At 37.4% G+C, this 121,896-nt stretch overlaps 15 protein-coding genes, 3 long non-coding RNA genes and 1 other non-coding gene across 35 annotated transcripts; 13 read left to right on the forward strand and 6 right to left on the reverse strand.

Moving 5' to 3' along the window:
* The first annotated feature begins 3,427 nt into the window (after positions 1–3,427).
* Positions 3,428–4,306, forward strand: LOC133722054 (glycine-rich protein 23-like). The gene is made up of 2 exons (XM_062148862.1): positions 3,428–3,742; positions 3,893–4,306. The coding sequence occupies exons 1-2, from the start codon at positions 3,651–3,653 to the stop codon at positions 4,107–4,109; spliced, it is 309 nt and encodes a 102-aa protein (XP_062004846.1). The 5' UTR covers positions 3,428–3,650; the 3' UTR covers positions 4,110–4,306.
* Positions 4,307–5,006: 700 nt separating this feature from the next.
* Positions 5,007–5,830, forward strand: LOC133721576 (uncharacterized). The gene is made up of 2 exons (XR_009852233.1): positions 5,007–5,394; positions 5,490–5,830. It is a non-coding gene; the product is annotated as an uncharacterized LOC133721576 (long non-coding RNA).
* Positions 5,831–8,355: 2,525 nt separating this feature from the next.
* Positions 8,356–14,118, reverse strand: LOC133722361 (vesicle-associated protein 2-2-like). The gene is made up of 9 exons (XM_062149249.1): positions 13,917–14,118; positions 12,799–12,905; positions 12,243–12,313; positions 12,061–12,142; positions 11,527–11,642; positions 11,279–11,461; positions 10,649–11,077; positions 9,669–9,746; positions 8,356–8,916 (listed from the first exon to the last, which is right to left on the reverse strand). The coding sequence occupies exons 2-9, from the start codon at positions 12,845–12,847 to the stop codon at positions 8,779–8,781; spliced, it is 1,146 nt and encodes a 381-aa protein (XP_062005233.1). The 5' UTR covers positions 12,848–12,905; positions 13,917–14,118; the 3' UTR covers positions 8,356–8,778.
* Positions 14,119–19,237: 5,119 nt separating this feature from the next.
* LOC133719881 (uncharacterized) lies at positions 19,238–20,455 on the forward strand. The gene is made up of 4 exons (XR_009851518.1): positions 19,238–19,303; positions 19,410–19,479; positions 19,864–19,989; positions 20,385–20,455. It is a non-coding gene; the product is annotated as an uncharacterized LOC133719881 (long non-coding RNA).
* A 126-nt stretch (positions 20,456–20,581) lies between these two features.
* On the forward strand, positions 20,582–22,208 carry LOC133719876 (uncharacterized). The gene is made up of 3 exons (XR_009851511.1): positions 20,582–20,729; positions 21,664–21,750; positions 21,993–22,208. It is a non-coding gene; the product is annotated as an uncharacterized LOC133719876 (long non-coding RNA).
* Positions 22,209–43,891: 21,683 nt separating this feature from the next.
* LOC133719843 (uncharacterized) lies at positions 43,892–44,741 on the reverse strand. Its single transcript, XM_062146027.1, has 2 exons — positions 44,643–44,741; positions 43,892–44,402 (listed from the first exon to the last, which is right to left on the reverse strand). The coding sequence occupies exons 1-2, from the start codon at positions 44,698–44,700 to the stop codon at positions 43,981–43,983; spliced, it is 480 nt and encodes a 159-aa protein (XP_062002011.1). The 5' UTR covers positions 44,701–44,741; the 3' UTR covers positions 43,892–43,980.
* Positions 44,742–51,891: 7,150 nt separating this feature from the next.
* LOC133721581 (acyl carrier protein 1, chloroplastic-like) lies at positions 51,892–53,638 on the forward strand. The gene is made up of 4 exons (XM_062148236.1): positions 51,892–52,050; positions 52,439–52,549; positions 52,849–52,971; positions 53,288–53,638. Exons 1-4 carry the CDS (start codon positions 51,991–51,993, stop codon positions 53,414–53,416), a joined length of 423 nt encoding a protein of 140 aa, XP_062004220.1. The 5' UTR covers positions 51,892–51,990; the 3' UTR covers positions 53,417–53,638.
* Positions 53,639–54,245: 607 nt separating this feature from the next.
* Positions 54,246–55,453, reverse strand: LOC133720231 (NAC domain-containing protein 71-like). The gene has a single exon (XM_062146442.1). The coding sequence runs from the start codon at positions 55,451–55,453 to the stop codon at positions 54,473–54,475; it is 981 nt and encodes a 326-aa protein (XP_062002426.1). The 3' UTR covers positions 54,246–54,472.
* Positions 55,454–56,007: 554 nt separating this feature from the next.
* Positions 56,008–58,877, reverse strand: LOC133721249 (protein CANDIDATE G-PROTEIN COUPLED RECEPTOR 2-like). The gene is made up of 6 exons (XM_062147814.1): positions 58,322–58,877; positions 57,328–57,519; positions 56,839–57,001; positions 56,659–56,764; positions 56,484–56,565; positions 56,008–56,346 (listed from the first exon to the last, which is right to left on the reverse strand). Exons 1-6 carry the CDS (start codon positions 58,634–58,636, stop codon positions 56,269–56,271), a joined length of 936 nt encoding a protein of 311 aa, XP_062003798.1. The 5' UTR covers positions 58,637–58,877; the 3' UTR covers positions 56,008–56,268.
* Positions 58,878–59,690: 813 nt separating this feature from the next.
* LOC133721248 (coiled-coil domain-containing protein SCD2) lies at positions 59,691–66,389 on the forward strand. 3 transcript variants are annotated; one of them, XM_062147812.1, is made up of 17 exons: positions 59,699–59,954; positions 60,051–60,379; positions 60,614–61,254; positions 61,658–61,733; positions 61,935–61,976; positions 62,325–62,387; positions 62,691–62,740; positions 62,824–62,851; positions 63,140–63,253; positions 63,339–63,399; positions 63,928–64,035; positions 64,196–64,323; positions 64,657–64,720; positions 65,324–65,362; positions 65,538–65,578; positions 65,723–65,849; positions 65,958–66,389. In XM_062147812.1, the coding sequence occupies exons 2-17, from the start codon at positions 60,056–60,058 to the stop codon at positions 66,071–66,073; spliced, it is 2,022 nt and encodes a 673-aa protein (XP_062003796.1). In that variant the 5' UTR covers positions 59,699–59,954; positions 60,051–60,055; the 3' UTR covers positions 66,074–66,389. The 3 variants fall into 3 exon arrangements, 2 of the variants coding, with proteins under 2 accessions (XP_062003796.1, XP_062003797.1); XM_062147813.1 differs by having other exon boundaries at positions 59,700–59,954; positions 61,661–61,733; positions 65,958–66,388; XR_009852121.1 differs by lacking the exon at positions 65,958–66,389 and having other exon boundaries at positions 59,691–59,954; positions 64,641–64,720; positions 65,723–65,821.
* A 2,821-nt stretch (positions 66,390–69,210) lies between these two features.
* LOC133719917 (phosphoinositide phospholipase C 6-like) lies at positions 69,211–72,485 on the reverse strand. 15 transcript variants are annotated; one of them, XR_009851546.1, is made up of 9 exons: positions 72,167–72,485; positions 71,875–71,994; positions 71,681–71,725; positions 70,402–71,417; positions 70,182–70,300; positions 69,942–70,079; positions 69,769–69,863; positions 69,598–69,644; positions 69,211–69,447 (listed from the first exon to the last, which is right to left on the reverse strand). XR_009851546.1 is itself a non-coding variant. In XM_062146111.1 (8 exons), exons 4-8 carry the CDS (start codon positions 70,215–70,217, stop codon positions 69,341–69,343), a joined length of 414 nt encoding a protein of 137 aa, XP_062002095.1. In that variant the 5' UTR covers positions 70,218–70,300; positions 70,402–71,417; positions 71,681–71,725; positions 71,875–72,157; the 3' UTR covers positions 69,211–69,340. The 15 variants fall into 15 exon arrangements, 6 of the variants coding, with proteins under 6 accessions (XP_062002095.1, XP_062002093.1, XP_062002092.1 ...); XR_009851551.1 differs by lacking the exon at positions 72,167–72,485 and having other exon boundaries at positions 70,402–70,561; positions 70,687–71,417; positions 71,875–72,159; XR_009851548.1 differs by lacking the exon at positions 72,167–72,485 and having other exon boundaries at positions 70,402–70,561; positions 70,647–71,417; positions 71,875–72,159.
* A 3,544-nt stretch (positions 72,486–76,029) lies between these two features.
* On the reverse strand, positions 76,030–81,389 carry LOC133720983 (uncharacterized). The gene is made up of 11 exons (XM_062147477.1): positions 81,143–81,389; positions 80,988–81,048; positions 80,830–80,882; positions 79,966–80,033; positions 79,607–79,696; positions 79,189–79,251; positions 78,846–79,019; positions 78,643–78,732; positions 77,940–77,990; positions 77,143–77,849; positions 76,030–76,062 (listed from the first exon to the last, which is right to left on the reverse strand). The coding sequence occupies exons 5-11, from the start codon at positions 79,689–79,691 to the stop codon at positions 76,030–76,032; spliced, it is 1,203 nt and encodes a 400-aa protein (XP_062003461.1). The 5' UTR covers positions 79,692–79,696; positions 79,966–80,033; positions 80,830–80,882; positions 80,988–81,048; positions 81,143–81,389.
* Positions 81,390–81,693: 304 nt separating this feature from the next.
* Positions 81,694–84,288, forward strand: LOC133722053 (superoxide dismutase [Cu-Zn] 1). Its single transcript, XM_062148861.1, has 8 exons — positions 81,694–81,853; positions 82,530–82,618; positions 82,710–82,811; positions 82,951–83,046; positions 83,197–83,228; positions 83,346–83,421; positions 83,826–83,879; positions 84,042–84,288. Exons 2-8 carry the CDS (start codon positions 82,543–82,545, stop codon positions 84,062–84,064), a joined length of 459 nt encoding a protein of 152 aa, XP_062004845.1. The 5' UTR covers positions 81,694–81,853; positions 82,530–82,542; the 3' UTR covers positions 84,065–84,288.
* Positions 84,289–84,990: 702 nt separating this feature from the next.
* LOC133722051 (FRIGIDA-like protein 4a) lies at positions 84,991–88,484 on the forward strand. The gene is made up of 3 exons (XM_062148859.1): positions 84,991–85,997; positions 87,037–87,212; positions 87,307–88,484. Exons 1-3 carry the CDS (start codon positions 85,172–85,174, stop codon positions 88,294–88,296), a joined length of 1,992 nt encoding a protein of 663 aa, XP_062004843.1. The 5' UTR covers positions 84,991–85,171; the 3' UTR covers positions 88,297–88,484.
* A 1,742-nt stretch (positions 88,485–90,226) lies between these two features.
* Positions 90,227–96,592, forward strand: LOC133722052 (cysteine synthase-like). Its single transcript, XM_062148860.1, has 7 exons — positions 90,227–90,479; positions 90,588–90,639; positions 90,771–90,850; positions 90,983–91,042; positions 91,181–91,261; positions 91,836–91,935; positions 96,283–96,592. Exons 1-6 carry the CDS (start codon positions 90,318–90,320, stop codon positions 91,920–91,922), a joined length of 522 nt encoding a protein of 173 aa, XP_062004844.1. The 5' UTR covers positions 90,227–90,317; the 3' UTR covers positions 91,923–91,935; positions 96,283–96,592.
* On the forward strand, positions 92,480–92,640 carry LOC133724026 (U1 spliceosomal RNA). Its single transcript, XR_009853444.1, has one exon. It is a non-coding gene; the product is annotated as a U1 spliceosomal RNA (small nuclear RNA).
* A 1,834-nt stretch (positions 96,593–98,426) lies between the features above and the next one.
* Positions 98,427–101,337, forward strand: LOC133723332 (uncharacterized). Its single transcript, XM_062150142.1, has 4 exons — positions 98,427–98,642; positions 99,049–99,166; positions 99,248–99,479; positions 100,990–101,337. Exons 1-4 carry the CDS (start codon positions 98,491–98,493, stop codon positions 101,016–101,018), a joined length of 531 nt encoding a protein of 176 aa, XP_062006126.1. The 5' UTR covers positions 98,427–98,490; the 3' UTR covers positions 101,019–101,337.
* A 123-nt stretch (positions 101,338–101,460) lies between these two features.
* Positions 101,461–104,752, forward strand: LOC133720984 (uncharacterized). The gene has a single exon (XM_062147478.1). It carries the CDS (start codon positions 102,068–102,070, stop codon positions 104,750–104,752), a length of 2,685 nt encoding a protein of 894 aa, XP_062003462.1. The 5' UTR covers positions 101,461–102,067.
* A 4,373-nt stretch (positions 104,753–109,125) lies between these two features.
* Positions 109,126–113,740, forward strand: LOC133723897 (uncharacterized). The gene is made up of 3 exons (XM_062150768.1): positions 109,126–111,105; positions 112,358–112,707; positions 112,822–113,740. The coding sequence occupies exons 1-3, from the start codon at positions 109,431–109,433 to the stop codon at positions 113,446–113,448; spliced, it is 2,652 nt and encodes an 883-aa protein (XP_062006752.1). The 5' UTR covers positions 109,126–109,430; the 3' UTR covers positions 113,449–113,740.
* The last annotated feature ends 8,156 nt before the right edge of the window (positions 113,741–121,896 follow it).

A 121,896-nucleotide genomic window follows, 5' to 3' on the forward strand; every position in this document is an offset into this window, starting at 1 on the left:
TTTGTCGCGGAGATATGTTCTCTCTTGTGAGTTTCAGCTTTGGCCACGGACATTAAACTTTTTGGATAATGATAATTAGGCTGGTCCAATAAAACGGTTTCAATTTCCACATTTCAAAATGTATAATAGACCAACTTGGTTTAGACATTGATCATAATCAAAATTTCTATATACTGAAACCAAACTTGCCTGCCTATTTTAGAATATATATGATTTTTCAAAATTTTTATTAATTAAATTTATAAAACAAAGATAGGTAAATCACCAGACTCAAAGCTATTCTTTGAAAATTAAATAATAGTAATGAAATGTTTCTCAATAAACTTACACGTGTTTTTATTCATCTTAGCAAATCGTTTTCTGAAGTAATGGACAGGAAGCCAACAATCTCTGAAAAGTCTCGTGGGGGGGCATGCAAGCTTATCTTGCCCAAGAAATGATCATGATGCAACCAGAGAGGTTTAGAATACTACGATCAAAACAGATTGATTGACGGGCTGATTTGGATGGGTATCATTTAATGTCATTAATTAACAGTTAATTTCCCTAAAAGGCATTGTCTATGGGGATCGTTCAACATACATACTTGACTCGATCTCAATCAAGAGCTAGCTGCAAATTAATAATTAACACGAAACTTCACAACAAGAATCGAAGCAGTCATGTTCCTTTCTATATATACGAAGCTCCATCGAGAGCGTGTAATTAGAGAAACAAATAGCCAAGGAGTTGCACGTTTTTTGCTACCAATTAGGGCTCTCCTTTGCCACCCCCATGGGAATGACATGGTCTACAGGGTTCATAACTATGCCTGTTACTACAAGACGTACGCTTACATAGCCAATATGTAGATCTGGCGGGCTGGCGGCATAGGTATGAAACTTCACGACAAGATCGAAGCAGTCTGTGTCTAACCATGCATAGCCTGGCATATTTGGTTGTACGTACGGTGGCACTTATCAGTGTTCTTAATTATTGTTACAGCTATAGCTATTAGAAGTTTGTGCATGAAGGTAGTATCATCCCTCTAAAGTTGGATAAATAATGTATGAAAACCTCTTCCTCTTATAAATGTATAGATGAAGTATAGTGGAGACAGTCTAGCCAATATACTCACAGTTAAGTGCAGTGACCGTTCTTAGGCTCAAAGGTAAGATCTAAGAAGCCATCTTTTTGTTGACTACATTTCTTGTTCCGGGATTGTCATTTGCCGAACTGTTGCATCATGCTATTGTGATGCTAGCAGCTGGTAATTGGAACAAAATAGGATGCATGAGAGTTGAGGAAGATTGATCTGGTAGTGTTACAATGATTTGTGTGAAGACATATTTTGGGTCTGGAGTGAGGACTAGACACATATATACTTGTATCCTTTGAATGGTGACTAATCTGAACAGGGTTCTTTTGGTTCTCAATTACGAGGACGTGAGGTCATCTCCAGTAAGGGAGGGCTATATTGAGGCTAGAGCTATAATTTAGTCCCAAGAAATATTATTCTTTATTCATGAACAAGTGAACCATCTCCAGTAAGGGAGGGCTAAATTTTAGCCCTATCAAGTATTTTATGATTTTACATTATGTTTTTTAATTTTTATGATTTTATTTTATTTTAATAATATTTTAATTTAGACTAAAATTCATTTATGAGGAAAAAATTAATTTTTAAGGTGTATATTTGGATCGATGAGGTATTTATGTGGTATTGTTGATAACATTTTCTGATAAGTTTTTTAAGTGCCACGTGCAACTTCGGAAGCAAATATGTAGATTCCCGATTAGATATAGTGTCGACGTGGCGAGATTAATTATTACAGAGTCTTATCAAATTTACCAATAGGATTTTTGAATGCCACGTGTCGTGTTGTGATCAACTCTCTAGATTTCCGATTAGATTTTATGCATACGTGGCGGTTCTATCTTCAGCTTCAAACCTCAATAAAAAGAGTGGTTTCAGATGCATATCTCACTACTTCCTCTATCTCCTCTTTAATTGTTTGTTCATTTTCTAACTTTTCATAAAAAATTATGAAGCCAACGGCTAGTTGCTCATGTGTATAATTATACTCCTTAATTATGAGTCATTAGATTCAATTGTTTGCATGATTATGAACCATTGAATTAATGTATTGCATCACAAAGAGCAAGATTGGGCTGATTTGCTGTGGGTCCCACCAAGGGCTAAAGGGCTAGCCATAGAGCTAAATTTAGCTCTCTCCACCCACCTCTCCACCTCAACCCTTTGGACATTCCCTTGTTGAAGTCCATTTTTTTAGCAAAAATGGCTTAAGGTCACATGTAGCCCTCCTTATTGGAGATGGCCTAGGGTCTAATTAAGGAGCTAGCTTGTATGAGCTTATGAGTTGGTATTTTGTATTTGTGATTTTCGAGTTCAAATCTTAACTATATATTGCCTTTTATTTGCAATTGCAGTTGTCTTGATTAGCAGATTGAATTTGTACTGTTATTCTGATATCATCTCGATCTGTTCTTGATCATCATTATTATTCAGTTCAGTTCGTGCATACATGAACACGAAGGGACCGGAAAGATCCATCTTCTCTCTGATCTCTTACCAATTGGAGCGACTCGTACTGAGCGAAAGATCAGAGCAATCAGAGAGCCATGCTCACAAATTCTTAGCAAATACTGAAGCACTAGATTTAGATTATGCACGCTGTGGGAAGCCGCATTCTATTTGTTTAGTACCAGCAATTTGTTTGTGACCCAAGTTGATGTTGGTATCTTAACAATTGCCTATTATCCTCGCTATGACTACAAGTCTACCTCATGTTTGTCTTCAAATTCTGACTTGTACACACACAAAATCATACTTGATTGACTTGATTCTATATGCATCATCATCAACTACGTACTCATCTTAAGAGTTAAGTAAACCAAACCATACAAACCACATTGAAATATATATATATATATATATATATATATATATATATGATGATGATGATGATTTTCCTTTCATGATCTGTCCACTTTCACCCTCCAATTATCAACTATAACCAAATGAATTTTATAGAATTGAATGTATATATCGCCAATCTATTTTGCTTCAATTTCTCATCAAATTTCAAATTCTTAGGGAAAACATTTTTGGAAGTTTGCAACTGCACAACTGATGCACGTGGCTTCATATCTGAAAGAGTTGTATCGCCAAAAAAAATATAAAAGAGTTGTGAAATTCCGGCCGGCCAGAGTAGAAAAGACCAAAATAGTCGGCCGGAAGATTTAACCGATTTGCCACCTATATTATAATGAACTATAAGTATAACACCGGAACACTTTAAGATGCTGAGGAAACTTTTGTATATATACGTAGCTTCGTATACTAGTTCTCACCAATATAGAAGTTTGAATGTTAGGTTTAAAACCTCGGAACATTTGGTCTAAAGAAAAAAAGTAGATGAGCCGACTCGATCTGATTGAACTTACAGCGTGCTATGTCCGATACGTCGACAAGCTTCAGGAATGAATACTTAACCACTAAGCTTAGATATTCTCTCATTGTCCCTCTTATAAGTGGCCTATAAATATCCGGACTCCGGAAGATATCAATCTCAATTCCAATATTAGACACCTACATTGCATTTTCATTTCCGAGGATCAAACTCAAAAAGCTAGATAAGGTCAGAGAGATGCCTCCTCACGGTGGCGGGGGTCCAGGCGGCGGTGGCGGTGGTGGGGGTTTTGGACCTTTCGGCTGCTTAGGCGGCCTTCTACAATCTTGGTGAGTTTTCATAAAATTTTTATAAGTTTTGACAACACTGAATAACTTGTTATATGTAATGTATATCAAATATGGCTAGCTTAAATCTGCTTTTCTGAGGTGATTAAACTAATTGAGTCGATCTGCTGGTTTCGTTTGTTATGCATGCAGTGCTTATTTCCTGTGCTGCTGCTGCCTACTGGAGAACTGCTGTGGACCAATGTTTGGTGGTGGTGGTGGTGGTGGTCCTGGTGGTGGTGGTGGTGGTGGTCCTCACGGTGGTGGTGGCGGTGGTTTTGGTGGTGGAGGTGGTGGTTTTGGTGGTGGAGGTGGTGGTCGTGGTGGTGGAGGTGGTGGTCGTGGTGGTGGTGGTGGTGGGCGTTTCTGATCATCAGATCATCTGCTTTTGGATCTGCTGGTTGTGCTCAAATACATGCATGCATGATGTAATAATTAAGTTAACTAGCTAGCAAGTGAGATATTGGCATTTTGCTGCTGTTTTTAGCAAACTTGCAACTCCGACGAGTCTAGCCAAATTCATGTATTTCATTTTAATTTCCCATCTGTCTAAATTTCTTTCCTTAAGGCAGTGTTCATTTTAGGCTTTTTAGCTAATTACAACACCTACTGTGTTTACCAACAGGCAATATAGAAACTTTTGTATATCAATTTCCATATGATCACCACATTTACATTTAAATTAGTTCAAGTAGTCAATTAGATACCTACAGACAACTACGTACTATGACTAATACAAAGACAAACGTCATTATTTGACTTCTTATGTCATAAAAGAGTTATTGATTGGGATCAACGACGACAAGATCGAACAAAGAGCTAGTAGACTTTCAGTCCAAGACATAAGCTCCGACATTGAAAAAATCTCAACTTCACTTTAACTTTGTTCATTTGGGGACATTCGATAAAATAATAACGACAAACAAAAAGATTAATATGACCGTTATATAGAGATGACACATTAAGGTGTGCTTGTAACTAAATATTCCTCATTCTCCATTGCTGTTATGCTAATCTAAAAATTGCCCTGTTATCTGTTATAAATTTTTACATTTTTTTTTTATTTAACTTGTAATAAGTCAAGATCATTAGAAATGATAGACATTAAAAGTAGAGTAAATTAACATGAAGGAATAAAGACAATACTATAACGTACGCAATCAGTTGGTAAAGGAGATGGTATACAGGTGTTGGAACCATATTGAATATTAGCTCTAGATATTTAGCTAGATAGGTTGAAAGAAGAGTAGACAGGTCCCATAAGAACCCTTATCCTAAACCATGGGTGATACTATCATATGCCCTCTACTTACCAGTCCAAGAAACTCCTAACATTCCTGTAACATTTTACACTCAGCCTGTCTGCAGCCATTAAATTGCTCCCTCGATCGATCCTAAGGTTCCAAGCCCTCTTATTCTATCGGAACTCCACATCGATCATTTATATTCAGATATAAAACCATATAGTTTTTGTTCGTCATCGATTTATATAGCTCAATTGCAGTTCTAGCTACTAGCTAAAAGCAGTTCTATTTCTAGAGAGAGATCGTTATGCCGGGTTGGGGACCCCCGCCAGGAGGACCTCCGGGACCTCCAGGGCCGTGCGGTTGCTGTTGGTTTTGTTGCGATGGCATAAGCAGGCTCTTATCTTCATGGTAAGTGAACTGTTAATAATTGCAGTTTAACGGCCCTTTGTTTCAATAAGGAAGTCGTCAATTAAGTGTGAGTTTTTTTTTTTTTTATATTGCAGTTGCTATCTACTGTTTTGCTGTTGCATCTTTGAGAGCTGCTGTGGACCTGTGTTTGGAGGGCCTCCGCCAGGACCTCATGGCCACCACGGCGGGCCTCCTCCTCCCTTTTGATAAACAAATTCTCGATTATATATTGTGTGGTTTTTTTAAGCGTCTGGATCATCAGCTTGGAGATGATAGTGTGTTTTTCTTGGGTGTGTTGATGAGTCATGTATTTTTCATGGTTTATTCTTTTAAAATTTGCTCGATCAGCTTCTCTAGATCGTGCGGTGTATAAATGTTTCTCTATGACTGAAAAATAATTTCATGAATCAATAAATTTCATTACATCAAGAGTTTCGGTGCCTTAGGTGTCCAGCCAAGCAACTGGAGCTGTATCTACGGATGATGGAATTTCAGAATTTCTTATCAGATTGGCGTGTAAAGAGGGGGTCGTAGCCAAACTCGCCATTTGTCATCCAGATTACCTAATACGTGTGTTGTCTCAACCTCGGGACTCTTAAGCTCGCGATGACTAATAACATTAAAATAAGAGAATTTTAGGTAATGTCGCTGGAGACGCTCCTAGGTTGCCAGTAATATATAAGTATCTTCACTATAAATTTGTTTAACAAAAACCTTGAAGATTTCATATTATATAGTTTTATTTAAATATTAATTGATAATTGTTAAAGTATTCATAATTGTGATTTACTATTATGAAATGTTCATGTTGGACAGTTTCGGTTTGTCAATTGATTTAATCTAGTTTGGTATCTTCACGATCATCAATTTCTAAAAATTTGCATAAATATCTACTGATAGAAACATAAAAACTCAACGGTCGAAATGCTGGTATGTGATTGAAAAGTAGTGTCCACGAGTGATCCCTTAAAATGGCCGAAGAAAAGAATCTCCTACTAGAATGGCCATTTCCAACTAGTTTTTTTTTTTTTTTCCTTTGTCCTTATTTGTGCAAAAAACAAGTTTATGTATTTATTAATGTTTTAGAATGTGTTAAAGGTTTGTATGTCAAATTCTAAAGAAATATAGCTTTAGGATGACACCAATGTCTAAGATGATGTCAAGTAACATTGAGCATCAATATATCAAGTACATCGAAATTTTTTTGCTCTTTTCTATCATGTTGTTCAAATTACATGACTAGAAGCCATTACCAATCGACTTGAAAAGCCACAAAAGCAAGCATTTTAGCACAATATTTCTTATCATCAAGCTCATGTGAGATCTTCTCTTGGTTGGAAATGCTTACTTAAAGTACCTGTGATTTTACCAGATTTCACTTGTCTCTCAAGCTGAGTAATTGAATCGATGATCATGGATAAGGGTGGACGTTTTGAAACCGAAAACCGATATATCGCACCGAACATAACCGAACTGATAAAAATTAACTGACACCGAATTGAACTAATACTTGCGATGCGAGTTTTTTTTAGTGTTTATAATAAACCGGTAAAAACTTAACCGAACTTATACATTTATATTTGTATTATATGAGGTTAATTTTACTTTCTGTTGTAACCTCTCAAGCACTAAATTATTATTACTCTAACTATACCTTAATTCATATATGTGTTTAATTACCTATTACTACTTTTAATTTCTTTGAGTTTTAACATAATTTTAATTTTTTTTTGCTAGAACCAAACAAAATTTATACCACAAAATGCACTCGATGATAGTCTTGAACAAAAATAAAGTGGTTCTTCCAAAACAGTAAATTTAGATCAAACGAAAAGGTGGTCTTCTTCCTAATGACACTTAAAAGCTTTAGCATAAAACATAATTTTAATTGTAATTAATTTCATTTGCTTATTTATTTTTATATTTTTTTTATATATTTAACTTATAGAATAACCTATAATATATCAAATTCTATTGTCTTGTTGTCTTTTGGGTGTATATTATTCAGTTCACAATAAAATTGTGGATATTGACGTTGTTTGAAGAACTACTAATTATGTAAAATAAATTTTTTTATTAAAAGTATGGATCAAAACATTAAAATCAACGCGATTAAAATTAATCGAAACTAAACCGATAGGCCAATTAATTAATATAGTCGGTTAACCAAGTTCTAGTGCGGTTTCGAGTAACATCAAAAAATCAAACCGATAGAACCGAGTTCACCCCTAATCATGACATATAGGATCAACTATGTTTTCTTTAGTGTCTGAACAGTTCAGTATGTCCATGAACAGTTGTTCTGGAGTAGCTAAATAAGGCTTCGCGGATATTATTACTAAAGAGTCAAGTTGAACGACTATAGCTTGACCCGATTTTAGGGGCGATCCCTTTTTGGCTATACATAGATTTTCACAAACTGCCCGAGACTAATTATTGTGCATGTTTCCTCACGTGTAGTCATAGGCGATTATCCTTAATTGGGCATAAACTAACTCATTTCTTTCATAAACAAATTGCTGGTAACAAATGTGGAAGTTTCCGCAGCATAATCTAAACTCTATTCTTTCAGCATTTGCCGAGAGTTGTGAGCATAGCACAGTTGCTCTGATCTTTTGCCAAGTACGAGTTGCATCAATTGGTAAGAGAAGGAATGATTGTGCGGCAAGATTAAGAGGGATAACTTGCATCTTCTTCCATGTTCGTGTTGCATGAACCAAACCGAAAAATGACCAATAACAGAGACGAAAGTAGATTTAACGTTACAAATTCAATCTGCTAATCAAGACAAAACAGCCATTGCAAATAAAATTGGGAGGTGATATTCACACTCCTTTTTGTGTTGTAATTTAAACACAAATGGGAGCGTGAGTATTAATTTTAAGTACATAGGGGTGTGCGAATATCACCTCCCTTAAAATTTGGACCCAAAAAAGGCAAAAACCACAAATTCAAAATACTAGCATCTTTAGAACGTTACGTCCTTGTAATTGAGAATCAAACCTTTCAAATTAGTCAGCATACAAAGGAAACAAGTATATATGTGTGTAGTCATCACTCCAGACCCAAAACATGTCTGCATACTAATCATTGTAAAACTACCAGATCAATCCTTCTTAACTCTCGTCCTCTTTTGCTCCAACCAACATCACAATAGCATGTATGCAACATCAAGATATTGGTTCATCAGCTCACCACCCGGATCTCATCAACAAATGACAATCCCGGAACAAGAAATGTAGTCCACAAAAGATGGCTTCTTAGTTCTTACCTTTCAGCCTATGCACTTATCTGTGAGTATATTGTCTAGACTCTAGACTGTCCCTCTATACCTTGTCTATACACTTATAAGAGGAAGAGGTTTTCATACCTATTTATCCAACTTCAGAGGGATGATACTACCTTCATGCACAAACTTTTAACAGCTATAGCTGTAACAAGGAGAACACTAAAAAGTGCCACCGTGCAACCAAATAGGAGAGGGAACTCAACTCGTTGCACACCACCTTTACTCAAATGCCCCTGCAATAAAGTACAGACCAATGTCATTTATTCTTGCTTAATCAGGTTGTGTGCTGTGTGCATGTGAGATATAGAAAATGTGTCGCTATAGTGAGAAATCATAAACAAAGAGTAGACCAATCCAATTAAATGCCTCTTAAAGGAGCATATCTTAATATAAATGCAATGCGGGGTTCCAAAATATTTTAAAAGGCACATTTTGGAGATTTTGTTTTCTGGAAAAAGCAAGCCCTATGTTACAGATGAAAGATTTGCAAGTTTCTGAAAAACTGTTACTCACCTACTTTTAACTTGTAAGCATATCAGAGAGTAGGCTCATTCTGACCACAAATTCAGTGAACATATTAAGGACTTCACACATGACATAACTTTGTAGTTATTATGACTGCTGCCTATCATCTTCCACTTTCCTATGTATAGCTTACAAGTTAGGAAAGCCTTGTGATGCGACTGAGAGAACCCATGGCCATTCTCAAATTACCCCAAGTATATTTACCGTGTATGTTTCATTAAAAAAAAAAATAGAAAACTGAAAAAGACCACACTTAAGAAAACACAGTAACAATGTAGAATGAAAATTGAAAGTCAATTTAACATGCTTCTCAGATCCATAAGACACTGGATTCTCCAAGCCTTGGACAATCAATGACCGGAACAAACACAATATACAGAATTTTGCAGAAACTCATCAATGGACAAACCATAGAGTTGCAAAAAAAAAAAAAAAAAAGGTATTGGGTTTGAGAAATTACTAATTGCTTCTGCAAATCTTTTATCTCTTGGATGCTTGAACTCCTCTCCTCTGTTAGCTTTGAGATAGTAACTTCAGCCTGAAAAGAATTTAAAAAATTGAGAAAAAGAGGAACTTGGTTAATATTATATTTTGAAAAATAATCATGTTATATTTTGTAACATGTTAATATTATATTTTGGTTAAGTGAACCAAAGTTTTACTCTTTCTTTGTCCAATGAATAACTCAGAACTAAGTTACCGTCTCTTAATAATGAGGCAATTCATTCTTCAAACAGAAAGTAATTTGATGCAGCCACTTAGACCAGGAATATATCTAATATGTTAACTCTTGACTTTGATCAAAGTTAAAGACATGAACAGACTAACTTGTGTCCAAGAAGACATTACGATGCAGCAAGTTTCCCCACGAATCATTTAAATCTGCCTAGTGTTTTACCATCCCCCCTCTCCTACAGAAATATAAGTATACAACACCATGAATGTGACAGAACTTGTGAAACACTACATAGAATTTCAAAAGTCATTGAATTAATAACGTTCTATTTCTTTTTCTTGAAAAAAGAAAAGAAAGAAGGAAGATAGTTTATCAAACAACTATTAACTGGGTTTTCAAACACTGCATGAAGATAGGAGAACTACTATCTCATAACATCCAAGCATCCAAGATGAAAAGAGAATATGTCCCCTATTCTACCAAACAATTGAACCATCTTTACTTTCGCTGCTCTAAATGATTAAATGGGGGATCAAATAACTCAATCTCAATTGCCCAATCTAAAACCCAGCAGTACGATCACCTACTAGCAAGAGGTCTTGCACACAATCAATGCAAGAGGAACCATAGAAGGACAAAGTAGAAGTGTATCAAAAAAAAAATCCAGATAGTCAAACTCCTCATATAATGTAGAGAAATACTGCTAGAGTCAGTTTGTACACGCAATTGAAAATTTGGAAAAAAAAATTCAGAAAAGACCAAACCTGGCTCAGCTTTAGTTCAAGTTCAAGTAGCTTTGATTTCATCTCCTCAATATCTTTAACTAACTTCAAATTTTCCACAACCTGTGCTTTATCAGCCTCCTGCTCTTTTGCTAGTTTCAAAAGCAAATCCTCTGATGGTTTCAACTCCACATTCTTTGCAGGTTTCAACTCCATATCTTTTGCTGGTTCCAATTCCACCACATCTCTGGCTGGTTCCACGTCCGTAGCATATGTTGGCCTTGACTCCACATCCTTTATTGCTTTTACCTCCTCATATTTTGGTAATTTCAATTCCACAGCCTTTGCTGGTTTCAACTCCTCTTCTTTTCTTAGTTTCAATTCCACATGCTTGGCTGGTTTCACCTCAGTATCCTTTGATGGCTTTGACTCCTCACTATTGACAACTCTGAACTTCACATCCTTTGTAACCTGGTACATATTACCAAAACGATTCCACAAAACCAGTTAGAATACTTTGTGATGGACTTGATCAAACAACAGATATCAGAAGACAGTCACTATAAGGCTGACTGGCTGAGTGATGATACTAAATTTAGAAAGTGGGAGCAGGGGAGAGGAGGGAGGAGAGAGGGAAAGAATCCAACATTTTCAAATAAGGGTTTCTCTAACCATTTTGTGTTGAGGGAGGGTTTCTACTCCACCGAATACTTGATCATTTAGTATTGAAGCTTCATTGCCCTGCCCTTGCTTCAAGTCTACCTTGATTGGTGACAGTATTGGCGAATCAGGTGGGCTGAAAAGGATTACTCTTAGCTTTTTCTCTTCAACGTATTTGCCCTCATCTTTAGCAAACTGTGAAAATAAACAATGAGAAACCGATACAGAATCTCAAGCTACCAAAAACTACCAAGACTTACCATGCTAGCTGTAATATTTGCGTCAGTTGTCCCAGAGGAAACAATTGTGCTTTGGATTAAGAACTTATCTCTGCAATCCATGTCAGGCAGAGCTGTCTTTTGAGCTTGCATTGTAACTACATTCACAAAGGAGGTCAAATGGTTATAACAAAAGCACCTATAGGAGAAAACGATCAGAAAGTACAATGCAGAGAACAACTAAACTCATTGCATTGTGAGCCCAGGGAATGCCAAAATCTTGATCTTTCTAAAGCAGATAAAATTTTACGATGTAAAAACTGGAATACTATAAGGTCCCAACATCTTCTGTCCAATCCACCCACAGGATAGAAACATCAAACATGTAGAAATAATGTCAAACTGCAAGACCTATATGGCATACAATGATTCATTAAGTCAATTTTTTCTTCTTCTTTTAAGATTGGGGCATACGAGTCCAACCTCATGCTCCTGTAACTACTAATAAGCAATGTTTACATGCAGATTCAAACATTATCTCAGAGTGTACTCAGTGAGGTGAATGAACAGTTATACCTGAAAATTCACAAGCTGATTTTGGCAAGATAACACCTACATTTGGTCGCACACAGTATTTCTTGGGGGATGTAGTTTTAACCTGCAAATTCAATCTTTAACTTGTAATTTTGTGTAGCATTCCTTCTTATGTAATGAACTTCACTTCAATAACTTGGAAACAAACAAAATGCAATATAAACCTTAAATGCAACATGGTGGTCGGACGTGTTGGTAAGTCGAATTGAGCATGAGCTTTGCTTCTTCAACTCAACTACGAAAACAATTACACAGTCAGTTTACAAGTCACAAAGAATAGTTACTGTGTAACATAACGTTGAGTTCAATAACTTTAACCCTATTTCCTCTCAACTATTATCTTCCACCAGCTAAACGAAAGCATGTGGAACATGACCTTTAAATCTAACTACGGATGTGTAAAACATCCCACTTGCTGAATATCAAGAACATGCATTAATATGTTAAATATTGGCAGTTTCAAAATCAATGCTGCATTTCATGCAATAAACCTAGAGCAATGTACCAAAAAATAGAAGGAAAATATAATAGGTAAAATCATGTCTATTAATAAGTGAAAATCCTCTAATCCACAGAGCATGTCTTGGTTCCAACTATGTGGGTCAAGCACATGAATGAAGCAAGAATCAAACACCATAACGTTTCAATACGAAAAATGATCAGGATACTAAATCATAAAGAAAACAATTAGCATGGACCATCCTCTAATCATGAGCTTACCTACGAACTTCAATTCTTTGGGATGAATCTCCACAATTGAATTCATCATTATCAAACCTTCACAATGATCCAAACACTACACTCTGATATCCTAATATCCTTTTTCACTGCACAGCAAGCAAACAGATTAACAACAGCAACAAAAAAATCATTCATATAATATATATACAAGCCATTGATGTCTGCTGACCCACCCTTTAAAGCCTTAGAAAATCAAAATTTAAATATGATTGAAATTATTGGACTTTTGGGACCCGGTAGCATAGAAGCTAAAGAAGAATGAGGGAAAAAGAATACCAAAAGTTGCAAAAAGAAGTTTCGTGCACTAGATCCCAAAACCATAGCAATAGAATCCTACTAAAGTTGTGTCGGCTACTCAGAAATCAAAATCAAAATCAAAAGCACCGGTTCAAATAGCTTCAACTCGTTTCGACTCGGACGTCAAAAGGAGTCGGTTCGACGTCATTTCAATTCCGGTCCGGTCCCGGCGATCAAATCACAGAGCAAGTAAAAACGAAAACGAGCAACTGAGGTAAACGACGCCGTTGGAATCAGACGGAGCTTCAACTCGGACGTCAAAACGAGTCAGCTCACCGTCGTTTCAATTCCGGTCCAGTCCCGGCGATCAAATCACAGAGCAAGTAAAACAAAAACGAGCAACAACTGAGCTAACGACGCCGTTTTCAATACTCCTTTCTGATCGACGACGGAGATTGTCCACGACGTCGTTCGAATCAGACGGAGCTTCAACTCGGAAGTCAAAACAAGTCAGCTCAACGCCGTTTCAATTCCGGTCCAATACCGGCGATCAAAGCACAGAGCAAGTAAAAACGACGACAAGCAGTTCAGGCAACGAAGCCGTTTCCAATACTCCGTTCTGATCGGGAACGGAGATTGGACACGACGCCGTTCAAATCAGACGGAGCTTCAAGTCAACGAGTCAGCTCAACGTCGTTTCAGTTCCGGTCCAATACCGGCGATCAAAGCACAGAGCAAGTAAAAACGAAACCGACAAGTTCAGGCAACGACGCCGTTTCCAATACTCCGTTTTGATCGGCGCCGGAGATTGGAGACGGCGCCGTTCCGATCATAATGAAAATTGAGAAAATGAAAGTTACCTGGAGAATCTGAGAGGATTTGAGACGCGGTGGAAATGCTTGAGAAGCTTTGAAGGAATCGAAGAATTTCAAAGCCCTAGATTCTAGAGAGAGAGGAGAGGGTGGGATTTGGTGGACTGAAAACACTGCGTTGGTTGTACCGGACTCCACTTAAAAGAGTTGAGTCCTCTTTCGCTCTCAACTGTTTCCGGGTTTTACTTACTCCAGTCTTTACGCAATACGACCCCGTCTCTGATCTTCTATTTTATTTTTATATAATTCTTCTCGGGTCAACCGGGTCGGCCCGGTGAGTCTTCGGTTAGACGGTCGGACCAATATGTATGTCCGGCCGTCCAATTCTACAAAGTCGTGCGTATTCGGATAGTTTGTAGTGATATTAGAAAATTTTTTGATTTTTGATTTGGTAAAAGAAAAGTAATTTGATACTGTGTGTATGAATTTTAATTAGTGGATTACACGTACGTGTAACACTCAAAAGAACTTTCTTTATCTTTTTTATTCTTTATTGGTGAGTAAGTATGATATAGTTGAAGAGTGGAATGTATAGTTAGCAGCAAGTGATCGAGAGCTTTGACGGTTATGCTTTGATTGATTTGATTGGCCTTTTGCACACCGAAAATATGGACATTTTATCTTTCCTTACTTTTCTCTTCTTTTCTTCATTCTTTTTCGTTCCTTTGAAGCTATACTTGATGGCATCCCTAAAGTTGCTTTCGTTGATTACGCGGGAGATTTACACATAGCATTAGTAAATCGGTGCAATGGGGTTTCGGCTGGGACCAATTAATCTCAAAGATAACATCCATCTTAATTACTACATTTTGATTGCCAAAGTAATGTTGCGTGTTTTGAAGAGATCCACATTTGATAACACGATGAGTTAATTGCTAGATATCTCTCTAACTCCCCTTTTTGTTCAACTCCTATTATGAGTGTTGTTTTGCTTTTGAAGTTTTACTTTGGTTATATTCGAGATTATATCTCACCTCCGTTAACTTTTCTTAGTGGACTTGAATGGCAACAGCACCTATTCGTTTGATTCCTCTCAACGTCAACTTCTCCATTTTCATTCAAAAATAAATAAATTCTCCTCCATGATATTTTTACCTGTTGTATAATGGGAGACCAACTTTTTTTCTTTTTTTTTTTTGAATAAATGGGAGACCAGCTTTTAGTTGTGGCAAAATTTTGAAAACTATCTCAGGGCGTTATACAAATATAACAAAAAACGAGTTCTTCATAATGTTCTTACTTATGGAATCTCAAGGTATGCATGTCACTGGAGGTGCACAACTTTCAGATTAGTGTTATATTAGTATCATGTAGGTTGGCTCATCATCATGTATAACCTATCATAATCAAGGGACTTAGGTATGAAGAGTTGACAAATCTGGGTAATTGGTTTTAGATTGGTGTTTTTTTATTTGAGTTTCTTCCAATCGATTACAAGTTTACAACCTCCTAGGTTTGGTTTAATTGGTAATTTTTTTCATGTCTTCAGATATTGTAATCGATTTCCCAGGTCCGAGACTTTGTGCAGCTGTAAGGTTTTGTTGTGCTTTTTTTTTTTTTTTTTTTTTTTTGTATCTGTGTAGTTAACAATCTGGTTCGACGACTATAATTTTTTCCCCCACTTCTATTAGTTCATCATGTTAATGCTTGCTCACTCTATTGCAACATGAAGTGGATTTAAGTGGGTTCGACAATTTAGATCCGGTTACTTTGGTTCCTCCATTAAGCTTCAGCCCAGTTATACAAGCACGAGTTATAACAGCTGTCTATGTAATATCACTGAGCTTAGGTTGCTTCACATGCTTACTTTTAGCTTAAGGAAACTAAAGCTTTCATAATTTTCATCAAGCATATTGGATTTTGCTTCAATTAATTGTGTTGATCATGAACTGATCGAGTGATCGGCAGCTTTCGAACAGTGAAGCTCATCCAGGGTATCATGATGAAGTGAACATCAAGTTTTTGGGGACTACATTTGGGAAGCCCTATACTTTACAGACCAATGTTTACATCAGAGGAAGTGAAGATGGAAAAATTATTATTGTAAGAGCAGCATATTAGCATGGACTTAATTCAGGGTATTCAAGAAGTTTTGCTCTCAGAGGCCTTCCCGGGATCAGTTTCTTCTTTGCACTTTTTTGAAAAACCAGAAGAGCAACTGATCAAGCTGTCTGCAACTGGTAAATTGAAAATATAATCAAGGATATATCACGTGCTGGAATCCTTTTTCCTCCAATTCACAAATGCTTCAAGAGCACAAGGCCTGTTGGTGGATATTTTGCTGATTCAGTCACTGATCTTAGAGAATTGAAGGCCTTTGCTCGCATCTTAATTTGGTGGCTATAGAGTTGACAGACTAGCCAGAATGCTGAAAGAACACACTGCTGCAATTATCACTGAGATCGAACCGTGATGTGCTAGAGGCAGTTGCTGGTAGCCTGCATTCTGGAGACCGAATAGAAAGAGAGGCTTCTGTTAGATAACATGAATCACACAAGATCGATCACAAAATCACATAACAAGAGCACCTGCACAAGAATCAACCAAATTATGCAGCACACCAGAAACTTTCCTACTCGGTTTAGGAATAACCACCTGGATTCACACTTTCAATCCCAGCAGCCACAGCTTGTCCAAGAGCATTCATCGAGGCAGACATCTTCAAGGATCTGAAACGAGCAGCTGCACTATGGAGGGAGGTCTTCTATGCTTCAACGTACACTTTATGCTTCAGAATGGGACTGAGAATGTATGCAAAAGGCAGTGTTGAACATAGGGACTTTCTTCTTGGCGAAATCCTCATCCCGGACTCATCCCATAAGGAGTCCTAGTTTTACTTCATGTTTATCAGATAGGAGACTTAAGCTTTATCACAATTCTTTATGTTAATCAGGTTTTAACAATGAGAGTCCTACTCCCATCAAGAGATATACATCTCGATGGGTGACTGGTATTAGAATTAAAGCTACATATTTCTTGTTATTTATTTAGCTAAATCAATTGTTCCATTTACTTAATGCTTTTAGATATTGTTAAGTCCACTTTATTCCAACAGCTTCAATAGAGCAGATAGTCGATATAGACACGGTGATTGGATTTTGTGTTCAAGCTGGCTTGGCCCTGGCTTTTACAGACTTCTGGCTGAAGCTACTGGCACTACAGTACTCTTTGAAGGTGCACCCTTGACATTTCTGATACTAAATAATTAGAAATATATCTATAATTGTTGAAGCTTTTTTTGGAGATCAAAGGCATACATCTCCCAGGCTTACATATGCTGAAGAAATGGGTCAGTATGGTTTGGACAGGCCAGATATATTAGATTTGATCTTGAGTTGAAAGATGTAATAAACTTTCCCATCACTTACGTTTTAGCATTTAATGGATTTGGGGGTTATACCGATCGGTCGGCATTCGTTTTTGTTCTTTGCAAATTTGTAGATTTGTACTAACACAGCTCATAGTTGATTATTAGGTGTTTTTTTTTAACTGTGGTTCAGAGGCTTAGTAAAGTTTAGCACAAATGTACTGTTTTATGGTTTTTTTTTTGATAAAAGGATAGCTTCATTAACTAAAGGCCAGAAGGCACATACATCAGATGCTGTCTCATACCTAAAATCTAGATGGCACAAGCCGCCAAGCAAAAGACAAGTACCTTCACTGTTAACACATATGCTCACTTGTGGAGCCTAGAATACAGAAAATCAAATTCTCACTACTAACCCCCTTTGAAAAGAAAACCTAGTCGTCTAGAGACCTCAATTGGTGTACAACTAAGTAGACTGAGAAGAAAGTAATGATGAACCCAATTTCCAGTAGTAGGCAAAGGAACCAGGAAAGCCTAAAGCTTTCCTTTGCCCTTATCTCTAGGGCTAGAGCCTGAAGCACCGGCTGCAGGGTAGGTGAGTCTCAAAGGGGCTGCTCCGGCCTTCTTCCCAGAGCGTTGGCTCTTATTCCTGCTGCCCAGTGGCCTACCCATCTTCTTCTTGAGAGTGACAAGAGGAAAATCATGGTCGTCGCCAACCAGACCCAAAGCATCAGCCTGCAAAGTTGGAATTTTACCACCCATAATGGTCTTGAACTTCTTCGGAGAGGGATCACAACCTCCATTCCTATCCCTTTTCTTTGAAGCCACAACATCTTGTTGCATATCCTGCACCAAGGTTGCAGCTTCACTGGTACCAGAACTATTCGCCCCATTATGGGCCAAAAAAGAACTCAAGGGCTGCTCCAAAGCATGCTCCGTCCCCGAAGTGATATGCTCGCTATTACCATCAGCCGGATCCGAAACAGGAGATGATCCGGAAGGAGAAGTAGAGGGAGGGTTAGGGCGGTCAACACGACGAAAGGTTGGGTTCTTCTTTTTGGGGATAGATGAGGAAGCAGTGAAGAATTCACGCTTATTCTGAGCCGAAAAAGAAAAAGACCCTCCTGAGACGGACGGCCCTGGAAAGTTCAAAACCCTAGATGACGGAAGTGGAGTATGCGGCTCCTCACATGCAATCCCAGCATGCGTGACCAATCACTACAAAAAATAATTGCAATGGCCACCACAGTTAGCGTCGGCGCAAAAATGCCGTCGCCATTGGTCATAGATTTGCTACGGGAAACAAGGCGTAGCAAAAATAAAAATTAGTTTGCGACGGCAAAGGAGAGCCGTAGCATATATGCTACACATGGTTAGCGTCGGTACTCAATTGCCGTCGCCAAAGCTCCTATATTTGCTACGGCAAAGCATGTAGTCGCAAAAGTATAATAGGTTTACGTCAGCAGTATGACGCCGTCGCTAAAATCACTGGGCTTTGCTACTGCGAATGTCTTCCGTCGTATGATTCATTCCTCTCACATTTAACTCTCACTCTCTCTCGATCAGTTTCCCCATTTGTAGCGTTGCCTCTTTCTCTTTCTCTCTCTGATTCCTTCCCAACCCCAAAACACGACCCTCCCCAATCCATGAAGATCAATACCAGATCCTCCAACCCACCGCCACCTTCCTCCAACCCACCATCAAGGGATCGCCTGCTGCAAGATCTGAAATCCCAATCTCCAATGAATTTGAGCCGCGATCCGATTGGATCTAACCACAAATCCATAAACCAGAGCGAAAACGAAACCCTGTAACACAACTGGTCTCCACCACTTGCCACTAACCCAAATCCTGTGTAACCTCCATCCTCGACACCACGCGCCGTCTGGATACCCATGGTTCAGATCTCCCCCACCTTCCCTCTTCTCTGCGCCAGCCAGCTCTTCCTCCGCCTCTGCCGCCTCTGTCGAAACGCTCCTACTATATAAACCCTTAACAAATCTCCCTCTTTCATTTTCAGTTCTCAGCGCCACTCGCACTACTTCTTTTCGACCTCAAAAACTCAAATGTATCTCAGCTTTTTTTTTTCTTTGCTGATTTTGATCTTCGTTTGGTGGCTGAAAAAACGGATTTTTTTATTGATTTTTTTTGATAATTTTTTGTTGCATTTGTAGGCTTTGCCGAATCAGCAGACCGTGGAGTACCCGAGCTTCAAGCTCGTAATCGTTGGTGATGGTGGAACAGGTTCGTCTCTTTACTCTGGATTTAGTTTAGTTCGTGATCTGTTTGTTATCGGTGAAATTTTTTCATTTTGCTTTGCTTGGTAAATCGGTTGTTTTGTGAGCTGAAATGAGACAAATAGAGCTTTGTTTTTGAATATCTGCTATAGAAATGATGCGATGATGCATGAAGTTTGTGTATGATTTCCAACAGTAACTTTTCAACTGTCTAAAAATCTCATATTGGTTTTGAATTTGGGAAAACTAAAGACGTCACTGCTACCATGAAATTACAGTAGAGATTAGAAGTTATTTTGTTTACTTTGCAGCTGAAGGGATTGTTGGCATTCACTAGAACTAAACGTTTAATGTAACCTCTTCCTTAATGTATCGCGTGTCTTCATTTCAGCATAAATAGAAAGGTGTTTGTTTGGGAACTTTGGGTTGTCTTCATGATCTGTGAAGAAAGGGGCAGGCCGGTCGGATTTGTAGTTCTCTGTATTTGCCGTTGTTGCTGGTTTGATTTGTGGTTTTGGTGAGTGGTTTTTGCGATTGGTGTGTTGTTTTTCTGTTTTTGTTTTTGTTGGTGTTCGATCTATGGTTGAAATTATGGTGAGTGTTCGATCTATGGTGTTCAGTTGGTAAGTTGGATTTGGTTTGTAAGGCTGAATTATTCATAGGTTTGATAAATTAACCGTTTTGTTTGGCTGCAAATTCTCTTTGTGGGATTTTGGTTCATTCTGACTTCTTGCATTGGTTTTTGGTTCTTTCCTTGAAAATTCAGCAATTTCAAATTTAAATCCAAAGTCTTCCAATACAGAAGGAGATTGTAACCCCTGCTTTATTATGTTCAATTCATGCCAGGTCTGGGGTGTGTTTTTTCTCTATATTATGGTGTTTTGAAGTTTCTCTATTTTCCATTATTTGCAGTGTTTATAAAGGCTTAGCTACTGCAGTGAAAGAGAGAAGAGGGCAAATCAGTTTGTATTTCCTTTGTAAAGGTACATACCAAAATTAGATCAAGTTGAACATCTTTATTTTCCCTTCATTATTAGCCATTAAAGATCTGATTTTGACTCCATTATAAACTTGACATTTGCGAAATGAACGAATTTTGTATATTTTTAGGTAAATTCCAGCTGAGGAGATACCGATTCATTATGGTGGTTTCAAGAGAGAGATTGACACCAAGTTCTTCTTCGCTGAAGATGGTTATGTTTTTGAGCAACTCTCAAGGCCGTATCAAAGCAAACCATAGAAATTGATGCAGCTCAGGTACTAATAATTTTTTTATTTGTTTGGATACCATAAACTGAGGATAATAACAGAACTTTATTTGAGGCTGCTTTTTGGTTCTCTAGCGCATTTTGTAGAGAGTCTGGTATTTAGTAGCAGTTGCTGTTTTTTTTTTTTTTTTTTCTGATTAATTCTTTCAATTGTTTTATATGGAAGATTTTGTTGGGTAGATTTGCCCAACTGTTTGTCTAAGAATTTGACAGTAAAAGGAAACACAAGTTATGGATTCAAAATCATAGAATATGTATATATACCTGCCTCACTACCCTCATCTTCAACAGATAGCACACGAACCAGCAGCTTTATTCTACAAGACTTTTATCACATCAACAAAACACCAACAGGGCAAATTCACTAACTGTAACCGTGCTATGCTTATTCTGTTATGAAGACTTTGCTAACTTCTAAATGGATGGGTTCATTTGATAATGATGTTAAGGTGATAAAATTGATGGGTTTATTGAATAGCTTCCACACTGCTAAATATATATGTGTGTGTGTTATATAGATATATAGATATTTTCGAATGATGTAGTAGTAATCTGGGATCACATGGTGAGTCTTTTTTTTATAGTCTAATATATTTATATGCTCTTTTTAGTATTTGTTCATTGCCCTGTTGTTTGTCATTTTCATGTTTGGTTTTTTAGCTTTCTGTTTCTTCAATGCAGGCTGTCAAAACAATTTCGTCAAGTCCATCTATTACTTTCTATTTTGATATTCATGGAGATATGCACAAGTATAGCTTTAAATCCCTTTGTGTTATTTTGTTTACATCTGTACTTATGGATATAGTTTATGGTTCTATATCCCTTTGTGGAGCCTTGTAATTTTCTTATTGTTCAAGTGTAAGTACAGTGCATGTAACTTAGACTTATGCATATGAATTGAATAATTTTTCGTGTTCCTTCAGGAGTACTCGCAGTAGCCCCCTATTCAGGAACTAATTGGAAGGGATCTTCATGATATATAATGAATGGAAATTCAGACATATTTCGAGGTAAGTATGAAACTATGGATTTAGCATTCTTCAAATCAACTACTCTAGCTTTAATCGTAGAAAGACCTGGATTTAGCACACTTGCTGACTCAAAATGTCAAAAAGTAATTAAGAGTTCAAGTGAAATCTTAATTGTATGTACTGGTATGAACAATATTTATGTCATGTGTACATCTCCCATTACTTTTCCAGCTTTTTGTTTCTTTAATGAATGCTTGACGATTTCTGACTTTCTGTTATAGGAGGCTTGCAACAACACTAGAGTAATTGGTACATGAAGTAGATCGAGGAAGATCCCTGCAAAGTTCATCTTGAAGAAGCTAGAGGAAAATAACTAACTTGTAAAGCTTAATTATCGATCTTGTAAATTTTGGTAGAAGCTTCATTCATTTTGTAACATTTATGAGGAAATTTAAAGTGTAACATTTCCTTTTATATAAGCTTCATTCCTTTTTGTATGGTTTTCATTCATTAAAAAAAAAAATCGGCATGCATTTGCATGCTGATTTTTTTTTTATTCATAAATAATATTTTTGCGACGGCATTTTTGCCGTAGCAAATGACTTTTGGCGACGGCAAAAAACTTCAGTAGCCGTTGGTGGCGTCGCTATTGGTATTTGCGACGGCATTTTGCAGTCGCAAAATTCTTGCGACGGCAAACGTTTTGCCGTCGCTAATAGTCTTGCGACGGCAAATTGCCGTGGCAAATACCATTGGCGACGCCACCAACGGCGTCGGAAGAATTGCCGTCGCAGAGCCGTCGCCAATACTCTTTTGCGACGGCAAAATAGGTTTTTGCGACGGCATTGCGCCGTGGCCATTGCAATTTTTTTTTGTAGTGAATCCACACTGTGAACATCTCCCTTTCAGATGTTCAAATTGAAATTGAAGCACCGGTTCGACGCCGACATCCAAAAAAATCTTTCGCTCAAGCAAGAATGGTTTAGAGATATCATGGGTGAAGAAGATCCGAATCCCACCCTTCTTGAATTCCTTCTTATCATAGTCTAAGAAACCACCCAAGAGATTACCGATAAGAGTAAAATTCTCAGGTTCTTCATACAAAGGAGGAATCCCCAAAACCCTAACCCAAACACGTAGATGCTTGAATTGGGCTTCATGCAGGGGCTTCACCCCATCATAAATTTCAAAACACACAGGAGCTCTATCAAAAGACCAAACTCCTCCCCGTAGGATCTTGTTCCGATCACGAAGCGATTCAAAGGAGAACAAGAAGACATCGTCCGCCTTTTCCTGGACCCTAAAATCCTTATCCACCATCCAAGTACGGTGGAAGTGAGCCTTGAAAGCTTTGGGATCCACCGGCTTGCGGGTCAGAGGCTTGCCAAGTAGAAAAGACTGAGATGACTTGCGCACCGGACCACCACCAATCTTACCCAGATCTGGGGCGCTACCACCCGAAGCAAGAGCGAGAAAAGCAGCAAAACTTGCTGTGACAGCATCAATGGAGGCCATGAAGGGATGGAGAGGCAAGGAAGAGATAGCAAGGCTAGGGATGGAGGCTAGGGCGCCGTAGAGAGAAAAAACTAGGGTGAGAGGAAAACTCTCCTAGGGTTTCATACCTTTAAGATTGGGATCTAAAGGTGTACTGTTTTATGGTTTGATATCTGTTTGTTTGGAAAAATTGTCCTCTCATAGGTAGAGAGTTTTATAAGTATTATTTTATTGTATAAGTATTTCATCTGGTATCTTGCACATATGCTCTGTGGTGTGCATTAAGTAATTGAGGTGATGTATTTAAAATTTCTCTTTTTTTATTTTCTTTTGAAAAGAAGAAATGGCACAATGAGCACAATGGTCATTTCTCCCTATAGGCTTTCAGTGTACCTTTTTTTTATTACTTGCTTAAATTTTATAGAATATACTATCGGATGGAACGATTTGTGGACTATATACCAAACATATCAGTATGATACATTTGTTTTCTCACTTGTTGTTTAAGTGCAATTGCGTTATTAACGCACACTGGCAAACCTAGATAGTGAAATTCTTTTTTTTTTCTTTTCTTTTTCTAGTAAAAGATACTCTATAATAGTGCAAATTCTCTTTAAGATTTAATATTTTCGCCCCTACCTTTAATCTCTATTTAGTTCATATTAGCGTTCCACGGTACACCATTGTTAACACAGATAAATATCTCATGTAAACTAAGTTGCTGGTGCATTCAATTATTTTGGCAATATTTACTTTGCGTAGACAGTCGCTATTGTATATTCAGTTATTGTCTACTGTCAAGTACGTTATGGTTAAGTTATACATTTAAAGGAAATGTAAGCATAAGATCTTTTGAAGTGGCCAACTTTTGTAAGACTTAATTTGAAATGATGGAAACTGAGAGAGAATATCTTGTGTTACAAAGTTGACGGGAGTGAACGAGTTTGTATATTCGGAGGGTGAGTCTCATGTTGAATAACTCTTATGAACGAGTTTGCATTGCAAGGTTGACGAGAGTGAACAAGTTTGTATACTTTTATGTTTTGAATAATTTGGATGAATAATGTTTGGAAATCTGGATGATTATGAGGGCTGAGAGTTGTATATGTAATATTTATTTTTGTTTGACAACTCTAATTTTCTGAACGATGATGACGGGTGAATAGTTACAAGATATGTATTTTTATTTAGAAAGTCCAACATCCTGAAAATCTATGAGTATGCTGTTAGGTTTATTGAAATTTGGATACTATGAGTACTTGGAAGTTATAAGATATGTATTTTTGTTTAGAAAGTCCAACATCCTGAAAATCTACTCCCTAATAGTTTGTTACATAAGAGTTTTATTGACACTTTTTTCCTCCTCAGGTTCATATCTATGATGCTCGCAAAGATGATGATGAGCAAAGAATTTGCAAGGTATATGATATAGAGAGCATGTGCAAAAAATATTATAAATGCTATAATCTTATACAAGCTAGCTATTGCAGAAGATGAAGATGGCTATACGATTTATATAGGCAATGATTGTGGTAATCTTTCTTCATTGGATACGCGCACAATTGCGAGCTAGTTGTGTCATTTTTTGGACTATTTATGTTTTTTTTCTTATTTATGTGATACTTTCCGGGAATACATACATGTTGTATAAAATCCTTAGCTAAGCACAAGAGCTACCAGTGATTGCATCTTGTGGTCAAAATTGTATTTTACTATTTCAAACTAGTTACTTTCTCTCTTATTACATGCATCATTTCATATCGCTAAATTATTTTAAATGATGTATTCCTTTTAGGAGATGATAGTTTTCTCAACATTTGAGATGCAAAGAAGTGAAAACCATAACTTCATAATTATCTTTTTTTTCCTATGCGATTAAATTTATTGAGAAAAAGTATAATTTATTGTTATCTGATCAAATACAATATTTAAGTCTTAACATTGTTTTCTCTTGTAATAATGGAAATAAATTGTCCTGCGTGTGCGTTCATATAAGAGCTGACTATTGTTCTGAAGACTGCTTTGGCACCTTATTTATATTTTCATGTGACTCCAACTTTCATCTATTTTTTTTTGTAGGTGTGTCTGAAGATTCCTCTAACAAATGTTATTGTTGATCCTAATTTTTTTGAAAAGTTGGAGGCAAAAGGGGAAAAGTCACAAAAGGATGAAATACGTTTGTGTATGGAGTAGATGTTTGTGTATACATCCCATAAAAATATGTTTGTGAACACGTAAAATCTTGTAATGTCCAAACTTAAAATATGTTCGTGTATACATGCGTAGGAATCGATGTTTTATATGATAATGGACATCGTTCCTTCTGAATTAGTTCAAATTAAGTAACTATATTGATTCATACAATATTATGCAGACTAACTATGAAATCGCAAGATATGAGGCAAGCATGCGTTAAGCTTATGAACAACAAGCAAAAGTTCATGGAAATAAATGTATATGATCGATAGTATGAAATATCGTTTCTCAAATGAGTAACAATGTTAAGATGCATAGTTGCCCCGTTGGACCTATATTTCTTTAAGCATTATTACAAGAGAAAAAGAAGCAAGTAAATCGTCTCCCCGCTAAGACGATCACAAACCTCAACCTGTAAAACAAGCAAGTAACTAAATGAAACATACGAACACCGAAAAGTCACTAGCTAGAGGTAGAAACTACCAAGAACCTTAAATTGTTTCCAATAAAGAAAGAAACTAGTTAGTCCTGAAAATCAGTTGGAAAAATGTACTCACTGTGCCATTTCTTCTAGCCACAGCTAGTAACTGCAACATTTCAAAGAAAAACAGAGAACCAATGAGTATTGATGCATATAAATCCATTGCTTGAAACCATTCTAATTAAAGGGAGACAGACACACAAACAACACACACATACTCGGTCATTCATAGAGGCGGCAACCACACCTAGCCTTCGGGAATCCGATTCGTCCCAAGTTTGAACCACATGCTCTTCGGAGGCTCCACCAGAATGTTCCAAAACTATTACCATAGAAACAGATCGATCCTTAGATTTAAAAATAGCAGAACCAAAAAACTACTAGCTGATGACTTTTAAGAAATGCATGATCTGGGGACCTGTCTATACCTTGTATGCCACCGTTCTCATCAAATGCCAACACTCGCCATGGATAGCAGGCTCTACTCATCTCCAAGTCCTCCTGTTAAGAAATTAAGGATCATAAAACACATACACACAACACGTACATCGATTTCTAACAAAGAAACAAACACGAAATGCTTCAAGACTTTGAGAATTGCATGCTCTTATTACAGTCTCTTACCATTTTCATCTCGGCGGCGGTAATTCTCCCCGTTCTTTCAGTGCGAGTGTGTTTCACTAGTGTGTGTGTGTGTGTGATTGACTTTTTTAATAGAGACAAGTAATAGGTCAACGAAAAATAGAAATAAACAACGACGATGGGTTTGCTGGTCAACGGAAAATAGAAATAAACAACGACAATAAGTCAGCTCGAGTACCTACTTACTGGGCTTTGCTGCTAGATTTGGGCTGACCATCACTTGTTATTAACTTGCTTAATGACATACTTTTACTCGCACGTTCCTCTAAAAGGAGACATGTATTTGTTTCAACACACATGACTATGACTAAAAGTTAGTTTTTTTTTTCCTCTTCTTTTCTTTTCTTGTTAGAATACTACAAATGAGTTGAATATAGAACACAATAATACTTATAAAATAACTTTACGGTACTTAATAACATGGAAATGACAGATACATCATAGATGAAAGGGAAATAGAGTTAGTACTTTACTTCTGGATGAAAGGGAAACAGATACATCTTCGCTTTGTTTCCATCCTTGCTCTCCTTCATTCTTTCTTCATTATCGATATCCTTCACTTCTTTTCGCAATGTGCGTACAATTTTGATATTGAGACGACAAGTTCCGTCAACAATAAGGTTAGTAGGTTACTGTAAGCATTGGGTGAGACTAAGCTTTCTGCAAGGCCGACACAACCAGGATAATAATTTATAATTCATCATCAGTTGCAAAATACCTTAACTGAATTTTTGTTTGGATTGTTGGAAGCCGGTTTCCCACGTTCATTCAATAAAACCACATTTTCCACAAACCATGTCATTGGTTTTAACCTGATAATAAAAAATATACCGCCCAACATGCATGAGATTTTGACAGTTTTGGTCCAAGATTGTCACCCACTCCATATTTCATCACCACCAAATTATCATAGCTTGAATCATTTATGTCACTCGCAAGTAAGCATAAGCACACTCTTGAAGCCCTAACTTCATCAAGTGTAAAAGAAGCCTCAACATCCTGTGGTAGTGGTACTTCCATGTATGTCTCACTTGTTAAATCAAAAGAAACAATTACTGCACTGAAGCTAGTTTTTGTAGCAAAACGTGATATTTGAACAAATGCTTCATATGTAGAGCTCCACTCACAAAAGTAGATGCCATATCAACCAAGAGGGGAGTCATGAATCCTTGTCCAAGATTTCGTTTTCAGTGTGTACATTATTGACTTATAATTAAAGTCATCGCGAAGATCAAACAAAGATTGTTGGGGGACAAATGTCAGCACTTTTTAGTCATCACTATTGCAGTCATAACCAAATCTATAGCTCCATTATTGATATGTTACTGCTACATGGACCACTACTATTTCAAAAATACTTGGCAATATTTTGGAATCTCTTGTACTTGGATTCTATAGAAACATCTTACCTTCGAAATCTTCTTTTAGGCATCATCAAGTTATCATAACTATGGTCTCTCCTATTGTCAGCTAAATAGTCATCCCTAAGTATAAGCGGTACAAGTAATAGTATAGAGATTTAAGAAAGGTTGTCGAACCCACGAGGATTGGATTCATTTCATCAGCTACGGTGTGAACCTAAGGAGAGAGCTAAAATATGCAAATGTACAATCACCAACCTAAATTCACAATGAAATCTAGGCTCATAATGAGTATGTGCAATATGGAGTAGTGATTTGATTTTAGTTTTCGAAGATAGTTTTGAACCGAAAAAAACTAAATACTCAAATGTAAACTAAATTACTCTAAACTAAACTAGTGAATTAATAGATGAAAGTTAGGATTTGAATTGTCTATCACTAAGCTTCCTTGCAAGTATTGATACATTTTAATATGAATGATGCTAAATTAATTAACCAATTTCTCTCCTTGCATCCCTCTCGGGTATGACAAGGGATATGCTTATTTTGTGATATCAAGCAACTCATCGAGTACTGTAGTACTTAACTAAGTACTTAAGTCATGCATTTCAATCATTAGGTATCTAGCTAGTGCATTACCTACGGTGGTATCAAGTGCGATGTTGAGGGTGCTTTTGTTCATGCTTTCACTTCGAGGGTGAGATTCCCCAGCGCCCTTGATGCTAAGGTTATTGCTTTCTTGGAAGCAATACGGGTGGCCAGGTCGCATAATTGGAGCCATTTGTGGATTGAGACGGACTCGGTGGTAGTGGTGAGATATTTTGCGTCCTCAGCTCTTGTCCCTTGGAGGCTGCACATTGAGTGACTAAACGGTACGGTATTAGCGAGACAATTGCAGTTGCATGTCACTCACATCTTTCGGGAAGGGAATGCTGCGGCAGATATGTTAGCTAACTATGGCGCATCACATGAAGGTACTCACAGATGGGATTTGTTGCCTCAGTTTTTGTCTTCTGCTTTTGGTTGAGACTTTGTTTCATGGCCTGTCTACAGATTTGCTTGTTGTTTAATTGTCTCAATCCTTGTTAATTATTGGAGTTTGGTTTGATGTCCTTGATTACATTTTGCTTTTGTAAACCTTTTCTTTGTATCATGACCTGGAATATTCTACAATGTTCTTGTTGTTGGTTAGTAATTTGGGTGCAATGTTCCATGGCTGGGCTTTGGTCTAGTCCTCCAGCCAGTTTATATCCTCCTTTTTTCATTAGTAGAATTTCGAGAGGGGACGAGGAGTTAGTCCCTCTCTCGCTTCCTTAAAAAAAAAAAAAAAAAAAAAACTAGTGCATTACCTTAATTGCATAAAGTTTGGAGATGAAGAAATCATGCAAACCAACCAAGCTTATCTCTAAGTGATTGTAATTCACAACCCCTACATGCATGCATGCACTCCTAGTATGTTTTCATGCTTTAACATTCAAAGGTTACTAAGCACTAAAACATTAGATCATGACATGGCAAACACAATTATTCAAAGTGGTAAAGTCTATGCATATGCATTCAATTAACTCTTGAACTAGCTAGCATGTAGGCATGTTAAAGAAAATTGCATCACATCATATTATAGTATCAACCATACAAGATTGGCTAGGGCTTTCAACCCTAGCCCCAACAAAGTAACGTACTACTCACTCATGTTCATACAAATTAGCACCAAATCTAATATACATCAAGGAAAATTAAGGAGTTGAAGGAAAGAGTGAAGTAATTGAAGCTTGATAAGTTGATGGCTAGCTCCTCCATGGTTTCCTCCTTCAATGCTTATTGAATCCTCCTTGACAGTGGAATGGATGAATATTAATGGACTTCTTATTTATGATGAATGGAATTGAGATGAAGATATGGTGCTTTTTTGGCTAACTTTGAGTGGTAGTGATGGTGTAGTGGTGGTGGTGGTGAAGTTTATGGGGCTAAAAGTTGGTAGTTGTGGTGGTGATGATGGAGGAGATTGAGTAGATTAGGTATTATGGGTTTGGATTGGAGGCGGAGATGGAAGTTTTGTGGTGGATATGGAGAGGTAAAGAAGATGTAATGGGGTGGTATGGATGATAGTTTCACTTGTAGGGCGATGAGGTGATTATATAAAGGACGAATATGTGTAAAAATGGAAGATAAAGCAAAAGGGAGCAGCTAGCTTCTAGTGGCAAAGAGGAAGAGTGTTAGATTGATAATAGATCCGAAAACCAAGAAAACAAATGTAAGGAGGGAATTATGGTGTAGATTATGGTAGCTAATGATGGAGAAAAGATGGTGATTACACCCTAAAACATGACATTTTTTTTAGTGATGATGATAATGACTTGTGGATAATATGGAGAGTTGAGATGGTGTGGGAAAGAGAGAAAAATGATGGAGTTGATTTTGAACCAAAAGGTTTGGGATTTGGTTATGATAGAATGATGGTAAATAAATGTAATGGAATATGTGCAACATTACTCCTCCTCCTTACTCTTCCATGATATGACCGGAAAATATATGGCACCATCGTGAGTGGTGGTGGACCACCACTTATGCCGCTATTTGTGGTGGTGCATAGAAATTTCACCATAATTTCACTTCCGCAATTGAACTTCAATTTCCATGCTTTTCTCCACGTCTCCACATTCTGGGCTCAGTTCCAACATTTTAGCCATCTTGTCATGATTTCCTACAGACATGAAATTAAATTACTCAATACTAAATTAAACTTTAAGACAAGTAAATTTCATGTTTTAAGACACAAATTGATAAGTGTCTTCTGACGAATTGATGACAGAGATTAAGGAGCACCACAACTTGCAACCCTAAGTTTCAACAAGGTTTACAGAAAATTTTACAAGTATTTTAGTCATTACCTCGAGTGGAAGGTAAGGATCGAACCATGTATTGGCTTTTTCGTAAGTGCTTCTCTTCAAACAATCAATATATATATATATATATATATATGTTTTCTCTTTTTGAGAATTCAGTTCATATCATGTGGAGATTAGTATTTATACCGTCAGAATAATCAAATCGATCTTTCCTAGTTGTATTTAGTCTACTTTGATTATGTTCCTAAATCCTAATAGGCTTTCATAGTTATATATCCCCTCCAATTTTGTTTATGTTTGAATTTTGTTTCCAAATAAGCCTGTAACTACCTCTAAGATAGTTATTTGAAATTATTTGATCCCACATATATCGTATGCGTGAAAAAGTTTGCTTTAATATTATTAGTTTTGTAAACTGTAGCTGCAGATAACATACTCGATCAATCCCTCAAGAAACTAAGCAATCTATAAACTGTAATGTTGTTGGCAAGACCTTTTTATGTCTATAAAGAGATCTGAAAGTGTAGGCAAACACAATAGGCAAGTCGTTAAAGAGATACAAAAGTATAGGCAAACACAATAGGCAGCTCCTAAGCAAAGCGCTTTATATCAAATTAACTACCACTAAACGACTTTACTAAGAAAACTTCATTCCATATAAACTCCATATGCATGCATATTTTGATGCTTCCCACTTCCCAATTCCCAATTCCTATTTAGGCAGTATGATTCATGCTAGTTAGCTCTCAGCTAATTCTCTCATATGAGCTAGTCATATCAGATGGGAAGGTACTAAAGCCATATCTTTATATGTAAGAAAGTAATCAACAGAATTGTAGTTAAATATTTCTTGTTAATACTAAACTAACTTTTAATAAGATATTCAAGCTTAATTATTTGGTTCCCCTGGAACAAGCAAAATCTTCCTGATCGATAAAGTTGCCACTCTCCATCCGCATGTGAACCTCTGCTACGTCTTTAAAGGCAAAAGGCTTAGCTGGGGGAACCTTCAACGTTGTAGCAGAAACTAATTAATCTATAAACATTCCGTCATTAACATATGAGCCATGCACTTGAAACACTTTCATCGTCTTCCAGTTTTCAGGTCATGCATAATGGCGGTGCTGTCGAACGACGTACTGAGTATCCGGCTTCCATATTTGGAGAAGGAAACACTGGTGACGCCTCTCCGGTCTTCAAACTCATGCCGGCGCAGGCATTGACCGGTGTTGACTCTCCACACTTTGATCTTACCTAGTGGTCGATCACCACTGCTGAAACCGACGCATAGGACATTAGGACTGCCACATGGTGCAGCATGTAACAAGCATCAGCAAGGCCAAATGTGTTGAGTTGCCAGGTGGTTGGGTCCCACAGCTCGATGAATCCGTCGGAGGCGCCGGAGATGAGGAACTGGCCGTCGGGGGAGAACCGAACACATTCTGCGTGACTGCATGACGACGTGAACTGTATAGTCATGTACTTCTTCCTTCTCCTGTTCCATAGGAGCTAAACTCTCGATCTCAAAGATCACCAGTAGCTAAAATCTCTACAAGCCTTTGTTTCTCTGTATATTAGGTATTTTACGCTCTAAATTTGCGTCTCTTGCACACAAAGTGTGTGTCTAGATCCTATTTATAATTATGTATGTTACCACAACCAATCCAAGATAGAATAGGGACTAATAAGAGTCTGAGGTAAAATAATCCAACAACGTTTAGGATTTTCAGTCAGAAATTTGGCCCATTAAGGGTCACTATGTCGTTAAGGTTGTTAATCGAGACATGTGTTCAAATATTATATTGAAATTCCTTTTTATTAGAGGGGTTAACACGACAAAATCAGCACAACATACTCAGGGTTTGTACGAGTCCATTTATGTACGAGTAACCTTTGGAAGTAGAAAACAAAACCATATTATCACATAAGCACATACAACCTGAAGCTTATTGAATCTTAGTAGATTGTACTCAATGATTATACACAACTCAATTTGTAGACCAGGTTTGTCACGCCCCGAATTTTGAATAATCAATTCAAATCCGAAACATGAATAATAACAAATTACAACTAACATCCTGAATTTTTTTCTCACAAACAACCACACTTCACAACTCTCAAATTTACAATAACCCAAATCCTCAAGTTATTTATTACAGCACACTCCCACCAAATCAAATTGTAAGGCTCAAATGAGCTTAACTCGCCTCACTATTACAATTGCTGTAAAACTATAACCATTGCTCTAACCGCACGATCACCGTCCTGGTTCTCCTGTCCTGTAGGATTACCCGCTACACAATTTGAATAGTGTACCGGGAGTTGCAACAACACAAAACCCGGTAAGCTTTTTACAGCCAGTATGAGTAAACAAGAAAGAACTGTTGATTTATTAAATTACAATTCAAGTAAAATTCAACAGTATTACGTCTGCAAAGAGACATCAACCCACTCATGGAAACCACAAGGAATACATTTTCACAATCCTCAAATCACAATACACCACACTGGTCCTGTAAACACCCAACCCACATAACACCACTCTGGTCCATCCCAATAACACGTTAGAGCTCTAACTGCCTCGTTACCTCTGACACCTTGGCCTAGGGTCAAGCAACGGCAAAATACTTCGGTTAACACTATAACCGTCGCGCTTTGGACATCCCCGTCCTCAGCACCATATACTTCGGTTAATAATAAACCGTCGCACTTTGGACATCCCCGTCCTCAGTACACAACTTCGGTTAATAATAAACCGTCGCACTTTGGACATCCCTGTCCTCAGTACACAAACACTCCGGTTATCCATAACCGTCAAACTTCGGACACCTCGTCCTCAGAATCCTACATTCTCCAACTCTATACATACTCCAATGTAAATCATGAATATTAACAAGAACTCATCAATCATGATCATCACATATAAATATGATAAGTCAAATTTCAATTCATAGTATTTTAATCATCCCAATTTCCACACTCTTCAATGTCACACCATTCCACATATAATCACGTAAATATATATATACGTAATCACCCACTCAGGAATGACCACTAATACCAACTATAGTTCACACAAGAAAATCGTGAAATTCATTTTGTATAATAAAAATCATTTTACTTCCCCATGGACCGTGGTTGATCAAGTCCATATGATTTTAAAACAAATATTTATTTCATAAATATTTTCACGCAATTACGACAAAATAAGGTAATTAAATTTATTCGGTTCGTAATATGAACCACGTGAGGTTTACTCACCTCTAAATTCCCGCTGCGTCTTCTTAACAGCTCAAAAACAACGATCCGAAATCGTTCACCAATCAATCCATCAACCACCTAGTCAAACACGATCTTAACTTAGAAATCATTCATAGACCACACATATACAGAAATCCAACGGTCGGATTCTAATTTAATGATGATCCAACGGTCAGATCAAATTTATATGATGATCCAACGGTCGGATCCTCACGGATCGCCCTTAGGATCATCCTCCAAAATTATCACGAAGATCCAACGGTCAGATCTTCCTGAATCGCCCTTACTAACATCTTCACAAAATTATATGAAAATCCGACGGTCGGATTCTCACGAATCGCCTTCCGAATCACTATTTCTCAAATATACGAAGATCCAACGGTCAGATCTTCGCCCGTGACCTCACAAAGTCACCGGGACAGTCATACGATCAACATATTAAAATTTGAAGTAAAACCGATGGTCTGATCTTCGTAGATCGTAAACCGAAGATAAAACGTAAAAACCGTAAATAGTAACGTAAAAACGTAAATCCACTATTTACCAACTTTTTCTAACATAACCTTGTAATATATCAAAACGCTCGTATGGATGCATAGATCATCGCCCAGATAATGAAAACTCGAAATATGGTCTGATGCGCCGCCACAAGCGGTGGTCAGTGGGCGGTCAACGCGGCGGTCAACGCCGGTCAACCACCTCAGATGGCAAAGTGACCAACTACAAACTGGTTCAAAATGAAAGGGTGGTCGACTTCCATACCTGGAGCTAAGTCTGGTTTGGCCTAGATCGTCCTAGATCAAGCTTGGAAGTCGGATTAATCCTGTGCGTCCGATCAGATTTCAGATTAAATCAGGGACGTCGAAAAAGTCAAACCATGATCTAGCGTTCTATACACAAAATCGTGATGAAAGGCTTACATGGGGATGATCAGCATGAGGAGGAGATCACAAAAATGGGAACGATCGGCCCATGCAACGCCGGAAAAGTGGTTTTCCGGCCGGGTCCGAATCAAGAGTCTGGGTGGCTTCGATCCAGCTTTTGGAGCAGCGTCTGGGCGAAGCGATGGGAGGGGACGGCTGGGCGTGGAGCGGCGATCACGGAGGAGTCCGGGTCCGGGGCTGGAGGAGGCCGGAGGGGAGAGAACCAGCCGGGTCGGGTCGAACACGACCCGCCGGGTCTGAGGGTTTCGATCGAGAGAGAGAGAGAGAATCCGGGGGACTATTCCGCAAAAACAGAAAAGTTTCGTCCTTAATGAAAAAAGTCAACATTTTTTTGATATTTATAGAAAATTCCCAATTTTCAAATATTCATAACTTATTCATACGAACTCCGAATATTGCGTTCCACATATGCACGAGATCGTATCGACGAGCTCTACAACTTTCATGAAGAAAGTTTTCCCAAATTCTGTACGTATAAGAAGTCACTTTTCAAGACCCCCTAAATAACGTTCGTTTTCGAAATAAAATCGTTCGAACTAATTCCACAACTCCTTCAAGCTTCGTATTCGTGCCCACGCCTACGAAATCATTTCCAAAATGTCATCGGACATTAATTTGAATTTTTCGGGTATTACAATCTACCCTCCTTAAAGAAATTTCGTCCCGAAATTTAAGCGTAAGTCAATTCCTCTTGATTAAGGTTGACCTAACCATCGAATCTCCATCCTTCCCAAAACTGTAGTAATCCACAAAGCCACAGCCATTCGTATAAAAATACATTCCTATGGCCACTAAATCCTTTCATCACGATGTAAATTCACAAAACTAGAATTCACAAATGAAATCCTCATTCCCACTTAAGTCATCAACATGACATTCCTTCACCGCATCATTTCTCAAAATTACAACACAACAATTGCTTCAAGCAACCCACACTCAAATCACCACGTGGCATTGCACATATTGTTGTTTTCACACTGATCGTCATCCTGTACTGGCATACAACCACAATAAACACTCCCACAAAGCGTTTCGCTACTCAATTAGCATCACTCAAAACAAATCATTCTCAAAAGCACGCCAATAAAACATGTCACACAGTGATGATGACTTGGGCTTGCTCAATCCTTGGGCTAAGCATTAAGGCTGGCCAATTGGGCCGAAGAAATCGAACCATCCACATTTAAACCGGCCCGAACCAATTTGGGTTTAACATTTGGGCCTACCATTCGGGCCGAACAATTGGGCTTATTATTTGGGCCTACCAATCGGCCGAACAATTGGGCTTACTATTTTGGCCTACAAATCGGGCCGAACAATTGGGCTTACTATTTCCAGCTCGGCTACGGTATGAAATTGTACATACCGTATATACGTATGTATACCGTACAGACCGTATATACGTATGCATACTGTACAACTGTATATACGTATGCATACCGTACAGGCCGTATATACGTATGTATACCGTACATACCGTATATACGTCCGTATAACAAGTATATACGAGATCCAAAAATATTTGTAAGAGGTAAGGTTCGAACTCCCGACCTCGAACACGAAGGTTTTGCTCCCAACCACTGAAGCAAGAGCTGCCTTCATTAATATATGCTCACGTGTTATATTTATTATGTCATAAGTGACATAAATAAAATAACGGGGGAGGCAAGGTTCGAAACCTCAACCTGCCGCACGAAACCTTTGTCCCCCAACCACTGGAGCACAAGCTGTGCTTAATATAATGTGTACAAATGTTATACTTATTATGTCATAAGCGAACATAATAAAAATAAACGAGAGGCAAGGTTCGAACCTCTGACCTCTTGTACAAGAGCCTTGCTCTTCAACCACTAGAGCACCAGCTGCTCTCGTTACTATCCATGCAACTTCTTTTATTTATTCTATCATAAGCGATAGAATAACAACAAACTGTCGGTACACTCCACGTGCCACGACACGTCTCTTCCGTGATTTACGGAAAGCAAATCACTTTCGGCTAAAGCTGTCTGCCACAGCGTCTCGAGGTTCGGCCTGTCCCCTTACACGCTCAACACGCGCCAACAGCTTTTCCGGGTTTCGGGGCGACTTTAATCCAACGCGTGGATTCAAATTCTGAGATCGTTCATCCAACGGTGGAGATCTGTTCACCTTGTTCTATAAATAGGTGCATTCTGGAGAAAAACTGTTCACTCCAAAAGAAAAGAAATTTTCTACCGAGCTCAAGTCTTTCTCTCTCAACTCTTCAGCCTTTCTCTTCTCAAATCCCCAGTTTTTTTTTTTTTTTTTTACTCTCAGATCTTCAATCTTTTCCTCCAAATCTTCAATCCTTCTTTCTCAGATCTTTTCTTCCATTTGAAGATTCGATCTCATCTTTCCTCTGAGAATCTCAGATCTCCAATCACCAGTTCAACAACTCCAATCCTTCTAACAAAATCTCCCTCAAACACTAAACCATGTATTCCTCGATTTACACATCCTCTCACCCCATGACCCAAGAGCCACGAACTCTGCAACTAATGGAGCTCCAAACCCCGCAACAAATGGAACCACAACAACAGCAACCAACAGAGGAGGGAGGAAACACCCAAGCAGCTGGAAGTAGTGCCAACATGGATTTCTGGCGAAGCCGTACCAGGTGGATTCCTACTCCAGAACAAATAAGAATCCTCAAGGATCTTTACTATGTCAAGGGATTTAAGTGCCCAACTACAGAGCAGATTCACGAGATCTGTCTCCAGCTGAACCAGTATGGGCATGTTGAGGGTAAGAACATTTACTTTTGGTTCCAGAACGTCAGGGCTCGAGAGAAGCAGATGAATAGGTGTAATCAGGCTGCTCCAGTGCCCATGAGAACTAGTTCTCTTGGTACTGGTAGATCCATTGATCTCAATTTTGGGTCCACTGGTTCTACTGGTGCTGGTGGATCCATCGACATCAATTTTGGGCCAGCTGGTGGATCCATTGACATCAATTTTGGGTCCACTAGTTCTACTGATGATGGTAGATCCATTGATCTCAACTTTGGTTCCACCTATTCTACTGGTAATGAAGGATTTCTTGATTTAAATTCTGTTTCATATTCTTCCTCACACTTCAACACTAATACTAGTACAACTCTTTTGGCACAACAGGAGGACAAACATCCCTGCAACAACGAGGAGGAGATCACCAGGAGGTTCAAACTCTTCCTCTGTTCCCCGTGCACGGCGAGGACGTCTTTGGTAACCTGAAGGCTACTTCCGAGGAAGGTAGCGCTTTTGGTTACTATTCTGGTGGCTCAGGCGGTTACCACAGTGGCTCAAACGTTTCTCTTGAGCTCAGCCTCAACCCATCCGGAGCTGCTGACTAGGCTTAGTATAGCATAGTCCTCGCTTTTTTTTTTCTTTTTTTTTTTTCTTTTTTTTTTTTGTAATATAAACTCAATAAGATGGTGTGCATGTTTTCTTTCCTGTTTGTTTAACCAACAACAACACCAAGGATCGAACCTTGGTCACCCAATACTGTTTTCAAAACCATAAACAACTCTACTGCACACATCTTTCATAATGATGCAATAAAAACAATCACTCAAAAAGAATCCAACAATCAATTAAGTCGCATCGAGGTCTAGCTAGTATCCTCTGAGTCAAACCAAACACAACAATTTCATCGATAGGATTAGGGATTTATAAAGCTAAACACATCCTGAGTTAGCTAGGAAAAACCCACGTTTTTAGAGTTACTCTTACAACTCTTATAGAATCTCGATAATTCCATCTATCAATTGTTTCAACAAAAACTCACCACAATTCAATCCCTAACATTTAGCGATTCAGAAATCAAATCAAACTCCATATCACATAGTAATTCACTTGAACCACTATGGATACCTAACAAAATCACTAAAATCAATATCCGAAATTGCGTTTAACTATAACACCTAAAATCAATCACCAAAGGCACACACTCTCATCCAACATCATTCACAAGAACTGATTCTAACTCTCCCAATTAATTACACCAAAATCAACTCCATTGCAAAACTTTAAGTGTCCCGCCTACTTAAACTTAAAACACACAACAACTTCAAATTCACTGCAGCCCATCTCCATACTACGATCCAAAACTTAAGAAAACTAGTTCACCACACAAAGGCCACAAAATTCAATTTCATTCACTTGAACAAAACTATATTCACAAGTCACGGTCAGGTCATCAACCCATGGTGTTCAAATGAATAAATTTCAAATCCAGTTTTCCTTGTGAATCGTAACGTATCGTTCCAAAATGATGCAAGTAACATCAACCACGTATATAAGACACATCTCGCGAACTCAATTCAAATTCAGAATCACCAAAACTACTACTAATTCCAATTCTACCAACAATCCTGATTCTGAAGGAATTATAGTACTCAACGACAACCCAAAACAATGGTCTCTCCTCTCTAACCATCGAGCACAAAATAAAATTCTTGTCTCGCACCTTAAACCCTGCTTAACAACTTACAAGCACAAGGAAGAAGTAACCGCAATAATTCCTTCCCTAACCGCAACACTACTCACAACTCCACATGAGTCAAGAATCTATTCAAAAACATTAGTATATCCAACTTAAAAAGGCAAAATTACTATCGATTAATACTCGTATCCACATTACAGACGAGCATAGGTCCACACCATGCCTTCAACCAAACACTTCAACAATCAAAAGAACCTCATTTCCATAAAACAATCCTCGTTGACTTAACAGAGTTGAATCAAGAGGTTTCTATTCCTCAAGGATTGTAACTCGCAGCCACTGAACTTATTCCAATACGAACCTACAAGACAACTGTAAGGTTCTAAGTACAACCCCTTCGAATCTCCATCACCTAAGGAGTATAGTATGCTTGGCTAATACATGTATAACACTTAAAACACAGTATAAGTCAAATACAAATTCATATTAACCAAGTCAATACTATAGGGAATGTATTCACGTTCCCTAAACGACCTAGCGGCCTAAACAACTCCCAACACTCACGCATACCCAATGACTTAGCCAATACCAAAGAGCACACGATGGGGATCCGCTGCAGACGGGCCATCACTCGGAAGGTATTGACACATCACCAAATATGCACCTTACGCTCTGATACCAAACTGTCACGCCCCGAATTTTGAATAATCAATTCAAATCCGAAACATGAATAATAACAAATTACAACTAACATCCTGAATTTTTTTCTCACAAACAACCACACTTCACAACTCTCAAATTTACAATAACCCAAATCCTCAAGTTATTTATTACAGCACACTCCCACCAAATCAAATTGTAAGGCTCAAATGAGCTTAACTCGCCTCACTATTACAATTGCTGTAAAACTATAACCATTGCTCTAACCGCACGATCACCGTCCTGGTTCTCCTGTCCTGTAGGATTACCCGCTACACAATTTGAATAGTGTACCGGGAGTTGCAACAACACAAAACCCGGTAAGCTTTTTACAGCCAGTATGAGTAAACAAGAAAGAACTGTTGATTTATTAAATTACAATTCAAGTAAAATTCAACAGTATTACGTCTGCAAAGAGACATCAACCCACTCATGGAAACCACAAGGAATACATTTTCACAATCCTCAAATCACAATACACCACACTGGTCCTGTAAACACCCAACCCACATAACACCACTCTGGTCCATCCCAATAACACGTTAGAGCTCTAACTGCCTCGTTACCTCTGACACCTTGGCCTAGGGTCAAGCAACGGCAAAATACTTCGGTTAACACTATAACCGTCGCGCTTTGGACATCCCCGTCCTCAGCACCATATACTTCGGTTAATAATAAACCGTCGCACTTTGGACATCCCCGTCCTCAGTACACAACTTCGGTTAATAATAAACCGTCGCACTTTGGAAATCCCTGTCCTCAGTACACAAACACTCCGGTTATCCATAACCGTCAAACTTCGGACACCTCGTCCTCAGAATCCTACATTCTCCAACTCTATACATACTCCAATGTAAATCATGAATATTAACAAGAACTCATCAATCATGATCATCACATATAAATATGATAAGTCAAATTTCAATTCATAGTATTTTAATCATCCCAATTTCCACACTCTTCAATGTCACACCATTCCACATATAATCACGTAAATATATATATACGTAATCACCCACTCAGGAATGACCACTAATACCAACTATAGTTCACACAAGAAAATCGTGAAATTCATTTTGTATAATAAAAATCATTTTACTTCCCCATGGACCGTGGTTGATCAAGTCCATATGATTTTAAAACAAATATTTATTTCATAAATATTTTCACGCAATTACGACAAAATAAGGTAATTAAATTTATTCGGTTCGTAATATGAACCACGTGAGGTTTACTCACCTCTAAATTCCCGCTGCGTCTTCTTAACAGCTCAAAAACAACGATCCGAAATCGTTCACCAATCAATCCATCAACCACCTAGTCAAACACGATCTTAACTTAGAAATCATTCATAGACCACACATATACAGAAATCCAACGGTCGGATTCTAATTTAATGATGATCCAACGGTCAGATCAAATTTATATGATGATCCAACGGTCGGATCCTCACGGATCGCCCTTAGGATCATCCTCCAAAATTATCACGAAGATCCAACGGTCAGATCTTCCTGAATCGCCCTTACTAACATCTTCACAAAATTATATGAAAATCCGACGGTCGGATTCTCACGAATCGCCTTCCGAATCACTATTTCTCAAATATACGAAGATCCAACGGTCAGATCTTCGCCCGTGACCTCACAAAGTCACCGGGACAGTCATACGATCAACATATTAAAATTTGAAGTAAAACCGATGGTCTGATCTTCGTAGATCGTAAACCGAAGATAAAACGTAAAAACCGTAAATAGTAACGTAAAAACGTAAATCCACTATTTACCAACTTTTTCTAACATAACCTTGTAATATATCAAAACGCTCGTATGGATGCATAGATCATCGCCCAGATAATGAAAACTCGAAATATGGTCTGATGCGCCGCCACAAGCGGTGGTCAGTGGGCGGTCAACGCGGCGGTCAACGCCGGTCAACCACCTCAGATGGCAAAGTGACCAACTACAAACTGGTTCAAAATGAAAGGGTGGTCGACTTCCATACCTGGAGCTAAGTCTGGTTTGGCCTAGATCGTCCTAGATCAAGCTTGGAAGTCGGATTAATCCTGTGCGTCCGATCAGATTTCAGATTAAATCAGGGACGTCGAAAAAGTCAAACCATGATCTAGCGTTCTATACACAAAATCGTGATGAAAGGCTTACATGGGGATGATCAGCATGAGGAGGAGATCACAAAAATGGGAACGATCGGCCCATGCAACGCCGGAAAAGTGGTTTTCCGGCCGGGTCCGAATCAAGAGTCTGGGTGGCTTCGATCCAGCTTTTGGAGCAGCGTCTGGGCGAAGCGATGGGAGGGGACGGCTGGGCGTGGAGCGGCGATCACGGAGGAGTCCGGGTCCGGGGCTGGAGGAGGCCGGAGGGGAGAGAACCAGCCGGGTCGGGTCGAACACGACCCGCCGGGTCTGAGGGTTTCGATCGAGAGAGAGAGAGAGAATCCGGGGGACTATTCCGCAAAAACAGAAAAGTTTCGTCCTTAATGAAAAAAGTCAACATTTTTTTGATATTTATAGAAAATTCCCAATTTTCAAATATTCATAACTTATTCATACGAACTCCGAATATTGCGTTCCACATATGCACGAGATCGTATCGACGAGCTCTACAACTTTCATGAAGAAAGTTTTCCCAAATTCTGTACGTATAAGAAGTCACTTTTCAAGACCCCCTAAATAACGTTCGTTTTCGAAATAAAATCGTTCGAACTAATTCCACAACTCCTTCAAGCTTCGTATTCGTGCCCACGCCTACGAAATCATTTCCAAAATGTCATCGGACATTAATTTGAATTTTTCGGGTATTACAAGGTTAAGAGTGTTACTTGCTGATCTGATGACAAGTAGTTTTAACCTAATAATAAAAATACTGCCCAACATGCATGAATCACTTTTAATTGGTCCAAGATTGTCACCCACCCCATATTTCTTCATCACCAAATTATCATAGCCTGAATCATTTATGCCACTCGCAAGTAAGCATAAGCACCCTCTTGAAGCCCCGACTTCATCAAGTGTAGAAGAAGTCCCAACATCCTGTGGCAGTGGCACTTCCATCTATGTCTCACCTGTTAAATCAAAAGAAACAGTTACTGCATGCACTGAAGCTAGTTTTTGTAGCAATACATGATCTTCGAACAGATGACTTCCAATGTAGAGCTCCACTCACAAAAGTACAAGCCATATCAATCAAGTACCAAGATTCCAAGAGGGGAGTTCTGAATCCTTGTCCAAGAATTCGTTCTCATTGTGTACGTTATTGACTTATAACTAATTGAAGTCATCGTGATGATCAAACAAAGATTGTTGGGTCATCGCTATTTCAGTCATAACCAAATGCATACCTCCATTCTTGATCTGTTCCTGGCCTCCTGCTACATGGACTACTCCAATTTCAGAAGTACTAGGTAATATTTTCGAGTCTCTTGTACTTGGATATCATACAGCATCTTACCACTGAAATCTTCTTTTAGGTATCATCAAGCCATCGCAACTACGGTCTCTCCTATCCGGATATCGATTGATCGAAGTTTCATCGAGCACTATGGAATCATTAACTGAGTATAACACTATGTCGTAAAGCAAGTCGTTAGGATTCAAAATTATTCTTTGGGTATTACTGGCAAATAGTGATAAAATGTCTTCTGACGAATTGATAACTTGAGATTAAGGAGCACCATAACTTGCACACGACCCATAATTTCAACAAGGTATTTACAGGAATTTTGGCAAGTATTTCAGTTCATTATAATTACAGGAAGTTTGTTCTAATTATAATGATAAATTAAACAAGTTCCCCATTATGCACATGACACGTAAAGACAGTTCATAAGACGACTTCGAACCAGCAGTCTTCTCAGTAAACAGGGCTCACAAAGACCGACAGCTCTCATCATTCTTTGGTCTTATATGAGATGTTGTTGGTGCCTGCAGCGGAATTTGATTCTTTCTTTCTCTGTGTCTGGAAAACTGGTTTTGATTTTTTTTTATTGATCGGAACAGCAGGTGTTGGTTCTGGTTCTGGTCGATGCCGGTTTGGACAATTTCGACGCCAGTGGTCTCCTTCCTTACCACAAACACGACAATACATGAGAGCAGAACAACTAGAGTATATCTTAGAGGCATTACCATGCGCATCCGCCCAGGTTCCCAAAGAAAGATAACCATGTCCTTTTGGTAAAGGAGGCCTGTCAGTTAAAGCTTCACCAGTTGCGCTACGTCCGCAGCCACGGCCACGGTGGCCGTTGTCAGGAGCATTTGGTACTTCTCCCTTCCACCTAATTCCATGTTTTTCCAACAACTTCTGCGATGATACTGACCATGAAACCAAAGGACAAGTAAGGAATATTTGATGAACGTAATAGCAGAAGGATTCCCAGAATTAGGGTTCTGGAGGGTTCAAACTAATATATAAAAACGGTACATATTCTGGAGGGCTCACACAACCTTCATGTAGAAAATAATCCCTAAAACAAACAAACAAAACAAAAACAAAAAACAAAGCAAATTGCAGTCTATTCCTCAGAAACCCTAGAACAAAGATCAAAAGCATACCATCATACTTGACAAAGCGACGTCCGAAGAGGAGGTGCTTGAGTTTAGTACGTAGCATTTTCAGTTGGGCCGGGTTCACATCGAGCTCGGATATTAGCATCAGATAGTAGTCCATCTCTCACGGCCGGGGATGAGTAGAGAGAGCAGCGTGGGGATTTAGGGTTTGGCGTTGGGGAAGAGGATCCGAATTGGACGGGGGATTGAGTTTTTATACAGTTTAAACCTACTGGTGACACGTGGCACAATTCTACTGGGTTCTATTCTGGGCCTCGAGGGATCAATGATTTTTGGGCCCAATCAATTAGTTTTTTTTTTCAGAAATCCAATCGCACAGTTTGAGAATTATTTTTCTACCTTCCTATTATGTTTTACTATCCTAGCAAGTTAAGTTTTAGGTTCCAGATTTTCTAGTATTAGATTTTCCCTATCTTACAAGGCATAGTTTTATACTTTCTCGGTTTAATTTCCGAGTCCTATTAGATATCAATATTCCTTTATCTAATAGGACTCGGAAATTAAACCGGAAAAATATAAAACTATGCCTTGTAAGATCGGGAAAATCTAATACTAGAAAATCTGGAACCTAAAACTTATATAGAGATCAATATTCCTTTCTCTATATATAGTGACAGTAGTATCTTTTATTGAATTAGCTAGAGAAAAATTCACAGTAAAGATCCTACAGAAAAGTCTTCTCAGTATTTGGAACAAATTTCCATAAGAAAAACAATGAAGTTGGTCAAGGGGACAACTCTTGCATTTGTATATGAAGGAGGCATCATGATGGGCACAGATTCGAGGACCACATCTTGCTATATACATAATGGCAATATAAAAGGAAATATAAGTAAGTTTGTTCTTGATCAATCCTTTGTTTTTAGAGCACCAAACACCGTTAATTTTTATGCTTGAAATCTTATATTTTCTATTTTTATATTTTCAGTGACAGACGGGGAAGAAAAAATTAAGAATCTATCTTCCCACATCAACTTATTTTGCACATATATGGGGCATAATGATGATTGGGAGAAAATGTACTGTTATGTGCGTCGGAATGTAAGAGCATCTATATCCCAACTTTGTAAGTTGATTTTCAATTTTGAATAATAAATAACCACTTGTTCTGCTTAACACAGTCACCTAGATCAATTGACGAAGCGGTAAAAATAATAAAAGAGTACTTACATCGTTACATTAAAAATCAGAGCGTGGTGTTGGATGAATGCAAAAAGATTTACAACGAGGACCATACGTTTGGCACCATTATTGGTGGATACGACCCCGATAAGGTAATGAAACAATCACTTTAAAGTTCTCGTTGGATTATTCACACGGGAAGTTCTACAGTTAATGTACCAATACACTAATTAGTTTGATTTAGAGGTAAACATACTATATACATTGCTAGACTAGTTTGAGATGACTACTCTATCTCTGTATAAAGCTAGTTTACCTCTTCTTTGAGTCAAACCTACTTTGCGTAATTAGTATAACATAGACGAAACATTTTTAATTGTTTTAGTGTATTGTCTGCAGGGCTTTCAAGTTCGTAGTGTTACTCTTCTGGGCTATGATATTTTCGAAAGTGACCCTGATACAACAATTTTAACACTAGGGTCCGGTGAGGATGATGCGTACGAAATTTTGAACTCAGCAAAGTATGTGCTTCTTGATATTTCTTTTATTTATTTAAAATTGGTTCACTCCCACTAACTAGAGCCGTTTATTTCAGCACAAATTATGGTGAACACATACGCATGACTAGAGAACGTGCATATTACTTGGCTTTACATGCCTTATTTTATGCAACTTTCTGGGATAAGTACTCTGGTGGAACTCTAAAGGGTAATATACAACTTTTTGTGATATATTATATTTTGGACTTCTTTCATCAATATAATTTTTTTTATACTGATTTTTATCTTTTGTATTTCTATCTAGTGATACATGTGTCTAAAACCACGTCTTCTCTCGAGACCCACAATGCTTTGCAAGTCTACCCCAAATTTTATAACCTTATGCCTAGAGATGCAAGTGATGTTCATAGCAGAACATTTTTCGTGCTTTATCCTACAAATTCCTATTCCAAACTTGTGTGGGAAGGTGATGGTCTTGAAGACCTCATCCTCAGAGTCTGGTATGTACAAATTATCTCCACTTAAATTATGTTTGTGTGATATATGATCATATGAACTAATGAACTTCTTTTATTTTTAATTTTGAAAGGCCAAAGAGAGGTGTAGACTTACAGCAGCACCTAGAAGCAAGCCATTTTGTAGCAAAGAAGTACGATTTCTACTTTCACCGTTTCGTGTTCAAGCAAGTAAACAAGGCTATACAAGCATACAATACTATCACTACCATAGCTCCTCCCCTACGTCATAACGCTATAGAAGATTATTTCCAAGGCCATTTTAAACGTTCTGGCAGCCAAAAGAAGCCCGTTTATATTGGATGGAGCTCAGAAGACTTGTTGAAACGAATCTGTAACATGAAGGATGCTACTAATTCATGGTACTGCAAGTATTTGACCTTCTAAACTATATTACCAAGGTGTCCAAGTGATAGAGTGCATCTACGTACGTTCACTTTAGTTGAGAATTTCGCAAACTCTTTATATTATTATGTGTCGGCTCAAGGCCCTTTTATTTTTTATTTTCGACCTTCCTCTTGTTTTTATAAGATACTAGCAGGGCCCACCCACTATGTGTGTGGAGAGAAGTTAAAGATAGTGGAGAAATTTCTAGTACAACTACCACATTTTCTGCTTTTTTTTATTCTTTTGTTTTCTATTATACAATTTACCATATTATCCCTATTAATTCATTATAATTCATAGTTTTTTAATACATAAAGGTTAAATTGGTAAAAAATTTCAGTTTTGGAGAGCAAGCTCTCTTCTCTTAATAATAGTATAGATAAGAGAAATCATTTTTTTTTTTTTTTGGTTTGGACTTGGGAGAAAGCATTTACTTCTTTCACGTACTTGAACTCGTCGCAGGCAATAGATATATATATCCTGGTCAAAAGCGGACCATCCGCATTGCCTGAAGGCATTTCTCTGCTACGTAACATATAAATTGAAAAACTAATCATCCTAATAAAGACATGAAATAAAAACACATACTAATTGCCATAAGATCCTATAGAAAAGTCTTCTCAGTATTTGGAACAAATTGCCATAAGAAGAACAATGAAGTTGGTCAAAAACTCAAGGGGACAACCAATCTTGCATTTGTATATATACAAATAGTAAGTACATATATGATGCTTTACAGAATTGAAAGCAACCAAGTCTTGAAGCACCGTACTAATCTTAGGTAGTGCCCAAATACATAACTAAATCAGAATCAAACTATAAAAAAGGATTCTTTTGCTTACTCAGTCAGCAACTATGAATAACAAGAGACCATTTTTCAAAGATCAATTGGTAGCATATCCAGTAAGCCACCTAAATCAAGGGTTTATTGATAAATTACAAGCAAAATTTAATTAATTAGGTTGGATAAGTGAAAATTGGAACTTACAATAATAATCTTAGATATCTTCAACAGTCCTCTAGCCATGATCACTGTAATCTAATGAAAATTGGAACTTACAATAATTTAAGACCTCTTGGGTGTCGGAAACCCCCGAAAATTCTGAGATCATCATGCTCAGATCAATATCTTCAACAGCCCTCCAGCCATGATCACAGCAACGGATAGTGGTTTGTAGAGGAGTCCACCCTGGTGACCGAGGTTACAGAGGCCAAATATGGACGACTTCTCTGAGAAGATTCAGCCTTCCAATCTCATTCCTAGAGAGCCAGGTCATTTTTTGGTAAAGTGATCGAGTGTGTGTTGTGGATATCAAATACAATAAACAAATGATAATTTTGGAACAAATTTTGGATTTCCTGCCATCGCCCATTCTTTTCATCTGACCAAAAAACGAAGACCCATGCTTTTGCTGATCAAGGGATGAAAATTGGGGGCAAACCCGTAAATATTTGTAACCAAACATACCAATAATGAATAATTTAATCAAATGTGAGCATTGGGCCACCGACTGTCAGTGGCAACCACCGATCAAATTAAACGGTGCAAAACTATTCAACATACAGACCAATTCAGAATAGTGCCCAAAATTGGTGTCCTATAGCCCATTTTGTTGTAGTGATATGAAGGAGGCATCATGATGGGCACAGATTCGAGGACCACATCTTGCTATATATATAATGGCAATATACGAGGAAATATATAGGGCTACAGGTACGTAACAAAATAATCATGTTAACATTCCAATACCCGTAACTAGGGCTAGGAAAAAGCGAACAGCAAACCATATTTTAACGTAAGAAATTGATTTCCAGAATACAAACCCTATTTGATTTAGTAGTACTTAGTCAACCTAAATTCATATCCTGCAATTTGTAACACTCTTGGCAATGTTTACAATCCTTCCATAACTTGATTGTGGAGTCTTCACTATAAGTGGCAAGAAGATTCATGTGAGGATGATAAGCTCCAGGCCGATCGATCACTTCTTTCTGATGGACATTAATGTTCATGACATGCTCTAATCTCCCACATTGGTAACCCATTCCCCTTTCGGCGACGTACCAGCTGCCGAAAACTTAACTCCCCCACCTTCCGATTCAAACCTCTTCACGATCTCTCCTTCAAGCGTCATGACATACACTGACGACGTCCAGTTGCATATGACAATCATTTTCGGAAAAAGTTGAACCGTTAACACAGAAGCTTCAACTCCGGCAGGTCTAAATGTCCTTACACTGGATCATGACATCCCAAACCTTAACCGTGCAATCACTAGACGCCGTGACCACACAAGCTCCGTCGCTCGTAAACATTCCGTCATCAACATAAGAGCCATGCCCTTGAAACACTTTTCAGGCCATGCACAATGGCGGTGCCATCGAACGACCTACTGAGTATCATCTTGGTATTGAAGGTCAAATGTGTTGATCGAGTTGCCCGGTGGTTGGGTCCCACAGCTCGATGAATCCGTCGGAGGCGCTGGAGATGAGAAATCGGCAGTCGGAGGAGAACCGAGCACGTTCTGCGTGAGTGCATGACGTCGTGAACTGTATTGTGTGCGAAAGACTGCTAGTTGGATACAACTCATATAAGTCATGTACTTCTTCCTTGTCCTGTTCCACTTCTTCCTTGTCCTGTTCCATAGGAGCTAATCTCTCCATACTTGATTGATCTCAAAGATCACCAGTAGCTAAAATCTCCACGAGCCCTGTTAATTTCTCTGTATATTGTTTTTTTGCGCTCTAAATTTGCGTCTCTTGCACATAAAGTGTATGTTTAGATCCTATTTATAATTATGTATGTTACCACAAGTCCACAACTAATCCAAGATAGAAAGAATCTGAAATATAATAATGGGGAAATTACTGGTCCCCCTTTAACTTTTTAGGATTCGACAGTTCAGTCCCTGCTATTCCAATTTTAACAGATAACTCCCCACACATTCAAATTTCACACAATTTGGTCCAAAATGACCATTTTACCCCTCACTTCTTCTTTTTTATATATCTAATATATACACACACACACATATATACATATACATACATACATACATATATATATATATATACACACACACACATATACATTATATACACACACACACATATGTATAAAATTATACATATATTTATATATCTACATATACATATACATATATATATATATATATATATATAGGTATATACACACACATTAGATATATAAAAGTTGTGTGTGTGTGTTTGGTGGGGTGGTAAGGCTTTGGTCTCTCATATGAGAGGTCAAGAGTTCGAGCCCCATCAAGGGTGGGAGTATTCTTCTCTCTCTTTATATATATATATATATACAGTCCGGCTACACTAAGGATGTCCTTAGTTTTTCTTAGGTACGAATTTCCGGTTTTTACCCACTTTCCGATCAAATTTTCACATCTTAACCGTTCCGTTTTTAGGTCCTAATGTATAGATCACCTCTGCAAAATTTCAACCAAATTGGTGATCATTAAGGCATCCAAAACTGCAAATTACAACAATGTAAACGAACGGTTCCGGTTCGACAGATTCGGTTCGTTCGTGTAAATTGCAGTTTTGGACGCCTTAACGATCGCCAAATTGGCTGAAATTTTGCAGAGGTGATCCATACATTAGGACCTAAAAACTGAACGGTTAAGATGTGAAAATGTGATCGGAAAGTGGGTGAAAACAGTAAATCCGTTCTATAAGAAAAACTAAGGACATCCTTACCTGAGAAAAATCCTATATATATATATATATATATATAAAGAGAGAGAAGAATAAAAAATATATATATATACACACACACACACACATATATACATATGTATAAAAGAGAGAGAGAGAGAAGAATTAAAAAAAAAACAAAAAAAAATAAGTGAGGGGTAAAATGGTAATTTTGGATCAAATTGTGTGAAATTTGAATGTTTGGGGAGTTATCTGTTAAAATTGAAATAACATGGACTGAACTGTCGACGCACCAAAAGTTAAAGGGGGGACCAGTAATTTTCCCTATAATAATCCATCAGTATATACAAGTCAAAAGTGTTCTTGTTGTGAATGGTTCGAGTCGTGTAAAAATTGTTCGGAATATGCGAAAGATTCAATCAATAAAGATGTCGAGACATATATTTAAATATACTGTACTGAAATTCCTCCTATTTATTAGAGGGTTAACATGATAAAATCAGCATAACATATTTAACATTTAAGTACCATTAGATAGGAATATCATCAGATAGGTATGAGTATTCCGACTCTCTCGAATCTTAACTAAACTAGATATTGTTTATGAAGGGGTAACTTTTGGAAGTAGAAAACAAAACTTATACAACTTGAATCTTATGGAATCTTAAGGTTGAACACAATGGGTTTCCAGTTTCCCTAGCTCGATTCGTAGACCAAATTAAGAGTGTTACTTGCGATATGATATGTTGATAAGACCACTCATTAATTGATCTTGTTTTCACAAATGAACCAAAATTTTATTCTCTTGATTGATATGAATTACAAAATAACTTATTGAGTATAAGTTTCGAATCGTGTTATTTAGTCAGGTTAGAAATTTGATACCCCAAATTCATAGCCTAGAGGCCCAAACAATTTTTAACTTGAGCAGTCATATTTTATATTTACTTTGTTTCACTCTGATAGTACACGTGTCAAACAGGGAGCTCCTCCTTTCCCTGCGGTCAGTATCAGAAAACCAAACAGCCTACCTATAAATACCAACAAACCAACGACCTCTCTTTTTCACTCTCCTCGTTCTCGCCGTCTCTCTGTCTTTTCCAACTCTCCTCGATCGCATCAATGGCCGCCATCACAGGAGCTTCTTCGATCTCAGTCCGCTCTCGCCTTCATCAAAATCTTGTAATCCCATTTCACTCTGTTTCTCCTTTTTTTTTTTTGTATTCTGGGAGATTCTTATGTCTAAGTTTGATTCTTGTTTATTTGCTTGTATATTTTTTAGTACTAGAAAGATTTAGTTGATTCTAATATTGATTTATTAATTCATTTCTGGGTTATATAGTTCTACTTGTCATTGGGTTGATATAAGAATACTGTTGAATTGTACAAATATTTGGATCGTTATATTTTTCTGTTTACTTGAATCTCAGTTGGGTTTTGCGTAGTATAATGTTTATGGAGATCTTTTGGTATTTTGTTATTGATTTGAGACATTGGATTGGACTCTGTTGCTGTGATATGATTGATTTGAATGTTTACTGAAGCAGTCATGGTTTAACATGTTGAACAGGCATTATCCAGGGCTAATGGTCTCAAGCCAGTTTCACTGTCTGGTTATGGAAGAAGTTCTCTTTCTTTCGGGTTACAGCAGCGTTCAGCACGGCTTCGGATTTCCTGCGCAGTATGTTCTGATTTTTATGAAGTGCTTTTTAACACGTATGCATGTATAATAGATTTGTGTTACATTGTCTGAACCATCAGATATAGTTTCAATCTTCAAAGTTTAGATCTTGAACTGGATTGATGGTGAATGAGTGAACTTTCTATGTGGAGAGGTAAAAAATATGTATTTATATCCTGAACTGGGATTTGTCTAAGTGTCTACTCGAAGTAAGTAGAAGATAGTAAAAGGTAAAAATGCAAAACATCATAGAGGATCATCACGGTTGAACCTTGATAATGTTAAATGTCTTTGAGCAGGCCAAGCCAGAGACAGTGGACAAGGTGTGCCAGATAGTTAGGAAGCAACTTGCATTACCAGATGACTCTGCAGTTTCTGGAGAGTCGAAATTTTCAGCACTTGGAGCTGATTCCCTTGATACGGTGCGTTTGATTTTGTTAACGCTACTTGCACCACTTCCTATTCCCTGAATTATCTGTCTTTTCATGAGCCCAGTACTTTTTTTTTTCTTGTACTGTTCAGTAAAGAGTTTTTTTTTTTTTTTTTTTTTTTCTCTCTTGCCTTTTTGTTGTGCTTTTTCTGCAAGCTTGTTAAAGTAGATTCCTTTCCCTGTCTCTTCTGATGGATTCTTGTCAAAGGAGCAACAGAAGTAGATTTTTTTTTTTTGTCTATCCATCTAGCGGTTGCTAAATTTATGCTTGTACTTTCAAATTTACTTTAATATGATGCCACTTTCAGGTTGAGATCGTGATGGGACTCGAGGAGGAATTTGGTATTAGTGTGGAAGAGGAGAGTGCTCAGAGCATTGCAACTGTTCAGGATGCTGCGGATCTTATCGAGAAACTCATCGAGAAGAACAAGGCTTAGAAGAAGTAATGGGAAAACAAGAGTCAAGTAGTGTTTTCACATCCTAGCCTGCTTTAGATAATTATTTGGTTGGTAGACTGGTTATGTATGCAGTCATTTTGTGTGAAATTTGAACCTGATAGTTGTTGAGTGGTTAAATTATGAATGTATGAATTTGAGTTTGTGTGATCAAGCTCCTTTCTTTCCTATATTTCTGATGAAATAGAGAATGGCCTTACAATACCTGATGTCTCATTCGTCTACATTATAATGATATCTTTTTAAGTTCTAGTTATACCAAGTTTATGGTCACTGGGCGTTGAGTTCACTAGTGCAGATTTTGCAGAAATTTGAACAGACCAAACTGTGACAGGATGTAAAAGCATCACATATAGAAGTGCTTGTATTATACAACAGAGACCACTTGTACTATAGGCTTCAAGCCGAATAACAACGGTGCTATAATACATGACTTTGGTCGATACTCATATTGAACAGATGGCCAAATAATTGTAACCAGTTGCAATTCCCCGACAGAAGTTCATATCTTATGTTATCTCCTCTCCTCCTTCCTCTATTAAGGATTCAAATAAAATGAATCACAACTAAGAGCTACAAGCAGATAAGCATGGGATAAGTGGTGACTAAGTACCTAGAGCAAATTAGCAGACAGCTCTCGGTCCTTAGAGAACTACCAGCACAAGGAAGGGAAGCTGTAGGCCTAAAATGACAAAGCATCCAACTCTAATAAAAGAACTAAAAAAAAACATAGAAAACCATCAAAAGCTTTTCACTAATTCACACAGATTAGAAGTGTGTGTGTGTGTGTGACTAATTTATCACAGTAACGTCCAACTACAAGTCGAAGACCTGAAGAAAGCCAGTCAAGGACTAGAGATATAGAAATCATAGATGTTTCAACCTTATAAATGAATTCTTATGCATAATCTCCACAGATATTTATCCTAAAAAGGACTGATATTTTGATTCATCAGATGGAGACCATACATCTATCAACCTAGAGGACAAAGGCCATGTTGGATGGTTGCAAACACACATCATTGTTGTGCTTTGAGCTTATTGTTGCCCGGCCTTAGCCACAGCACCAGCACTGCTCTCTCCGACTTTGTTACTGGACCTTTGGAAGCTGGGATAAGAATATGGAGGGTATGATCCACTCTTTAGTGTCTCGGTCAGTGTTCTGAAAGACTGGTGCTGCAGTCGATGAGTATCACCAACATTGATCGAGTTGAACACATAATCCTCATAAAGCGGATAGTCGTGAACATTGTCATGATCAGTAAGCTCCACATTTGTTTCACATGCCATAACCTCTAATTTAGGATGATATGATGGCAGTGGTTGAGATGTGTGAAGCGATTTGCTTGCATTGCTAACATGATCAGTGCTGGTGTTGAAGGCATCATTGTCCTCTAATGGTGGATTAATGTCATTCAGCTCGGCATAGGTTTCCTGAGTCATAGTGGTCTGATCCTCCAGTTCATACTCATGATCAATGGCCTCATTATTAACATGGTTTTGGGACACTTTCTTTGCAACCAACTTTCTCCTTCTATCCACATTGATTCGGATTCGGCAGAGCACATATTCATGAGGAAGATCGCTAGTGTTTGAAGGAGGAATGCTATACTCATGCATGATCCAACAACGGTTTTGATCCGATTCATTATTCTCATAATGAAACAGTTTGCGTGTCCCTAACACAATCTTCTTATTCTTGGAATCATAAACGGTGACCCCTTTGTTCTTACCTTTCCAGGTCCCAGAACCCGACCTTCGAGCACGATACATAGATGCCGAGTCGCCCATCTTCTTCAGTTTGGTAAAGAAATAGAGGTCTTCACTTTGGTCTAGTTCCGGTCCTCCAAACTCTGTCCATATGTCCCATGGCTCTGTCTTGCCATAAAGATCAAAGCTTTTGATTCGCGGCTCGTACCTGAATGGTTCTCCAGAAACCTTGCTGCGAAGGTAATATCCTAACAATTCTTGGTCAGTTGGATGAAACTTAAAGCCAACTGGAAGATCCTTCACAGTCATGGCAGTAGAATTGTAGAGAAGACCAGCTAGTCCGCCCTGCTATAATATGTATGGGATCAAATTACCTTACAAACTTGGACTCCAAGCTTTTGTTGTTGTTATTTATATTTTAACCAAAAAAAAAAAAATCCTAAGCGTTTTATACTCCTTATTGAAAACAAAATCCTTGGCCTTTATGTACCCCACAGTCCGCAGTTTCCTGATTCTGCTGAGGCAAAGATTTGGCTTGAGCTAGGACTTGTTTGTTAAGTTGCAGATTAAGAAAAGCTATGGTGGTTTGAAACTACTCTTCGTTTTCACCAATTATAAGAAAGAGTTGGATACACATTGTTTCAACCATGAACCACTGCATGATTAATATACTAATAACTTGTGATTATTTGATTTTGCGGCATCTGCTTACTTTGAAACACCTTAGGTTTTTTCATTAACAAAAGTATAAGTTCTTACAGGCTTCCTATCACACGAGAGAGAAAAAAAATTTGTCAAAATAAGACCAGAAAGTACAGCCAAAGGGAAATTGGAAGGAGTGAGCATCCACAATGAAATTGGCATTCAAGACGAACCTGCTTACTGAAGCAGCGATAGCATAGCATTAGAAATCTTACAAATACATATATCTGTATTGTGTGATTGCAAAAGCAACACAATATACAGACAGTATAACATCCTACAAAACTCTAACAAAATTACTTCAATCGAGGCATTTTGCGATCAAACTTCTCTTATCAGAAAAGATATTTAACTTCTATATACAGTCCAGGAGACTTTAGTTCTGGAATGATGACCATCATGGACTCATGGTGGTTACTTCATCACTCCCAATCAGCATCAAAGAAACCAGCATCTTTCATCTCTGAATAATATACATTCTCCAAATGTAAATCATCCTCCTGTTTGCATCCAAGTGCAGTTACCAATCAGAACAAATACTACCATCTTAACTAGAAAAAGACGAGCTTACAAACTGCAATAATGGGTGAATCAAAGAAAGTAAGAGAACATTTAGCAATTCATGAAGGATGATGACCTGGAAGAAGTCTGCCAGAAATGTTACATATAAAAGAGGAAGATAGAAGGCATGGTAACAGACAATAGTGGCGCCATATAACCTGCAAATAAAAATTTGGAAAATATATAAAGAGGATATATAATTTGAAGAAAATATTCATAAGTCGGAATGTTTAGCTCAAGACTATGCATACCAAAACCCAAATCCAGCTCCTCCATTTCCCGTAAGTCCACAAGCAAACATTGCTAGTACATTCATCAGAAACATGATAGCTGTATAATTGTAGAATGCAGGTCTCGCTGCACAAAAAGAAAAGAGACATTAGGTTCTGTTAAACGACTATAGAATAGATGTAAATATGAAAGGAACTTACCGGGTAGTCTTTCTCTCCACTTGGAATGGTACATGAACAATATGAAACCATAAACTGCAGTTAGTACTAGCCTATGGACAGACCACAAGTTCCACTTCATCTGATGTGTATGATCAGTGTCGTCGACAAACAGCGGAATTCCAAATCCAAACATATAAATTGCCTGGAAGAGGGACAGTGTGCAATTATAGCTCCATCAACACACATTTCCAAAAAAAGTTGTGCAACAACAATACAAATAGATTAGAATCAGCAGGTGATTCAATTCGCAGAAGGTATCACATTATTTGAATTGCTTCTAACATGGCAAAAGAGTTGGCATTTGGTACATAAACCCTAAAATTTGGAAACTAAGAACTTTAGTATACGTAACTACAGAGGAGTGAAATTGGTATTCTACTGTCCTATATTACTATTATTGAGGCCAGTTAAAAGCATAGCTAGCTCAGAGGTGTAAAAAATCTATTTTGAGTAAAAGAAAAGTGATACCTTCAGAAGTAAATCCAAACCAACGAGGATCCCTGAGATAACAAAAGTTCGTGTCAACGCTTCCAGTCCACTTGCATAATTCCCTTGGAGTAAAAATGCCAGCAAGCTTACTTCCAAAAATAACATTCCGGAAGTTGTGAACAAAGATAAGACATTCCATGCCATTTCTTTATCAGGTGTGCATTCCCATGCCTGTGACAAGAAAGTGACAACCCTACCTGGTATTAGGTTCAAGAACTGCCTCTGGAGAACTATGAACATAAACAAATACAGCAATCAAACCAACTAAAAGACCCAAATAACAATCATACTGTTCATAGACTAATTTCTGTCCTAACACCGTAGAAATCTTTTTATGCATTCAATACATTCACCAAACATATTCATAAATTGCAAAACAAGAATCACACTACTCAGCTACTATGTTTAACACATAAACCTCATCACAGAATCAAGCAACGAAATCAAAATCGGAACTTTGTATTTTACTCCAGCTAACATACAATAAACTTTGTATCTCAATCCTCATCGTCTCAATATTGAACCATCAAAGACTAAACAAACCTATTCAAGAAACCCAACAAGTTACACCTTTTATCTATCAGTGATTTCAAAATCTAGCAATAAATACCATTCGGATACTAACTTTTTATTGAAAGGCCACCACAAATTTTACAACGCTAAACAAAAACAAACCTGAAAGTGCAACCTCACTATTCAACTCTGAAATCAAGAGCACAAAAAAAAAAAAAAACAACAGCCACACTTATATGAGCAACCAATAACCTATAGATATCATTTAGAAAACCCAAGTGACAATTATTACACTAAATTCCTGAAAAATTCAAGAACACACCACATATTTGCAACCCCAAATTCATCATAGACCAAATTCCCATAACCAGCTACACAAAAGGCTCAAACTTTAGCTACAATAATGAAGAATTGATCAAGACATAAGCCAAAAACTTCAAAAGTAGGAAAATTTTTGAACCTGAAGAAAGCACCAAGCGAGATTGAGCAAGCTAACGAGCCAGAGGCAGCCATAGTAGGCCATCATAATATACGAGCGGCCATGATAGAGCTTCGAAAAGCTCTTCCTTGATTGATAGGCCAAGTACAGAGCAAAGAGAAGCGAGGACGTGATCAGGGCCAAATTGTGCCAGAACCCATGGCACTGGCCGAGCCAGCTGTAGAATCTGGGACCCGAAATCGCTTCGCCTAGGGTTGAATTCGAGCCCTGTGGAATTGGAATTGGAATTGGGAGCAGAGGTCGCGACACAGCTTCTCCTGGACCTGAAGCTGCCATTTTTGCATTTCAGGTGGAAAATTAAGAACCCTAATTTGGGAGCGATTTGGGGATTCGATTCGAAAATCGAAACCCTAGGTTTTGGCGGAACGGTGGAAAATTGGAATGGTATTATTGGTTTTGGGTTTGAAAGAAATAGCAGAGAGTCCTCACGTCTTCATATTCTTGTATGACCGTTAGCCAGAGAAAGAGAGGTTTGTTAGGTACCGACCAAATTATTGGGCTTAATTGGGTCTGATCTATGGAATTGGCAGAGTGTAGATTATGATTCGTCTAATCAGCCAATGGTTTAGCATGATTTCGAACAATTCTATATCATTCCTCATGTGATAATATAAGGTTGGCTGTGTCAGATGTATCAAGTTATGACGTAGTGACATGACCGTCCTATTTAACAACTTCTCATGAGAAGGTAGCATAAAGAAAAATCTAGTGTTCATCAATTTTTATGTAACTTTTAGTTCAAGACACTTCAATTTGAGGTTATTCTTGTGGACTCTTATATCGTTACAGAATTGTTTTCTGGTGTGAGTCGTGACAATGACAATATTGTGGTTGCTTAAAACTTGGTTGTGATTAGTATCTAGCAGCATTTGCAAAAAACTGAAAAATAATCAAATGTACTCACCCAACTTTTTTTCTATAATTTTCTGATAAATAATTAGTATTATGACTGAAACAACTAAATTAAATTAAATTCCTTTAGCCTAATAACATTTTTTTTTTTTCAATACAATGGAGGCCTAAGGCCGAGAAAGAGAGAAAAATACTACAACCAAATAGAATATTATTGAGAGGTCCACAAATTCTTTTTTTTACTATATGTTACTAGCAAATGTGAGGGCATTTTTATTTATTTATAGTAAGCAATTGAGATAGTTACCACAAATGTGAAGATATATATGAAATTTTATAGTCTTGAGGGATGTTTGTCTCAAACAGTAACCGTTACACTGATTCAAACCACCGTGGCCTAATCAACGTCAAAAGCTCCATTTATTCTCCCTCTGCGCCTTAATGTTCGGATCGTATCATTTTAGCATTAACTCCAGAATTCCTCAAAGGACAACGCTTTGATTCGGTTAGGTTAATTTCATTTACTCAATCTAAATTCGGATTCAATTAATGTTAGAATTGTATTAACCTTCCTTAAATTTGGTGGTGGAAAATTCAAGCCTAGCGTGATATTCTTTAGTTTAACCATGAAATCCTGAAGCAGCGCGCTGAGCTTTCTTGAGTTACAAGCAATGGCATTTTGTTAAGACGAGGAACTTAGGTCATTGAAACTGCATTTGCTTTGAAAGCTTCATTCGAAAAGGTCTTGATTTTTTTTTTTCAGCTATTTTGGTTTATTTTTGTGCGTGGATTATTGCATTGATGATTTGCTTTGATGTTGATCATATTTCAACGGCAGTCAATATGGATCGAATGAGGCCGGTGTATGTTAGGCAGAAGAGCAATTCCAGTGGCACGCCGGGACCGCCAGGTTCGCCGTCGATGGCCTCTCCAATAATGCATCACCATTCAAGGTCGGGGTCCCTTGGATTGAGTGGTGGCAAGAAAGCACAGAACACCAAAGCCGCGGCACAAAGGCTTGCACATGTCATGGCACACAAACCCACAGATGACGACGATGAGGATGAAGACGACCTCTCTATTGATATCGGCTTGTCAAGCGGCACCGGGAGCATCGGACTTGCCGGTGTTGGAAGACCAATTCGGCCTCGCTCGCCGGGGATAAATGTATGTACAAGACCATTCTTTAAGTTCACCTACATTAACGAATCCTTACGTCACTCTTTTAGTCCGAACTAAAAGCATTGTCCTTATGTATCGATGTATTCACTTTGTCTTGACCAACTTGTTACTTAGTTTGCGTTATTTCTTTATACCAAGTTGGGTGAAATTTAAGAATCATCTATCAATATATGTATATGAAAGTAACGCTTACTTGAAACCTAAATTGTATTCTACTAGTCAGTTCGTACTATTCAAGAGCCACCTTCATCTGCAAGGCCAATAGCACCAGGTGGTCGATCAGCTTTATCTGTCAAGACTGCCCGCTCTGTGGAACCACAACCATCATCAACTCATTCAACGCCTGCTACGCGACCATTTCAGTCCATCAACTCTGTGGAACCACCACCTTCAGCTCATTCAACACCAGCAAGCCGGCCATCTCAGTCCATAAACAATAGATCAATCAACACTCTTGAACAATCACCGTATTCCTTTCGTTCTTCAATGAATAATAGATCATCTCAGCCTTCCAGCAATGTTGAACAACCTGGTTCTGCTCGTTCTATGTCAGGCATTAGCTCTACTGAACAACCCCAGTCTCTTCGTCCTTCATTAGCTACACGATCATCTCAGAGTACTAGTACCAATGAGCAACCAAACTCTGCTCGTTCTATGGCAGCGGCAGCAGCACGTCCACAGTTAGGGACCAAGCCAGTCCACATGGTACCGGCTAGTGTACCTATATCACTTAGGCCGTCCCCTTCTGCAGATACTCCCTCTGAGAGTAGGAGAGATCCGCCAGTACCTATATTATTAAGGCCACCCTCTTCTGCAATGCTATATTCTGAAGGTTCAGGTGAAAGTCGGAGAGAGAGAAGGTATCGAGTTCTGAAGTTTTTTACTATGATTCACATCATCAGTTCAATTGTCATCATGATAGCTTTAATTTTCTCTATTCCCTTTTTTGTATGCTGATGGCTTATATATTACTGTGAGAGACCCAGAATAGGTAGCTCATTGTTACTACTTGTGAACTCTATCAATTTAGTAGTCAGTCATCTAATATTTGGATATGTAATGCTGTCTCTTAAGTTTCTTTATTTGTTTCTTTACGATTATCGCTCATATATGACTATTTCAAAAGACTTAAAATAGTAGGCTAGTAGCTCATGTATGTGTTCTAATGTTTCTTTTTATATTAATGAGTTCTTTATTGTGGCTTTTTTCAATTCCTTTTGATGATCATATGGATTTATAGATATGACCCCCTTTCTCAATCAGCAGGTTGTCTATGGATTTAGGAAATCTGAACCTAAGAGACAGTGGATCTCAGAATTCTTCTGCTTTACAAGATGAGGTATGCTCCATGATCTTGTTAGAGGTGTTGGACTTTCAAGTTTTTGAATTTTTTTTTTGATACGAAAAGACTATTAAAGTAGGTGGAAACCTCTAGGGCATCCACAATTTATGGAGTCAAACAATAAGGCTCTAGAGGCCTTAGTCTGATAGATGTGAGAAAAAAAGAAAAAGAAACTAATGAGGTGTGACTTTCATGCAGCTTGATATGCTACAGGAAGAAAATGAAAGTTTACTTGAAAAGGTGATGCCAGTAACCCAAGCATTTTGTTTTCTCTATGATTAATGTGAAATCCATGTGAATTTGGTTAATTGTATATAAATTATTTTGCAACGCATGCACCATGGTGAGCTCTTCCATATTCCAGTAACTATCAGAAAGGGCTGCAACATCTCACCTGATCGGATAAACTATTGTGCTTTCATGAGGATGGTGTTGTGCAACACCATTCACGAAGCACACAAGATGATGTGCATTTTTCGAAATATGAGTGGTCAGAGTGGTCCATCAGTGTAAATTTGATATTTCTTAGTTAATAGAGTTATACATATGTCTCTGGTATTCCATGGTGATTAATATGTGCTTCCCCAGCTTCGACTTGCAGAAGAGAAGTGTGAGGAAACAGAGGCAAGAGCTCGGCAGCTTGAGAAACAGGTACTGTTTTAAACTTTATATAGACACTAACTAAGTGGATGTGTTTCATTGTATCAAATGTTAGATCTTCCACTCTGATTGTGGACTGGTAAAGTCGTCAGGCGTTTATAATCAACAAATGCCATGACCTTTATACGTACTATTACTGGTATTGATTCATTTACTTTTTGCTCATGAAATGGTGTATACTTTTTGCAGCATGAGCATATATGATGATGTGCTGGGCAATATCCAGATGTTTGCAAGTGTATATTCCACATACTGTAATCATTTCTTACTGCTTGTGTCTATTTTCTTCATTAGGTTGCTACTCTTGGAGAAGGTGTAACGTTGGAAGCACGTCTTCTAAGCAGGCAAGCTTTAAAGGTTCATGTACTACGTAATTGAGATTGATTATTTATAGCTTACTTATGTTTATGTTCATTTAATTCTTCAGAAAGGAGGCAGCACTGCAGCAAAGGGAGGTGTGTGTGTGCAATAAATGTTGGCTAACTTCAATCACATTAATGTGATACTTGTCGTGCAAGAGATTATTAATACATTAAGAAAGGAGAGCAAAGGATTCCAGTGTCTATTCTATCTTTATTTGGGTTAAAAATTACATTCTTTACTCCCGCCAACACGGTTTATTTTCTTAGAAGTGACTCGCAATTTGTCAAGAACAGTTAACATGCTTATTTTCCTCCACATCTAGTTGTATGATTTGAAAAATGCATCTGAAGGGTAATACCTTACCATCACATCTGTAACAGGCTGCTTTGAGAGTGGCTGCACAAACTCATGATGATAGAAATGATGAAGCTGAGTCCGAACTGCAAACAATTAGGATTATGACTCAGAGAATGATACTGACTCGTGAAGAGAAGGTTTGTCTTCAATCTTTTTTGCTCATAGGTTTCAGTTCCTTCTTTCCCTCTATGTTCTTATGTGATTTTCAGCTTTTTATCTTAGGAAGACGTTGTTTTGAAGAGATCCTGGCTTGCTCGGTACTGGAGTTTATGTGTTGAACATGGTAAAGACATTTAAATTCATAATTTAGTGAATTAAGCCACCTAAATTCCATGCCATTTAGTTGTCTAATGTGTAGTAAATTGTGCAGTTTTCATTTTATAGATGACAGTATCTGAAATCAAGGCCTAATCCAACCTTTTTTACATCATGCATTGGGTCCAGAGCCTTGCCTAACTTTTGTTCAACTATCTTAAACTCCGGTTCAGGACTTAATTTTACTGAAATGTCTTTTGAAGTTCTGTACTTGTAGGCACATGAAGCATGTAGGTCTTTACATAATCAGGGTGATTGGAATAAAATTTACTACCTGTTTTAAGGTTCTCAGCACAATAGATATATTCACATCATAATTCCTAGTCAATTATACAATGGGGTTCTATAAGATGTCCTACTGATCCAAATTAAGAGTTTAGCAGTGATTTTTGTATTCACGCACTTGCTCTTCTGATCTGTATATGAGTAGGTGAACTTTGTACACATTTCACCTCCAACCATCCCGGATGTAATGGGCAGTAGAATGTTTTGGCAGGTATACATGCTGAGATTGCTACAGCACGATTTGAATTCTGGTCAACTCTTACTCCTGCTCCTGTTGAAGCTGTACTAGAAGCTGGAAAGAAAGCGAGAGAGCAGACAGGTAAGTTGAATCTTCAATTTTTAATTATTGTTCTGTATGTGGCTCGTTATTTTCTTTTCTAACCAAAAGATGGTATGTATTTTTCCATGCTTTTAGTTAAATTTGTTGCAAATCCAGTGTCTCAGTACTTCTCAAAATTTTTCTTTAATTTCCATATTAGCTGAGGAGAACAACGATCTATATGAAAGAGAGCATAGTCCAAGGGACTTGAATGAACTCTCGGGAGAGGGAAATATTGAGAACATGCTTTTAGTGGAGCAAGGTCTGCGTGAACTAGCATTATTGAAGGTTTTCTCCTAATCCTTATAATTGAACCTTTTCACATGTTCAGACCAAAAAAAACAGAAAGAGCTTTTTCACATGTAAGGTTTCACATGTATTCTATATCTTCTCAATCACGAGTTCATGACATTAGACAAGGAGCTGGGGACTGGGATCTACTGGAATATTTAACTGAGCATGTAAAGTTGTAACCCTATATGTCAAGCATTTCACTATTAGCAACTCAATTTGTGAAACAACCCAAAATTTTCATGGTAGTGGTCGAATTTTGCAGCAGTATTTCTGTATTGACGTAGTCATTTCCTGTAATGACCATACTTTAGTGCAATTGTCTCAAAGGTAGAGGATGCAGTGGCACTTGCAATGGCTCAACATCGACACCGCAATTCAAAATCTGGTTCAGGTGAAGTGATTCATCATTTGCAATTCATTACATTTAAACCAGGTTTATATGCATTGTGCACATAAACAGGGTGGGGTGGGTTTCATTCAAGTGCATCAATGGGCTTCAAATTAGAATCTCCCATCAAAACTTGAGAATATCACAGTGAATATGAAAAAGTCCAACTTCCACATTCCTTGTTATTCTTTGTGCATGCAAATCCCGAACTTTCTCCTGCAGGGCATGCATCACATCCATCGTATGCCTAATTACATGTTTAACAAAAGTAAAACTTTTGATCATTTGCATATGCTGGTTGGTTCTTTCCTGAACAAATGACTTTGACTAAAGAACTTGATTCCTTTTATCCTTTATCTTTCATTCTTTCGTTGACGCTCATTGGCCATGTTTGCTTACTTTCTGTCTGACATACTTGCTTCATATGATGCTGAATAAAAGGCTATAATGTTCTTATATATACACCAAGAAGAAGAAATTTACATGCTTCCTGACTTTCAAACGGTTTCCGTTTACTAAAACAGATACAATGTCTCTATAGATTTACTTGGTAAGTTAATCATATAGTCGCCTGATAAGTTTTTTCCTCTTTCATCGTTGGCGTAGAGGTAAAGCAATCAGCTGATGGACAGTCCGAGGGTTATGGTAAGATTATCATATCTATAATTTCTTTTCTGCTTTCACTTTAAGTACCCACATTTTCGACATGAATTGGCTTGTAAAATAAGGTGAAGGATGTAAAAAGTTAGTTTATCTTGTACATTGGTTTTCTCCACTTACATGAGCCATGCCATGAGTTAATGAAGGCGTTTCATTTCAGAATTGAGCAAAGAGGAGTCTGATGATGTGTTCTTCAAGCAGGTATGACACCTTTTGTGTTCTAGTTTACGACAAAGTAAATATTTGAGTAAATGGTGGATTTAGAACTAAATAAACTTGGAGGAAACAGATATATTCCACATACATTCTATATGTATCAGATGGAGTCACTTTTGGCTCTTGTAGGCTTGGCTTACATACTTCTGGAGAAGAGCGAAAAATTATGGTCTGGAAGCAGATATAGTAGATGATCGTTTGCAATTCTGGATGAACCGCAACGCCAAGCCACCCACCTCACATGATGCAGTTGATGGTGCTCTCTCCTTCTCTCATAATATTCATTGCTGAAAACTGAGTTCTGTTACACCAAGTGAATTCATGGTATAAGCTTAAATTTGATATGGTTGGTTCCAATTTGCAGTTGAACGTGGTCTCAGTGAGCTTAGGAAGTTGGGAATTGAAATCCAACTATGGAAAAAATCGCGCAAAGGGCTTGAGCTTGATTCGATCCCTATAACACGGCAGTCTGACTTCTGATACGAAACTGAGCTTACTGGAACTTGCTGCATCTTTTCTTGTGAGCAAGATATCAATGTGTACAACGTTTATAGTTTATACACCTTCATGTAATGTAGCAGTTGGACTTGTCATTACACAAATTGATCCTTTTTATCTGGTTGAGTGAGAAGAAAGGAATTTAAACAGAATGGGAATGAATATGGTGTACTTAGTAATTCCACCTTGTAACCCGCTTTTGTAAATGAACCACTGAGCTCCAAACTGATGGAAATGAAGGGGGGTGTATTGTATTTGGATTTGTGCAGACTTTTTTTAAATGACAGACTTTTTGAAAAGTCCACAGACTCTTTAAAAAGTTGATAGATTGTTATGGATTTCTTAAAACCATTGATTTTAGCAACAGACTTTTATTGATTCATGAAAATCTATATACTTTATTATGAATGACTTCTACAGATTTCCTAGAATGTACAAAATATAAAAAAATAAAATAAAATAAAATAAAACAAATGCAGCCCAAACACAAAACAAAATAATAACTTGTTGTGTCTCTTCAATGCTCTAGTATCTTCTAATAGAAATTGACTCAAATAAATGATTGTTAGTCTGTCTAGCGAGTTTGTTCTTATTCCTAATCTCCCAACAATATAAATATACAATATAGATCACTTGATGTTTATGGTTAATTATTCTCATCAATTTTGTTTTCGCCAATTAACATATATTGTAGCAATATTGGTCAATGTCTTGATCTATAATCAATCAATTGAAATTCAATTGTTCAACCTTTTTTTGAACCATAATATAAATTCAAATTAATGAGAATAATTAATTAATAAGATAAAATTTAGTATGGTTCAAGGTCTTAGGGTTAGACCACAATATTTGAGTTTTAGGGTTTCATAAATCATTTTTATTGCTATTAGGGTTCGAAGTATCACAATTGAAAAGAAAAAAAAAAAAAACAAAAAAACAAAACAAAAAATCACATTCAACAACTACAATGAACATGTTGGGTATCAAAAAAGGTTGATATCATAAAAGATTAGAGAGAAGACAAAAAATTAAGAAAGAGAGATGATGAAGGACAACTTCTTCGTGCGTAGAGAGAAAAATTTTGATAGATTTTTTTTTTTTTAAGAGGAAACTTTGATAGACTTTTTGAAATCTTTGGTCTGGAGGCTGGAAAATTATTGGAGTTTGGTATGTATAGTTAACACTATAAAGTCCATGATTATCCATGATTTTCTAATTCCATAAGTATGAATGATATTTTGAATACCTCTGTACTTTTAGGGGGGTGTATTGTATTTGGATTTGTGCAGACTTTTTTTAAATGACAGACTTTTTGAAAAGTCCACAGACTCTTTAAAAAGTTGATAGACTGTTATGAATTTCTTAAAACCATTGATTTTAGCAACAGACTTTTATTGATTCATGAAAATCTATATACTTTATTATGAATGACTTCTATAGATTTCATAAGATGTACAAAATATTAAAAAAAAAACAAACAAACAAACAAAAACAAAAAACAAAAAAAATTAAAACAAATGCAGCTCAAACACAAAACAAAATAATAACTTGTTGTCTCTTCAATGCTCTAGTATCTTCTAATAGAAATTGACTCAAATAAATGATTGTTAGTCTGTCTAACGAGTTTGTTCTTATTCCTAATCTCCCAACAACATAAATATACAATATAGATCACTTGATGTTTATGGTTAATTATTCTCATCAATTTTGTTTTTGCCGATTAACATATATTGTAGCAATATTGGTCAATGTCTTGATCTATAATCAATCAATTGAAATTCAATTGTTCAACCTTTTTTTGAACCATAATATAAATTCAAATTAATGAGAATAATTAATTAATAAGATAAAATTTAGTATGGTTCAAGGTCTTAGGGTTAGACCACAATATTTGAGTTTTAGGGTTTCATAAATCATTTTTATTGCTATTAGGGTTCAAAGTACCACAATTGAACAAAAAAAAAAAAACAAAAATCACATTCAACAACTACAATGAACATGTTGGGTATCAAAAAAGGTTGATATCATAAAGGGGGAAATTCTACAATATGTTAATGAGAAACATTAACATACCATAGCCTTACCCTCATAAAAGATTAGAGAAAAGACAAAAAATTAAGAAAGAGAGATGATGAAGGACAAACTTCGTGCGTGGAGAGAAGAACTTTGATAGACCTTTTTTTTTTTTTTTAAAGAGGAAACTTTGATAGACTTTTTGAAATATTTGGTCTGGAGGCTGGAAAATTATTGGAGTTTGGTATGTATAGTTAACACTACAAAGTCCATGATTATCCATGATTTTCTAATTCCATAAGTATGAATGATATTTTGAATACCTCTGTACTTTTATTCATTTTTAAAAGTCCTAATTGAATACCCCTAGATTTTGGTGGAATTCATGAAGTCTTTAAAAATCCTAATTGAATACCTCAAGACTTTCATGGACTGTTAAAAGTCTATATTGAATACACCCAGACTTTTAAATTCCATAGATTTCTTTAAAAGTTCCACTAATTCCATATACAATACACCCCCCTTATTCATTTTTAAAAGTCCTAATTGAATACCCCTAGATTTTGGTGGAATTCATGAAGTCTTTAAAAATCCTAATTGAATACCTCAAGACTTTCATGGACTGTTAAAAGTCTATATTGAATACACTCAGACTTTTAAATTCCATAGATTTCTTTAAAAGTTCCACTAATTCCATATACAATACACCCCCCGAAGACTATTTGTGAACGATGATATTTTTAAATTTGTTTTTCCTATCATGTCATTTGTTAACTCATTGGTAGTTACCTCTATGTTTCTAAAGTAAAAATTACGAAAAATTTATAACAAAGTATGATCACAATGACACAATATTTGTTCTAATGGTAAGTTAGCCATATTCGAAAGTGGACCAATTGAACTCTATACAATTATAGATTAGCTCATAACATCGTAAATTCTATGAAGTAGTACTACACTACAAAAGTACAGAGTTATCATGTTATTGCATTGAGTTAGTCGATCACTGTTATTTAATATGTACCTAAAAAAAAGTGGTGAAACATTACTCAAAACATCCGAACTATAGTGTTCAATCGAAAAAAATCCAAACTATAGTGTATACTAGTTATAGAGCCCGCGCGATGCTGCGGGAATATTGTTTGATTCGATGCTAATGAATTTAGAAATATTGTTATATTACATTGTTAAATTATATATTATATCGTAACTACTAAATTTAGAAACATTGTTATATTACATTGTTACATTATATATTATATCCTCACAACAGTAGGTGTTTATGTACAAAGTCTGATTCGTCATTTGCAACAAATGATAAGTCCTCCGAAATTTCAGCTGAGCTGTTGTAATTGGAAAACATAAGTAATAATGTCAATCAATAAGAAAGAGTGAATATTTGGTTCTGTAAATTGAAATCATTGAAATGGTTTTGTATGGAGTAAGCATAAACATTAATCAATGAGGCATTGGAATGTAGAGATGAGGGTTACCTACAAACAACCAGCTGCATATGACGTGATCAGAGCTCTGCAAAATACTGATGTGAAGTGAAACGTAGAGTACAATGAGTATACTATGTTATACAATAGGAATGTAACTTATTTCAACAATAACTAAAAATAGGAATCAAATTCTCGAATTATCAGAAAAACAAAACGGACCTTACTAACTTTTGTGTAGAAGTCTGTGGGGAGAATGAATCAAAGGGGGTTTGATTAAAATCCAAGTGACATCCATTGGCCATAAATGCTTTCACCTGTATATTAACATCAATCCTCTGAGATTATTGCTAATATGCCAAAAATTTAACTCAAAGTAAATAAATTGTCCTCACCTTCAATGTCTTTGTCACTACCAAGGTCTTTTTAGGATAAAAAAATCCCATCATTTGAGCCCTTGTGCATAAAGAAGGCAGTGCCTCATCATTGGCTCTAAACATCCCATGCATGAACCATCGTGAGTTATCACATCCCTGTCATAAAATTTTATGTGCAGTTAGGTTATATTTGTTATCGGTCAAGGTCACTGACATATTATCAAGTTTTAATCAGTTTCATGAAACTGGAAAACTAACCTGCACATTAGACACAACCATTTGAGCTCCATGCATCCATTCAATATGTGGTTGGTAATTTGAGGAGGCAACTTTAAGTTTCTTTGGGGTAAATCCTTAGAATGTTCCTCTGTGTGAACCTAGAGATTATAACACAACACCAAGTATCAGAATCATTACATCATGACAATTGCTAGAGAAGACATATAACAAAAGGCTTACTCAAAATAAGATGTCTTACTTTTTCACCGACCTATAGAGCCTGTTTGAAACCATTCTATGTTCTTCTAGCGTAACTTTTTTTATGTTGCACATACTTGGCCACTTGGGTGCTACAAAGTTCGTGCTAGATAGGTTTGATGAGCTGCAGCTTTGTTCTCAGTTTCTCTACCACTGTCACTCTGTACCCATTAAAAGAAGTAATGTAAAGAAGCACACGCTTATAAACAAAATTGGGAAGAACATAAACTGTATTGCTCAGCTCACCCTTTTCCAGTTTTTCAGATAGAGGAATCCTTGTCATTACCTTTGCCAACTTTTGGTGGGTCCGATGTTTTAAAGCTTCAGGTGATGGACATTCTATCATCGGGTAAGGGCTATTGCCCCACTTAAGTCAGCTGTTATTTTAGCTGCTTCGATGAGTCTTCTACCAATGACTTTTGAGCAATCTATAGTGGAGAAATGGCATTGAACTTATACAGAACAAAAGATCATTTTTGTATAGGAAACAAAAATGAAAGACCAAAGCATGTTGAATTTGTCTGAGAATTTGTTTCTTAGTGATTTTCACGTAAGAGATATAGCTCTTCTGTTAGTCTTGCCAATATTTGGCTTTTAATATGATCAGTGTACTGCCAATCCAAGGGTTATCCTCGAAATAAAAATTACAGCCAAGCATTTATCATATTTGTTTGATATTCTAAGAGGCAAACAACTAAAGTACTTGGATTCAATATATATATTGTCCAGTTTGCGCAGTAAAATGGAAACCCAACTACTGTAGTACAAAGCATTTATCAATGCTTATATTCAAATTAAATTATCTTTGATATTCTAAGAAGGAAACAAAGAAAGTAAATATACAAATATGATGTGTGTACACAATATTCTAAGCAGTACATGAGAAATGTCAAAGTATCAATTAGGACATATGCTACAGAATGGACGTACCTAACATCTCTTCAATTGCATTTGCAAGGGTTGTGATCTGAAACTTAATCTGAAGAACACCTATAACTTAATTTGATGTTCTAAACCCTGCACTTCAGAAATTCCACAAAACAAAAAGTAAGAGAAAAGATATGCTTATTTGTACAAACAAAGCAGAAAGAACTAACGAATTGGGGTAAAAACAGCTATAAAAGCATTTCAGTTCAACAGATGACTTGACTGAAGACTGTGTGTGGTCACGTTTGTGGCCTCTCAATGCACTGAACAAAGGACCAATTACTTGATCATTTTTGAAAGAAAGCAATGTACTTAGATTAGAGAAGACAAAGAGTATAAGATTGAAGTCTCACTTTTGAATTAGGAGATGAAACTGAGTGCCCAACGTTTTGCAAAAACTGCAAATTATGGAAAGCTAATTTTAGATCAATTGATTTTTAGACAAATGAAAAGTAGTTTTGAAATAAAAAGTAATCTCTACCAGGGATTGACTTCTCAGTAACAGTGAGATTATAAGCAACCGATACAAACCCAAATCAATACATACCTCTTTTCTTGCTGAAAACTATTCCCCAAATCTGGCAAATAAGCTAATAAAACGAAACTTAATGATACTTCGTGTGAGAGCGAGAGCCTGCAACTTGGTGACCTTCCTTCAAGTTTTGAGCTGCAAAGAAAACCCAAAAAGGCAATTAGCTCTAAAGAAACTGTACATATTTCCATTGAAACAATTTGTTTCCTGTTTTCCAAATACCATTCAAGCTTTAATTCAATTAAAAGAAGAGATTTATAATGTAACAGAATAGATAAAGCCGAATAATATGGAAGTGAAATTTTACCAAGCTTTTGTTCAGACTGATTGTGATGGATAAGCTTGAAATTGCCTAACAACAGGCATTGATATCGATGGAGACTACTGGAATTGAGAAAGTGATGGAGATATCGCTTATATACCCAGGGATTCAGGGCAAAAATGTAATCATAGACTTAATCCCTTTTGAACACTGTTTGTTTGTGATGTAGAATCCTCTGCAGTGTTCATTTTGTTTGGACTCTTGCTGATGATATTCTGGTTTAGCTTCACTGCTTCAGTTATCTGTTTCATATCATTTTCATCAATTTTCAATGGTATAGGCTGAAGGCAATTGAGACTCCATTGTTTTGCACTCAAATTATACACATTGAAACGAATTGCAAGTATAGCTGGGAGCATGTATTGGGTTTCTTCTCTTTTAGTCATGTTGACTTTTGTCTTGACTTTTATCAATTGTTTATTTTATTTATAATCAATTGTGTCACATGGAATTTGTGCACATTCATATATTAAATACGTATGTTAAAGTGTCATGAAAAAAATATTGTATGTTAGAGATGTAAAATATGTACACTTTCAGTATTTGTATTGATTCGTTTTATTTGTTAATTCAAATCATAAGATGCTTTACAATTTCAAAAAATGTGAAGTATTTATAACTCAGAATATAATTGAATTTTTGTAAATCAAAAATTGAAATATATCAAATTTTAGCTTGGTATCATAATTTTGTTTTTTTTTTTTCTATTTATAAATTTAGCAATACATCTTTATAAACTATATTTTTAGTATATTTATTTGGTATATTGTTGTTGTTGTTTATCAAAATTTTCAATCCATTTCTTGATGTAACTCTCGAAAGTGCAACATATAATTGTCCATGAGTAAAAACAGGTTCCGGTAAATATATGCCAACTTGATTTAGTGATTGACCTTGACTTTTATTAATAGTCATAGCGTAACATGGTCTTATCGGAAATTGTCGCCTTTTAAAAATAAACGGCCATTTGTTTTCAGATGCAGTAAGAACAATTCTAGGTATAAAAACTTTTTGACCTATGTTGTCTCCTGTTAATATTTTTGCTTCTATTAATCGATCAAATAATTTTGTTACTATTAATCTTGTACCATTACATAAGCCAGAAGCTTGATTTAAATTTCTTAATAACATGATAGGCATTCCTATTTTCAAAATTAATTCATGTGGTGGTAATCCATTAAATTCAAGTTTATTCAAAAATTCTATCGGATATAAAATCTTCATATTTTCATTATTTCCAGAATTCAATACAATATTGTCTGCACTTAAATAAGTTGTTTTGTTACCTGGTAATAAGTTTATAGCGTAATCATTTATATCTCGAACTGTTGCATTTCGTGGTGTAACAATTGCACGTTCTTTTAAATAGTTAAAGTCATTGTAATTGATGGTAAAATCTGAATAAGTTGCAAGAAAAATTGCTTCTATTGGATTTGTATAAGTATAAATAAGTAAATCGCTTGGAATTTCAACCCAAGATGCATCTCTATCATTCTCATCATTAATTGAACATATACGACCTTCTCCAATTTGTAATAACCAATTTGCAAAAGTTGAAATATTTATTTTTTCTTCATCAGTTAAATTTTTTTTTGATAGTCTCATGTTCTCTGTTAGGTTGAATATTTTAAATGATGACCATAGGTATGAACTATTTAATGAAGCTTCAATTATCTGTTCTTTGGTTCCTCCTGTAATAACAGGTAGAATCTGTTGAAAATCTCCGCCCAATAATATAGGTTTACCACCAAATGGTTTGTTATTTGGATCTGATAGAATATCACGTAAAGATTTATCTAGTGCTTCAAAACAGTGTTTATTACACATTGGAGCTTCATCCCAAATAATTAATTCTGCTTTATCAATTAATTTTGCAAGATGAGTACCTTTTTTTATTGGACATATTGATAAGCTATTGACTGTCAGAGGTATTTTAAATCGAGAATGAGCAGTTCTACCATTTGGAAGTAATAGTGAAGCAATTCCAGATGAAGCAACAGCTAAAACAATTTTTCCTTCAGATCTTAATTTGCTTATTATTGTATGCCATAAAAATGTTTTACCAGTTCCTCCATAACCGTGAACAAAAAAAGTATTAAATGTTTTTTCTTCAATTGCTTTAATAACTTCATCATAGACAATTCTTTGACATGGATTTAATTGAGCTACCAAATTTATATGTTGATATTTTAGCTGAAGACAATCATAATCTAATTCTTCTCTTAATAATTTGTTATTCAATTGTAATAATTTATCTGTATCAGGCATTGGTAATTTATGGTCTTTTAATGAACTTGATAATTTATTAAATAATTGTTCTAATTCAAATAATAGTTCATTTTTTAATTCTGATTCTGACAAAATGAGATTTGGATTTCCTAGTTGAACTCTGGCTTTATGCAAAATATCATCACACATATTGAACCAATGTGAATCTAATAGCATTTGAGGATTTGCAACTTCACAATATAAAATTATTGTAACAAAAAGTTGACGGATTTCAGAAGCTGTTGCAGTATGTAAAGAATCTGTTAATGCTTCAATCCATTCTTTATCATCGCCTAATAAACCTAAAACTCGGCAAGCTTCCTGATAAGAAGTATATGTGATACCATTTATTGTTTTTATTGAATCATAATTGTGACAACCTTTTTGAATATTTAATAACATTCTCATAAAATATAATTCACCTTTTGCTGGATGTACATATGCTATTCGACCAATTGTTTGACATTGTTTTCTTGGTTTCCAAAATTTTTTATTATCGTCCCAAACAAATTTGGTGGGAAATTGTGTATAAGTTAATTCAGATGCATTTGAATAAGTTGAATTTGCTTTAAACCATCCAGTGAGCATAGTATCTTCTGTACTTTTTTGTTTTATTATTGATTGTAGAGATTGATATTCATTAAAAACGATATTTTGTTGTAAAGGCAGATGAATTTGTAAATGTTGGACAGCTGGATGTCGAGAATGAATTGAATATTCAAATAATCTCCAGACAGATTCGTGGGCAGTTAAATAACGACAATTAAGATAAGTTGTAATTTCATCATTTAGATTTTCATAAAATAAAACTCGGGCTCTATCTGGACCTTTATTTATGTATTTAAATAGATATTTAATTAACATAGATTGAGAGCATAATTCAACGTTAATATGAGCATTATATCTTAATAATAAATTTGAATTATAGGGCACAACAAAATTATTTCCAATTTGTATATTATTTTTTACAACAAATTTTGTATGGTCATTACGACGTCTGTATATTGGAGGTGCATTTGTTTCAAATGTAGTATCTGTATTATATGGTTTTGGAAAAAATTTAGAACATTTTCCGTCTCTCATGCAAGGAGATTTTGGATTTATTTGTCCGCAAGGTCCATGAATCATAAATTGGCTAACTATTTTAAAAAGTTCTGGATCAATATTTTTATCTGGCAATTCTGCAGAAATAATAGAATCAATATCAGTTGGTGTATAACATTTATAATCTTTTTGTAACCAAAACAACATATGAGCATGAGGGAGTCCTCTTTTTTGAAATTCTATTGTGCAAACATCTGCGTCAATTTGTCCGAAAGGTTCACCGGATTTAATATAAGCAATCATATTTTGTAATTTCATATTAAACATTCTCGAAATTATGTCAGGTCTGTCTTCAACTTTACAGTTGGGATTGTTCTTAAAATATCTTTGTATTTCAGGCCATTTAACATTGCATGTAAAAGTTATAAATAAATCAGGATTACCGTACTGTCTGCAAATTGCCATGGCATCTTGATAATTATTTATCATATCTCTAGGACTACCAGTATGAGAACTTGGTAAAATAATTTTTTGTCCTAAATCAAAACCTCTTTTAATTCCAGCTGAATCTGCAGTATAAATGTCTTTAAAAACTTCACTTCGAAAATTACTTTGATTTTTTCTAATCCAATCTAAGCGATCTTCTTCAACTGTTGCATAAGCATCGACTAAAAATTGTTGAAATAGTCGTCCACCTTTTAATAAAGTGTTTGTTATATTATTTCTGTCTTGAATCTGATATGTAATATAAGCTCGCATTGATACTCTTTGTCTTTTCTGTGTACGATTTTCTGTCAATTGTTGCATTAATAAATTTAGGGTGATTCTAGTTAGACCTCCAAATTTGATATTTGGACCTCTAATTTTTTTCAGTTATTAATTGACTTTGTCAACTTATATGAAAAGACAAATAAGGACAAAGAGAGAAAAATGAAAAATTAAGTAAGTAAATAAATAAATACTCTTCTTACCTCCTCCAACCAAATATATATAACATTTAATTAAATTTTTTTTTCCCGATATTTCCTTATATTGCCTATATAGTTTTATAATTTACTCAAAACAATTAAGTAAGAATAATAATTTCTATACATGACCCATCATTTATTACAAAGGTAAATTCAAAACAATTTGATTTGGAATTTTCTTAAACTAAATTAATTGAATATTATGATATAGTTATTACTCGATCTTCCAACCCAATACCTTTGAAATCAATTTTTTTAGCAAATTCAAAGGGGTTCCAACAACATATCAAGATCGAGAACCAACCATTTGATTAATTTTGGTGGAGGAGAGACTTACTCATAAGAAAGCAATGTCATGTGATTTTGATTCATTTTTCTTCTCGTGGTTGAAGATAGAGATAAAAAGTAGAATAACAGATTGTTGTATCTCATGTTCAAGGGTGTTTTGGTAAAAATAAGGAGGTATACTTAGCTTTTCAAGTATTCTAAAAAGTAAATTAGAGGTGTACTAAGTATGAGAGGTCCAAATAGCAAATTTGGAGGTCCAACTAGAATCACCCATAAATTTATTTTATATCCATCTTCACCATATGGGAAAAGTATTGGATATTGTAGTGACATATATTTTGGATGTATTTTAGAAATACGTTGTAAATGTCCACTGTTTGATTCAATAATTACATCTTTATTTGAATTATGTTCTCCAATATCACCAACTATCAAACCACTAATTTCATCACTTGTTGGTTCTTCATATTGCTTACTATCAGTAGCTTGGCGATTAAGTATACTCATATTTAATGAAGGCAGAGAATGATTTTCAAATTTATCTCTTATCATTCGAAATTCTTTAACTAATTCATTAGTCTCATCAAACATTTTAATAAGTCCTTCGACAATATCTGGTTTGATATTTTGATTAACATGATCTGGATCAATAGCATTGATACGATTTGAAATCTCATTTTTTGTATCATATATGTATAACTGAGCATATTTAGGACATTCTCCATCAGAAGGTAATACAGAACCCATTAAATGATGGACTTGACCACTAATTTTAAAAACATATGGACCTGAACCACTATTTATCTTATAATCAATTTTCGCTCCCATTGATGTAAAAGAGAACATCGAATTGTAAACTCTTATATTTTCTCTGAAAAGTTTACTTTCTGAACCATTGTTTGGATCTAATAATCTTTCAAGAAAAATTGGTGTTGGTTTTGGCTGCTCAATTTTGATTTGACCTCTTTTGCAACATTTTGTATAAATGAGAGGCTCATTTGAAGATGATTGCTTAACAGCTTCTCCGAACCAAAAAGATGCATTGCAATAGTCACATTCATGAACATTATCACCCGAATCCTCATATTTTACAATTGATCCTGCAATGAGAAATTTCACTTTTGTTAGTCAAACAAATATGATAATTATTTTTTGAAAATAATGCGTAAGAATTATCACATGCCAATAACCTTGCTTGCTTCTTTGATATGATGCTTGACCAAATGGATGAGAGTACTGACCTGCATACAAAATTTGTAAACAGTTAGTTACATTGTTCATTAAAATTATAATGATGTGATGACAGTTAGTTACTATCAATTTGCAGAAATTTAGACCCGTATCAATGCTAATGCTGCAATATTTTAATTTACTGAACTATTTAATAAAAGCTATATGCTGAAAACTTAATGCTGCTGTATCAATTAATTCAATCAACCTGAAAAATTTCTCCTTCCTTTAATCATCAGGGGAAATAAATTCACTAATAGAAATGGCAAATGTATACCAAGTCTGAACAATTACTGCATCTGAGTTTAGAAAAGATGAGTAACAAAAACACAGAAGCTGTATTGTGATATGAGCATTACCGGCAAAACTTAATTAAGAGTGATACAGGAGACAGAACGAAACAAAACCAACTGAAATTAACACCTAATTCGGTTCCAAACTAAAGACTTCAGAAGTCATACTTGTAATACTCTGTTTCTTATTGAAGACTAAAATTTGAAACCAACTGAAATTTGATTGAATAAAAATAGAGACGACAAAACTGAATAATTTGAAAACAAAATTGAAGTAGATATAAAGTTATTAGTACAGGAAAAGGAAATACAGCAGAACAACAGTCTCGTTAAAATTAAGGCCATAAATTAAATTAATTAAAAAATTTACCTTCTGTAATCATATGCGGATTTTCGTTTGCAACTGCAGTGATATTTTGGTTGTCGCTATTTGATACTTCAGCAATTTCTGGATAAGACACTATAATCAAAAATCAAACAATGTCAATTAGTTTATATTTCTAAAGAAAGACCAGTTTTTGCCAAAAACTATTTGCATAGATCAACATTTCAAAGGACATAAAATAGACCCACCTGTTTTCCATCTACGTGATTTAACCTGATCAACACGATTACATCTAGTTCTTGTTGCAACAAAGCCCTCACCACTGCAGATTCGTTGAATTTTCTGTTGATTCTGACGATTTTCAACATCACACTGTTCTAACAATCTTTTTGCTCCTCTCATCATAGTTTTTGGTGCCATCACTGCATTCAAATATGTAATCCAGTTTAAATTTCAGACAATTATCTCTAATAATGATAATTTGTAAGTCCATTCATAGTCTCATAGATAGACACACACTAACAATAACCTATTAATCACCTCTTCCATAACATAAACTGAATATCAGCGGTAAACTGAATACAAAACTACCTGTAAAATTTCTATCTAAACCCAAAACAGCAAAAGAGACTGACAGCACGCTGTCCTCTAGATCTGCAGAATGAAAAAAAAAAAATTTACACTATATGATAACACTTTAGACACAGAAACTATAAATGAATCACCGATGAAATACAATAGAAGTTTATATCCAATTTGAATCATTCTTAACATTTTTAGAATCAATCATGAGATGATCCAAAAAATCATCAAATTCAAACTGAAAGTAATACATTACGTAAACACAGCATGAATCTAAGTACAAACTTTACATCATTTTGAATCAGAATGTAAAAAACTGAACCAAATAGCATCCCCAAACATATCATCACTAAATTACTAACTAATTTGCATTAATACCAATAATGAACATCAATATGAACATATCAATTCTATGTTAACTACATACCTGAATAGCAATAAGACGGTGAGATACTTCCAAACAATGTACAGAGGAACAGCGGCAGAAGAATAATACACACACTTCTTTGCATATAATCTGAAAAACACAAACCAAAGAACAATCAAATTTGAAAATTAATCATTAAGCTGCCAAAAAACATAACCAAGGTATTATAATTTAGCAATCACATTGTTTGGTATAGAGAAAAGGAGGTATTATAATTTATTATAATTTAGCTTCCAAATAGAGTTTTGTTTGGTATTATAATTTAGCAATCACTTATTGCTCAACAAAATGTGTAACTTTCAACAACAGTACATAAATGAGGTTGGTATAGATAATCAGAGGGAGAATGGAATCAATACCGAGCCTTCAAAATTAGATTTCCAAAGTCTCTTGTTTTATGTTTCGGCTCTTCAAGAGTAAGCCTCACCTGCAAAACCAATATAGAGAAAAGGAGGTTTGATATATCAGTGTGGATTGTACACAGAGTGTAATAAAAGGAATACATATTGAAACTGGACGTCAATTTGGTATTTATTCACTTGTGTATAAAATGCATCTACGTCTCATTTACATCTCATCATTTTTTTGGTTATGATTAATCTGTTTTTGCTATGGGATGATATGCAGTTATCAAAGAATGAAACTTATGAATTAAGAAGGTCAATACAGATGTTGGAAAGGAGGTTCAAGTAGGTTAATATATGCAGTGATATCTACAGCTAAGTGACTCTTTCTGTCTTTCAGATTAAAAATATCGAAATCAGTTAAGAATACCAAAAAAAAAAAAAAAATTATATATACTTAAACACAAATTTGGTCTCTATCTTTTCTATACACTTAAACCTCCATACTTACGCAATACCCACCTATGCACTAATCACCTAAATGCCTAAATCTATGATAGCAAAACTTCTACTCTTTCTTTGACAACTATCCCTAACCTCCTCTTATTTTCATCGAAGGTGAATTCGACTCTACTATACTCTGCTAAGAAAAAAAAAAGAACATAACAGCAACAACACGCATTTCGAAACCTCCAATCCTTACTCCCCCAACGAAACCCATATCTATAACAATCATTCGTTCTCTGGCAGCTATCCCTAACCTCCCCCTCTTTTTATTTATTTACTTCAGTATTTATTGAAAATAGAAGAAGTAGACAGACAATACTGAATTTAGAATAAAAACTCTTCACAATTTACCCAAAAAAAAAAAGGCCTCACCTTGAACCTCCTCCAATCAATCACTGAAATAAACTGAAGCACAAACAATACCCCTACAAAATCGAAACTGAAGTCAATTGAAAACCAATCACAGCAAAAAAAACCCAATCAAAATGACAAACCAACGTAACAAATCAAAAACCTAACCCAAAAGGTACCCGACAGAGTTATCCAAAACGCAGATCCTCCTCCTTCTCACAGCAAAACCGAACAATACCCCTACAAAATCGAAACCCAATTCAATTAAAAACCAACCACGGGAAAAAACAGACCAATCAACACTATAAACCAAAGACAGCAATCAAGAACCAACCCAAAAGGTAAACGGCAGATCTTCTTCCTCCTCACAGCAAAACGGAATCACCACTCTCTCTCTCTCTCTCTGTTTCGACTGTGCTTTCTCAAGAAACAAACCTGCACTCTTTCGACTGTGCTTGCTCTCGATCCTTCTATACCTGTCTGGCTCTCTCGATCCTTCTTGATCTCTCTCTTCGTGGAGCAAGCAAACAGAGCCACGTGGAAACCAACCAAACCAACTATAATTAAAGAGAAACATAGGGGCAAAACCGTAACTCCATTTTGCACAGCGATGAACAGTTAACCGGGCTTTAGATATATGTATAATAATACTTTGAAACATTCTCATTTGTTTAGCCTTTTATATTGATCTCCACCACCATTTCAGATTTTCAGCTCTAAAGAATCATAAACACCTATAAAAGTAGCTATCAATATGGGCTGCAATGCTGCATGACCCAATTTTAAATATTAAACCCAGGCTGCAGAGTTGATGTGAATTCTCCATCTTACCCCAAAAATGTGTTAGGTGGGTGGTAGACTCTAGAATCATACGACTTCTCACTGTGGACTGTTACTAGTTGGAATGATATATATGCATAAATAAGGTCGTCCTCAAGCGTCAAGAATCACAATCTGCATTTGGCATCTGATTCACTCATTCGCACACCTCCAACACCCACCACTCTATTTCTGTTCCTCTTCTTCCTCGTAGGGGTGCACTGAGGTAAAGCTTGAATCTTGATTTTCTGGGACTTTGAAAGTTTCTAGCTTTATATGATTTGATGATTTGGGTTTGATATTTTAGCTCGAATTTGTAATGGGTCCAATTCAATTTTGTATTTTGACCATGTTTAGTATTGTAATTGTAGCTTGAATTTGATGATGATGATGATTAAAGATCTGATTTTTATTTTTTGGGGATTTTGTGTTAGTATTGTGAATATGGATACTGAGCTCGAGTTATGGATTATGTGTTTGACTTTAGTGTTTCTATTGTGTGTGGGTTGTGGGTTCCACAGATCTCATCAGTTGTTGCTCAGACTGAGCTGGAAGACTGATTGCTCTGCTGTTGTTGTTGAAAGTTGAAATTTTGGGTGATTACATGTGTTTTTGATTGAACCCAAAAGCCTTCTTTTGGGAAGGAAGTTGATTGAAAATTGAAAAAAATTTAAAGTCTTTTTTGCATCTGCTCTGTGCTTTGTTTATCCAAAGGTTGTACTCATAGGACTGTGAATTTAACAAACTGAATCAGTAGAGCAATCAGCAATCCAGAGCTGAGACTATAACTTGTGTGTTTCTGTGGTTGGATTAGTGAAGTCGTTGTTTTGGTCACTCGGGTAGCTTTCCAATTGTTCTGCCCCATTTTTCTTATCTAATAGCTGGACTGTGTTTTTGATTAGATCACTTTGAACAATGGCGAAGGGCGTTGCTGTACTTGGCTCCAGTGAGGGTGTTAAAGGAACTATCCTCTTCACACAAGAGGGAGATGGTACTTAATTGTTAACTGATTATTTGTAGGATGTATTTTGTTATTATGCTGTTCAAATTGATTAACTTGTTTTTGTTTGATTAATTTTCAGGCCCAACTACTGTGACTGGAAACATTTCTGGCCTCAAGCCTGGGCTTCATGGTTTTCATGTTCATGCTCTTGGTGACACAACAAACGGTTGCATGTCAACTGGTATGAACCATTGACTAAAAGTTTTTCCTTTATGATCTGATGCCGTTGGGGCAAAGCCAAGGAACCAAAGCCTACTCCTCACTATCTTTACAATAATTCGCTGTGTTGTATTTGTATCTAATGATTAGTCTACTTGTAGGACCGCACTTTAATCCTGCTGGCAAAGAGCATGGTGCTCCTGAAGATGAGAGTCGTCATGCTGGTGATCTTGGAAATATTACTGTTGGGGATGATGGTATATATTTTACTATTCCTTTATCAGCTTATTTTTTGAGCATCCTGTTTGTCTTCATTGAGAGCTTTATGATCACCAGACTAGCTACATCTAGTGCGAGAGTTTGACACTGTCTTGGCACTTACAGTTTGATATGTTTCTGTGCTTCAGGAACTGCTACCTTCACAATTGTTGACAAGCAGGTTTGTGGTTAACATTCCCATTTATTTTCAGTTTATGTTTTCCTGTAAAAAAATGTATACTCGGCCTCTCTTTATATTTCATTTCCTCGATTCTGAAGTTTACATTGTTGTTTGCAGATTCCTCTCACTGGACCACACTCTATCATTGGTAGGGCGGTTGTTGTCCATGGAGACCCTGATGACCTTGGCAAGGGTAAGTTCTAAATTTCTCTATTTTAAACCCAGTCTCTTTGTCTCTCAAGTTGTTCCATCAATAGTAATCAGCATGAGTGAGCTAGTCAATAGATGGTGGCCCAAATTTTTTTAGTAACTTTAGGCTTCTTGCCATATCAATTGAGATAAAATGGCTGCTGCGTACGTACAAGTTGTTCAGATTTTGGTACTTTTGTTTACTGATCCTTATCTTCAATTGTGTCTTTCACCCTTTTAGATGAGCTAAATGCTAGTGGTTAACTGTCAGTTTAGTTCCCCCAAGTAAATTCTAGTTTTGATGCCTGTTTTAATTACAACACTGTGGTTATGTTTCTTCTCAAATTATTTAGCGCAGTCTCACATCCACACCGTATCTAATCCAATATTCGTTGTGTTTGTACACAGGTGGACATGAGCTTAGCAAATCCACTGGAAATGCTGGAGGCAGGATAGCTTGTGGTAAGCTAGTATGCTTAGCTACATTAAATGGAATCCTTGCATTACAGTAGTTTCATATAATTTGAATTGGTCTTGTTGTACTATCCTATTATGGTACTTTCAACATTTCTAAATTATTGGTGCATGCTTATCCTTATACTCCACCGACCTTTCTTTTTGCAGGTATTATTGGTCTCCAAGGATGAACTGGACCAGGGAGCGGAACACAGGCACCGCAGTTGAATTAAAGCTTGAGATATTAGCATGAACTCTTCTGTATTGAGTATTGGAATAAGGAGTACATTTGTCAATACCAATATGTTTGTTTTGGACCTGTATTCTGTTTCTCAATCATTTTCTGTGTGGTTGTTTGACAGTACTTTGTGTTCATGCTATTGCCAATGGATAAAGAGTAATTTTCTTGCTTCGATACCACTGCTCCTCCCACAAACACCCCCCCCCCCCCTCCCCCAATAAGGACTCGATTTCTAGTACGATGGTGTTTCTAGCGTCACTATGTACTGGTAGTGTTAATGGAATTGGCAAACTTGTTGACATCTCTGGTCATCGTCTCTATCTTTGTGGTCAAATTCTCCGACTGTTATGCTATTATCCTCGTCTCAAGGTTTCCATCAAGACAATGATCTGCACTATTCTTTCATTTATTTTGTAGATTTTATTAGCTCAGAATCTCAGATGCTGTGGAATCAAAATTTCGTCTTCGTTTTAGTTTCAAAATCCCAAAAGTAATTATGTCACTAATGTTCCTGCCAAAAACTTAGGGGGTGGACACTGTTTCAGTATTGTCCAGTTCTCCACACCATTCACTATCGAAATGCTTCTATGCACCGACGGTACAAATATAGGATAATCTCAACTCTTGTATCAACATTTTTCTTTTTTAACCAAAAAATATATTTAATGTAATCCAACAATCCATTCATGTTTATACAAATGCACGTTGGTGCTCTAAACCCTCCTCATGTTATTATCACATCCAAAACCGACCTTCTGTAGTGGGTAATTCTACGTGAAAGTAACTTTGAAAACTTACCATAGGTGGTAAATTACGAAGGTGGAATCAAAACGTCCCAAAGCATGGGATAGTGGAGTATATTTAAAATTATTTATTTATCTTCCTTGATTTCCGTTCTTGTCAGAAGTCGGTCGTTTTGGTTGAAAAACGACTATAACCAACTGATTGACTTCACCACCCCAAGATTCCATCCAAAATTTCTAGGGTTTTTCCTTCAATCACAATCCCCAAATTACAATTGCCATCTTCTCCATTTGTATCAATACTCCCACCACCGATGTCCACCGCCGTAGACAAAGTCTCCGGCGACGTTCCGATGAGCCCAGAACTCCGCAAATCCTTCAACCTCCTCAAGTCCCACGCCTCCAAAGTTGCCAACTTTACCCTCCAATGGCAGGACCTCGAAGACCACCTGCGCTCCATCGACGACTCCATTCAATCCAAAATCAACCACCTCCAGAAATCCAAACAAACCCAATTGAAATCCGAACCCAATTCTCAACAATCCACCCAGGTCAATTCCGCTGTCGAATCGGCGAAAGCCCAATTGGATTGCCTCAACACCCAATTCAAAGCTGAAGTTTCTTCGTCCGAATCCGAAAGCTTGGATTTCAATGGCGTAGTGGTGCACGATGGAGAGGGTTTGCTGGTGTTCATGAATGAGCATTTGAAAGAGAAGGAGCCGTCTCGCGATCTCATCACAGATGCGATTAGGGCCTCTGTGGGCTCTGGGAAGATAGTGCTTGAGGCAATGAGGTGGTTCTATCCGTCGGAGTCGTCGAATAAGGGAGAAATGAGCTGTGAGCTGAGTGTTGTTAGGAGAAGTTGTGTGGTTTTGTTGGAGGAGATGACCAAAGTGAGGCCTTTGATTAGGCCTGAAGTGAAGGAAGAGGCGGCGAGGGTTGCATTGGAGTGGAAGGGAAAGGCTAGAAATGAAGCGACCAATACTCTGGAGCTTTGGGCTTTCTTGCAGCTTGTGGGTGCTTTTGGGTTGGTTGGTGAGTTTGATAGGGAAGAGATTTTCAAGCTGTTTGGTAGCGTGGCGGTAAGGAAACAGGCGCCGGAGTTGTTTAGGTCTCTTGGTTTCGGGGATAGAGTGTCGGGTGAGTGTTTGGAGACTTGTTGTTATTACTGTTCTTCATTTGTTGTTAGGTAGTTGAGTTACAGATTGCTTTTTGGTTTTGCTTGTTTGTAGTTTTACTCTTGGAAATAGGATTGGTGATGGTCTGTCTTAATGTTTGATAAAACAAATATCACTGTGCTTCTTTACAACATTTGTTACAGTTTGTTATCTGATCCGCTCCTTGCCTGCCTATGAGATCAAACTTGGTGTATGATTTAGTGCTTGAGAGTAAATTTGCAGTGCTAGCATGTTTTAGTTACCCAAATGGCACCTTTTTCTGGGTAAATGGCTTGGTTATCAATAATGTGATGAGAAGTTATCACAACAAATATGACATTTGAGAGATATTTAAATAGGTTCAGCAAGTTAGAATTACATTCTGAATGTGAAGGATAAGCTGTCAACAAGATATTTGGATTGAAGGTGTGCTTCAGCAGCTCTTGGTTGGCATATGCTTTATTTTGTTGAAAATTTTGGACAGAAGGTATACAATTAATATAACCGCAAAGGATGGACTTACCTGGATATTAATTGGAGTTAGGACCCCGATTATCATAAAATATGTTTCTCTTTTTGATGATCTATGTTGTTTGTTGATTGAAATAGTCTGCTATATCTCTGTGAGGGAAGATTTTGTAGAAAACAACAAAATATTACATCAAAATAAGTGGAGCATCTTTATTAGTTGGGAAAATGTTGTAGGGACATATACAAAGAATAACTGTACACTTTTGAAGTTTTAGACAAGTATCTGAGGAGTAATCAGGTGAATGGATATAGCTTCGTTGATAATTCTAGCTGAAGTTCTGTTCATCGTACCTGTGCTCTTGTTATTGTTGATTCTTCTGGTTTTTGCTGCTAGAATTTGTCCTGATAATTGTGGTTTTGTTCATTAATGTTAGTGCTTCTTATGATTCATCACCCACAATGCGAGTCTTGAGCCAAGAAACTCTTCTTTTCGAGTTTTTGGTACCTCCTTTTGTGTAATTTGTTAAACCTGATCCTATTTTTGGCCGCAGAGTTTATTCAAAAACTGGTATCACAGAAGATGCGACTTGAGGCTATTAGATTCATTCATGCATTCGAACAGCTTGACAAGTTCCCTCCTATGCCCCTGCTTAAAGCACATTTGAAGTTCGCCAAGAAGGATGCAAAGATTAGTTGCAAGAGGGGGCAAGATCCTCTTAAAGCAGAGGTATAGGTGCCTTTTCTTTTGCCTCATCAACCATCCTTAGACCCAGATGGAAGAGCCATTTTTTATGTACCGTGTTTCATTGATTCCTATGCAGGATGCTGCCATAGATAAAGAAGTAGTATCTCTAAAAGCTATAATACGATGCATTGAAAGCTACAAGCTTGGAGTTGAACCACAGTATTCTCCTGAGAACCTCAGAAAGCGCATCAGCCAGCTGAAAAAGCAGAAAAAAGAGAAGCAAGTTACTCAAGCAACTCGTGTCCCTGAGGTTCAGGGGCAACACTTGAGTGGAAAGAAACGTACTGCCCCTGAAGTTAAGGCTCAACCCAATAAGAAGAACAGTAATAAGCATCATCGGACAGATCCAGCTGCTGTTCGAAATGCTTCTTTCAGAGCACCAACCACAGGACACTCAATACACCCATCTTATCGTCATCCAGTAGACTTGTTTGAGAGTCGAGGTGCAGAGTACTTTATACCATCAGCTGGAATGCCTCGACAAGCAGCGGATGCTCCCCATACTTCTTATGGCACTGCTTCGACCTTTAACTCATTGCGAGCATCTCATTATCAGCTAACAGGTTCGTACAAAGGTGAAGGTGCCGAATATGCTGCTCGATACAGTGATTCGGCATACTCCATTCCTGATGCTCATAGTGGCTTATCAGCTGGACGTTATGGTTTGATCAGTTCCTCTCCTATCACCCATACCCGGCAAACCACCTTGACAGGTGGAGCCTACGAATTGACAGGCTCCTCTCCTATTGCCCATACGCGGCACACCACTCAGCATATAAACTCAACAACTGCTTCCTATGGATTGGGGGGCAGTACTTCTGTATCTTCACATTTGAGCCCATTAACCAAGCGGTATGGGGCTAGTAGTATGGCTGTAAATGGGAGGACTGGGCAGTTTGGATCAGCAGGAAGCCCTCCCCCTGCGCGCGTAACCAATGTGAGCCCAAATTCTTATGTGTCCGGTGATCCACTGAGAATGGCTAATCACAAGGACAGGCCAGTTTCTTCAAGTAGTGGCTATGGCACACATACTAATCAGTACCAGCCTTCCATTTATCACCTTTAGCTTAGTTCTATACTTGCAGCTTTTTAAGAGAAGTTCGCTTGCTGGTATTTGTAATTTGATTTAGATCAGCAGATCTGTGTTATAACTCCCTGTTTATGTCTCCCTTTTTTCAAACATTTACCAACTTTGTTAACAGTCATATGATATAATATTATGTCTTGCAATACTCAAACTGATAGGAGTGTAAATGAATTTCAGTTGGTATTTGTGAATCCCCAACTTTTTCTCATCTCTTGCCACTGTTTATGTGAGTTGGGATATAATGGTACACGTTATGAAGCAATTTTCCAGTTTAGTTGGTGAGGAACAATGACAAAAACGACGACTGCGGAGTAAGAAGGATGCAAAATGTTACTGATATCACAAAATCTTGCGCTGAAATTTTTGAGCTTCGAGGAAAGAAGAGGCAGAGAATAGCTCAGGAGCAGAGGGTCTTCCAATAGTGAAACTGGGGATGAGGGATTTGAGGTTATATGATCACAAATTATTAATAAAAAATAAAAAACCAGAAAACTCTCATATATATGATCACAAATTTAATATATATAAAAAAAGATCTTAAAACTGATATTGAAGCCAAGGCTTAATTTTCTTCTTCTAGTATCATTTCCTACCCAAGAATATCACTGCTTAATTTAGAAGAAGATCAAGAAGAAGAAAAGGTCGAGGTGGCAGAGTAAGTGGGTAGCCAAAATGATATTGGCTGATGCTTAGCAACACAAAATGATGAAGCGGTACGCAATTTGGACTAATAATCTATATTTACTCACGGTTTGTAAACCTAACTATTTATTCAATTTTATTTTCTATATTACATAAAGCAACATAATCTAAGTCATGAATCACTTGATATTACTCTTTGCAGAAATATTTCAATTTCCTAATCAGTGCAGTCGCCTGGTCGTATACTCCAGCTACATTATGTCCCAAAAGGATTCAATCCGATTTCTTGCTCTTACCATATGGTTTACTTTTTTCCCCTAATTTTAACCCTACATTTTACCTCGTTCATCTATCAATTTCATATTCATCTTTAAAAAGTCTCGCTCAAAGTAGAAAATCATATCTCCAACTTACCACCATTTTCCACATACAAGTCCATTTGGAGTAGTAGCCACTGAAACCTTTTATGGAGACTCGTGAGTAACACACAGTTCGTACATTTGGTATTACTGATCAAGTTGAACTCCCAATTGATGAGAAATAATTGTCTACTATTCCTTTCATAACCATAACCATCAGATATCACCGTACGCTAAGTTAGCAGCTAGTCCTAATCTAGATCATGGAATAATTTGGACTAGCTAGAACATGGTGATCAAGTTGAGATAATTATGTGTATTCACATTCTGCATATTGTTAAAAATTAATTAAGACAAATCAAGGCTTAAACTTAATCTGATGTTGCTATATCACCGAATACTAATCATCCATCAGGCCCCAAGTTTCAAAGAATTAACCAAAATCATTCCAAAAACAAGCTAAGTACAAAAGTAATATATAATTTTTCTTTTATCAGATAAACAACTCAAATGCTACAACTAATTTTTAGTAAGTTGAACTCACAACCTCCCACTTACGACGAAAAAATTATGACAGACCAAATGGTGCTAGACCAAAAGTAATATATAATTAAAGGCCAAATAGTGTAAAGAAGTCTTAATCTTCAGCTAGCATTGGTTCGGAGCAAATGTCAGAGTCCACCTGTCTATCAGCCGGCCTTTGCACGGTTCCCAACACGTTAATCTTATCTTGTTCAGCAGATATTGGCATGATCATTAGACATATCTCATTCGATTCTAGGAAGTCAACGAAAGTGTTGGGCAACTTAAGCAGAGCCTTTCTGAATTCTAACTCGAGGTGTATTAATGGCGCATTGAATTCTCTCGGCCAAAGGTATTAAGGGAGTTCTTGATAAGGCCGAGGAGTTGCTTCGTGACACGCCTGATAGTCATATGCTTCAGCAACTTGAAAATCCTGCCAATCCAAAGGTAGTATTGCAGTAACTGTGACCTGACTAGATGGTTGAGAGGATTTATGAATTGTTTCATTATGAAACCACTGGCCCAGAGATCTGGAGAGACTCCGCAGGGAAAGTTGATATCTTGGTTTCAGGGATAGGAACCGGTGGCACAGTAACCGGTATAGGGAAATTTCTTAAAGAGCAAAATCCAGAGATCAAGGTTTCAACTTTGTACATAACATCATATGCATATTTAGAGTGCGAGTAGTTACAGTATATATATGGTCTAATCTAAGCTAATGGTACAATTTCTTTTGTTTATGTCTAGGTTTGCGGTGTAGAACCAGTTGAGAGTGCAGTCTTGAATGGAGGTCCACCTGGTTAGTATACCTGTGCTTCCCTTGTGCGAGTGTATATAACATTAAGCAATATGCTATTTTACGGTATTTGAGACTCGTCCCATACTTCACTAATTGATTTGCGGATACATAATGTGCACTCACATTCATAGGAAGGCATCTGATCCAAGGAATCGGTGTTGGCTTCATACCTCAAGTTCTCGATGTTAGCCTGCTAGACGAAGTTATTCCAGTAAGTCTGAAAATGAATCAACTGTTGGTCAGATGATTTTGCATGTGAAATGCTGCTTGCTCTTTATTGTATAATTTGATCTATGTTAGATGATAGTACAAGAATAGACTTCTTATGCTCATGTTTTTGTAGGTATCCAGTGAGGAATCTATTGAGACTGCTAAGCTACTTGCCTTGAAAGAAGGTCTTTTGGTAAGTACAGTTTCTTTCTTTCTGTTGAAATCATCATTCTGATTATGGCGGTTCCAGGAACTCGTTACTCTCCATTGTCATCTATTATAGGATATAAAGATATTGTTATTGGGGTTTATTTTTGAAAAATGTTTGCAGGTGGGATTCTCATCTGGTGCTGCAACAGCAGCAGCAATAAAGTTGGCAAAAAGGCCAGAAAATGCCGGAAAACTAATAGTTGTAAGTTTTCATTGCCTCTTAGATTGTTCATTGCATTATTTGGTTCAAATCGTTTGGCTCAGAGTAGTTATATATTAACGGTATTAAAGAAAATGAAGGACAAATATTTGTGGAATGTATTCTGATATATCATCGTCTTGAAAACATATTACAAGCTAAAACTATAAATAGAGGAAGAAAGCTGATTGCAGCGAAGTGGAAAGTAGCTATGTACATCGAGGACAGCAAGGTAGTCAGCAAGTTGGTATAACAGCTGTGTACTGGAACATGGACAGCAGCAAAGTAGACAACAGCAAAGTAGCTAAACGTGGACAGCAGCAAAGTAGCTAGACAGCATGTGGTATAGCGTGGTATAGCATCAGCAGCAGCAGCTTTGTTCAGAAGGTGGACAGTAGCAAAGTAGCTAAACGTGGACAGCAGCAAAGTAGCTAGACAGCAGCAAAGTAGCAAATAGCAAAGTAGCTAAAGTAGCTAAAGTAGCTAGACAGCATATATTCCAATATTCCAATAGGTATTTTTATTTGTTAATCCGAATCTCCATTAACATTTTCTGTATTCATTTCTGTGTCCGCAGGTCGTGTTCCCCTGTTGTGGAGAGCGGTATCTGTCTACTGAACTCTTTGATACCATTAGGCATGAGGCAGAAAACATGACACTTTGATAGCATTGCCCAGGTAATAAACTGCTTTGCGCTTTTGGGTCCTTTTTCATTGAAGTAATACAGACTACTTGTTTGTATGGCATCATGACCGTGGAGCCTTTATTGTTATTACCACTTTACAGATCCTTGTTATCCTCATTGGATCAAGGTCTCATTCTCTGTCTGTTTATCTTAATTGGACACAATTCTATCCAAACCATCAGTATTTTTCCATCTGTCTCGTACGTACGTGAGAAATCTTGGTTGGGTTGTTCTTGTATGCCTTGTATAGGAACTAACTAGGAGACCTTGTTCTTACGTCGTTTAAAACCCATTCAAATTCTGAGCCAATATTAAGACAAATTCACTTGCCAAGAGTATTTCCTTCAAACATGTGAGAGTTACATGAGTAGTTTTGTCCATTGTGCGCTCACAAGCTCAAAAAGACAAGCTAGAGTTTCTGTGCACTGAGCACATCTGTACAATATTTGGCAGTGCTTCGAGTCCCACATCGGGAAAGAAGAAACAGGCAAGGTCATCATGGTACTATAAGAAGGAGCAAAGCGCGACCGTGTAAAGTACTTACCTGGACGGGGTCAATGGGCGATCAAAAAGGCTCATGGCCTAGACTTGCGACCTCCATTGCACTTCGGAGGGGTGCTTGCCTATGGTCTTCTCAAGTAGAAGCTCCAACGTCATAATTTCTTACTGTGGGGGCTTGCGTTCGCGCAGCCCCTGTCAATTCTACTCCAAATTTTAACCGCATCAGATGTCTCCTTGTAGAGAAATTTTTGTGGGCTAAATACTGGTTACTACCTTATAGTTTAGGTCCAAAATTAATTCAGTCTCTGGACTTCTAATTTTATCAAAAATACCCCTGCAGTTTCAATTTTGATCTAATAGGTCCAATCTGTTAGTCTTCCGATAATTGAGTCATTTAACTTGTTGACGTGACTCATACATGGCATATGTTTTATGATGTGGTGTTGAGGTGGCATGCATAGTCAATTTAGGAGTGGGTCTCATCAAATAAAAAGTTTTTCATCAAATAATCCAACTATAAGTTGAACCCATAGCAGAATATTAACGAATTGGATCTATTAGATCAAAATTGAAAGTATAGGGGTGTTTTTGATGAAATTAGAAGTCCAGGGACTGAATTGATTTTGGACCTAAATCACAGGGTAGTGACCAGTATTTAGCCCAACTTTTTTACTCTCTGTTGCAATAATTTGTAAAGTACAGAACTGGATTTATAGGCGACCACAGATTATAACGAAACACAGATCATCTCTATTTACAACTTATGGACAAATGATGTGATTCACTGATTTATAAAGAATTCAGTATTGATAAAATTAATCATATCATCATAGGTTGCAATAAAAATACCTTTTTCAAATTCATGCTTTCTTGCGGCGAATGAAATAATAAATCATTCTCAACAACATGACATTGTCCCTATTTAGATATGTGATTCCTTTACCTATGCCCAAAGACAGACTACTGGTCCATTGTCACTAACACCTTACTTGCTTTTAAACAATTAAATGATCAAGTAGTAACGGTGTGTTACGGTAACAGCGCATCAGAACTTGAAGCATAGAACATATGAAGATTATGCTTTAACCTAGCTATATCCTCTTGTATTTTTATTGCTAGTTTCAGTATTAGCCCAGTACGTACTTGAAGCATCCATAGTCCGGTTTGCCAGAGTCTTCTTTGTGAACCTGACTCGGTCTAGTATGTGAATCTGACTGAGACATGGTGGTATGTGACCCAACCGGACCTGAGTTAACCGTCCAGTTGCCCAGTACTCTTTTGGTATATATACTATCTATATAATCCGGTCGATGCAGAATGGTTTTCTGCTGCATGAAAAGACATACACTATAAATGCTAAATCAAATTGAAAAATCGATACATGAAAAAAATTGAGCAAAGGATCTTAATAACATCAGGATTCTAAAAATGACATGGGGCATAATTAAATAATTGAGATACCTTGAATATAGACCAACAGGTCCGTATCGATCTGCTTTCAGTTTTGCTTGCTGATCATGGTTTTATCTCTAGTGTTCAATCTGCCATTCATATATACATATTGCAAGTGAAGTGAATGGTGAAGCATCAGAAAAAGAGAAAGAAATACAAACATATAAATGGATCCACAAACCCCAAAACAAAGATCAAAAGCATACCTTGAATATAGATCAATAGGTCCTTATTGATCTGCTTTCAGTTTTGCTTGCTGATCATAATTTTATATGTAGTGTCCAATCCGCCATTCATATATACATGCTGCAAGTAATTAATGATTATTGAAGCATCAGAAAAAGAAATGGAAAAAAAAAAAAAAACAGAAACATATATATGGATCCACAAACCCCAAAACAAAAGCATACCTTGAATATGGATCAACAGGTCCTTATCGATTTGCTTTCAGTTCTACCCCTATGAGTTGTCTTTCTACACAAACCAAAAGTAAATATATTCAAAAGAAGAATTAAGAACCAAGTCACCAAAGAGAGATGGTTGTGTTCCAATATCCCATAACCCCAAAAGTATAGGAACCAATGTACCATAACCCCAAAGAGAGATGGGTCTGAAAGTGCAGATTTTATATAAGATATTAAAATAAAATAAAATAAAAAATTAAGGTAAGATTAAAAACCAATTTTTCGCAAAAATTTAACCATTTTGACCGAGAATTGGCTTAATTAATAAAGACTAGCAACATGCCCGCTCGCGGGTGACATTGTGTTAAGGAAAAATGGTCGACTAAAATATTGATGAATGGAAGCATTGACCACCGCCCCCTTAAACATTACCAGCAACAATGCAACATGCCCGCTCGCGGGTGACATTGTGTTAAGGAAAAATGGTCGACTAAAATATTGATGAATGGAAGCATTGACCACCGCCCCCTTAAACATTACCAGCAACAATGCAACATGCCCGCGTTTCTCGTGGGTGACATTTGTGTTAAGAGAAAATGGTCGACTAAAACGAATATATATATCATGCCCGCGTTTCTCGTGGGTGACATTGTGTTAAGAGAAAATGGTCGACTAAAACGAATATATATATATATATATATATATATATATATATATATATATATATATATATATTAACATAGAATAGTGGTGGTTTGGCTATTTTTAATTTCAGTTTATACTTTTATCTATTTATATTTTGTTGACTTATTATGTTATGAAGGGTAATATAGACACTTCAAAATTTGGTGAAGCCCTTTAACACCAAAAGAGGGCCTCCATTTATAGTAGTAGAGATAATAGATGAAAATTTTCCCAATAAAACAATAATAACGCCTAATTATTATCATTATTACTATTCTTAAAAAAAAAGAACGCCTAATTATTATCATTATTACTATTCTTTCCAAAAAAAAAAAGGCTTAATTATTATCATTATTACTATTTTTTTCTTAAAAAAAAAACGCTTAATTAAGTGGTGTACTAGTATAAATATGGTTCATTCTTCAATTCTTTTTGAAGTACAACATTTGCTTATATATTTTTCGTATAAATTTTCTATCAAATGGAAAAGTTTGCTCTTAGATCAAATTTCTTGGTGATCATGACCCTTATACTTGTTGTTTGTGGTAAGTGAATGTCTCTCTCTCTTTGCTCATACACATATATATATGCACATAGTACGCTGCAATATTTCTTGTGATTGATTGAGTTAATTGTTGGTTTTTAAGATTGTGACAAATTATCTGAAACTCTTGTTTCATTATAACTAGAGGCTCTCTATTGGATTAGCCTAAGTCCAATCCGATGTGATGGATCTATTAATGTACGTTAATATCGATCCAGAATCCGTGTAGGAGTTCATATATGTTTCGTTAACACTAGGTTACTAGATTTGGATTGTAAACCACCAAATACATCATTTTGCTAACAAAATGTTAGGCGTAGGCTTTGCAAATGAAAGTGAAGCTATCATAGTACAAAAAAATAGACATGGAAAATTGATTTGTACGTGTATATCATGATGGTTGCTTAATATCTTGTAATCTAGGCCATAAGGAGTACAGTGTTGTGAATCACTGCAGGCATCACATTTGCCATTGCTGTTGTGATCATTAACTCGTGCTTTGCACGTAAGCCACCCTCACCTCCTGAATCGTGACATTGATGTATAATTTGATAAAATTATAGTTTTTAAATTATATAGTTGCAGATGATTATCAGAGTCAAAGTTAAGATTTCACATTTATAAGCTAGAGATTTATATGTCACTACATGTAGATGATTATGGTTTTTGTTGTATTATTAATTTTGACATATGACATAATATATGCAAACATTAATGAAAAGTACTGATTGATTGATTGATCTATTGCGTGCAGGCTTGCTAGTACTGAAAGCTAATGGATATACTAGTGATTTTGAGATCGCAGCAGCCAACCTGGATTGTTTTTTTAATGAGGATTGCAAGAATGCCTGCCCAAAAGGGTGCAACCCTATGAAGTGTATTGGACCAATCGGATATAAACATTGTGAATGTACTTGTGGCTGAAGAAAATTTGTTTGGTCAAATCATGTTTGTCATTTGGTTTCAATAAATTTAGAGAGAGAAGTTCTGGCTTTTCTGTCTAAGATCTCTCTCTCTCATAATTGATATGTTTTCAATAAATTAATTTTACTAATTAAGCTTTTCGTGTTTGCTTACAGTAAAAACCAAATTTAGTATGTGTTATGTTTCTTCTATATCATTTTCTCTTCAAATATATATATATATATATATTCCGTGGAACCAACATAAATCCGGGTGCCACAATTAATGATCCTACTTTTATTTGTCAATGTTTGAATTTTGAAATGATTCGACTATAAGGGGCTCATTGATCGACATTCTAGTAATTAATAATATTGAAATTATAAATAATAAAAAAATTAAACCATAAAACATAAAACAATTGTCAATGTTGATAAGATTTGTACCAAAAGCTGCATTTAAAAAAGGAAACAATACCTAATGATTCAAGGTCGTTTCATTGGAGGCTTCAGCACTAGCCTAGGACACCATAATGCTTTTGAACTTATGGCAGTAATTATTGGGGTTGAATTGGCATTTCAGCTGAGTTAGCAGAATGTGTATGTGTGGCTTGAGAGTAACTCGACAAGTGTGGTTGATTGCTTCTCTTCTCCATCATTTGTCCCACCGTGGCAAGTGCGCATCTCGTGGCTTAACTGTGTGTGTAGAACTCGAAAAATGTCATTTTATTGTTCTCATATTCTTCGTGAAGGAAATACCGTTGCAGATAGACTTGCCAATCTGGGTTTGTCTTCAACATATCTTTGGTTTGGCACATTTCTCCTCCTGTTGAAATTATTTTATTCTTGCGCACTACGGACTTTCTGCGTTTTCCTTACGTTCGTCATGCTTAGCTGCTTTTCTGTTACTGATTATATGATTAGTGCAGCGAGTTGAACAATGTTGGATCGCATTGGTGGAGTTCATCATGTGATTCATGTCCTACTTTTGCTTCCGCGGCTTTATATGCAAAATCTCTCTCTGCTTTCAACTTTTTGATTTTCCCAGTAGTATTGGCCGGGATACGATGCTGTGAACAAATTGAAAGGAGGAAAACAGAGCACGGGCTGCTGTCCTGCTTGTTCAAACATCCTGTACTCTTTAAACATAAAAGAATGAGGAACTGGTACCTGAATGGAGAAAGGAAGAGCTACCGGTATGGCTCGATCTGTAGGACAACCACAGAGAATATGACCAATAGGCAATATTTTACAGAGCTGTAGGACGTAAATAACTATTTTGGGTTAGGAAGTGAATACCTTTCTTTCTTTTTTCTTTTTTTTGGGTACTTTGGCAACCTCAAGTAATAATCTTTATAAAAAAATAATAATCTTCATCTCGGATAATATTATAATATTGTAGTCCAAGTTGGATTCCAATAGGAAAACCATGGCCTTTCGAGCATGATGATGGGAAACTTGCGGGTGGGGATTGAATGAAGAAAAAAATGTCGTCGTAGACACACCAAGCAGAGAGTATGATGACTGGAAAGCTTTTGATCACTAGAAGCATTGAACTGTAGTTTCAAATGAGATGGGAGATGGGAGATGGGAGATGGGAGTGCCAAAGATAGAGCAACCTCACCAACAAATATGAAATAGACTTTTTTCGGGTACATCAGAATCGAACTTCTAATCTAATCTATTTCTAACCCAATTTTCAACCCCACTTCACCACTTAGACAATCTTAAGACTTTAGTCCCAATCTTTGACCATGTGTTTCGCCCTAACTCACTTGGTGCCCAGACATTAAGAAAGTCTCGAATGAGGCTATCTCATCACATAACACGTCCGACCCCTGGCCTCTCTCGGTTTGTCCTCGACAGGTTTCCTCAGGAACCCGTCAAAAAAAAAAAAAAAAATTCACAAAGCTATCAACAGGCCTGTGTTGTAAGTTAGCCCAATAAGCCCAACTGCCCAACATAACATAGAAATAAAAAGAGAGAAGATCATTTCACTCACACACAGTAAAGAAGAAGCAGAGCCAAAGTTCAGAGAAGGAGAGAGAGAGAGAGAGAAAATGGGGAGAGAGGTCTCAGAGAGCTGCGTGGATAGTCTACTCACAGAGATGGTCTCCATGTACTGCAATCGCTTTTACGCCAATAAGCCCGAGCTTGCTGCAAGTAGGATCGACGCTATTGGCTACCAGGTCGGCCACCAGCTCTCCGAGAGGTACACCTCTCCGCACACTATCACAACTTCTCTTAAAGTCTTCTCCTTTCCAATTTTGTGCCCTAATTTCATTCAATTTGGGGCTTTCTGTGATTCCAAGCCTTGGGCTTTAGATCTGAAATAGCTGTTGACAATTTGGTAGAGTTGAGAAAATGTGGGAAATTTGAGATCATGTGATTTTCAGTGTTTAATTTATGTAAAGATGTCTACTTTAGTTTCAAGGAAATTGCTTTACATGAGTAGAGTTGGTGAAAAATGTATATGTAGTTCTTCATTTTTTTTTTAATTTTTTTTTTAATTTTTTTTTTTTTTGGGTATGAATCTTGATCAAAGTTTTGGAATTGGAGTGAGGTACTGCGGTTATGTGTATTTGGGTGTAGAGTAATGATTGAGTTGTGGTTGTTAGGTATACAATGGAGCGGCCTCGGTTTACTGATCATCTCGATGCAATTAAGTTCATCTGCAAGGATTTCTGGTCTGAGCTTTTCAAGAAGCAGATAGACAACTTGAAGACCAATCATAGGGTAACTTTCTAGAATCGATGTGAATTGGCATTCGTTGTGTTTGCGTGGGTTTGATGAGATAACATGTGTTTGTCTTTGCAGGGTACCTTTGTGTTGCAAGATAATCGGTTTCGGTGGCTTTCACGCATGTCTCTTGATCCGTCTGCTGAAAATGGAGACGTGTCTCAAGAAGATTCTGAGGCCTCAGCTGAAAACAAGGCGGCACAAGTACCAAACATGCATCTCCATTTCTCTTGTGGAGTCATAAAAGGGGCTCTTCATAACTTGGGGATTGCTTGTGCTGTTTCTGCAGATACTTCCCACCTCCCTGCATGTGAGTATCACTCTGTTTAGTGCTGCAGAATTGTCACTACATTTAGCTAAATGTTAAGTAATTTACTGCCCTCTATCAGTAGCTACTGTGGGGTTTGTTAAGATTATATTGCCTGATGATCCTCGTAATGGATTGTCCATCTGAGTATACCTTATATGGCTTTAGGAATAGAAGCTCCATGATATGTTGGGTAGCTTGACTTTTATTGTCTGATAGGTTGATGACCTGGAATTCTTCATTGTTTGTTGAGTGAATTGTTCCTTGTTACCCTCGTATTTGTTAAGCGACAGTCTGCAATATAGTCACATATGTCTGTGTCATTTCAGTTTTTGTACCAAAAAGAGTATAGTATATGATGTTTTGAGGTAGTAAATAAGGCGTCCCTTTGTTTCCCTCTAGTCATGGCCTCAATGGACCACATTATGGATTGATTATATGACAAATGCCACCTGGTATTTGGTTTTTGACTTGTTCTAACTCACCCATATTCAATTAGAGAACAGTAAAATTTGAAGCAACACCTAATAAACAGTAAAAAGAGGACATTCTTGTCAAAGTCTTCTATTCAGCCCTGCTGCTTGGATAAAAGGTGAAGGTCTTGGCCATAACCTGTGTTGGTAGAAGTACCTTTGAACCATGTATCCTGCACTTGTTCTGGGCTTAAGTATCTGTTCCATTCGAACACATGCTAACCTGTCTACTGAGTTTTTTTCATTCTTGGACTCTGATAGTTTCATCTTAGGTTTTGTTTTTAACCATCTCTTGGAATATCAATGGTGTTAGTTGATTCAGTAGTCCTTCAAACCTTGATTTATTTCTAATACAAGCATCTTATATTGAGTCTTTTGATGGTTCTTCTATATTTGGCCTATGTACTAGGTTTAAAGAATGAAAAAGAAAAATTATTTTTCATGTATCCCAATGCAGGCATCTAAGGGCTTGGTTCTGAGTGATGTATTTGATGTTATAATAGATCCTTAATTCCTTCTAAGAGAGAGAGAGAGAGAGAAGGGGAAAAAAAAAAAAAAAAAGAACTTCTCAGACATACTAAACCTGTCCCCAGGAGGATAAATGGGGCGATTCTGGTGAGATCCAATGTAGATCCAACTTTCTATTCACTCGTGGGATCCGTGCAGTCCGTTTGATAGTTTAACCCCTCTTTTGCCTAATTCATGTCTCAAATTTTGTTTGTCCTGATTCTTGTGTATGATTTTCAAAGTAGAGATGTGTTATCCATGAAGTTGGGGGTGTTGCTTTCTCCATTATGATATTCCTTCTTTGTTCTTACTCCTTCATTTGGTTTTGACATAGTAACATCTGTCTATCTATTTTTTACAGTTGCGATTCCTCATTAACATGTCTTGCACTGAATCTGACATATATCTCACAACTTCTCGTCTTCTTGTCTTGTATACATGCTCTCTAAATCATTTATAAATCAAACTCTGGTTATTTTCTTTTTCTTTGGACATGCCTTGATGTAATTATGTTCTTTGAAATTTATGAACAGGTTCATTTGTGGTTCGTATAAAACCCTGATGAAAAAATTCACCAAGGAACAGCAGAGAGCCAGAAAGATTGGGGTTCAATTCATTAGGTTATCAATTAAGACCTGTGATTTTCTCTTTCTCTTGTGCCAGAGGGATTTCACTATATTTCAGAATTTTTTTGTAACTTTCAAACTAACAAGAGTATTTGGGAGAAATCTCCTTTGAATTAGTGAACTGCTAGAAGCAGATACTATGGTGAATTGTTGTTCACAAGATTGTACCTAGTGTTGAGGATGCTATTGTAGGAGAGAACGATAAGAAATTAGAGTTTGTATTTATGCCATATATGAGAATATGAGATTGTGTTCTTCTCCATAGCAAAAAAAGAAAAGAAAAAAGATCATGAATAAAAAACTAAAAAACAAACAGTAAATTTCTTATTGTGATATGGTAACAACCGTAACATGAATAAAAAACTAAAAAACAAACGGTAAATTTCTTATTGTGATATGGTAACATGAGCAAGGAAGGTCATTTTTTTCCCTCCTGATAACAGACGGTAAACTCCTGAAAAAAATTGCCCTTTCAGGAGTTTACCGTCTGTTAGGAAAGCATTAGGATTAAGAATTGCCCGTCCCCCTTCGATCTAATCTAGTATAGGAAACCAGATAACAGAAGATAAACTCCTAAATAACAGTCATATAAGAATTAGGATTAAGCGGTAAATCCCAAGTCAAATAGGACAAGGCTACCTACACCTTTCCCTTCCCCACACGGAAATAGGAATTGGTGCCTATATATATGACGCTCACGACGGGAAGAAAAGCATAATAGTTTAAGCTTTCTCCGCTCCCCTGCACAGAGCACCATTAGCGATTCAAGAAGACCCTATTTAGGTTCTAGGTTAGCCTTTCTCTTCTCCCTGCAGAGAGCGACGTTAGCGATTCAGCTTGTTTAAGCTTTACGCTTTCTCCTCCCGTGCAGAGTGCAAAGTTAGTGATTTAGGGCTTTCTTGTTTTTCTAACCTTCCACTTTAAGATCTTACGCGGTAAGATCTTAGTGTTTTGGTTGTTTTTTTTCCTCACCAGCAAGCAGATTATGGAGAAGATGACATTGGATTCGAAGGAATATGAGTTGAAGAAGAACAGTATGAGAAAGATGTACGAGAGCTTGCACTCCCAAGCATCTTCCGTGCTAGTCTTCACCCTTCAGTGGAAGGAACTGGAGGGATGCTTAGATTCGATCCGGGATGCGACCCAGACCCGACTCGAAGAGCTCCATGAACGAGAGCAGCAGTTGGATGCCAAAGAGTTAAAGATGGAGTCCAAAGCAAATGAGTTCCAGGAACGAGAGAAGCAGTTGGAGGCCAAAGAGTTAAAGATCCAGTCCGAAGTCAATGAGGCGTTTGGACTCGAAAAGCTGATTAAGGAGAAACAAAAAGAGGCTCTAGACAGCAAGAACTACTTGAATTCGCTCCAGTTATCGATCAAAGAGCATACCGAATCAGAGAAAGAGCTTGGAGCCAAGGAAAGACAAATAGAGAGACGAATTCAAGAATTGAATGGGGTTGAGAGGAATATAGAAGAGAAGTTGAAGAAATCTCGTGAGGAACTGAATCAGATTCAGAGGGGGATTAAGGAGCAGGGTGTAGAATGTGATTTGAAAGAAAAGCAAATTAAAGCGAAACAGGAGAAATTGAATCAGATTGAGAAGAATATCGAAGAGAAGTTGAAATTGGCAATTGAGGAGGAGAAGAAAGCATTTGATCTGAAACAAGAGCGTGTTAAAGAAGAGCAGAAACTGAGAGATGAGAGACTGCAAGAGGAGGAGAAGTTGAAAGAGCACAAGAAATCAGTAGTGGAAGCCTCTAAGACACTCAAGTCAAGAGAGGAAATAAAGAGGGAACTAGAACTGAAAGTGAAAGATCATTGCTCGCGAAAGAAATCAATGGAGGAGTGGTCCTGTAATCTCGAACGTAAAGAGAGAGAATTAGAATTGAAAGAGAAGCAAGTTTTGTCAAAAGCTGAGGAACTTGACTCGCTTAATAAAAGGACCCTCAATGAGTTTCAGTTGATGGAAAAGGAACTTAGTTCAGTCGAAAGTACGTTACAAGAACGTGAAAAGAAATTGGAAGCAGACTCCCAGCGACTTCAAGTGAAACAGTGGCAACTTGAAGTGAAGAGTGAAACAATGGAAAAGTTGCAGCAAGAATGCAAAAAGCAACTTGAAGCGAGAGAGAGACAACTTGAAGTAAAAAGTAATACAATGGAAAAATTGCATCAAGAACGCGAAAAGAAACTTGAAGTAAAAGAGAGACTACTTGAAGAGCAGAGCAAAGAGCTTGAAATGACAAAGAAACAATTTGGTTGTCACATGAAAGTCAAAAGTGAGCCACTGGAAAATACCCCAGCTGCTAACAATGCCATTGTTTCTGCATCTGCAAGTGATCATTCCAAAATCAATATCAGGGATGGTAGAGGCTTGCAACTATTCATGTATGAGCATATGAAGAGAAATGATTCAGTGAGCAAAGAAATCTCAGCTGTTCTTCAACAAGAGTCATTAGAGCCAGCAAAATTGGTTTTGGATGCAATGGAAGGGTTTCACCCTTCAAATTCGATTGTGGACAATAGGGAGTTTGATTTGGTAATTATTAGAAGGACATGTATTCTTTTGTTGGAAGAGTTAAAGAGAGTCTCGGCGCAAATTAATCCTCAGGTGAGAGGACAAGCAATGAAGTTGGCCGGTGATTGGAAGGCTAAGATGACGGTGGGGACTGAGAATTGGTTAGAGGTTTTGGGATTTTTGCGGCTTGTTACTACATATGAATTGACCTCTGCCTATGATGCAAATGAGCTTCAAGGTCTTCTTGATATAGTAGCTCAACATGAACAAGCAACTGAATTATCCCGAGCCCTTGGTACCACAGATAAGGCAGCTGCCAACAACGTTATTGTTGCATCTGTCAAAAATGAGAAAGCAGAATCGCCTGCACGAGCAACTTTTTCTTCTCCAATTCTTCAACCAACTGCCAAGAACAACATTATTGTTGCTCCTGTCACAACTAAGAAAGCTCCTGATGTCGAAACTAAGAATGCAAAAACTTCTGCAGCAGCAATCTTTTCTTCTCCTAATCTTCAACCAGCTACCACTGTCCCAGCTAATGCTGTTATTGCTATTCAGAATTTTATTACAGAGAAGAAACTGGTTAAGGCTTATGGACGCATTCACAAGTTCAAGTTATTAGACAAGTTCCCTCCAGCTCAAGTCTTAAAAGAATATGTTGAGAAGGCCATGAAGTGCATGGAAAATAGCGAGAGAAAAGAAATGCTCCATCAACAGGATCAGGTTGTAGACGAAGGAATATCTGATCTGCGACGTGCTATTGAATGCATCAAGCATCACAACCTTGAGTCTGAATACCCTTCTGAGAGCATTGAGAAACAAATAGTTGTGCTACAGAAATTTATGGAGGATCGGAGCAACCAAAATCAGAAAAAACGCTCATGCAGCACAATTGATTCCATCTTTCAACAGCAGGAACATAAATTTCAGCGGACATCCTTATCAGCGGGGAGACCATATGGATTGCACCCTGTCTATCCGAATCCAGGTTCATCATTTTACAATGGACAGTTTAGTATTCCTTCCAACAATCCCGTGCAGTTTAGCATGCCTGCCAACGGCGTTAATTATGAGTTCCCTAGAATATATCCGTTCCCTCCATACCCTCGCCCTCTTGTATATAGACACCCTGGGTATGGCCTTCAAAAGCCATATTGAGATTTCTAATCTGATCAGATGCATTTTCCTAACTCATTGTTTTAACTTACTGACTTGCATGGTCTTTATGTATCTTCATGTAATTTACACTTCCACATACGTAGTTTGCATACATATAGATCCTCCATGGTTTTTTCAGCGAACTTCCATTTTATGGTGTCTAAGACGATTTTAAGCCATTTCAAATACTTGGTACCTTAACTCCTCTTTGTGGAAGTTACAAGTCATCTTGTGTTTGTGCTAGACATTGCATCACTAAAATGTCCTAACAAACTTATACAAAGTATGCAAGCAAAGATCGATACTTGAGTTCTTTATATACTTGAGATACCTTAGTGCAATCCCCTAGTAGTAACATGTTGGTTAGCGTTTTAGCTTCATATAGCTAAATAATCAGTCACATTAAGTAGCTAAAAAATTAGTAACAGATCACTTGTATAAATTTTTAACAAAATTGAAAATCATTATAATATCGAATTAGATCAAATAAATGGACGAACCAAATTTGTCAAATTTGAAATGTTCATGTTCATAAATGATAAATCACTATTATAAATGCTTTAACGACTTCTAATTTGGTTGGAAAATTGCAAAAATGATCTACTCATAAATATCTAAACATATAACGGTTGATTTGCCGAAATGTAATTGAACAATGAATCTCACATAAAAGTCTTCAGCTAATCATCATTATAGTGGTTCTCATTAGAGCATTTGCCCTTAATTTACTACCAAATTGATTACCATGTAGTCCAACCGATTGCGCACATTAGGCAGTGAATTGCAAATTGGTTACCACCAAATTGGTTAGTAATATATACAATCTCAGAAGTAGCATCTGGGGTGAAAATAAAAAATTCACTAAAGAAATATCTCATATTAAGGAGGAATATATCGAAGATGAGGAAAATCTTGTTAAGGAGGAAATATCTCTTCGAGGAGAGGAAATCTCGTCAAATAGGAAAGATCTCTTTGAAGAAGATCTCAATAAGGCAAGACCCTTGAAGGAAGATCTCAATGAAGCAAAACTATTCGAGGAAGAATCCAAATGAGGCACAATCTCTTCAAGGTCACCTTGAGTATGAGGCACATTCTCTTCAAGGTCGACTTGACTTGAGTAAGATGAAGCTGAGTTGAGAAAGCCCAACCAATTTGTAGTGAAAGGTTAAGATCATCTCGACGAGGGATCTTTATGTTATTTTAGATCTCAGATACCCTACTACGTCTTAATCTTAATTGTATAAGCGCAAAAGAATAATGTGGGACTCTCACAGCACAAGAAAATGATCCAATTATAGTATTTCATTCATAATGAAAATCACCAATACAAACTCTTGTGTTAGGGAAAAAGAAACAGACAGTTAGGGAAAAAGAAACAGACAGGAATATGAAACTGTCAACAAATGTAAACTTTAATCATTAAGATTAAGATTCCAAAATCTACTAGGATCTGAAAACGTATAACAGTTGTCAAGAAAATGATGAAATACATGTTTATCAAACTGAACTGTGAATATAAATCAAGGACAAAAAGAACACCACATGTTGCTATCATTACAGAGAGTATGTATCAAACTTCAATCTCACTAAGTCGTCGAATCGAATCTTCGGTTTTTTTTGAGAGGCTGCTGCACATTGTTTGTACTGATATTCATATCATGTTTACACGGCCGACTTTGTCACGTACCCTATTCTTCTTTGGATATCTAGGTTTTCTATGTCCATAGTTTTTGCACGAACTACATTTTCGGTTGCTCTTTGGTCGTTTTACAACTGACCCGTATTTACTAGATCAGTGATAGACTTAAAACCTCCTCCGCCAAACAAAAAAGAAGCGGAGATAAAGGATCTCCTTGATAAACTCCTCTTGCACAAGAGAAATAAACGCAGGCCTCCCATTCACCAATATAAATAATTTAGCTGACTGAATAATTGTTCGCACCCACCCTACAAGAATATGATTAAAACGATATGCCTCAAGAACACGAATGTGTTTTGTTTGGTGTCCCTCTTTGTATCTCTTCTTTTATTCTTTAATAAATTTCTTCTACGGAAGCTCATAAAAAAATAATAATAATTAGTTTTCTCTTTTACTTTTCTTTTTTATTTCTTAATAAAATCTTAATTTTATGTAAAAAAATATAGTCAATATTTCTATATCGTTCGGTTTTAGAGATTATTTTATCTTTATCCATCCTTCACGCTACCTCATATTTAGGGCTTTAGGTTAGGGTGTAGAAATAATACACCATTATTTTCTACACTTTACGTCATTATTTTCTACACCATTAAATATTACACAAGAAATGAAGAGAAAATGATATGGAAGAGAGAGAACATATACTAAATTCGATTTTTACTATAAGCTAAAACGAACAAACATAATTAGTAAAATTTATTGAAAACATATCAATTTTAATTAGTAAAATTTATTGAAAACATATCAATTATGAGAGAGAGATCTTAGATAGGAAAGCCAGACTTTTCTCTCTAAATTTATTGAAACCAAATGACGAACATGATTTGATCAAACAAATTTTCTTCAACGACAAGTACATGCACAAATTCCTTTGACGCATTTGTAAGGGTTGCACTCGTTGGGACAGGCGAACTTGCATTCCCAACCCCATATACAATTCACCTGAATTTTTGGTGCAGGTGCAATCTCACTGGAATCATAATAACTAGTGTATCCATTAGCCTTCAATACGGGCAAGCCTGCACCCAAGTAATCAATAATCAATCAATATTTTTTATTAATATATGCATAATAGCCATAATTTGATAAAAATTAAGAATACAAAAATCACAATCATCTATATCTTGTGACGTATGAACTCGGGCTAATTAATCAAATCTTGCATGGATTACGTACGTTAACATTAGATCCATCACATCAAATTGAACTTGGGCTAATCCAATTAAGAGGTGTAGGTAGCGTAAACTTAGGGTTTCAAAAACCAAAACTCTATTTGATAGTTTGTTATACTCTTAAAAACCAACAAATAATTCAATCCATCACAAAAATATTGCAGAGTACTATGTGCATATATGTGTGTGTGTGAACGATTTGGAGAGACAGTCACTCACAGTAAGCAACGAGTAGAAAGGTCATGATAACCAAGAAAATCGATTTAGGTGCAGAGTTTTCCATTTGATAGAAAATTTATATGACAAACTATAAGTACAAGCAATGTTGTACATCAAAAACTTAGAGAATAACCACATTTATACTAGTGCACCAATTAGACGTTTTTCTTTTCTTTTTTTGTTAAAAGGAATAATAATAATAATAATTAGGCGTTTTTTTTTTAAACAAAGGAAAGTGACTTAAATATTAAAAACAGAAAGTCAAACGTCAATAAAAATAATTTCCTTTTTTGGGAATGAATAAAAATAATTTCCAAACAAAAGAGTGGTCAACTTGACTGGGTTCCAAACCCCATTATTTCAAAAAAAAAAAAAAAAGAGTGGTCAACTCCAATTACGAGCGGAAAATCAGAAAGACGTGAAATAGGGGGGACTTCGTGGTCGTATTGATTTAGATGATCGTTACAGTGCAACGAAAAACGTAACGCCTCTTTCTTCTCCTCGCTCGCTCTAGAGCGCCATTAGGGTTTACGGTTTTCCTGGTTTTCAAAGCCTTTAGGGTTTTGCTTTTTTATGTCATAGCTAGGGCTGGGCTGAAAAGACCGAAAAACTGAGGAACCGAGTGAAACCGATCCGATTTGGCCGGTTCGGTTCGATTTCGTCTCTTATTTCCACTTTTGAATTTCGATTCGGTTATGATATATCACATGTCGGTTCGGTTACGGTTCTCAGTTTTTGTTTGTTGTTTGGGAGAATAGTCACTTTGGTCACTCAACTATGACTCATTCGATACTTTGGTCACTCAAGTATTACACTGTCATTCACAAAAGTCACTTTGTTGTGAGAAAAAATGCCCATTGGGTGACTTTTATGAATGACAGTGTAATACTTGAGTGACCAAAGTGATATATTTGAAACTTGAGTTACCAAAGTGTCGAATGAGTCATAGTTGAGTGACCATTTGTGAAATTCTCCTTTGTTGTTTTACCCGAACTGAGTGACCATTTGTGAAATTCTTCCTTGTTGTTTTACCCGAACCGAATGAGTCATAGTTGAGTGACCATTGCACTTTCTCCTCTACTTTTATATGATTATAGACTTGTCTATATACCTTTTCTCTAATAAAATACAAACCCTACCCTACAGCCTCCCATTTATCTTTGTCCCTTTTGCTGCCACCAGCCACCCTCACATTCTCTTTCTTTGTTCTCTTTTTCTTTTTAATTATACTTTATACTATCTTTTTACTCCCAATTCTCTCTGTCTCTGTCGGCAAACTCCATCCCTTTCTCTTTCTTTGTTCTCTTTTTCATAAGCTTTATACTCCCATCTCTTCCCACTGAGCCGCAATCATTCTTCTTCATCTCTTCTCTTCTCTTCTCTTCTCTTCCTCCTCCTTCACTTATTCCAGTCTTACAGAAGTTGTACTCTTCCTCCTTCGTCTTCACTTTTTCATCATAGCAGCTATTCCAGTCTCAGAGAGGTTGTACCAAGCTACCAAAGGCATAGTGTCATCACTTTGAACCCATCTTTTCTTCTTATTCTTCTTCGTTACTGGTAAACCCGAATAGTCCCAGCCCTAGTGAGCATGGAGAAGATAGCATCCGATTTGAAGGTATCGGAGTTGAAGCAGAGGAGTGTAGGCAAGGCGTACGAGACCTTGCATTCCCAAGCGTCTTCCATGCTCGTTCTCAGCATTCAATGGAAGGACCTCCAGGAACACTTCGATTCGACCCGGAATGCGATCCGGACTCGTTTCGAAGAGCTTCAGGAACGAGAGAAGCAGTTGGAAGCCAAGGAGTCAAACTTGAAGTCGGAGATGGAATCCAAGAGGGACGAGTTGTTTGGAGTTGAGAAGCTGATTGATGAGAAAGTACAGGAGGTTATAGAAATAAAGAGATCGATTCAGAAGCATAGTGAGGAGATTGAACGTGAAGAGAAGAGAGTCTTGGAAGTACAGAAATTGGTTATAGACAAGGAGAGGGAGTGTAGTTTGATCGAAAGGCGGATTCAAGAGCGTGCGAAGAAACTGAGTTGGGTTGAGAGAAGAACTGAAGAGAAATTGAATGAGGTTGAGACTAAGGAGAAGGAACTGAAGAAGTACCATGAGGATGCTAAGTTGAAAGTGGAGCAACTAGGTGTGATTGATGGGGCAATCGTGGAGCGTAACGAAATCATCGAGTCAAAAGAGGAGATATTGAGTTGGATTGAGAAGAGTATTGAAGAAAAATCCAAGTTGGCCGACTCTAAGGAGGAGGAAATGAGAGTGATACAACGGTCGTTGAATGTATACCGTGAGAGTATTAAGTCAAAAGAGAGTGACTTAGATACGATTCTTGAGTCGATTGAAGGGAAGAAGAAAGAATTTGATGTGAAAGAAGAGCAAATTAAAACGTTGCAGAGATTGATTGAGGGATGTGAGAAAGAGCTCAAATTGAAAGAGGAGACACTGAAAGTGAAAGAGTACAGTTTGCGAAACAGACAAATGGAGGAGTGGTCCTGCAAGCTTGAATTTAAAGAGAGGGAAGTTGAATTGAAAGAGAAACAAATAGAGTCAAAAATGGAGGAATTTAAAAAATGGGTTGAAGAACGCGGAAAGGATTTGAATTCACTCTCCTCGGAACTGAAAGTTAAAGAGTGTCAACTTAAACAGGAGGCCAAAGAGCTTGAGTTGACTAAGAAACAATGTGGTGTTGTTGCTCAAGTGAAGATTGGGCCATTGGAAAAGACTCCAGCTAACAATGCCATTGTTTCTTCATCTGCAAGTGATCAATCCAACATCAATATTACCGATGGTAGAAGTTTGCAGTTGTTCGTGTATGAGCATATGAAGAGAAACGATTCAATAAGCAAAAAGATCTCATCCTTTCTCCAACAAAAGTCATCAGAACCAGCAAAATTGGTTTTGGATGCAATGCAAGGGTTTTACACTTCAAATTTGACTGTCGAGAACAAGGAGGTTGATTTGGTGCTTATTAGAAGGACATGCATCCTTTTGTTGGAAGAATTAAAGAGTGTCTCACCCCAAACTGATCCAGAGGTCACAGAAGAAGCAATGAAGTTGGCCAGTGATTGGAAGGCTAAGATGAAAGTGGGAAGTGAGAATTGGTTGGAGATTTTGGGTTTTTTGCGGCTTGTTACAACTTACGGATTGACCTCTGCTTATAATGAGGAGGAGCTTCAAAGTCTTCTTGATATACTTGCTCAGCATGAACAAGCAACAGAATTATCACGGGCCCTTGCTACCACAGATAAGGCACATGGTAAGCTCTTTATATCCGATCTATATTTTGTATAGGGGAGTGAAATTTACATTCCCTATTTTACAATCCACACTCCATGTTTTTAGCAACTTAAATTTTGTATCTTAGTATATGATCTTTGAAAAAAAAAAAATAATAATAAATGTTTTTCTGATTAGTTATCCTGTTTAGGGGTTATTTCTGATTCTTCTTACTCTTTTTAATTGAGTAAATAGAAGTCTATATCAGCAGCAATATGCTCTCAACATGTTATGGAATGAGTTAATGATTAAAGGAAAAAAACACTTCTACATGATATTGAAGTAAATTTCATTGTGCAATATTATCCTGAACATGCATGTTATAGGCTTTAGAATACTTCTTTGCCTTTTATAGAATTGTAACATTCTATAAACATTAACCCTCTTCAGTCCTTAATTGGTTAAGTGTTGTCCAACCTTTCCATTAATTCTTAGGCCAAGTTTGGATCTCAACAGACAATTTCAGAAATTGTCGATCCTATTGCAGTTCCCTGATCAGGAGTGGAGCTGGAGTCTTTGCTTTGAAATCTCTGTGCTTATTCACTTTTCAGTAATAATTACTTTCTCTGCTCTGATTCTTCATCACTAAATGCTTATTGTACAAGATTTTCCATAACGTACTTCACATTATTTCTGAAATTCCATTAACAACCTTTTGTTCTTCTGCTCCATCTGTAGTTTATTATAGTAGTACTGATGCCTTTGATGGGGGTAAAGGGTGATCCAATGCTTATAGTGGGGTAACATTGGGTACATTCCGTATTGGATATGCCTTATGATTTTGCGTTTCAGAGCAGCACTATAGAATAGTTATATTACCCTAAGAAGTTTTCGCAAGCTATGATTTTAGATGACAGAATGACAGATATCAGAATTGTCTACTCTTTAGGTCTCATTGATATTCTCTGCATGATGATTCCATATTTCCGCCAGTTTTGTAACTATGCTGTTTAAGGCTTATCACTAATAGCAACTGTAGTTTCATGTTTTATTCTCAGTTATCTCCTAAGAATAAATGCCCACATATCTCTGCATCTGATAGACTGATACCATGTCATCCCAGATCTTGTTATCATAGATTTTGCATGTACTTGTAGTTTACTAGGTAGTACTAATAGTTATGCTCATCCCGCCCCACAACTCACCACTTGACTGAAAGCATTGGTAGCACTGCTATAAATTTCATTGATATCTTAAGTCACTGACTTTCTTTTTTCGTCACAACTGCGTAGCAAATAGCAACATCTGTTCTCCTATGAAAATTGAAAAAACAGAATCTCCAGTAGCCCAAAATGAAGCAACAATCTCTTCTCCAAATCTTCAGCAAGCTGCCACCACTATTGATGCAAGGAATTTGCTGGGGTTTCAAAATGAGCAGATTCGTGAAGCCTGTGATTCTGCTTGGAAAAGTATTATTTATGATCTTATTGGAAAGAAGTTACTGATTGAGGCTGTTGGATTGATTTACACCATGAAGTTATTTGACAAGTTTCCCCCAGTACAAATCTTAAAAGAATATGTTGATAATGGAAAGAAGTGCTGCAGGAATAGAAACAAGAGAGAGAAATCGCTGGATGAAAAGGTGCCTTATCTCTTCTTTGGATATTCCATAGTGCTTCCTTAATAGTTATATCTAGAATCTCTAAGGAAAATGTACATCTATCAAAACTTGAATTTTCATTTTTTTTTCTTACAGGATATGATTACAGACCAGCATATAGCAGATCTACGAGTTGTTATTCAATGTATCAAAGATTACAACCTTGAGTCTGAATATCCACCTGAGGAAATTGAATCACAAATTGCTGTGCTTGAAATTGTTAAGGAGCGGAGACGTTTAGTGTCATATTCTCTTGTTTTGAAGGTTGAACAAGAACAGCAAAAAACGCTGAAAAATGTTGAAGTACAAGAACAACAAGAGCAGAAAGCCTCGAAGGGTGAACAACAAGAACAGCAAAAAGAACAGAAAAGCTCTGAGGCTAAACTACAAGAAAAAGAACAGCAGGAAGCCTTCAATAAGGTTGAAGAACAACAACAGCAACAAGAGCAAAACACCTCCAAGGTTAAACAGCAAGAACAACAAGAACAGAAAGCCGCCAAAGTAAAACAACAGCAGAAAAAAGGGAATAAACGTCCAAACAGCACATTTGCCCCCAGGTTTGATCACCAACAGCAGTGGCAGTGTAAAAATAAATTTCAAAGAACATCTGTATTAGCTGATAGACACCCCGACCACCCTGACTGTCTAAATCCAAGTTCATCAACTTGGACACATGAAAGTTCTGGATACCGTGGACAGTTTGGTACTGCCGTCAGCAAGTAGGAAGTTCATGCTAATATGGACATCCTGGGCGGTTTGGTATTCCGGCCAACGGTAGCGCTATTTATGACAAATCTCGGAATAAATCAATTTTATCCCTGCCCTCCTGAATGTGCCCCTCAATAAACCTACTCTTGGACCTCTCACTTGCTAATTAACCGTGAAGTGCTAATGTATAGATGGCACGATACAAAGTACAGTTTTGTAGGTTGCCTACATCTCTCTCTCTCTCTCTCTCTCTCTCTCTCTCTCATTTACTATTCAAACTTCAAGTTTGAATGAGAATTTCAAATTCATCGTCTTGATTGATTCCGATCTCGATCTCTCTTTATTGATTATCATCCTCCATTAATATACTTAGGGACATTTTCGTCAGGAAATAGGCCGCACAAGATTTGGGCCTTTTGCATGGGTCAGGAACATTACCGCAAGGGGAATAAAAAATAACATGCCTGCTATGGTAAATACTGGACTAAAATTAAAGTTAGTGGTAATTTGTTATAATAATAAGAGAAGTTTTAAATAAACACTCCTAATTATTTAATATACACTACATACTTAATACACCACCTATTTAATTTCTTATTATAATATTTTACTAAATACACAACTCAAAGTACCTAAAATACCCATAATCTCAAAAATCATGAAATATCCTACTTTTTGACTATATTAAGGTTACTATTTAATATGATTAGTATATTCTAGTATATTGACATTTCGTAAATGACCATATTGATTACTTGTGTTAGTTATTGAGAAATCCATAAAGATTTATTATTGTTCCCTTTAAAAAGATGCATATAAATAGGCTTTGTGTTATTTGAGCTCACATCCACCAAACATCATGTTAATCAAGTATAAAATTATGAGTTGAATATTCAACCAAAACTATACCAGTAGTTTCTTCATAGTGGCGGAACTAAATAGTTATCATTAGAGGGGCCAAACAAATTAACAATTACAAAGTTTTTTCATCTGTGATGTTTTATATTAGAAAATAAATTGATTAATCATAACTCTTAGAACAAAAAAGGAAATTAACTAAAAAATGGGAGTAAAGCGATATGTTTTAAAAATATTTAGAATTAACTATACCAGTAGTCTCTTTCAATCAATGGGAGGTCAGTGGGTTACTTTTCTTGTGGTTGAGGGGTGAGGGAAGGCGACCCGCTATCTCCTTTACTTTTTTGTTTGGCTGAGGAGGTTCTTAGCTGAGGTATCTCAGACCTTGTCAGTTCAGGACGGTTACATCTAATTTCTTCTCCTAGAGGCACTCTAGCTCCTTCCCATGTTTTGTTTGCTGATGATGTAATTAGTTTTTGCCGAGGTGACAGACGCAATCTTGCAAAGATTATGCATTTCTTTGATGATTATGATTTTGTATCAGGACCGATTATTAATAGGGCAAAAAAAAAGGAACTGAAGAAGTACCGTGAGGATGCTAAGTTGAAAGTGGAGCAACTAACTGTGATTGATGGGGCAATTGTGGAGCGTAACGAAATCATCGAGTCAAAAGAGGAGAAATTGAGTTGGATTGAGAAGTGTATTGAAGAGAAATCCAAGTTGGCCAAAGCAAGAGTAAGTCAACCACATACTTCCTTTGAGATAAGGTAATGCCTTCTTTTGATCTAGTCATCTCAATACCCAAGAAGTATTTCAATCGTCCAAGATCTTTCATCTAAAAAACAGATGATAGATGGCTTCTAGTTTCTTGACTTTTTATGAGTCATTACCTGTCACAATCATATCATCAACATAAATGATAAGTGCAGTAAGTTTATCTTTCCTGCGCTTCAGAAACAGTGTATGGTCAAAGTTGCTTTGTTTGTAACCAAATTGTTTCATAGATTGGCTTAATCTTCCAAACCAGGCCCTGAGGGACTGTTTTAGTCCAGAAGGGGACTTTTTCAACTTGCACACAATTCCTGCTTGTGAAGGTAGAGAATAGCCAGGAGGTAGATCCATGGAGACTTCTTCCTTCACGTCTCTATGTAGGAAGGCATGCTTTACATCAAATTGTTTCAGAGGCCAGTCTAGATTAGCTGCTAATGACAGTAGTACTCGAACATTATTCATCTTGGCCACTGAAGCAAAAGTCTCCTGATGGTTAATACCATATGTCTAAGTATACCCTTTGGCGACCAGCCTGGCTTTGTATCTATCCAGTGTACCATGAGCCGCGTACTTCAATGTATAGATCCATCTGCACCGTACTGTTCTCTTCCGTGCGGGTTTTGGCACTAGTTCCCATGTGTGATTCTTTTGCAAGGCTTCCATTTCATCCTCCATAGCTTTGGTCCACTTAGGATCTGCTAAAGCTTCTTGTACTTTATTTAGAATGACAACAACATATAAATTAAATACAAAAGATGCATATAACTTGGATAACCTATGGAGGACATGTAATTGCTTATGGGATATTTGGCCCTGGTTTTGAGATCTGGTTCATATTGAGCCTTTGGTTGACCTCGATTTGTTTGAAATGGCAATTTATGAGCCCCTATGATGTTACTTGGTTCTGTTTCAAGGTTAGGCTCAAAATTTAAATTATCATGAAATACAAACAAAGGGTTATTAATTACCTCTGAATCATCCTTAGGGAGCATTGGTGTTGATGGGGTAGTAGAAGGGGAAGAAATATCTTTCACTGCTGATTCTGGAGTTAGTAGTTGATTTCCATTTTCAGCAATTCTAGAATCTGTTTCTAATGTCAGTAACTGGTTGCTTTTTTCAGTATTTCCAGGCTCAATTCTTGTTTCTCTACTATTTTCATGTACTTGAATATCCACGGGTTTCAAGGGATACAAGTAATTCCTTAAAGACTGCTCTTCAATATTAGTCTCCCCTAGAAGAGGAGTCTTCGGGGAAAAATAAAGATCATGTTCAAAGAATGTAACATCCATTGAAACATAGGCAAGTTTAGTAGTGGGGTTATAGCACCGATATCCTTTCAGAGTGGAAGCATAACCAATGAAGATGCACTTTTCAGCACAAGCATCCAACTTAGTCCTCTGGTTTCGATGGATATGTACATAAGCTACACAACCAAAATTTGTTGGATCAAGGGCATGGGTAGGTGGTAAAGGTAAATAACTGGCAAGAGCTTGAATTGGTGTTTGTGGTGGTGGACAGCGTTCCTTGGCTGTGGACTGAAGGGCTTGTGTAGGAAGTAGTTAGGATGGCATCACCCAAAAAATATTCTGGCATATAAGCTCTGATCAACATGGAGCGAGCAACTTCAAGAATGTGGCGGTTCTTTCGTCCTGCCACACCATTTTATTGAGGGGTTTCGAGGGCATGTGGTCTGATGAATGATGCCATAGGTAGCTAGATATTGGTGAAAGAGATGGTTCACATATTCTCCACCATTATCTGAAAGAATGACTTTAATGGGTGTTCAGAACTGAGTTTGGACCATTGCATGAAAAGTTTGAAATACTGAAAAAAAAAAAAAAACAACACCTTTATTTCACAATAAGTAGATCCAAATCATCCGGGTGCAACCATCAATGAATAAAACAAACCATTTCATACCAGATGGCGTTGGTGGACAAGGCTCCCAAACATCATAGTGGACAAGATCAAATGGGGCAATACTTTTATTGGAGCTTAAAGGATAGTTGACAGGATGACTCTTGCCCAAAATGCAAGTGTTGCATTTAAAGTCGGATGGTCTATTATGTTGAAACAATAAAGGGAATAGAGTTTTTTGATAACCAAATTATGGATGTCCCAATCTCTTATGCCATAACCAGATCTGTTCTTCATCTGTGGGAGTGTTAACGTTAGCGATCCGTGGGATCTCTAGTTAACTTTAGAGAGAGAGAACGACACAAGAAGTATATATAGTGGTTCATTTCCCGCCTTAGTGGGAAACTACGTCCACTTGAATGTTTAACTATGTGTATTTGGGCCTTGCGGCCTAAGGGGATTACAAAGTGTGTAATGGGATGGATATGGAATCCCTTTCTAAGTGGGAGGAGAGTTCCTTTTATAAGTGAAGGAATGCTTCTCCTTTACATGGTTTTCGATGTGGGACAAGCAACAACTATTCTAGTGTGGAAATGCCTAGTTGCGAGGGCATGTTGGCAAGGCCGGAAAGGTGGCTTCCCGGCGACGGATTTGCCACTTCCGGATACCGTAGCGTAGCTTGAACATAGGGCTACAAGATGCAAGTAGCGGTTGGGCCTCACCATGGCTTGTGAGTGTCCCAAAGAGGGTGTTAATTATGCTTGGTGAGATAGCAAACTAGTCATGCTAGTAGGTATCTACAAGTCCCCGAAGTCCCCAAGTAAGAGGAGCTTCTTGGTTGGGGAGTTATACACATGATGTCACCAAGCATAAGTAACCGGGCGGTACGGAGCCCCTACAAGTCCCCGAACTTCGTAAGCAAGAAGGGACTCGTTAACCTGCACAACAAAGACAAAAAAAAACAGGCATACGTAGAATGCTCGTTGTATTAGGCAACAAATGTGAGTTGCATTGATATGCGTTGGCATATATGAACGTATGGGGTGCGTGATACATGTTGATGCATACACACGAATGGTGCCGAGTACGATCGATTATGACGTACAAACTCGAGAACACGTATGGTCGTGTGAGCATATGGATTGCATATGATGAATGTAAGTTGCATGAGCGGTTCGAAGGTAAGCATTTGTAATTCGTGAATGATGAACACGTGAACGCTTGTGTTTGTTTGGTTGTCGCTCGTATTAATGGAACGCGAAAAGAATTCAATTTGTCGTAAGTGACAAATGGTAGAAGAATTCAATGTTCCATTAACGTGTGGTGTGTCGAGTAGTCATGAGTGTAAAGCTCGAGGACTGCCGGGAAGGCATGAGCGGGAAACTCGAGGATTGCCGGGCAGGCATGAGCGGAAAGCTCGTGAGCGGGAAGCTCGTGGGTTGCCTGGAAGGCCTGAGCGGGAAGCTCGTGGGTTGCCTGGAAGGCCTGAGCGGGAAGCTCAATGGTTGCCGGTAAAGCTCGAGGACTGCCGCGAAGGCGTGAGCAGTAAGCTCGTGAGCGGAAGCTCATGATGCCGGGGAGGCACGAGCGGTAAGCTCGTGAGCGGGAGCTCGGGGGTGCCGCGAAGGCGTCAGCGGAAGCTCATGGGTTGCTGGGAGGGCATGAGCGGAAGCTCAAGGGTTGCCGAGAAGGCATGAGCGGGAAAGCTCAAGGGTTGCCGGGAAGGCATGAGCGGAAGCTCAAGGGTTGCCGGGAAGGCATGAGTGGAAGCTCAGGGGTTGTCGGGAAGGCATGAGCGGGAAAGCTCCAGGGTTGTCGGGAAGGCATGAGCGGAAGCTCGTGGGTTGCCGGGGAGGCATGAGCGGAAGCTCAAGGGTTGCCGGGGAGGCATGAGCGGAAGCTCAGGGGTTGCCGAGGAGGCATGAGCGGAAGCTCAGGGGTTGCCGGGAAGGTATGAGCGGGAAAGCTCCAGGGTTGCCGGGAAGGCATGAGCGGAAGCTCAAGGGTTGCCGGGGGAGGCATGAGCGGAAGCTCAGGGGTTGCCGGGGGAGGCATGAGCGGAAGCTCAATGGTTGCCGGGAAGGCATGAGCGAGAAGCTCAATGGTTGCCAGGAAGGCATAAGCGGGAGGCTCGTGGGTTGCCAGGAAGGCATGAGCGGAATCTCAAGGGTTGCCAGGGAGGCATGAGCGGAAAAGCTCAAGGGTTGCCGGGAAGGCATGAGCAGGAAACTCGTGGGTTGCCGGGAAGGCATGAGCGGAAGCTCGTGGGTTGCCGCGAAGGCGTGAGCGGTAAGCTCAATGGTGCCGGGAAGGTATGAGCGGAAGCTCGTGAGTGGTAAGCTCAATTGTGCCCGGAAGGCATGAGCGGTAAGCTAGTGAGCGGAAGCTCGTGATGTCGGGAAGGCACGAGCGGGAGCTCGGGGGTGCCGCGAAGGCGTGAGCGGGAAGCTCAAGGTTGCCGGAAAGGTAGGAGCGAGAAGCTCGATGGTGCCTGGAAGGAGTGAGCGGTAAGCTCGTGGGTGCCGCTGGGGGTGAGAGCGCAAAAACTCGGCGGTGCCGCTGGGGGCAAGAGCGCGAAAGCTCAGCGGTGCCGCTGGGGCAAGAGCGCAAAAACTCGGCGGTGCCACTGGGGGCAAGAGCTCGAAAGCTCGGCGGTGCCGCTAGGGCAAGATCGCGGAAGCTTGGCGGTGCCGCTGGGGCAAGATCGCGGAAGCTCAGCGGTGCTGCTAGGGTAAGATCGCGGAAGCTCGGCGGTACCACTAGGGCAAGATCGCAGAAGCTCGGCGGTGCAGCTGGGGCAAGAGCGCGAAAGCTTGGCGGTGCCGCTGGGGCAAGATCGCGGAAGCTCGGCGGTGCTGCTGGGGCAAGATCGCGGAAGCTCGAAGGTGCCGCTGGGGCAAGGGCGCGAAAGCTCGGCGGTGCCGCTAGGGCAAGATCGCGAAAGCTCGGCGTTGCCATGAGGCATTAACGGGTAGCTCGAAGGTGATGCCCTGAGGCATGAGCGTGACCGTTGCTAATTATACTGGGCTGTATGTACAAGTCCCCAGTCAAGGAGGATGTTCTTGCGGGTTGATACCAAAGCGTAGCTTTGTGCCGTATATCATGCATAATTAGTGTGAGTGCGTCGTCCATCTAGAATTGGTTGGAGCGAACGCTTTTGCCTTTTCGGGTGGGCCCCTGCTAGGCCCTGCGAGGAGTTCCCCACTCCTGGCTATAGACCTCCGGATGGTCGGAAAATTGTTTGATGAGGGGAGCTGCGTTTAAGCAGTGGGCGTTAGGTAGCGAACCTAATCTTAGATACCCAAGCGTCGGGGTTAACTGCCGGATCAATGGCTGTCGTGGGCTGTGTTAACTAGTCCCTTTACTTTTTCTCAAAGAAGAAAAACTTGACTGCAATGCCGCGTAGCGATCATTGTCATTATGAGGCGTTGCCTTACCGCTTGGCGGTTGGTCGTAGACCATAGACTCGTAAAGTTTGTATCTGTATGAAAAATGATAAACACATAGAGCAAGTAATAATATTTTGTTTGAGTGTCCCATGTTTATTTAATTGGGTTGCAATTAAATAGAAGCATGACACGTATGTATAACATGTACTTGTAGTGTGGATGCTAATATCATTTTTGCATTTTTGTAGATATGCTAAAGGATCATTGAGATTGGTATGTGAAGCATGGCATATCTAGTATGTGAGATCTAGAAAGTGTTGCCAAATCTACGAAATGTTGTAGGCATGCTTAAAAGTTATGGAAGCATGTAAAGACATGGCAATGGCTCTAATTGCAAGAGTGGAAGAGATAAGATATAGTGACTTATCTTGTGCCGATATGGAGCAAGTTGGGGCATGACGCGCTATTGCTCCGGTGAAACACCTTAGTTGAAGGATGATGATTTCGCTAATTGGAAATGTGATCGGTGATTATGTCTCCTTTGTAACGCCCCAAGCTGCACCTCACCAGCTTAAGCACGTCACAGTGCCGCGAGCCTCTAAAACATAAACCGAACACTCGATTTACATTCTAGAGAACCGCTAGGCATTTTGTTTGAAAACTTTTCGTAGAAACACAGCGGAAGCTACAAATATTTTTGAGGTGAAAATAATTGAGTTGCTAAAATTTATTTCATTCGTCTAGAACTTGAAATGAGTTCTCACACAAGAGGTACAAACTCCAAAGAAATGAGAACTCAACCAACATTGACACAAGACTAACTAATAACAAGTCTCGGAATACGAAGTTCGAGAAATACAATTTAGAATAAGGTTCAAACGACGATTTACCGAACTTATTTCCGCACACCCAGCTCCTTCCGCTATTGTCCCGTCACCAGTGCACAGTACCTGCATCGATACTGTTGTAGGGGTGAGCTTTCGTCCTCGCTGCTCAACAGGAACTCTAACTCGACTAGGTTTGAAAATCAATAGACCAGTATTGGGAGCGCTCCAGTATGAAACATACTTAAACCAAATATTTAAAAGAACGACAAACTTTAATGTTTTTCAACTTGAAAACCGATGCATGATGCTTAAATAAATACGGCGCCAAATCCAAGTATTACCTGATGGCCGGTCCCATACACCCACTACATGACCTTACCTCAAATTAATTTATCACCAGGTAAGCGTAGCGAGAGCGTCCACTACCTAGCTACACACACGTACCGGGCCCGTCCTTACAATCGGAATACCCGGACGACCGGCGTAACTAACCCTCCGGAGGTTAAGGGGATCGAACCCAAGGAAGTCAGAGCCACCCTTCGCTCTCAAGCCATCACACATTTTCTCACGGATTGGTTAGTATGCATTGCATTTTACATAACCAACCCATACCACTTATCATGCATCACATTAATAAAATATAAAAGAAAATCACCAACCGAGGAGAGTCCTGAATCCCTACCTGGACTCCGATGCTTTCTCTCACGTACTCCGAGAGTTGCGAACCTTCTGTTCCTCGGGTAACTGGAGTCCTAGATTCC

Source organism: Rosa rugosa, chromosome 7 (assembly GCF_958449725.1).
Source record: "Rosa rugosa chromosome 7, drRosRugo1.1, whole genome shotgun sequence".
In the NCBI taxonomy this organism is placed as follows: Eukaryota; Viridiplantae; Streptophyta; class Magnoliopsida; order Rosales; family Rosaceae; genus Rosa; species Rosa rugosa.

What these genes read in the sequence shown, in the direction of transcription:
- LOC133721581 (XM_062148236.1), top strand. Translation starts at nt 51,991, where the DNA reads ATGGCCGCCATCACAGGAGCTTCTTCGATCTCAGTCCGCTCTCGCCTT. An exon ending in CTCGCCTTCATCAAAATCTT is followed by an intron (nt 52,051 to 52,438) that starts GTAATCCCATTT and finishes CATGTTGAACAG; the next exon opens with GCATTATCCAGGGCTAATGG. An exon ending in GAGCTGATTCCCTTGATACG is followed by an intron (nt 52,972 to 53,287) that starts GTGCGTTTGATT and finishes TGCCACTTTCAG; the next exon opens with GTTGAGATCGTGATGGGACT.
- LOC133722052 (XM_062148860.1), top strand. Translation starts at nt 90,318, where the DNA reads ATGGTTGAGAGGATTTATGAATTGTTTCATTATGAAACCACTGGCCCA. An exon ending in TGCTAGACGAAGTTATTCCA is followed by an intron (nt 90,851 to 90,982) that starts GTAAGTCTGAAA and finishes ATGTTTTTGTAG; the next exon opens with GTATCCAGTGAGGAATCTAT. An exon ending in CCTTGAAAGAAGGTCTTTTG is followed by an intron (nt 91,043 to 91,180) that starts GTAAGTACAGTT and finishes AAATGTTTGCAG; the next exon opens with GTGGGATTCTCATCTGGTGC.
- LOC133719843 (XM_062146027.1), bottom strand. Translation starts at nt 44,700, where the DNA reads ATGCTACGTACTAAACTCAAGCACCTCCTCTTCGGACGTCGCTTTGTC. An exon ending in TCGCTTTGTCAAGTATGATG is followed by an intron (nt 44,403 to 44,642) that starts GTATGCTTTTGA and finishes TTTCATGGTCAG; the next exon opens with TATCATCGCAGAAGTTGTTG.
- LOC133722051 (XM_062148859.1), top strand. Translation starts at nt 85,172, where the DNA reads ATGTCCACCGCCGTAGACAAAGTCTCCGGCGACGTTCCGATGAGCCCA. An exon ending in TTTCGGGGATAGAGTGTCGG is followed by an intron (nt 85,998 to 87,036) that starts GTGAGTGTTTGG and finishes TTTTGGCCGCAG; the next exon opens with AGTTTATTCAAAAACTGGTA. An exon ending in AAGATCCTCTTAAAGCAGAG is followed by an intron (nt 87,213 to 87,306) that starts GTATAGGTGCCT and finishes ATTCCTATGCAG; the next exon opens with GATGCTGCCATAGATAAAGA.
- LOC133723897 (XM_062150768.1), top strand. Translation starts at nt 109,431, where the DNA reads ATGGAGAAGATAGCATCCGATTTGAAGGTATCGGAGTTGAAGCAGAGG. An exon ending in TACCACAGATAAGGCACATG is followed by an intron (nt 111,106 to 112,357) that starts GTAAGCTCTTTA and finishes ACAACTGCGTAG; the next exon opens with CAAATAGCAACATCTGTTCT. An exon ending in AGAAATCGCTGGATGAAAAG is followed by an intron (nt 112,708 to 112,821) that starts GTGCCTTATCTC and finishes TTTTTCTTACAG; the next exon opens with GATATGATTACAGACCAGCA.
- LOC133720231 (XM_062146442.1), bottom strand. Translation starts at nt 55,453, where the DNA reads ATGACTGTGAAGGATCTTCCAGTTGGCTTTAAGTTTCATCCAACTGAC.
- LOC133719917 (XM_062146109.1), bottom strand. Translation starts at nt 70,217, where the DNA reads ATGCATGGAGCTCAAATGGTTGTGTCTAATGTGCAG. An exon ending in TGGTTGTGTCTAATGTGCAG is followed by an intron (nt 70,080 to 70,181) that starts GTTAGTTTTCCA and finishes ATTTTATGACAG; the next exon opens with GGATGTGATAACTCACGATG. An exon ending in TAGTGACAAAGACATTGAAG is followed by an intron (nt 69,864 to 69,941) that starts GTGAGGACAATT and finishes GTTAATATACAG; the next exon opens with GTGAAAGCATTTATGGCCAA.
- LOC133723332 (XM_062150142.1), top strand. Translation starts at nt 98,491, where the DNA reads ATGGGGAGAGAGGTCTCAGAGAGCTGCGTGGATAGTCTACTCACAGAG. An exon ending in GGCCACCAGCTCTCCGAGAG is followed by an intron (nt 98,643 to 99,048) that starts GTACACCTCTCC and finishes TGTGGTTGTTAG; the next exon opens with GTATACAATGGAGCGGCCTC. An exon ending in ACTTGAAGACCAATCATAGG is followed by an intron (nt 99,167 to 99,247) that starts GTAACTTTCTAG and finishes TTGTCTTTGCAG; the next exon opens with GGTACCTTTGTGTTGCAAGA.
- LOC133722361 (XM_062149249.1), bottom strand. Translation starts at nt 12,847, where the DNA reads ATGATGAATTCAATTGTGGAGATTCATCCCAAAGAATTGAAGTTCGTA. An exon ending in CAAATATTACAGCTAGCATG is followed by an intron (nt 11,462 to 11,526) that starts GTAAGTCTTGGT and finishes TTATTTTCACAG; the next exon opens with TTTGCTAAAGATGAGGGCAA. An exon ending in AAGATTTGCAGAAGCAATTA is followed by an intron (nt 8,917 to 9,668) that starts GTAATTTCTCAA and finishes ACTTTATTGCAG; the next exon opens with GGGCATTTGAGTAAAGGTGG.
- LOC133721249 (XM_062147814.1), bottom strand. Translation starts at nt 58,636, where the DNA reads ATGGCAGCTTCAGGTCCAGGAGAAGCTGTGTCGCGACCTCTGCTCCCA. An exon ending in GTTTGGATTTACTTCTGAAG is followed by an intron (nt 57,002 to 57,327) that starts GTATCACTTTTC and finishes TCCCTCTTCCAG; the next exon opens with GCAATTTATATGTTTGGATT. An exon ending in TTCTGGCAGACTTCTTCCAG is followed by an intron (nt 56,347 to 56,483) that starts GTCATCATCCTT and finishes GGATGCAAACAG; the next exon opens with GAGGATGATTTACATTTGGA.
- LOC133722054 (XM_062148862.1), top strand. Translation starts at nt 3,651, where the DNA reads ATGCCTCCTCACGGTGGCGGGGGTCCAGGCGGCGGTGGCGGTGGTGGG. An exon ending in GGCGGCCTTCTACAATCTTG is followed by an intron (nt 3,743 to 3,892) that starts GTGAGTTTTCAT and finishes TTATGCATGCAG; the next exon opens with TGCTTATTTCCTGTGCTGCT.
- LOC133722053 (XM_062148861.1), top strand. Translation starts at nt 82,543, where the DNA reads ATGGCGAAGGGCGTTGCTGTACTTGGCTCCAGTGAGGGTGTTAAAGGA. An exon ending in CTTCACACAAGAGGGAGATG is followed by an intron (nt 82,619 to 82,709) that starts GTACTTAATTGT and finishes ATTAATTTTCAG; the next exon opens with GCCCAACTACTGTGACTGGA. An exon ending in TATTACTGTTGGGGATGATG is followed by an intron (nt 83,047 to 83,196) that starts GTATATATTTTA and finishes TCTGTGCTTCAG; the next exon opens with GAACTGCTACCTTCACAATT.
- LOC133721248 (XM_062147812.1), top strand. Translation starts at nt 60,056, where the DNA reads ATGGATCGAATGAGGCCGGTGTATGTTAGGCAGAAGAGCAATTCCAGT. An exon ending in TACTGACTCGTGAAGAGAAG is followed by an intron (nt 63,254 to 63,338) that starts GTTTGTCTTCAA and finishes TTTTTATCTTAG; the next exon opens with GAAGACGTTGTTTTGAAGAG. An exon ending in CAATTCAAAATCTGGTTCAG is followed by an intron (nt 64,721 to 65,323) that starts GTGAAGTGATTC and finishes TCGTTGGCGTAG; the next exon opens with AGGTAAAGCAATCAGCTGAT.
- LOC133720983 (XM_062147477.1), bottom strand. Translation starts at nt 79,691, where the DNA reads ATGCAAAGAAGTGTGTGTATTATTCTTCTGCCGCTGTTCCTCTGTACA. An exon ending in ACCGTCTTATTGCTATTCAG is followed by an intron (nt 79,252 to 79,606) that starts GTATGTAGTTAA and finishes TTCATTCTGCAG; the next exon opens with ATCTAGAGGACAGCGTGCTG. An exon ending in AACATAATTCAAATAAAGAT is followed by an intron (nt 76,063 to 77,142) that starts GTAATTATTGAA and finishes TTTATACTGCAG; the next exon opens with ATTCAGCTGGAATTAAAAGA.
- LOC133720984 (XM_062147478.1), top strand. Translation starts at nt 102,068, where the DNA reads ATGGAGAAGATGACATTGGATTCGAAGGAATATGAGTTGAAGAAGAAC.